This window comes from Malus sylvestris, chromosome 13 (assembly GCF_916048215.2).
Source record: "Malus sylvestris chromosome 13, drMalSylv7.2, whole genome shotgun sequence".
Lineage (NCBI taxonomy): Eukaryota > Viridiplantae > Streptophyta > Magnoliopsida > Rosales > Rosaceae > Malus > Malus sylvestris.
In genome coordinates, this window is record NC_062272.1 from 18,155,824 (window position 1) to 18,300,002 (window position 144,179).

At 38.1% G+C, this 144,179-nt stretch overlaps 9 protein-coding genes, 1 long non-coding RNA gene and 1 other non-coding gene across 15 annotated transcripts in view; 6 read left to right on the forward strand and 5 right to left on the reverse strand.

The window, feature by feature from the left end:
- Window positions 1–11,303: 11,303 nt before the first annotated feature.
- LOC126597016 (ureidoglycolate hydrolase) lies at window positions 11,304–15,619 on the reverse strand. Its single transcript, XM_050263764.1, has 12 exons — window positions 15,315–15,619; window positions 15,067–15,152; window positions 14,596–14,670; window positions 14,183–14,311; window positions 13,816–13,902; window positions 13,413–13,615; window positions 13,231–13,333; window positions 12,907–12,998; window positions 12,693–12,755; window positions 12,264–12,504; window positions 11,950–11,990; window positions 11,304–11,645 (listed from the first exon to the last, which is right to left on the reverse strand). The coding sequence occupies exons 1-12, from the start codon at window positions 15,522–15,524 to the stop codon at window positions 11,548–11,550; spliced, it is 1,428 nt and encodes a 475-aa protein (XP_050119721.1). The 5' UTR covers window positions 15,525–15,619; the 3' UTR covers window positions 11,304–11,547.
- Window positions 15,620–21,578: 5,959 nt separating this feature from the next.
- Window positions 21,579–30,216, forward strand: LOC126595722 (DNA repair protein XRCC4-like). 2 transcript variants are annotated; one of them, XM_050262028.1, is made up of 4 exons: window positions 21,585–22,020; window positions 22,126–22,254; window positions 29,238–29,360; window positions 29,793–30,216. In XM_050262028.1, the coding sequence occupies exons 1-4, from the start codon at window positions 21,736–21,738 to the stop codon at window positions 30,033–30,035; spliced, it is 780 nt and encodes a 259-aa protein (XP_050117985.1). In that variant the 5' UTR covers window positions 21,585–21,735; the 3' UTR covers window positions 30,036–30,216. The 2 variants fall into 2 exon arrangements, with proteins under 2 accessions (XP_050117986.1, XP_050117985.1); XM_050262029.1 differs by lacking the exon at window positions 29,238–29,360 and having other exon boundaries at window positions 21,579–22,020.
- A 142-nt stretch (window positions 30,217–30,358) lies between these two features.
- Window positions 30,359–32,124, forward strand: LOC126595726 (uncharacterized). The gene is made up of 2 exons (XM_050262035.1): window positions 30,359–31,325; window positions 31,802–32,124. The coding sequence occupies exons 1-2, from the start codon at window positions 31,188–31,190 to the stop codon at window positions 32,006–32,008; spliced, it is 345 nt and encodes a 114-aa protein (XP_050117992.1). The 5' UTR covers window positions 30,359–31,187; the 3' UTR covers window positions 32,009–32,124.
- Window positions 32,125–50,407: 18,283 nt separating this feature from the next.
- On the forward strand, window positions 50,408–58,738 carry LOC126595721 (uncharacterized). Of its 3 annotated transcripts, none has more exons than XM_050262026.1 (12): window positions 50,408–50,561; window positions 50,648–50,775; window positions 51,708–51,810; window positions 51,892–52,390; window positions 52,475–52,623; window positions 53,012–53,212; window positions 54,038–54,205; window positions 54,331–54,684; window positions 55,192–55,271; window positions 56,906–57,266; window positions 57,588–57,800; window positions 58,169–58,738. In XM_050262026.1, exons 3-12 carry the CDS (start codon window positions 51,766–51,768, stop codon window positions 58,502–58,504), a joined length of 2,406 nt encoding a protein of 801 aa, XP_050117983.1. In that variant the 5' UTR covers window positions 50,408–50,561; window positions 50,648–50,775; window positions 51,708–51,765; the 3' UTR covers window positions 58,505–58,738. The 3 variants fall into 3 exon arrangements, with proteins under 3 accessions (XP_050117983.1, XP_050117982.1, XP_050117984.1); XM_050262027.1 differs by having other exon boundaries at window positions 50,410–50,561; window positions 50,667–50,775; XM_050262025.1 differs by having other exon boundaries at window positions 50,409–50,775.
- A 22,356-nt stretch (window positions 58,739–81,094) lies between these two features.
- Window positions 81,095–85,674, reverse strand: LOC126595725 (uncharacterized). Its single transcript, XM_050262034.1, has 5 exons — window positions 85,354–85,674; window positions 85,072–85,176; window positions 84,701–84,775; window positions 84,509–84,610; window positions 81,095–81,322 (listed from the first exon to the last, which is right to left on the reverse strand). The coding sequence occupies exons 1-4, from the start codon at window positions 85,534–85,536 to the stop codon at window positions 84,572–84,574; spliced, it is 402 nt and encodes a 133-aa protein (XP_050117991.1). The 5' UTR covers window positions 85,537–85,674; the 3' UTR covers window positions 81,095–81,322; window positions 84,509–84,571.
- Window positions 81,728–81,832, reverse strand: LOC126598256 (small nucleolar RNA R71). The gene has a single exon (XR_007614768.1). It is a non-coding gene; the product is annotated as a small nucleolar RNA R71 (small nucleolar RNA).
- Window positions 85,675–100,682: 15,008 nt separating the features above from the next.
- LOC126595727 (glu S.griseus protease inhibitor-like) lies at window positions 100,683–101,262 on the forward strand. Its single transcript, XM_050262036.1, has 2 exons — window positions 100,683–100,823; window positions 100,907–101,262. The coding sequence occupies exons 1-2, from the start codon at window positions 100,793–100,795 to the stop codon at window positions 101,104–101,106; spliced, it is 231 nt and encodes a 76-aa protein (XP_050117993.1). The 5' UTR covers window positions 100,683–100,792; the 3' UTR covers window positions 101,107–101,262.
- Window positions 101,263–112,402: 11,140 nt separating this feature from the next.
- Window positions 112,403–113,022, forward strand: LOC126595728 (glu S.griseus protease inhibitor-like). The gene is made up of 2 exons (XM_050262037.1): window positions 112,403–112,543; window positions 112,651–113,022. The coding sequence occupies exons 1-2, from the start codon at window positions 112,525–112,527 to the stop codon at window positions 112,842–112,844; spliced, it is 213 nt and encodes a 70-aa protein (XP_050117994.1). The 5' UTR covers window positions 112,403–112,524; the 3' UTR covers window positions 112,845–113,022.
- Window positions 113,023–113,107: 85 nt separating this feature from the next.
- Window positions 113,108–115,394, reverse strand: LOC126595724 (uncharacterized). Of its 2 annotated transcripts, XM_050262032.1 has the most exons (3): window positions 115,118–115,394; window positions 114,724–114,820; window positions 113,108–113,906 (listed from the first exon to the last, which is right to left on the reverse strand). In XM_050262032.1, the coding sequence occupies exon 3, from the start codon at window positions 113,884–113,886 to the stop codon at window positions 113,290–113,292; it is 597 nt and encodes a 198-aa protein (XP_050117989.1). In that variant the 5' UTR covers window positions 113,887–113,906; window positions 114,724–114,820; window positions 115,118–115,394; the 3' UTR covers window positions 113,108–113,289. The 2 variants fall into 2 exon arrangements, with proteins under 2 accessions (XP_050117989.1, XP_050117988.1); XM_050262031.1 differs by lacking the exon at window positions 114,724–114,820 and having other exon boundaries at window positions 115,118–115,392.
- A 3,547-nt stretch (window positions 115,395–118,941) lies between these two features.
- Window positions 118,942–120,889, reverse strand: LOC126595723 (uncharacterized). Its single transcript, XM_050262030.1, has 2 exons — window positions 120,678–120,889; window positions 118,942–120,459 (listed from the first exon to the last, which is right to left on the reverse strand). The coding sequence occupies exon 2, from the start codon at window positions 119,644–119,646 to the stop codon at window positions 118,972–118,974; it is 675 nt and encodes a 224-aa protein (XP_050117987.1). The 5' UTR covers window positions 119,647–120,459; window positions 120,678–120,889; the 3' UTR covers window positions 118,942–118,971.
- A 21,721-nt stretch (window positions 120,890–142,610) lies between these two features.
- Window positions 142,611–144,179, forward strand: part of LOC126595729 (uncharacterized) — an 8,145-nt gene continuing 6,576 nt past the window's right edge. The window contains exon 1 of the long non-coding RNA XR_007613668.1: window positions 142,611–142,791. This is a non-coding gene — a long non-coding RNA (uncharacterized LOC126595729). The remainder of the gene's footprint in view (window positions 142,792–144,179) is intronic.

Consider the following 144,179-nt stretch of genomic DNA (forward strand, 5'->3'; position numbering starts at 1 on the left):
TACCAGAAGCCCTACCCTAAATACATTGATGAGCAGAACATTTTTTCCCTTAATTTCAAGATGCCCACATTCCAACTTTTAGTGGAGATGATTGTGATGTGTCCTCTAGAGATCACATCTTCAAGTTTTCCAACTACTGTGTGGCATTTGAAGACAATCCTAACTACAAGTTAAGGTTGTTTGGAAATTCGTTGGTCGACTTAGCATCCCAGTGGTACTCTCTTTTACCCCCTAATTCCATTGCCAACTGGGGGAAAATGGAGATGGCTTTCCACAAGCAGTTTTATAGGGTGGAGCCCAAGATAACTATCAACGATCTAGTTGAGGTGAAGCAATATGAGCATGAGTCTATAGAAGATTTCATGATGAGGTTTAGAAGGACAAGAATGAGATGTCAGTTCCCTATCAACCATGCCCAACTTATGTTTATTGCTCTGAAGGCATTGAGATTTCCCTTGAGAAAGAAGTTTTACGATGTGCAATTCAGTGAACTGCAGGAGTTAGTAATAGCTGCTACAAAGTATGAAAAGTTATTAGTTGAAGAGCAGGAAATGAAACATTCATCCAAGGTGCCCCCTTTCTACAAAAGCAAAGATGCAATTCACCAGTTGGAGTTTGAATGGCCTGAGATTCGAGAAAGTGACAGAAATGTAAAAGAGGGGATGGAGCTGTGTGTGGCTGAGATGACCACTCCTTTCAAACATTTAATGGTAAAAAGCTTGATCCAGCCAGTTAAAGATCAAAAAGTGATGATGAATGATGGATGATTCATGCTTATGAAGTCTTCCAAGTACCAGGCTTATTTGTTTGATTTGACCAAGGCAGGAGAGATCTATGAGGAATTAGTGCGAACAAGAGTAATTGTGCCCGACGACATCACAAAGATACCTAAACCAGAAGAGTTGAGAGGAAAGAAGTATTGCAAGCTTCATTACACTTTTAATCACTCCATCACCAACTGTGTACAGTTCAGGGATTGGATCCAGGACCTAATAATTAAAGGAAAGTTGTTATTGGAAAAACCCTAGGAAAATATGACGATTGATACAGATCCCTTCCCAGAGGCCCCGGTCAATATGATCAACCTCAATTGGGTTAAGAAAGGAAAAGAAAAAGCTACATGGGAAGAGAAGAATGAAATAAAGCAAGCTATTAAGCCATCTGAAGGTACTATGAGGTTGCCCGACAAACCACAAGCATCTGTGGTTAAAGGAGTGGTGTTGTATAGCAAGTGTCAGTGTGAGTGCGAGCTAGAGGTGCCAGCATTAGGAGCAATCATTGATCAAGAGTTAATCAAAAGAAAAGAAAAATATGAACATGATGCCCGCAGAAATGTTATGCGGGCAACAGAAAAGGAAACTTCCAAGAATGTATTCTAAAGGTTGGGTAGAGACTTTCAACCTAAAGGCTTATCCGAGGTATTCAGAAACTATGAAGTCTCTGAAAAAGCTGAGGATAAGGAAGTTAAGATGCTAAAGTGGGTAGAAGTGAGACCACCCCAACTAAGTCATCACAGCAGTTCAAAGCAAGGATGGAGAGAAAAGTCCAGGAACTCGATTCCCTTAGTTACTAAGAAGGATTCAGCTTAACTGGGTCGTAAGTGGTACATAATTGGGAAGGATGGCAAACCTATTAGAGAAATGGGAGCATCTATGATCATGAGGGTCCAAAGACAGCATAAGGCCCACATGAACTCATTAAAGATCCCTCACCATTTCAGAAGCTTCTAGAAATGTCAAGTTTGAAAGGGTTATGCAAGGATGACAGATCGAATGGAGGAGTAAGAAGGAGATAGAGAAAGCTAATAATAAGATGAAAGGAGAATGAGATCATGTACTTCAAAATCCCCATCTAGGAAAATACAAAGTGCTGATGAGAGCTTAAGAAAGTGTAGTGATGATGCTCACACCAAGTTGGAGGCCAGAACCTCTGTGTTTTGGGACCATCTCCCCCAAGAGAGGGATACCCCCACATCTACTAGAAGATATACCTTGTCAAATGCCAGGACAATTACTCAATTTTGACATAACAGTAGAAGAATAAGTGTCAGAGTTAATGTTGCCCGAACATGTGCATGCATGAATGGATAAACTTGTATGTCAAATTGGATGAAAGAAAGAAGATTTATCTAGACCTAGCAACTTCCATATAAACATGACTTATGTTCTATCTTCCATGTTTTGCACCGAACTTGATCAACCTGCCACGATGAAGGGTGATTACCTGGCAACAAAACCAATGATGGCACTTGTTAGTGTTGAAGAAGCTGGGAAATGAGAGTCTAACATGACAGGTTTGTCCGAACCCATAATGAGGGAGCCCGGGAAGATATATTCAGACATAATGGTCTTCAGCAGCCTGAGTTTGGCCCTAGCCAACCATCTCAAACCTATATATGTGATTACTTATCTGGAGGGAGTACCATTCAAAATGGCATTATTTGATGGTGGTGTTGCGGTCAACGTCATTCCATTTAAACAAATGAAGAGATTTGGTAGAAGTGAAGATGACCTTATCCCCACTGACCTCACAGTCTCTAGTTTTTCTGGAGCCATTACCAGAACACATGGGATATTTCCCTTAGAGGTTGACTTGGGGTCCAAGCAAATTATGTTAACTTTCTTCGTGATGGATAGTAGTTCTACTTATGGAGCATTGCTGGGCAGAGATTGGATTCATCAAAGTCTATCTGTGTTATCCACTCTACATCAACAAGTTACCATGAGTCTAGAGACGAATAACCAAGTTTTTGGGAGATGGTGAAGGCCGAGTCACGGTCATTTGTCCCCACAGCTAATGTTGTTGAAGCCAATTTTTACAATCCCAATGTTGGGATTTTGCAGTGCCTAGGAGCTGATAAGAATGGCCGCCCGACTAAGGTGACGGCCCAAAAGCTTCTAGAGCAAGGATTGTATATCACCAGGGAAGAATGGGACAGACCCCATATTGTCCCTACTCCCCAACACCAATGATGTCAGAACAACGAAGGAATGACTAAGTAGTTGCAGGTCAGGTCATTAATCAAAAGATTGTTGGTGTATGGGAAAGAGGAGAAAATAAGCAAGAGAAAACTTGTCCAAAGAAGAAGCAGAGTAGGAAAATGAGGCTTCAAGTAGCCAGAACAGAGAAGAAAAAGAATTTTTTGGAGAAAAATTATAAGCAGCCATAAATATGGCTGAGTGTATATATGACTTGGACTGGCCAGATGATGTACCCGAGAGTCCAGAGTCAGTTGAGTTTTGTGCACCAAGCTTGATAAGCCAGCATCAGAGGTACAAGACCCTTAGAAACTATTAATTTAGGAGCTGAGGATGATCCAAGGCCCATACAACTCAGTGGCTTTTTAGAAGGTAGTGATCGGGCAAAGATAACGAGTTTTTTGCATGAGTTTTAAAGACTGCTTTGCTTGGCATTACACTAAGATACCAGGTTTAAATTCCACCTTAGTAGAACACATAATGCCTATTAATGAGGGATATAAACCTGTAAAGCAAGCTCCCAGAAGGATGTCAAATGAGATAGAAAAAAAGGTCAAAGAATAAATCGATAGGCTGGTAAAAGCTGGATTTGTTAGGCCTGCCAAGTATGTCGAGTGGTTGGCCAACATTGTACCCGTATTAAAAGCTATAACTAATGCAATTTAATGTTGTGTTAACTATAGAAACATTAATGAAGCCACGCCTAAAGATGAATATCCCATGTCAATGGCTGACCTATCCATAGATGCAGTTGCAAAACACAAGGTTCTATCTTTTATAGATGGGAATGCTGGTTATAATAAGATAAAAATGGCTAAAGAAGATATACATAAGATAGCTTTTAGGTGCCCGGAACATGTAGGAGCATATGAATATGTCGTCATGCCATTCGGGCTAAAAAATGCAGGTGCAACTTATCAAAAAACAATGAATGTCATTTTTCATGACTTAATCGCCCATAGCATGGAAGTGTACAATGATGACATTGTAGTGAAATCTAAAACTGAATAGCAACACTTGGAAAACCTCAGACAAGCCTTAGCAAAAATGAGGACCCATAAGTTGAAAATGAATCCTAAGAAATGTACTTTTGGGGTAAGAACGGGTAACATTTTGGGATTCCTTGTTCATCAAATGGCGGTGGAGGTAGACAAAAATAAAGCTCGGGCAATAATGGAGTCATCATCCCCAACCAACAAAGTGCAACTGCAAAGGTTACTCGGAAAAATCAACTTCTTAAGGACATTTACTGCTAACTTGGTGGGCAAGTTCAACCATTGGCTCCTTTATTAAGGTTGAAGAACCAAGAAGAATTTGAGTGGGGCCCAGAACACCATGAGGCTTTTGACAAAGTAAAGGCTTACTTAGCCTCTCCACCAGTGCTCATGCCACCTCAGAGAGGGAAGCCTTTAAAGCTTTATATTTCTGCCTCCGAAAAGTCAATATGAAGCTTACTAGCCCAAAACAATGAAGGTGGGAAGAGCAAGCAATATACTACCTCAGTAGGATCCTTATTGAGGTAGAGACAAGATATACCCCAATGGAGAAGCTATGTTGAGCTCTATATTTCACTGCCTGCAAGCTAAGGCATTACATGTTGCCTTGCCATAACAATATTATCGCCAAGACCGATGTGATCAAGTATATGCTGTCAAAGCCAATACTAACTAGAAGGATTGGAAAATTGATTCTAGCACTCTTAGAATTTAGTTTTCAATATGTGCCTCAAAGATAAATAAAAGGGCAAACAATTGCAGACTTCTTAGCCGAGCACCAAGAATCACAGGATGAACTTATCAATATCCCAGGAACTCTAGAAGTGGCTAGTCTCTGGATCCTACCAAGTAAAGCCCTCTTAGGCAAAGAGAAATGGATTTAACAAGAAATAAAGAGAATAACCAATCTCTGGATTACTCCTTAGAGGTTGTATTTTGATGGATCTTGTACTCAATATGCTATTGGGGCTGAGATTGTCATTATTGATCCCAAGGGTGTTTAACATTGTTATTCATTTCTTCTAGATTATCAAGATACTACCAACAATCGGGCAGAGTATGAGGCATTGATAATTGGCTTGGAAATCTTGATAAAGTTGGGGGCAAGTGCAGTTGAGGTGTTTGGCGATTCAGAGTTGGTGACCAATCAGCTTAATAGAGACTACAAGTGCAGACACATCACCATGGTAGCTTATTATTTGGCAGGCTATTGAGTTATTAGGGTACTGAGATTTCAGTCAATCATATTCCCAGATAATCAAATTCAATTGCCAATAAGATGGCACAATTAGCTTCCAGAGCACCAATCCAAGAAAGAAGGTTCAAAGTGGATGTGGAAGTACAAAGGAGAAACCTCCCTTCCATCTTTAAAATAGGGTTCAGCCTAAATGTGATGACCAAGGAACCTGAGATGAAGACTAGAGAACACCCATCATCCAATATTTGAATGACCCTTCTTTCCCCACAAGTAAAAACAATAGACGGCAAGCAACTAAATACGTCATGTGGGACAAAACTATGTTAAGAAAGACCCCAGATGGACTTCTGCTAAAATGCTTAGGCTTAAAAGAATCAATGAGAGTAATGGCTGAAATACATGAAGGAAGAAAAACTCTCAATCCTGGTTCGAGGCTATGCTGCTTCTAAGCTCTCCTCACTTTCACGGCAAGAATAGGGGGCTGCAGGATCTTTAAAGTAGGTTCGACTGCATGCTACAGAGGAACGACAGACGGATCAGAGCAACGGATAAGCAGACTGGCGTAGCCCTTCAATCTATAGATTTAATAGCACTACTAACAAATCCCTCAGCCAAGAAGAAAGCCCATACAGTCGAGCTAAATCGCCTATAAAATGAGGAAGGAACAGCAGAGACAAGGACATTCAACCAATCAAACAAACAACATACAAACTCTGCTCTCAAGCCAGATTTGCATCTAGAAAATTGAAACCAACCCAGATTCAGTCCTTTTAGTAATAGTTTCCTTTTATAAACTATCTTTTTTCTAGTGTAAAAGCTCTGATATCCTCCATAGTGTTGTAGTATCGATTCCCTCATGTAAAACCTATTTACCATCCATCCTTTTTTAGCGTACAACCTCTATAAACACAAAGAGAAGTGGCTGCAAGAAGTTCATGAAGGAAAAATTGTGTCCTAGCTAAGAACATGTAAGAACATTTGAATACATATGCAAACTATTAACACTTTAAAGTAGGCATGCATTAAAAAACAATTCATAAAACCCATGACTTTCAAAGCCTAGTATATGGTGAACCAATAAACTCTTTAACAACATTAAAGAGAAGGAAAGATTTAGAGTTTCTTTACCCTTGAAGCTCATCCTTGATTACACAAGGGATTCACCCAAGTGGAGGGCCTTCAAGTCACCTCCTTGCTCCTTGGATCTTCCTTGTGATTTTCCTCCTTTTAGTGCTCATTTGCTTCTTTGAGGATTTGAGGATTAGTTCTCCAAAAACATCAAAAGCTTGATGTCTCTAAGTCTCCACAGCAAGGATGAAGTGTGAAAATGAAATGGATGACTTAGAGAAGAAAAGATTGATAGCTAATTCCCCTATAAGTGGCCGGCCTCTTTAGAGAAAATGAGAGAAAGTGTTTCACCTCATTTCACCAAGAAAAACCCTAATGAGAAATAAAACTATAAAGTTGATTTTATACTTCATTTCAAGTGAGTGGCAAACTCGTAATTAATCCAAGTTTGCTACCCTCACCCTTATGGCCGGCCTTACCTTTGTTATTGGGCTAATTGCCCATTTTGTTTTAGTTGTCATACAACTTAAACATAATGGGTCTTGTGGACCAAAACGCTTTTGAGCCCCGAAGCCCAAAACCAACTTAAAAGCCCAATACGAACCTTTCGTAAAATTAATTAACTAATTAATTAATCTTGACCATTCTCAATTAAACCATTTAATTGCTTATCCATCTCATTTATATTTCTTCACTTTCACCCTTACTCGGTGTACGATCCATTAGGTTCCAATTAGCGAGGCAGTGGGCGATTGTTACTTTTAACGATCGATTGTGAATTGAAACAACATTTCAATTCTCCCCTTGATTAGTGTTGGCTAATCTTCAAGGCTTCCACAAACCATGAGTGACACCTAGCAGCATATCATGGTTACCCAAGCTAAGTAGAAGTGATTGGAGAACCTATCCAGTTACAACTACAATGCAATACAGTCCTTCTCTAATACAATACTCTTAATCACATTGTTTGAGTGATAGTTTGTTTCATGTCTACTATCCAATGTGATACTTCTCTATATGATTCGATTGAATATGATTTGGAACAAATTTCCTAAGTCATATTCATATGCTTTGGCCAAAGACTCCCGAATCATATCTTAGAGTATTCTCCTTCCACCATAGAAGGTTAGAGATCCCTTGTTGTGCATTCATATGCCTACATGACTAGATAGCTTGATCCCAACAATGCCGTGGACACTCCAATGGAATGCCATTTAACATGATCAAAGATCAAGGACCTAACCATTAGACATCTATGATGCCTCAGGTCAAAGGACTACTTTGCATATTGCAACTATCGAGTTCTTACATGACATGTATGTTTGAACTCTCTTTTGATCGTTGTTCAGTGTACTCGATTACTCTTTCGAGCACCTATGTGTTTGTCTTAGTGTCCAACACTAAATGACTTAAGACTTGTCATACTCGCGCTTGAGTCAACATAACACATACTAACCTTAGCGGATTGTCAATGCCCAATTGGCAATCCTATGGCTAGGAACGTTTTAGGAATGAACATAAGAGAAAGGTCTCGTTAATCTAACTTACTTAAATCACTTATCTCTTAGATCAAATACATTCCTTGGATTCCCTTATTGCTTAAACACATGATACAATAAATAGTGATTAACAATAAGCTTTGCCCTTCATTAAACATATAAAAGTTTAATACAATAAGTATTCCAAAAGCTATTACATCAAATGAGTGGCTTTGTGGGCATACTTCCAACAGTTCAACCTTACCCGACAAGGTGAAATCTTGCCCGAGTCTCTTTGTTTGTACTTAAGCTTAATAGATCTATCGTCTAAATGTACTTTTCAGCTTGTATTCAAAAGTTATTTCCATCTGTTTTCCACCTAAGAGTCCCATTTGCATCAAGATCTGGTTAACTTAATAAACATGCTTTCATTAATAACGAACTAGATTTGAGGAAATGGTCTAAAATGGCTATGAACTCCCTTCGTTTCGAACATACAAGATTATGAACTAAAAGTCTTTGTTTACATGGCAAGAAAAAGAATTTAATGCAGACTTAACTCATATGTGACAATCCTTTGATAAAAAGAAGTTTGAGTAACTTGGGGCACAAGTAATCACTCAAAGCACATATATTTCAACAACTGTTATACAGAGATAAGAGTAGCACGTCTAGCACTTCGTTAGTTTTGATTGTGAGTCTCAAGGCCTACACCTAAGGCCTCAGAAAGACACCCTTCAAACTAACTGTGAACTCTCTTTGCAGCACACCAAACAGCAAGAGCCCAACGATCACACCCAAAGTGCCATTCACCCTTGGGGAGCTGTGTGAGGGGCCATCCTCCTTTGCCTCGAACAACTTCTAAACAAACAAATATAATTAACTAAATTTGACGTGCAAATATTTTCGTTAAATATAATCTCCATTATATTCTCTCCTAAAAGGTAAGGTAGAGGATAAAGACTGTTCAACCTCAGCTAATTGTTATGATACGGGAGAATCACGAACGGCTCCATATTTATGTATTAAAAGGAAGATTCCATGCATGCATGCAGCGGTAAACAACTAAACAAGAGAGAATACATGCAGTGGTTACCGAAAGTGAGGTTATAATTGAGATTAGTGGGTAGGTTGAAGGGGAATCAAATGGAAGAAAATGAAGATCATGGAACAGATAATGGGTGTAGTTAGCAGACAATGTGAGCCCGTGGGTGGCTGCATGTTGTGTTTCTGTGAGCTGTTCGTGATGCTTCTCACTAATCCATACATACATACATACACGTGTGTGTGTGTGTGTGTGTGTAACGTTCGTTGTTGGTGGTGTTGTTGGAGGTGGAAGAAAGGGCATATGCATATGTCCTATATAAATAAAACCCTAAAAGCAATTCATGCAGGGACACTCATGATTGGAACCCTTATCACCGCCCCATATCACGGCTTAAATTCAACAGCAATAAGGGATTTGATCGTGTCCCACATTGAACATTTTACAATATGCCAATGGACATGCATGATTGAACTTTGTGTGTATTGTAGACGACTCCTACCCTAATTAAGTTCAATTTGTCACTTTAATTAAACACAATGGCCTTCTGTAGCCTAATTTTGCATGCTTTTTGTGAAAGCAGTTGCGTGTGATTTGTGCGTAATTCTTTTGAATAGAATTTTAATGTTTGAATTATCAATACATAACTTTTTGTAAATCATGTCAGGTAAAGACACATATAGAACTTTTGTAATAAGGAAGAACTTAGTTGTAGGTGGCACATCAAAAGTGTTTCAATTCAAACTGCAAATTGATTCATCTTCTTCAAGTGTCAAATCGCAACATAGCCTATAAGTCAGACTGCCAACATAATTTAAATTTTATTATATTTAGCAGCAAATTGCGTTCGGCTTGCAAAATAGTGTGTCAATTTCTTTGTGCTCAAGTTCAAATTATTTTCCTTATAACTTAGACTAGCGATTATTATCGCCTTCTACACACACACAGAGAGAAAATTAGCCCCCCTTGATTGAAACAAGAGGAATAGTCAAGAGTTTAAAAAAGCTTGATTGGGAGGATTTGGGACAAGGAGGCTCTTTCCTTTTCTCTTTTTGGAATGCTTAAGTGGGTGCAACGTTTGGAAATCATTTGGACAGGCCAGTGTTCTTTGGGGACAAAGAAACTTTTTAAAATTTAAAATTTAAAGATCAAGAATATCATTGTTAGAGATTTTATTCGACCAAAAATATTGTATGTTATCTTTGGCGCTAAGTTGGTGGGTCTATTGTATTTGGGCACACTCGTGAAGGAAGAAGGATAGGTTACGTTTAAGAAAAATGGGTTTATGGTTTGGTGGTATGATTTGTTTGCCCTCTCAATATTCTGCCAAATAGTCAAGAGAGGTGGGCTTACTTAACAAACATGCGCGGGACAATAACTTGTGAAAACTGAGCTTTTTTTTTTTTTTTTTTTTTTAAAGAAACACGATATTTTATAGAAAGAACCAACACACTACAAAAGATCCTGGTTGAGAAAGTCCTGAACGAAATCAGGAGGATCCTCTAACCATACAAATTCATTACCAATTGAAATGGAACTTAGCTAATTTATGGGCAACTCCATTACATGTTCTTGGCACGTGCACAAATTGGACCGGGGAAACCAATTCCGCCACTAACCTGACATCCTCTGCTAACAAACCAACCTTGGACAAATCCTGAGAGTAGTTTTTAATAGCAGCAATAGCGAGCACAGAGTCACCCTCCACAATAACCCGTGTAATCTTTGCTGAGCTTATTTTTTAAATAAGCAGACGCCGTCACTCACCCTTCGACCCTAACTCACGAACCCTCTCACCCGGAGAGACTTTTGTGAAAACTAAGCTTATTAATTTGTTAAATATTGGCTCTGCTACAATTATCGAATGAATGTGTTTGTAAATTACACTAAGTTGCAAATGCGAAACAAGCAGTGTGGTTGCGGAAAACTCTTTGGATTAGTCTGTCTGTTGTCACAAAGGGTATCACATTCATAACAAGATGGTACCAGGTGGAACCAACATGTAAGGGATCTACTACGGTCTAGTGATAGGGTTTAGGTTTTAGGTTCGATTCTCGGCAAAGACGAATTTAAACCACATTATTACTAGCCCATTATAAGACTAAGCCCATCCCCTAGATAATATGTTTGTTATAAAATAAAATAAAATAAAAGGCAATATTAAGTTTTTCGTACCCTCTATGGAGTATCGGAACTACAATGAAACTTCCATATGGGCTAAATGTAGAAGCCGCATAGGGCTTGGACTTGACCTTACATTTGTTTTGAGCAAGGCTGTCGTGGAGGCAACATACTCACAAACGAGATGGGACCCGAAGGTGGGGGGACACCTTACATCTCCTCTCCAGTTTGCAAATAGAAGACGTTACAGCGGAGCTGGCAGAGAAGGGTGTTGCCGTGGAAGTTACAGATGCGGCATTGTATTACACTCTAGATGAGAGTTATGGTCGTGTGAGTATCGATTTTTCAGTCAAGTTTTATTTTAGACATGATGATTGGTAATTCGTTAGTATACGTGTATATGTGAGACAGATTTAGCACTTTGCTTCCTAACAATGCACGCTTTATTTGCTGCTAAATAGTTTGAGGTGATATTCCAATCTGATTCTACAGTTGATATATAAACAATGAGGTCTGTCTGCAGAGTTTTTGCATCTCTCTCTCTAACGCGTGCCCGCGAACACAGAGAAACAACCACATTGTTAGAACAGCTGAACAAACACTAGAATTTAGAAGAAAGTATACCCCAATATGTAAAAGCTTGCAAGCTATCAACTCCGATGGTTCACTGCAATGACAGCTTTGCTAGGGTCAATGCTAATACCCTGACCCCGTTAGATATATCCTGAATGGATGCATATTCTTCAGGCTTATGGCTGTAACCTGCAAAACCAAATCCAAATGGACGCAATAACTTAATAGCATTCTCTACTCATTCGATCTAGCATTCTCTACATGTCTAGCAACTGATTCATTCTTTTGTTCAACTATGTGAGTGAATGTCATCCAATGTTTCTAATTACGAATATCTTTGCGTTATAGTTGTGCTTTGGCACACGCAAAATGTGTGGCAGCTGACATGCTTTTGCAATAAACTAGATTCTCAGTCTGACTCAAATTATTAATTTCAGTACTACTACAGTTATTTAAGATGGTGGTTTCTAGAAGAAGAGAAAGGAGATTCTACCTTTGTAACATGGAATGAATATCATACCCATTGGAGAAACCCTGCAAGGATATGAAAATACATTAGTAGAACCTATTTGTGGTGAAAAGAATAACGGCATGCTGTTCACCATCTGAATTTCCTCAAATTTAGTTGAATTAGCAGCCTAAGTAGCCACTTGGTGGAGTACGAAAAAGCACATACTAAAAGAAATGAAATACGGAGAATGCATTGTATGAGGATGTATATGAAATACAGCAAATCTCAAATCTTGCTATAGACTTTAGATATACAGGGAATCCTTTCTTATAGGGATAAGGTTTTCTCTATCTTACCTGGCCATGAACAATGAATCGTGGTAAGCTCGGCTAATCATGAACTTGTACGTTAAGTTTAGCTCTTTCGATGAAGCTTCCATTGCCTCAATTATTGATTTATCAGAGATTGCTGGCGGATCCTGATTTATGATTTTGAACTCTGATAGACTGACCCCACGTTTACTTGCTATAGCAATTGCAGATCGATGAATTTTCTCAATTACAATGTTTCTTCGCTCTTCATCAATATCTCTTGTGTCTACAAAATGAAAAGGTATTACATGGTATCAAAAAATAAAACCAAATTTTTCTTCGATATATACTAAAAATCCCAAAGACTGGTATCCATTTGGCTCAATTTATGACCGAGAAAGGATATACAATGGTCTTTTCAAACTTCAGTAAAATTGTATATTGTGCTTGAAAATTTAATGACAGAAAGCATACCAATTTCCAGATGCGATTTACTAGGGATGCTGTTAATGGCTCCAGGATGTAGCTCCAGAATACCTTTGTATAAAATGATTATTAATATATACCACAGACATGAAATAAGAACAACAGCCAACATAAGAGACTTAGAACATGTTGAGAAATTTTAAAGAAGGTCAGAGAATTAATCCACAGTCCTGCACGTAGGTGTGAAGGAAACACAACTTACCAACTGTACCGACAGTATCAACAGACCCAGATTCCAATACGTGTTTCTCAACAGCTAGTGCTAATTCTGCAGCTGCTAGTCCAGCATCATTTCTGGTATAAATAATTAATGGAAACAATTATGAGGCATGTTTACTTGAATATAACTCAACAGCCTTTAACACAAAATACTTATTTTAGCTGCATGAGTCAGTTTTCAAAAGTTATTAGGAAATATCACACGGAATTTGCAGGTGGGATAAGGGGAAGGGAACAGTTGCGCATAACACTAGAACTCAACAGGAAAGGTGTTGAAACTCCATTTTACAGTTTGCAAACAACTCACCTATTTGGCATTAGGACAGCACCGGCATGGCCTCCATTGCCTTCAAACTCCACTTTTATACTTGCTGGGGCTGCAATGGCAGTTACAATACCAATTGATATACCTGGATCACAAAACATACTGCTTTAACACATACACTATTATGCATAATGTTGGGAACATGTATGTTGGAAATGATCTACCTTCCTCCTCCAAAATGGGGCCTTGCTCAATATGCAATTCCACAAAACCAGAGTAGCTTTCTTTTTTTAAGAACACACTCAATAAAGCATCTTCATGTTTAGTGTAGCCAGCAGATCCTGCAGCATCTAAGAAGGATACATTTTGACCATCAACTGTTGTCTTCAGAGCATTAGCCAGGGCCTCAATCCCTGCCATTAAGCGGCTGCACAATATGTATTTTGCTTTTAAACATAGGCAAAAGCTAGAGTGCATTTATTTAAACAACACACATCATTGTTGGACTTCACCCAGAACTCAACAAATTAAGAGATAAAAGCGAATTAAATGTTTTATGTAGAAACTTCACCGAAACATTAGTATAGCTTCTAGTGTGTTAAAGTCTAACCAAGTAGTGATCCTAACCTTCCTAGACAGCTGATTCCAAAGCGTGTAGGCTCTTCCGAGGTGAACAAGATAACTTCCAGTGATCTTTTGGGTTTGAAGCCAGACCTGCCAGAGATTCAGTAGCATAACCAGAAGAGTTGTAAATACATTTCACCTCAGGAGAACCTAATATGAAATATGAAAGCAAACTTCTGATTAGGATCTTTCCATTATTAATATTTCCCAAAAGGTTATTTTTCACTCAATATAAATTCTCATTTCCTCAGTATTTTATGTAAGATCGGTGTCTCATCCTTGTCTCCTAGAGCGAAATCAAGCATGCTAAGGCTACAAATTGCCCAACTCAATTAAACGGTTCACACCAAGACTCATCAAAGTTGCATACCTTTTCAGTACATTGATGGCTTCTATAGCACCTAGAACACCCACAACACCATCATACTTTCCAGAGTATGGAATGGCATCAATGTGAGAACCTGTCGCAACTGCAGAAAGATCTGGATTATAGCCTTCCCTACATATAGTAACACAAGACAAAACCATGGTCAGAGAAACTTAATAAAAGTACAATATAAAGAACAGTGCATCCCAACTAAATAAGGGGCAATAAATATATGCCACAGGGATGAGAGAGAATATAGAAAAGCTCCTATCTAATGTAACCAAAGCAGTCCCGAATCAGGGTTTTCCAAAGTTCAATTGATTCAATTGAAACAATCAAGTTTATAACATCACAATATTCAAATAACAAAATAGAATACGAATAAAAGTTCGAAGATTAGGACATAGTACACTCACCACCGACCAAATATGTTACCAACAGCATCCTCTCTAACAGATAGACCAGAAAGTCCCATCAAGTTTTTGATGAACCTGCAGTAAATATTAGCCAAAAGAAACAGTATCAAAGACATAGCAAAGATCGAATATCATCTCAACATAAATCTCAATACTTGTTTGGGTTGCCATTGTTCTCATTCTGCTAGTCACCATTCTGATAAATATTCGGAAATTGATTTTATCGAAATCCAATTAAGACTTTCTACATTTACTCCATCCAACAATTAAGCCATCACGTCAATGAGATGCAATATGGAAGTAGAACATTACTTGTCAATCTATACATACAACAGCCATGGTACAGATTACCTAATGTTGAAATTCTACAATCAAGCGAAGTTCAAGCCACCCAACGAAATCCAAACAGACTCACTGAAATTAAACCTTAGTTGAATTGACAATTTGACACTGAAAAGGTAACATGCATACCTACGAGCCAATACATCTTTCTCAGTATACAAGACCCTGGTAACTGATGGGGCAGGTGTATCCGAATAAGTCGAAAGTTCATCAATCTACCAATCCAAAAATCCACAAAATTTGCTCAGATATGAACAAATGAACAAACCAAAATCTCACAAACAGTCATATGAGACAATTAAACAAAACCCAATCAGCCAAACTGATAAAGCAGATAAACCCCAATTAGCAACTATCAAATTGATTAAATGAAGTACCTGTTTCTGCAAACTTTGAGTCTCAACTGAGAGTAAAGAAACAGTGGTGTGAGACTGAGAGGTAGAGTGTGATTCGTGAAATGGGTAGCCAGAGAAATCCTCCATTGTTTTGATTGTTGCGTCTTCATTTTCGTGAGCAGAGATTGCAGTGAAGGAGCAGAGGAGGAGGAGGAGCAGAAGAATTGTAGAGCTAGGGATATTCAGAGACATGATTTTTCTGGGTTTTTTTTCTTTTCTTCAGAACAATTTATAAATTCAGATGGGGTTTTATCGGATGCGTATATAAACATACCATTCAATATAAAACAATGGTATCCACCATGACCATGGGTGCTTATCTGACACTGGTTTTGTCCTGTTTTGTGGTACTTTTTTGAGTAAATTACATAAAAACCCCTCAGGTTTGAGGTCTATTACAATCTCATACAATATCTTTAAAATATTTTACTTTCATACCTCACGTACTATTTTATTTCAAAACAACACCTCCGTTAGATTTTCCATCCAATGGTCTGTTAAATGCTGACCTGACTGCCACATTTGTGCTGATGTGGCTGCCACATGGCAAAAAAATAATTTTTTATACATTAACAATATTATAATATTAAGCCTATTTAACAAAAAAAAAAAAAAAACCAGAAAACCTGAACCCAGATCCCCTTCCCCACATCTCACCCCCACCCCCTTACCCATCTCCTCCTTCCCGTCCGTCCGTCCCCACCCCCTTACCCATCTCTCCCACTCTTCTTCTTCCTCCACACCAACCCCAACACACTCCCTGTCACCCTTTCTTCAATTCCCTCATTCCCTCTCCCTCTCTAGGGTTTGAACTTCAAATTCCACCCCTCTCCTGCCTCTTCCCCCGCCACCCTCTGCCTCCACGCGTCTCCTTCCCCCAAAACCCATATCCCCCTCCACCTCTCCCACCTCAAAGCCCCCACCTTTAATCATTTATCTGCTTTTTTTCACTAATTTTCTTAGAAACCCCTGTAACCCAAATACCTACAACCCACTGCCTAAAAACCACAACCCACAACCCAAATACCTACAACAGTCGCCCGCGGGGGTCGCGAGCTCATCGTCGAATGTGGGTCCTCGCGGCAGAGGAAGGCCGGTAGGTTGTCGCCGGGGGGGAGGGGGGACAGCAGGTGCGTCGTCGCGAGGGGGAGGGGGGAGAGCAGGTGCGTCGTCGCCGGGGGGGGAGAGCAAGTGGGTCATCGCCGGGGGGGGGGGGGGGGGTGGGGAAAGAGCAGGTGGGTCGCGGCAGGGGACGGGTTTGGTTTCTTCTTATTCTGGGTTATTCTGGGGGAAGGGATTTTTACATATAGGTGAGGGGGAAGGAAGGGGACTGGGTTCGGGTTTTTCTGGTGTTTTTTTTTTAATTTTTAAATAGAGTTAATATTATAATATTATTAATGTATAAAAAAATTATTTTTTTTGCCACGTGGCAGCCACATCAACACAAATGTGGCAGCCACGTCAACATTTAACAATCATTGGATGGAAAATCTAACGGATGTGTTATTTTGAAATAAAATAATACGTGAGGTATGAAAATGAAATGTTTTAAAGATGTTGTATGAGATTGTAATAAACCCTCAAACCTGAGGGGTTTCTATGTAATTTACCCTACTTTTTTGGTTTTGTTTATCGTTTGGTGAGTGTGACGTGTGGTGGGGTTTAGGGAAAGGAGATAGTAAATTGTAGCAATAGTTTCACAACTCTAACTCAATTGGAACAATGATTTTTCAACTAAAAATTCATTAGCATTGGTCTCTCAACTCATCAAAGCATGCAGCTATAGTTCCTCAACTAAAAATTCATCACTAATGGTCCCTCAATGTTAATCCAACTGGAGAAATGGTCCCTCAACTTTAACCAAATTAGAGAAATGTTCTCTCAACTTCAACCCAATTGTAGCAATGGTCATTCCAACATAACACATTTTGACAAAATTTTGACGAAGTTGACGAAAATGACCATAGCTACACGTTTTGATGAATTGAGTGACCAATGGTAATGGATTTTTAGTTAAATGACCATTGCTCCAATTTGATTAAAGTTGAGGGACCATTGTTACCATTTACTCGAAATGAGATTATTCGCGTTCCAGGAGGATCCTCGTCGAACCCTCTTTGTAAGGATGCTGGAATCCTCCAATTACATTCGTTCATCGTACATCGTACGGTCAGAAATTATTATAAATTTAAAATTAAATATAAACAATACCTGATAAAAACTGATTACACGATGTACAATGAACAGATATAATTGAAGAATTCTCAAAATCTTTACAAAGAGGATCCAGCGAAGATCCTCACTCATTTGCGATATGATTGGGAAAAAGGGTAAAGATTAGGATTTTTTTTAAATGAAAAAGTGGGTACATGCATGGTCGAATCAAAGTGTAATTTGCCTCACATTTTATTAGGAAATGATTACGATAAATCTTACGTTCAATTCTTGTCAAAATCAAATTTGAATTACATTTTAAATAACCTTCGTCTTTCACTTTCTTAGTGTAAGTAATATTTTTTGTTTAAAGAAAAAAATTATCATTAATGCATTTGTATACAAATAAATTTTGGGTATAATAATATTTTAGAGAAAGAAAATGAAGAAAGCAAAAACTTAACTTCAAATTTTTACTTTTAGAAAAATATCGCCCTATAAAAATAAAAGAAAAAATATGAGTTTAAGAGACAGATTTTAAACTATAGGCAACGTGAATCAAACATACGTGAATCAAACAACGTATCAGTAGAGAAATTGGCCTCCTGAGAAAATGAGCCTCTTGATTCTTCCTAACATAGGAAATTAATACCACTCCATAAGATTTCAATTTTATATTTTTGTATAACATAATGTATAAAAATAGACAACAATATATTTACAACTATAAAATCAAAATTAGGCCAAATCTCATTATAAACTCGGTAAAATAATTTAGCTTAAACCTTAAACAACGAAAATCGAACATAAGAATTTTCGCTTGCAATCAGATTTTACAGTTTTAATGAATCCCTCTTTAGTTTTCTACAATTTTCCATTTCAAAGTTTGATCTTTTTTATTTTACTTTTTAAAAAGAAAAACCTACTGACTTTGATCGGTTAAATACAGGCTTAGCTTAAGTTAAAAAAAAAGATGGAAAAGACAGCTTTCAAAAATCAGCTTATTTCAACAAAACACGGATGAACATTAACAAGTTAATGAACTTCTCAATTTTTCAATCCTACCCTCCCCTTTCTCATGCTTTCTTCCTCATTTTTCCCAGAACCCACTCAAAGACTTCCAAATTTTGAGACTTCTCTCTCACTCTCACTTCCCTTCTCTATTTCAGAAAAATCCTTCAGGTGTTAAGCCATCTCTTCCAAAAAAAAAATCCTTTATATTTTAAGCAAGTCTTTCTCTTTTCCTTGTTCATTTAATTGTTTTCTTCTATTATACAGATCCTAAAACTTGATGGAAAGATTGGAGCTTTCAGCTTGCTACACCAAATATGAAAGAAGCCATCCTTCCTTGTCACAGCCCGTCCCGAGATTTATATATCGGGAGCGTGAAATGACGATACTACCCTTGACGTTACTAAGGTATGTGTGTGATATGTTTTGAATTTTTCATGGTTCCTAAGCTTTTGGAGAAAATAATTTAAGTTGGATTTATTTGGAATGTATTTTTGTGCGGTTAGGGATTAAAATTAGTGTGTATGTTTGGTTGGACCACACACAACCAACTCTCCCTGCTCTCTTCCCCGTACCTTCCCTTTCTCTCCTCCCTCACGACTCTCTCTCACTCTCTCTCCCCCATAAACGTACGGCAACAACTAAAACCCTCCAAAACTTCGTGGATCGAAGCAAATAAGGTATGAATCTTCACCCTCTTGATGTTTTGAGTTGATTGGTACTAGTTTTAGGAAGTGAAACCCTCGGGATCGTCGGGAAACCCTAACCCCGAAATTGTGCACTGTTCATGCACATGTAAAATCTTACGTTTCAGGGAATTTCAAGCTCACAGTGAGCTTAAGGACATCCTCGCGAGCCTCGGAGTGCTTCGTTGGTGATAATTGGACGTCGGAGGACCGAGAGCGAAGTCCTCAAAGTTTCCCGAACTATCGTGCTTCCCCAGGTAAAATATAGTGAATTTTAGACCCTAAAACTAGTCCATCGTGATTCTTCATGGTTGGGGCTTCAGTTTGATATAAAATTCGAAGAAAATGGTTGAGAAACGAAGGAGAACAAGAAGTTACAAGTTTGGCCGGAAACCGGCCGCCGGAAAAACAAGTCCGGCGACTGGCTGGGGAAGATGACGCGCGTGGGGGCGCGTGTGTCCGTGTGTTTCCTGGCGCATGGGGGCGCGTGCGACACCAAAAAATTAATCTAAAAATTTCTCGACGTCCGTGACGTCGAGTAGGTCGATGTGGTATATTCATATACCCAATTTGAGCATCGTATGAGAAGTTATTTCGAATTGTTGGTTATATGTTTAAATTAACGTTTTTATAGTTGTTTCGCATATAGGTGACACTTATCCCGAGGACGAGCGCATCCAGGGACGTCACGGGGGTTACGACCCATCGACTTATCAGTGAGTGGGCAGTTTTGTTTTCGTATTACCTATATACAACTGTTTTTCCCAGAAAATGCGTTTATATGAAAATTTTGATTTAAATTGCCATGCATGCAAATGTTGAGATATTTAGTTTGATAATGGATGCATATATATGTTAATTGACGCGGTGGACGCACAGGTGAGTTTTTATATTATTCAGATGAGTTATTTTATGAGAACTGCATTGAAAGCTCATAACATGCACCCTAGGTGTTAGTGCTTATATTATTATTCACCACATCGCACGCTCGTCTTGGATCCAAGTAGGTGGATGTCGTACAGACCATGTGAGGGTTCCGACATGCTAGTCATATAGATCACTAGATGTGATTCCGACTAGTGGGTGACCTTAGTTATGCGCGCTGATGATTGATGAGAGAAGCACTAGAGCGTATTTATACACCTTTCATCGTACACACTACTATACGTAGTTCCGAGTGATGTGCAATGTAGTGCTGTACAGGTCACAGTTGGTGACTCCGGCAGGGTCGTATAGGTCACTGTGGTGACTTCGGCTGAGTGGGATGTTGAGCTTTAGAATCAGCCGTACAGGACCATTGTAGGGTCTCCGGTTGATTTATTATTTCACCTAATTGATATTGATGCATTTCTGATTATATTTGGCATGGCGTGGCATATTATTTCTGATATGTTATGTTGATGGATATGAGCTGAGTTGTGATGATATGTGTATATATATGTTTATATACTATTTTTCTGGGGAAGTATACAAGTTTTACGGTGAGGGGTTAGAAATGTTTTAAATGGAATGTTTTGGAAAATCTTTGATTTTACTGACCCACTCATCTTTGTTTTGCGCCCTTCCAGGTTCTAATTTGCGGTTGGTGACTCTCGAGGTCTTTTTCCGGCATTCTGACAGACGCTCTACATGTAGGACTCACCTGCGGGTGATGTACTTTTATTTTGGTCCTACTTGACTGCACTTAAACCTATGCTCTGAATTTATGTGTTTACCTTATAACTCATCCTTTTATTCTAGTAGGTGGTTCTACTAGAGATTGGTTTGAATTCCTTTATATTTTGTTATGTCTTGCTTCCGTGTCGCACTTTTGGTTACGTCACGCTCACGTGACGGCCAGCACGCCTTGATCCTCTAGGTCGGGGTGTGTCATTCCTCCCAACGATCTCTCTCATTCTCCAGGTCGCGTTATCTGGCTCGGCGTCCTTCCTCTGGTAAGCTTCTCTTGTCTAAAATTTCATTATTTATTTGTTTGGATTTTTAAATTTGGGGATGGGAGAGTGAGTGAAAAAGGGGTGGGAAGAGTGAAGGGATGAGTGTATGGGTGTCGGGAAACAAACATTGGGGATGGAGGGTCGGGAAAAAATTAATTGGGGAAGGTGATATGGTTTGTGGAAAAAATTAGGGTTTGTGGAGAAAACAAGAAAAATTGAGAGAGAAGTAAGAAAAATTGATTACTTCTCTATTCATTTTTTTTCCGAAGAGTTGTTGATTACTTTTTTTAGATTAATTTTTTGTTTGTCATTATCTTTTGGTTATTTCAAACAATCATAGCTGTTTTATAAAAAAAATTTATCAAACACTATAATACTATTTTTTTTTTCTTAAAACACTTTTACAAAAAAATACACCAAATACTCTTCTGCGGCTTAATTTCATAACACCAGAGAAACCTTTTTTTTTCGAAGCAGAACAATACCAATCCAGCTGGAGTCATCAAAAGAAGGCGGGAAGAGTTGAACCCCACAAACCCCTAAAATCAAAGTCCTTCCCTCCATCTCTCTTCAATTTCAGAGACTCAGCGTGCAGAGGAAGCTCCACAGCCCACAACAATGGAGGCCCCCACCCCCAAACACACGTGCCTAAAGCTCGATCTCCAAGAATCCCAGCAACCAATCTTCGTCAAGGGCACGTGGTTCCCCTCCCGCTTCGAACTCTCCATCACCGACGGCCGCAACGCCTGGATCTGCTCCGCCTCCGAAGACCAGGTCAGCGACCGTGCCGCTCAGTGGGACCAGCCGGTCTCCGAGTACGTGGCGCTGGCCGAGCGCTACTTAGGGTTTCAGCACCCTGACTCCGTATACGGGTTCGCCGACGCCGGCGACGGCTACAAAAGAGTAATTAAAAATTGAAGCTTTTTATTAACTTAATTTCTTGGGGAAATTATGTTAGTTGTAATTAAAGTTGAGTAATCATTCGATTGAGATTGATTGTTTGTACAGCTTTCATGGACGTTTGAGAAGGAAGGGACGAAGCTCGAATGGCGGTGGAAATGTCAGCCGTCGCCAAACAGTAAGCAAACCACGGCGGCGGTGTTGGATTTTCTCATGGATGCAAATGTTGGGCTAAGTGTAAATTTCCCTCCTTTTTATAAACTTAATTATTTTTTGCTACGAAGTGTTGGATATTAATAGGAATGATAAGAAAACTAGGTTGGAATCCACGCAATTTTGAAACCCTGTTGGAATTTTTGGAAATTTAATCGAAAGATGAGTTGTGATTTGGATTTTCAAAGTATTTAGTGTTTCTGAAAGAACCTAGATGGGTAATTTCATCTACTATGCACCGGATTTGAATTGTATATATATGTACAGACTGCAGACTCTGAAGATTTTCTCTCAACTTTGTTGCACAAAAGATTGTGATTTTTTGTAAACTTGATCTTGCGTTGGGTTTATCGGAGAAGCCAATGTTGAGCTAGAGTTTTTTAGACTTCCAGTCTGCCGCTCTACATTGTCTAGGAAAGAGCTGATTGCATCTGACGTAACTTGCATTAAAGTTGGAATAGTATCTGGTTGATTACTCATGTCAATAATGAAGAGTGGTGTATAGTATGTCGGTTTCCTTGTTTTTACAACTATTAATAAGTCACTGATTTGTGTTTCTATGCCAAATGAGTGGCGAACGAGCACTTTGGTGCCTATCTACAAGAATAAGGGCGACGTACAAAATTGCATGAACTATAGGGGTATTAAACTAATGAGTCATACAATGAAGCTCTGGGAGAGAGTCATTGAGCATAGATTGAGGCAAGAGACACGGGTTTCGGACAACCAATTCGGGTTCATGCCAGGGCGCTCAACCATGGAGGCAATCTATCTCTTACGAAGATTGATGGAAAGATATAGAGATGGGAAAAAGGATTTACACATGGTCTTTATAGATTTGGAAAAAGCGTATGATAGGGTCCCAAGAGACATTCTTTGGAGGATTTTAGAGAAGAAAGGAGTACGAGTAGCATATATCCAAGCTATAAAGGATATGTATGAAGGAGCAAAGACTGCCGTAAGAACTCATGAAGGACAAACCGAAAGCTTTCCTATAACTGTAGGATTACATCAAGGCTCATCCTTAAGTCCTTACCTTTTTGCGTTGGTAATGGATGAGTTAACAGGACATATTCAAGATGATATTCCTTGGTGTATGCTTTTCGCAGACGATATAGTGTTGATAGATGAAACTCAGGAAGGGGTAAATGCAAAGCTTAACCTTTGGAGAGAAGTGTTGGAATCTAAAGGTCTTCGCCTAAGCCGATCAAAGACAGAATATATGGAGTGCAAGTTCAGTGCAAATGGAGGCCAAAACGAGTTAGGGGTGAGGATCGGAGATCAAGAAATACCAAAGAGCGACCGTTTTCGTTACCTAGGATCTATCTTGCAAAAGAACGGAGAATTAGATGGAGATCTCAACCATAGAATACAAGCTGGATGGATGAAGTGGAAGAGTGCATCCGGCGTGTTGTGTGACCGCCGTATGCCACTGAAGCTCAAGGGAAAATTTTATAGGACGGCAATAAGGCCGGCGATGCTGTATGGCACAGAATGTTGGGCGGTGAAACATCAACACGTACACAAAATGGGTGTAGCGGAGATGAGGATGCTTCGTTGGATGTGTGGGCACACGAGAAAGGATAAGATTAGGAATGAGGATATCCGGGGTAAAGTAGGAGTAGCCGAAATTGAAGGAAAGATGAGAGAAAATCGGTTACGGTGGTTTGGACATGTGCAAAGAAGGCCTACTGACGCTCCGATTAGAAGATGCGACTATGGGACAGAGGTTCAGGGCCGAAGGGGTAGAGGAAGACCTAGGAAAACTTTGGAAGAGACTCTAAGAAAAGACTTAGAGTACTTGGATCTAACGAAGGACATGACACAGGATCGAGCACAATGGCGTTCTAAGATTCATATAGCCGATCCCACTCAGTGACTTGGATTTTCCAAGTCTCCAACCGAGAAGTTTTCCTCACTCGGGAAATTAAGGGAACACTACCCCAACCTACATGCTCCACCAAGAAAGCTTCAACATACAGGCTTCAACAAAAGAAAATTCAAAGAACTTAGCGAAGAAGGCTTTGGTGTATTTAACACAATACGTTGAAATTAAGGAAAACTTATTTATTGATATCCCCGATAAGCTACAAATATGTACATATACATGAGTCAAAATAAACACACAAGAGGGAGCCTTCACAAAGGTTGCTTAGGAGAAGTCTCAGCAGTCGGTAGAGCCCCAGAAAGAGAAGGCACCGGAGGGGGATCATTTGGAGCCTCAGTACTGGACAGAACCCTAGAAGGAGGAGGCATCAGAGGTTGATCATTCGGAGCTTCATTACGCGGTACAGCCCCAGAAGACGAAGGCAATAAATGCCTTTGGAACAAACCCACAAATCTCTGATGATCAAGTAAAACCTGACCATCAGATTCCTTCATCTGGTCAAGCTTCCTCTTCATGTTTGTAGCATAGTCATGTGCGAGCCGGTGCAACTGTTTATTCTCATGCTTGAGCCCTCTAATCTCCTGTTTGAGACTCATCACTTCAGCCGCCAATGATTCAACTTGGCGGGTTCGAGCAAATAGGCGTTGGGCCATATTAGACACAGAACCTGCACACTGAACACTGAGAGCCAGCGAATCCTTAACAGCTAACTCATCAGACCGTTTGGAAAGTAGTCTGTTATCTTTGGGAGTGAGAAGGTTCCTGGCCACCACCGCAGCGGTCATATCATTCTTCATCACGGAATCCCCAACGGTAAGAGGACCAGTAGGGGAGACGAAGGATGGGCGCCATATGTTGTCTGGAGAAGGCGGGGCTGCCTCTTCAACAAGGTTCAAGTCAAAACGACGGTCGGAGGGGCCAGACATTTTCAAAGGTGTTGAAGAGAGAAGAGGTCGGACAAATCAAGATCTTAGAAGTGCAAGAATGAAGCTTCTACTGGTGGAGATTCAAGTGTGCTTTGGAACTTAATGCCAGCCCCTATAAAAATCTGCACTCGACGGAGCTTCAGAAATCGAAGAGGCGCCTGCTCAGAAATCGAAGAGGCGTTTGCTTTCTCAAAAGCTGGGCTGCTTAGAGATCACGAGGGTTGATCTCAGAAATCGAAGAGGCGTTTGCTTTCTCAAAAGTTGGGCTGCTCAAAGACCACGAAGGCCGATCTCAGAAATCGAAGAGGCGCTCGCTTTCTCAAAAGCTGGGCTCCCCAGAGACCACGAGGGCCGATCTCAGAAATCGAAGAGGCACCTACTTTTCCAGCCTTGTCAGCACCTGTCACACGCACACTCAGCTTTGCGAAAATTATGGGCATTCTGTCGAAGACTTCTGGGGAAGTAGAAAACACATGAATCTTACTGTTCAATCACCCACTTCCCACACGCAACAATAGCTCATGGGTACCACAGATAACTTTGTCAAAGTTCTCTGCCAAAGTTGAGCACGTGAAGCTTGCAGCTCCCACTACATCGCTCTGACCAAGAAGGGTAAAAGAATAGCAAAGAAACAGCACTAACAAAGTTTAGACCCATAAATTTTGAAGGTCTAGCTACCATATTATTACCCATAAGGGTAAAGGAACAGTACCACTGCTGGATAATTGGAAAGTCCCTGTGTGTCAACCTCTGTGCTTCGTGGCAAGGTAGACTAGCAAACATGCCCAACCTTTACTCACATTCGAGAAAACACTCCCAACAAGATTGCTTGCTCCGAAATCGAAGAGGCACTGTCCTCCGAATCTCGAGAGCCAGACTCCCAACATGCCTACTTTCTTAAAAATCGAAGAGAGGGTAAAGGAACAGTACCATTGCTAGATAATTGGAAAGTCCCTGTGTGTCAACCTCTGTGCTTCGTGGCAAGGTAGACTAGCAAACATGCCCAACCTTTACTCACATTCGATAAAACACTCCCAACAAGATTGCTTGCTCCAAAATCGAAGAGGCACCGCCCTCCGAATCTCGAGAGCCAGACTCCCAACATGATTACTTTCTCAAAAATCGAAGAGACACTGCTCCCCGAATCTTCGAGAGCCAGACCCCCAGCATGATTGCTTTCTCAAAAATCGATGAGGCATCGTTCTCCGAATCAATCGAAGAGGCGCTCGCTTTCTCAAAAGCTGGGCTGCTCAGAGACCACGAGGGCCGATCTCAGAAATCGAAAAGGCACCTACTTTTCTAGCCTTGTCAGCACCTGTCACACGCACACTCAGCTTTGCAGAAATTATGGGCATTCTGTCGAAGACTTCTGGTGAAGTAGAAAGCACATGAATCCTACTGTTCAATCACCCACTTCCCACACGCAACAATAGCTCATGGGTACCACAGATAACTTTGCCAAAGTTCTCTGCCAAAGTTGAGCACGTGAAGCTTGCAGCTCACACTACATCGCTCTGACCAAGAAAGGTAAAAGAATAGCAAAGAAACAGCACTAACAAAGTTTAGGCACATAAATTTTGAAGGTCTAGCTACCATATTATTACCCACTAGGGTAAAGGAACAGTACCACTGCTGGATAATTGGAAAGTCCCTGTGTGTTAACCTCTGTGCTTCGTGGCAAGGTAGACTAGCAAACATGCCCAACCTTTACTCACAATCTCGAGAGCCAGACTCCCAACATGACTACTTTCTCAAAAGCGAAGAGAGGATAAAGGAACAGTACCATTGCTGGATAATTGGAAAGTCCCTGTGTGTCAACCTTTGTGTTTCGTGGCAAGGTAGACTAGCAAACATGCCCAACCTTTACTCACATTCGAGACAACACTCCCAACAGGATTGCTTGCTCCAAAATCGAAGAGGCACCGCCCTCCGAATCTCGAGAGCCAGACTCCCAACATGATTACTTCCTCAAAAATCGAAGAGACACTGCTCTCCGAATCTCGAGAGCCAGACCCCCAGCATGATTGCTTTCTCAAAAATCGAAGAGGCATCGTTCTCCGAATCTCGAGAGCCAGATACCACAGACCACTTTTTTAAAGTGCTCTGACAGAGTTAAAACATGTGAAACTGGCAGCTCCCACTCCTGTGCTATGACCAAGCAGGGTAAAGGAATAACATTACTACTTGTTGTTAGGGAGACTCCTATATATGTCGACCTCCATCCCCAACGGACAGGCAGACCTGCAAAAATGCTCAACCCTTCATCATATTTGAGAGGGCACTCCCAACGAAGCCTTTCGAAATATTCAGCTTTCTTTCCCCCCGATAATACCTTTGCAAACAAGCTATACTAGAGCAAGAATATCTCATATCATCAGGGTTAAAAGCAAGAGTATCCCATATCATGCTTTTTCCCTGTCTTTTCCTTTGACCTTGTTTTTACCTGCAAGACAAGGAGAAAGAGAGCAATCAGTCAGCACTTGGAATTAAGCTTCCAGCCAAGAACTGACTGCCTGGAACCCCTTACCTGATTACTTACCTGGCATTGCTCTCGAGTACTCATCTTCAACATCTTATGTTTCCAGGGAAGATTCCGCATCTGCTTGAGGAACAGATAGGGCAAGTGCGAAGGATACAAGGAAGCATGTGGAGACAAGCGTAACAGCACACGTGCCGATACATCCATTACTCTGTCAAAAGCAAAAGTATCCCATATCAGCAGGGTGGAACGTACTCTAGATTTGATGGACTTGTTTTGACCCTCAAATTCTTCAGTCGGCCTTATACTCTGGAGGAAACCAGAAAACCCTCCAGCTCAGTTCAAGAATAAGCCTGTGGAAAGTTACTTCTTCAAAAGCAAAAGTATCTCATATCATCTCTTCTCATTTTTCTTCTCTTTATCCTTCATGCTGCTGCAAGATGGGGAGAAGGTGAACAATCAGTCGGAGCTCTGATTGCTTACCTTGTCTGTCACCTCTTTCAGCAGACCCCCTAGCTCAGCGACTTGGGGGACTCCTACTACATGGTTTGTATCGCGCTTGACCAAGCCTGAAACTACAAGTAAGCTTCAAGTGAAATTGATACATTACCTTGTGCATCTCCACCAGTTAAAGATACCACCCCTGGATGGAGGAAGAGTATTTCCAGAGAAGATGCCACATCTACCTATGAGACAGATAAGGCAAGTCAAGACGACACCACACTCCGATACTTAGAAGTTTCGTGATTACGAGATCATTCTCCCACAATATTTCCTAATGTCATTTGTACTAAATCATTCACTTGTACTCACTAAAGGAGAGCTTGAACCTATGTACTTGTGTAAACCCTTCACAATTAATGAGAACTCTTCTATTCCGTGGACGTAGCCAATCTGGGTGAACCACGTACATCTTGTGTTTGCTTTCCTATCTCTATCCATTTATATACTTATCCACACTAATGACCGGAGCAATCTAGCGAAGATCACAAAAAGCGACCGTTTTCGCTACCTAGGATCTATCTTGCAAGAGAACAGAGAATTAGATGGAGATCTCAACCATAGAATACGAGCTGGATGGATGAAGTGTAAGAGTGCATCCGTCGTGTTGTGTGACTGTAGTAGGCCACTGAAGCTCAAGGGAAAATTTTATAGGACGGCAATAAGGCCAGCGATGTTGTATGGCACAGAATGTTGGGCGGTGAAGCATCAACACGTACACAAAATGGGTGTAGCGGAGATGAGGATGCTTCGTGGGATGTGTGGGCACACGAGAAAGGATAAGATTGGGAATGAGGATATCCGAGGTAAAGTAGGAGTAGCCGAAATTGTAGGAAAGATGAGAGAAAATCGGCTCCGGTGATTTGGACATGTGCAAAGAAGGCCGACTGACGCTCCGGTTCGAAGATGTGACTACGGGACAGAGGTTCAGGGCCGAAGGGGTAGAGGAAGACCTAGGAAAACTTTGGAAGAGACTCTAAGAAAAGACTTAGAGTACTTGGATCTAACGGAGGACATGACACAAAACCGAGCGCAATGGCGTTCTAGGATTCATATAGCCGACCCCACTTAGTGGGAAAAGGCTTTGTTGTTGTTGTTGTTGTTGTTGTACATATCATGCATATTTGAGTCAGTATATTCTGCTGGAGGTGCTTATGAGAGTGAGTTTAACTTGTTTGCTTGTTTCATTCATAATATGTATGTGTGTGTATAGGAAGAAGTTGTGAGAAAAACTCAATCATTTGAGAGGTTGAAAGTGGAAGCTGAGAAGTGTCTAGCACAGAGTGAGAAGATTACCAATGAGAAGATAGAATTTGAGTCCGCTATTTATGCAAAGGTGCACCATACCATACCTCTATTAGCTATTCATCGATTTTCTGTGTTCTCAAAATGTTTCTGTATTCTGTAAATGGAGCTTCAAACTTCTCCTGCCATATAATACAGTTGGCATTCTTTGCACTTTAGAGTGCAGTATGTTCAGTAAATAATATACCCTTGCGAAAGTTAGTTCTTCATATGAAAAATTCCCTACAATGGTTAGAGTCTAGTATTTGATGTCTTTGCTTTTCAGAGATTCTTTTGTTTTCAACTAAATTTGCATGATCTGGCCAAATGTGTATCAGAATCATATTTTGATCATGCGGTCACTTTTAATGCTTTGACCATTTGGGATGTGATTGATTTGTTCCCATCTCACTCATTTAATTGAGACTTGTGCAGTTTTTTTTTTCCTGAATCTCTTGACTGACATGTCTTTAACATCTTGTAGTTTCTTGGCGTCTTGAATTCAAAGAAAGCTAAACTAAGAGAGCTCCGAGATAAGCTTTCAAACAAAGAGGTTGCTGGGAAACTGCCAGAAGAAGAGGAAGCAAGTTCAGAACAAACTGAACCTTATGTCAGTGGCGATGACAAAAGCGAGGAAGAATTTTTGAAAGATTATCCAGCTACCTCCAAGGATGTTCCAACCATTAGGTCTCGAGGTAGAGGTCGAAAGAGGGGAACGCACAAGTAGCGTGTCACTCGTCAATTCTAAATTTCAGCATGCTTATGTCAAATATTCTGCGCCCAGGATGTTCCTATAAGTTTGTAACTTCCTATTTAATGTGTATGATATTGCAGAGTTCCTTTTTAATAGTACTGAGATCTTCAGAGGAATACACACTTCTGTACTTCTATCAAGATCTCGTTTCACAGCTGTTCTAAGCTTCGTAAACAGAAACACGGCCTAACCACGAACTGGTTCCGCGGGTCTAGTTCAGGTTTCTAGGCCAGTTTTATTTGTTATGCTTCAGTTTTACTTATACTCCAAAACTGAATGCCAGGTTCAAGTTTTGGATCCTTGACGGACTCAAACAATTCCGTCGCCTCCTCAATGTTTCCATTCTTGCAGAGTCCATCCAACATAACGGTATATGTAGACAAGACAAGGGTTTGACCGCAAGTTTGCATCTCTTCAAAAGGTTTCTGTGCGGTTGTAACTTTGCCAGCACGATATAAAGCTCCTATAAGTGTGTTGTAAGATACCGGACTAGGTTCCAATCCGTTGCAACGCATTTTCTTAAAGAATTGTACACCCTCATCAATCTTCTAACCCTTGCAGTAGCCGTGTATTAGTATGTATGTAGCTAACAACCTTACGCTCAAAAGCCTTTATACCGCCACAATGATGTTCCGTGCCCACCATATAATGCTATGTAGAGAAAAACTTGCACGTGACGTTGTATGATTGGCACAGTCATCACTCTAAACTTAAGGAAAGGAGATTCAAACTGGGTTGCAACGTTGGACAAACACATTTTGCCTAATTTGTGAGGCGATATTTACCGCACTGATATATCGTTACTGTGATGTCTTATGTCAATCATATAATGTTATGTGCAGAAAAACTTACATGTGACATTGTATGATTGACACATTTCGTCACAATGATGGTTAAAAGTTTTCCTAATCCACATCTACCAGGAAGATCTTTTGTTAAGCTTTTCTCCAGTCTTTTTTTTTCTTTAACATATTTTTGTTATGTAACTGTCTAGCTTTAACCGTTACTTTCTACTTTCCTATATGTTCGTGTAGCACATTATTTGTGTGATTTCGCTGCAGATTTTTACTACATTTATTTTATCCAATCTTTGGAATTGGGGATTTGTGAAATCAGAAGAAAACAATGTCTACAGTGAGGGAAGGAAAGAAGAAACCAAAGCCAGCCATGGAGCCAGGAGTTATTTCGTGGGAGGAGAGAAAAAGCCTCGCAGACAAGGATGAAGAGCTTTTGGAGAAACAAATACAAGATCTCAAAACATGGGTACTTATATTTCATTCATTTTTTGTGGCCTCATTTTTCTTGTATGTGCGTACTATAGATATTTGACAGGAAATCATAAGCACGCACCATTTATTCGCCTTATACATTTTTGTTTAATTATTTTCATTGTTTTTGTTTGATTTATTCAATCTGAACGCCCCAAAAATGTGTAGAAGAAAAAATTGTGTGCACATCATTTTCCATGTTTGATTCTCACTTGAGGGATGTGATAAAGCATTTTGGACTGTTGATCATTTTGATGCTCGCATGATGAAATCAATGCAGTCAATGGTATTTGAAAGGCGTTATTCTGATAAAAACCGTATACCATAACGGGATAATGTTATTTTCTTTCTCAGAATGTCATCGCACACTCATTTTGTGTCTGATGTATTGAAGTTTATGGGATAAACGACGTTAAAACATATAACACATGTATGACGATGACGAGTAATATTTTCATCTCGTTCTCGCAGACGAACATGATAGATTCGATAGAGGAGAAAGAATTAAAGGAGTATTTGAGAAAGAGACCAGATGAATTGAAGACAGTGAAGATCATCCAAAAGACCAATTCTAAACAGAACCAAAGAGGTGAAAAGCCCAAATGCTCAACATCTAATGGGATTATGGCTTCGGTTTGGAAGTTCCACAAGGAAGAAGAGGAGGATGAAGAATTTTAGGCCATTAAATGCTTATGGAATATTATTTGTTTGAATTGTAATTGGACGATTGGTGGTAAAAATAATTCAGGTATTGAAAAATGAATTAGCAAGATTTCCACTAGTTTTTTAGAGTGCTTTTGTTGTACTGGATTACTTCGGTTTGGACTAGCTCTAAGGATTAAGTTAGATTAGCTTAGAATAGACTAAGTTAGATTAACTTAATAAAACGTTTGGTACAATATCTGACTAAAAAGCAGGATAATGAAAATTAATGAAATTGCAAATTAACAATAGAATTACATCAAACTCAATAGCAAAATACCCACAATTTTGAGTTTTCTAAGGCATATTTCAAACAGATATAGAACTGGTTTGGTATTGCTGTACTTTGAAAAAAAAAAAACTGCTTCTGTTGTGTTGTGAGAATAAACTCATTTTTGCTGCTTCATGTTTTCAGCCTTTTCCACCCAAAACTGTGAAAATAAGTTGTTTTTAAGTGTTTACCAAACATTTTTTTGAATTCAGCTTTTTTTTTTATACCCACTTTTTATAAAAGCACCTTAGTACCAAACCATTACATACACCCCAATTTGGACGGGTAAAACTGGATTTTAATTCTTTCCAGTTTAATTTTGGTTTAGAGCTATTATTCCTACCCCAAAGTCTTATCTTCTCATCCACCTTTTAATGAATTTTTTAATTATAAATTTGTCCATTTGTAAAATGACTAATAAGGTCCTTAGTGACCCCCTTTTGCATTACTTTTTTTTTTTTTGGGTTAATCTCAGTTTATTACCTTAAAGTTTCTTGGTTTTCAACATTTGGTACATGAAGGTTTTTTCATCCTAGAGGGGTACATAAAGTTATAATTTTGGGACACTTTCATACATCCGTTAAGGTTGCTGTTAAGTTTGCCGTTAATTGCTGATGTGGCATCCACGTGAGCAATGACTGAGCGTCACGTGGATATTAAAAAATTAAAAAAAAAATTGGGCGTTTGCACCCACCCTTCTCTCCTTTGCACCCACTCTTCTCCCTCCCTTTTCTACTCCATCCACGTCATTTCTCTCTCTCCCCCTACCACATCTCTCTAACACACAGCTCCATACTGAACCAGCAAAATCGAATCAATCCATTGTTGAAGCCCAAGCCAAATGACTTTCTAAACCATCTCTAAGTCTACCTCGCAAAGCGTGATGGCGTCGACAAGCTCCTTAGGATATCCCGGTACGCCACTAAGATCATTCTCACCTTTTCTGGACTTCCAGAAACCCTACCCCTAAGGCAATGGCTCAAGGGCTTTGAGTCGAGCGTCGGCTTTAGCCGCAAGGCTTTCCGGTTATTAACCAATGACACATGGCAAGTAAATGTGAGTCAAGTTAGTTACAAAGGTAGTTGGGATTGAGTTTGTTAAGGAGGACAATTTTGTAATTGAGTAAGGATGTTAGAGGGTAATAGTGTAATTGTGGGTTGTTATTGGTTATTATATATAACCATTTGATCCTTCACATTCAGTTTGTAAGCTTTGTAAGAAATCTTCATTACTAAGAAATCTGAGAACAATTCTTCCTTCCATTTCTTTTCTTTCTGTGTGATCTTTGTGTTCTTGATAAATCCATAGATTGGTTAATATGGTATCATCGCCGGAAGAGGTTTGCTATCGTATTGGGTTCTGGTGATTTTCCGCTGCTCATCGACATTACCGGTCAATTCGATTGCTGGGTCTCTTGAAGATTTGGGGTTTCTTGAAGATTTTGTTGTTCATCAACACTATTGGTCGATTCAATTGCTGGGTTTCTTGAAGATTTTGCGCTTGGAGTTTATGCAAATGTTCGATTTCTGGTGTAAATCAGGTGATTTTGTTCTTGGTACCCATATGCAAATCTGTAATGTTGTTTGAGAAGTTTACTGCGATTTGTAAATTAGGAGCTTTTTGATATGAGAAATGTGTGCAATAACTACAATTGTTGTGAATTAGATTTTCTATGATTTGAGTTTTATGTGAAATATGAAGAATGGTGTTTGGTTAGTATGCTGAGGAGTATTCTAGTTGTGATTTGTGTATTCTGAGACGTGCAAAGGAGTGTCAATCTTTTGTGATAAAGAAAGTGTCAGTCTTTCTTGTATTCTGAGAAGTGCAAAAGAGTGTCAATCTCTTGTGCTAAAGAAAAGTGTCTCATGTCAGCAAAGTGAAAAGCAGTATCAATCTCCTGTGATAAGAAAGTGTCAGTCTTTCTTGGTATAATTTGGAGTGCTTGTGAAATCAAGATTTCAGTATTTTCTTGGTAAACTTTTGAGGGGTAATATTGTTGGAGTTTTAACTGTTTTGAGATTCTTGGCTATAAGGTGTACAACAATGGTGTCTTCATCATTCAAAGTAGAGAATTTATTGGGAATGTTAACTATAAAGTTGAGGGATGATAACTTTGTCAAATGGGCGTTTCAATTTCAGTTAGTTCTCAAAGGATATAAGCTTTTTGGCTATTTTGATGGCACAACAGTATGTCCACCAAAGTACGTGATCAATACAAAATCAGGAGTAACAACTGAGATTACAACAGATTATGTTGAATGGGAGTCTACGAATATGGCACTTTTGAGTTTGTTACTGGCAACTCTTATAGATGAGGCTATGAAGTATGTTTTAGGATGCAAAACTTCATTTGAGGCATGGAGTAATCTTGTGGATAGGTATGCATCTGTTTCTAAGTCTAGAGTGAATATCTTAAAACTGAATTGCATACTATTCAAAATGGCACAGATACTATTGATAAATATATGTTGAGACTGAAGAATATTAATGAGCAATTAACTGCAGCTGGTGTGTTAATTTCTGATAATGACATTATAATTGCTGGTTTAGTAGGTTTGCCTAAGGAGTATTCTGTTATAAGGACTGTAATATTGGCTAGGGAGTCATCTATTACCTAGAAAGAATTTAGGGCACAATTATTGGGTGCTGAAAAGGAAATTGAAGGTGAAATAAATCTGTTATCTCAGAACATGTCAGCATTATATGTTAATGGTTTGAATTCCTCTAGTACTAGATCTTCTTTTAGGGCTGAATCTACATCTAATCCTGCATGGCACAGTCATATTCAATCTACTACTGGAGGTACTATAACTCAGACTCTTTATACTGGTGCTACACAATCATTTCTTCTTGCACCACAGCCATACTTGCAGCCATTTCCTCAGCAATATCCACAACCATTTCCATCTGATCTTTCAACGTGTTATCCACCATCTTATGGATTTGGTTTCATGAGTAACAATACCAGTTCAAGGAATCATTTGGAAGTAATTCATTCAATGTTACAAACTACAAGGGCAACAACAATTTCAGGTCTAATGGTGGTTATAAAGGAAAACCCTTTAACTTTGGTAGTTCTTCTGGTTTTCAAGCTAATACTACAAGGCAGAATGGGTCTAATGCATGGTTCGGGAATACTGATACTAGGTCCAGTGTGGTTGTTGAGTGTCAGATATGTAATAAAAAGGGTCATAATGCAACGAATTATTTTCAAAGGAATACAAATACAACAGCTCCAGAGTTCATGGTTGAGTGTCAAATATGTGGAAAGATGGGTCATTCTGCTCTGGAATGTTATCACAAAGGCAACTATGCTTATCAAGCACAACCACCACCATCATCCTTCAATGTTATGGCTGCACAACACTATCCTTCAACAGAATTCATTCCTAATGATGCGTGGATAGTAAACTCTGGAGCATCACACCATATCATTGCATATGTCAATTCGCTCAATCAAGTCAAACCATTTGAAGTTTTTGAAACCATAATCATTGGCAATGGCACAAGGTTATCAATTGCAAATACTGGTTCTACAATTCTGAAAACTAAATCCAGTGACCTTGTTCTTAATAATGTGTTGCATGTCCCAAATATTTCCAGAAGTTTATTATCTGTACAACAACTATGTGTTGATAACCATAGTTGGTTTATATGTGATGAAAGTGAGTTTTTTGTGCAGGACAAGAAAACAAAGGAGATTCTGTACCAAGGAAAGAGTAAACCAAGGCAATTGTTTCAAATTCCTGTAATCAAATGTTCAAAGGGAGTGCAGTCTATAGTTCAACATTAATTTCCTTTTCTTGGACAAATGGTAAAATCCAAGCATCAAAGAATGGGTCATCCTACAAATGAAATATTAGCTGTGATGTTGAATAAGTCTGGTATATCAGTTAAGGTAGATGATAAGCATAGTATGTGTACTCATTGTATCAAGGGTAAAATGTAAAGAATTCCCTTTCCTTCTAGGATTGATAAATGTACTTCACATTTTGAAAATATTCATACAGACATTTGGGGCCCATCTCTTGTAAAGTCATTAGAAGGATATAGATACTATGTAACTTTTCATGATGAATACACAAGATACACTTAGATTTTCCCATTGTGCTATAAGTTAGATCTCTTTCATACGTTTGTCAAATTTTATAATTTCATACTTACACAATTTGGAGTACCTATAAAGTGTGTACAATCTGATGGAGAATGAGAGTATACTAGTATTATAGGTACTCCATCAGATTGTACACACTTTATAGGTACTCCATCAGATTGTACACACTTTATAGGTACTCCATCAAATTGTACACAGTTTATAGGTACATACTTACTCTACTTGTCATTGCCAAATTACCCATTGCATTCTAGTATTATGCTTGTGCACATTCTGTATTCCTTATAAATAGAATGTCATGTAAGTCTAGCTCCATGGAATCCCCTTACTACAAACTATATAAGAAACAACCAGATCTAAAGTCATTAAAGTTGTTTGGGTGTGGTGTGTATCCTTGGTTAAGGCTATATAATGTCAATAAATTGCAGTCAAGGTCTGAAATGTGCATTTTTAGGCTATTCAATGGGATACAAAGAGGTGATTTGTTATAACCCAATAAATGACAAGTCAATAATCTCAAGGCATATTATCTTCGATGAGACCATGTTTCCTTCTACAAAGGCACCAAGATTGTCACAAAAAGAACAATTTACTACTACAAGTTCTAAACCAGTCTCAGTGCTTGTTCCAGTACCTATGACTGTGGGAAATTCAATTAATGACACTATGATCCATCCAAGCCTAGTTAAGAATAATGTGTCTTCAATGCATCAGTATGAGGATACATCATCTTCTGGGGTTCATCATTATGCAACTAGTCCAACAAATCAAGTCTCAGATATGCAGGAATTTGAAACACAATCATTATCAGCAACTACTCTTTCCAACCCAATTGGTACAACTCATTTGCTTCATGTCCTAGATCCTGCAAACTACAGGTAATTCTCCCTCTACCTCATTCCAATACAATATCTAATTATTCGAATGTATCCAATGTTGGCACTAAAATTCAGACAAGGCTTAAGACATAAGCTATAACAAGACATGATCACTCTTCCTTTCTTGCACGTTTTCCTGAGTTGTCATCTCTACAACTTCAACCCTCTCTGGTATTTGCTAATACTGTGTGTTGATGCACAAAACCGGAGGTCTTGGAACAACGTAAATCCGACTGTGAATCTGCATGAAATGTAAATGACACAAGATGTATCGTGGTTCACCCCAAGGTTTGGGCTACGTCCACACTGATTGTATTATATTTCTCTGAGAAGTGAGGGAGAGAGAGAGCTCTAAGAGTGAGAACGTTGAGAGGGTGAGAGAGGCTTCAGAAATGGCCTCAGAAATGATCCCCCTGTTTGTGAGGGTGAGGAGGCCCTTTTATAGAATAAGGGCTCCTCCCCTAATTACATATTTGCCCCTTCCTTTATTACATAATTACATTTAAGTCCCCCGAGTATTTATACGAGGTCTAAATACGAGGCCCTAAATATGGTATAAACAGTAGTCCCCTAAGTCTTCAGTCAATAGAGTCTTTTGGCTGGAGACTTGAAATTCAGTCCATGTGTGGGCCGAAGTAACTAGATGTTATCTTGAACTGATGCTCGATATGAGGCAGTGCTCAATCTGAAATGACGCTCAACTAGAAGTAGCACACGCTATGAGACTGCTCGGCTCGTGGCTTATGTTGCCTTGGTTGACTCGGCTTGCAGCATTTAAAGGTGAGGGAGTCCCTTTTATAGAATAAGGGCTCGCTCCTCAATACATGAATGATGGGCTATAGTTGATGCTCGTGGCGAGGCGGTTGCTCAGTAGGCGACGATGCTCGTGGCGAGGCGGTTGCTCAGTAGGTGACGATGCTCTCTAATGGTGGTGATAGAGTCCCTAAAATAAGGGCTCGCTCCTCAGTACATGAACAATGGGTGCTCTCTAATGAAAGTGAGGGAGTCCCTTTTATAGAATAAGGGCTCGCTCCTCAATACATAAATAATGGGCTAAGTCCCCCAAGTATTTTTCATGAGGCCCAATTGAGGCCCAATATATGGTATATAATGTAGTCCCCAAAGTCTTCGGTCAATAGAGTCTGTTGGCTGGAGACTTCAAATTGAATCCATGTATGGGCCGAAGTGGCGGTTGTTCGGAGACGGTATTTGTATACCCTGCACTGAAGCTTGGTAGGTGAAGCTTTGCAAGTGAAGCTTTGAAGCTAGAGTTCTGTAAATGAAACTTTCGAAGCTGGAGCTTTTGTAAATGAAGCTTTTGAAGCTGATTGACATAAGTGATGCTCATGAATGTTTATGTTGATTGACATGAGTGATGCTCATGAATGTTTATGTATGATTGTCATGAGTGATGCTCATGAATGTTTATGTATGAATGACATGAGTAATGCTCATGTATAATTTGAAGTACTAGGCGTACTTTTGGTCACCTGGTTGGTGGCATGAAGGAGAGTACGGGTTGTACATTTCATCACCTGGTTGGTAGCATGAATGGCTAGTTGCCAAATTAGAGTACGGGTTGTACATCTCATCACCTGGTTGGTGGCATGAATGGCTAGTTGCCAAAATTAGAGTACGTGTTGTACATCTCATCACCTGGTTGGTGGCATGAATGGCTAGTTGCCAAATGATATTAGAGTACGGGTTGTACATTTCATCACCCGGTTGGTGGTAATAGCGACAGGTTGCCGAATAATTTTTGGAATACTGGGCGTACTTTTGGTCACCTGGTTGGTGATAATAGCGGCGGGTTGCCGAATAATTTTGGAGGTAATGGGTGTACTTTTGATCACCTGGTTGGTGATAATAGCGGCAGGTTGCCGAATAATTATGGAGTATTGGACGTACTTTTGATCGCCTGGTTGGAGCTATTTTGGGCTTATGGGCCTTCGCCCTCTACACAACATTCCAGCCCATTTATTTTGGGCTTTTTTTTTTTTTTAACCTCTGATGGGGTTTATACATATTACCCTCTGATGGGGTTTATACAGATATCTCCGAAAGATAATAAATTACATCATTCGGGTGGGGTGTTGATTCCTTACTTTTGCAGTGTTTTTCTGCTGCTTTCTGAAATATTCTCCTAACGCCATGATCTTTTTTTTTCTTTTCCTTTTTTGATCAAGTACCTAACAGCTTGAAATATATTATAATCAAGTGACCAGGGAGTAGGACTAGTGGATCCCTCTCTTTTGTTTTTCTTTTCCTTTTGGCTTATGGCAGACAACACAAAGGAGAATAATAATAGGAATTTTGTAAGAAAACTTATCTTCTTCCTGTTTTCCACCACACCTTTGCCTCTGTCTCTGTCTCTGTGCTTTCAGTCTTGTCAAAACCTAATCTGGCACCAAAGTAGAAAACCACCGAAAGCAACCATGCGCCGCTGTGCACAGCTACTAGAGACAACCAGTCATTTTCTTGCATTTTTCAACAAACAGAGAGAGATCAAGCGACATGGAGAGAGAGAGAGAGGGAGAGCAACCAATTTGAATTAGGTGGAGCAGCGGTGGAGCAAGCCGTGGTCGTGGGTTCATCGCGACTTGGTTCTTGGTCGCATCGTCGATCAGACTTGCGGTGTCGGTAAAAGCCACAACAGACGGCGTCGTCCTGTTACCCTGATCGTTGGCGATGATCTCCACGTGATCGTGTTGCCAAACACCGCACGAGTAAGCCCTTCTCTCGTATACAACCCGGACCTGGACGTCGGACTCGAACCCAAATCTAGAACCCGGCCTTCGGGCAAAACCGAGAGCTGGAATCTGACCCAGTAAGTCTTCCCTCCAGATCTGTGTTCAGTGGTGGCAGTTTTGAAGCTGGTAGGGAGCACGAGACCCAATGGTGACACCATAGCTGTCAGTCTCAGCAAGTTTCTGGCGCTCATTAAGCCCGTCGCCGATGTGAAGTTTTCGCAGTAGGTGCTTCATCTTCGACATCGATCATTAATGGAAATTCTGAAATCCTCCGCTCTCTCTCTTTCTCTCTATCTTTCTCCTCCCTGTTGATTCGACTGGATCGAAGGCCGCGGCAAGTCAGTGGTCTGCAAGGCTGTGATCGATGGCGATGTGGGTTCGTCTGAAGTGGGATATCCTTTGACACATCAATGGAGTTTTTGTCTTCCTTTGACACATCAATGGAGTTTGCAGACAACTTGTGGGGTTTTGAGGGGAAAATGGTTGAGAGGTGGAAAGAAAAGGTGGGTCTTGTCGTTGCACAAGCCATGGATGTCTTTAATTCCTCTCTGTGTTTTGTTTGCAACTCTCAGAGCTTCTTTGTTGTTGATAATTATATTGTAGATAGTGGCTCTGATAATTATATTGATCTGATCTTTTGATTCTAGAATTGGAATTCGGGGTACTCGAATAAGAGTAAGGTCGAGAAGGGTTGATTTCAACTGTTTTGATAGGATCTCTCTGATCAAACGAAGCTCTGCCTGGATTGATCTCATGTTGCCTTCTTCTTGTCCAACCATCAAGCAAATTAAATTTCTCCTCTAACTCCTCATGCTCACCAACATCTTCGTCGCTGCTACCACTACTCAATTTCTGGCTAGAGAAGAAATAAGCAAGGCTGGTACTCCCTTCACGCTTCAAGGCAGTTTGCTTGGTTTGCTGTTGATATTTAGAAAGAGAACTTCAATTTTCTGTAACATTGCTTGGTTCTCTTTCATTTTGCCTCCGAGTGAGGTGAGGTAAGTGGAGAAAGCAGGGACGAAATACTGGCATGGTCTTGGAGACAGGTTGGATGAAATAGTTGTTGACCCAGTCATTGCCTCCGAGAGTTATGAGCACAAATGCACTGTTCACTAGCCGTGTTACCTTTTTTGCTCCAACAAGCGCAGTCAGTCGTTGCTGGTATTGTTGGAACAATTCAAACTGCCTGAAGATCCTTATAATAGTAAGCAGGAAGAGGAAGAGGCCCAGATCTGATGGCGCCACGATCTGGTAGACGATGCTGACCGTCTACATGTAAGGAGATGGACCCAGATCCACCGTCGTGAGTGGAAGCAAGAGCGAAGCTGGAGCTGGTGACAAAATCTCCATCAGTGGTACATTCCAAGTTTTCGAAGCTTCGACCAAAACAGCGACGGAGGGTTCGAGTTCAGGAGCCGGAGAGTCAAGGCGAAGCGAGCCACGGGCTTCCAATTCGAAGCTCGACGACAGGGTTTCGTTCACTTCCATATTCAACCCAGGCCGTTGATTTGGATGACCAAGTCAACCCGGTTCATGATTCGGAGGATCCGATTCCTGTGATGGATCTCCAGAGCCTGAAACTTGGAGAAGCTTGACATCGATGAGATCAGGGATGCCAAAGATGCATTGATGGACTGAAGCTGGTGCTTGTGTCGTTTTTCTGGGTGTCTGATCTCACAGAGGCGGCGGGAGCTAGGAGCTGCGAAAAAGATCTCGTCTTCTTCGTTGCGGACATCGACAGCGATAGGACGATGGAAAGATTGGGGTGCGACGGAGGATTGGTGGGGCTGCGGAGCAGATGATGATGATGGTTGAGACGATGGAATCTCTTTCTTTTTCTTCTGGATCTTTTTTTTGTTTTTGCTGAGGGATTAGATTAGAGACAGACAGACAAAGTGTGTCTGTGTATCGAGAAGTGGGGTTTTTGTTTAGCTTCAATGTGTTTTCCATAGAGAGAGATGAGTGATTTTGAGATCTGGATCTTTTTTGTTTCTGGGTTTTTGCATATTTTTGCAGACTCACAGTGGTGAGATGAAAAATTGAAAGAGAACTGACATAGCTTTTCGTGTTGATTCCCACAGACGGCGCCAAATGTTGATGCACAAAACCGGAGGTCTTGGAACAACGTAAATCCGACTGTGAATCTGCATGAAATGTAAATGACACAAGATGTATCGTGGTTCACCCCAAGGTTTGGGCTACGTCCACACTGATTGTATTATATTTCTCTAAGAAGTGAGGGAGAGAGAGAGCTCTGAGAGTGAGAGCGTTGAGAGGGTGAGAGAGGCTTCAGAAATGGCCTCAGAAATGATCCCCCTGTTTGTGAGGGTGAGGAGGCCCTTTTATAGAATAAGGGCTCCTCCCCTAATTACATATTTGCCCCTTCCTTTATTACATAATTACATTTAAGTCCCCCGAGTATTTATACGAGGTCTAAATACGAGGCCCTAAATATGGTATAAACACTGTGGATCATTGTGGTTATTCTTTCATTACTGATATTGAAGAAATTGAAAAACCAAAACATTTTAGAGCTGCATCAACAGTGACTCAGTGGCAACAAGGATTCAGTTAAAATGAGGGCTTGGACTACTCTGAGACATTTAGTCCAGTAGTTAGGCACACTACAGTACGAATAGTCCTTGCTTTGGCAACACAATTTAATTGGAATGAGACAATTGGATATAAAGAATGTTTTATTTCATGGTGATATTGAGGAAAAAGTATATATGAAGCAACCACAAGGATTTGTTGACTCTACATATCCAAATCATGTGTGCAAGCTAGTTAAGTCATTATATGGACTTAAACAAGCACGAATAACCTGAAATTCAAAATTTACAAGCTTCTTACATGCACTTGGTTTCAAAACAGCATTATCAGATTCTAGTTTGTTTGTGAAGATTGATGATGGGGATGTTATTCTACTTCTTCTGTATGTAGACGATATTATTCTCACATGTTCATGCACACAAAAGATTCAATCTGTTATCACTAATCTTGCTGAAGTATTTGATTTAAAAGATATGGACAGGTTAACATATTTCTTGGGATTACAAATCCAATACAACTCTGATGGTTCATTGTTGGTTACACAATCAAAATATGCCAAAGAGCTACTCAAGAAAGCAGGATTGGAGAACTGTAAACCCACATCAACACCATCGAAACCCCACTATCAGTTACTTGAGGCTGAAGGCAATCCTTTAGCTGATTCTACTCATTATAGAAGTTTTGTGGGAGCACTTCAGTACCTAACCTTCACTCGTCCAGATATTGCTTACTCAGTCAATATAGTTTGTCAATATATGACTAATCCAACAGATTTACACATGTGAAGAGGATCATGAGATATTTGCAGGGTATTTTAGAATGTGGTTTAAAGTATACCAAGGCACCTAATTTTAACATTGTTGTTTATTCTGATTTCGATTGGGCAGCTGATATTAATACAAAGAGGTCTATCATTGGATTTGTTGTGTTTTGGGGATCTAATCTAGTGTCATGGCAATCAAAGAAACAAGCTACAATTTCAAGAAGTTCAACAGAAGCTGAGTACAAAGCTCTAGCTCAATGTGCATCTGATGTCTATTGGATCAGGTCATTACTCAAAGATATGAGTCAAGTTATACCTATACCTCTCAAACTTCATTGTGATAATCTCTCTGCCCTAGCATTATGCTCCAATCTAGTATTTCATTCTAGGATCAAACACCTAGATACCGATTTTCATTTTGTTCGAGAGAAAAAGGTAGAGAGGTGATCTTATTGTGCACTATATACCAACTGAACAACATGTTGCATATGTGTTTACTAAGGGTCTTCACAATCCAATCTTTGTTAAACACTGCATTACTCTTAATCTGGGAGCTACCAATTCAAAGTTGCAGGAAAGTCAACAAGCAATGCAAAAGTTTTCAAGTGTAGAAGCATCAAGTGGTCATAGTCAAATTAGTAATGTATCTTGCTCTAAATGATCAACACACAAACCTAGCTTGGGACTTTCCCAGCTACGTTTGAGGGGGGAGTATTAACTAATGGCACATGGCAAGTAAATGTGAGTTAAGTTAGTTACAAAGGTAGTTGGGGATTGAGTTTGTTAAGGAGGATAATATTGTAATTGAGTATGGATGTTAGAGGGTAAAATTGTAATTGTGGGTTGTTATTGGTTATTATATATAACCATTTGATCCTTCATATTCAATATGTAAGCTTTGTAAGAAATCTTCATTACTAAGAAATCTAAGAACAATTCTTCCTTCCATTTCTTTTCTTTTTGTGTGATCTTTGTGTTCTTGAGAAATCCATAGATTGGTTAATACCGGTTAGGTAAGTTCGTCCAGGACGTCAACGCTGTGAGGAGCTCGAAATTCGATTCGCATCAGGAGCTACTCGCATTAGTTAATCGCGTACGGCGGCGAGGGATTGTACGTGCACCACTCCGTCTTAATTCAAACTGCAAACCTTAATCTCCCTAATTCCTCTTTCTGATTCTTCCATTTCCAATGGCCTCTGATGACCCCGATAAGCCCTGTAACTCCAAGACTGAACCAGAAACAGTAGCCCTAAGAATCAAACAGAAACATTCCCGCCGCGTGAGCTTCGCCGACACCGAGATCACCTCCGTCCACATATTCAACTGCGATGAGGAGTACGACACACCTCCCAATGTAAAGCCCCAACCCAGCTCTCAAAACGACGTCGCACATGCTAAGAAATCGGTGATAGGGGTTTTTAGGGACTTGGGTGGTGACAGTGACGATTTTAGGGATTCCGATGACTATGACCAAAATGACGACGGGAGGAAGTCATTTTTTAGGCTAAACGGATTGCCCTTTACTGGGAATAATATTCCGGGATCTACTACCTCCAACTACGATAGAGTTGAATAGGGAGGCCATTGATGGAGAGAGATGTGGGAGAGAGAGAGAGAGAGAAATAAAGTGGGTGGAGTCGAAGAGGGAGGGGGAGGGGTGGGTGCAGAAGAGAGAAAGGAGTGGGGTTGGAAAGGGTGAGGGAGAAGGGTGGGTGCAGACGCCCAAATTTTTTATTTTTTATTTAGTTTTTTTTAATGTCCACATGGCGTCGAGTCATTGTCCACGTGGATGCCACGTCAGCAGTTAACGGAAAACTTAACAGCAACCTTAATAGATGTATGAAAGTGTCCCAAAATTATAACTTTATGTATCACCCTGGGATGAAAAAAACTTCATGTACCAAATGTTGAAAACCAAGAAACTTTAGGGTAGTAAATTGAGATTAACCCTTTTTTTTATAAAAAAATAAAAAAAAAAAGTTTAAGCGTGATAACTCTCACGCTATGTTTAGACGATTTGTCTCCCTCAAACCCTAACTCATCATTCCCATCTCCTTCTATTCAAAGAAAGCAAAATCATTCAAAGAAAGCAAAAGGAATGAACTTAGAAAACGACGTTTCTATGGAAAAAGTAGATGATTATGTTCCCGCCAAAGAGGTCAAAGAATAATTTTATGTGTGAGTCATCTTGATTTGTTGACATCATACAATTGAAGCTTAGCTTTGTGGCTTTTTATTTGAATTTCCATTAGGTTAGAACGTTTTCCTATGGGAATTCCTGGAATTCATTTTCATTAGGTTAGGGTAATAATTCAGGTAAGGCATGTTTGACGCAACTGAAACTGATAATCGTCCAATTTGATGCGGTCTCCTAAACCTAAACTCAAATCCCTTTCTTAATTAGCACTATTTTCGTCTTGCTGTAATGCCCATTTATTTACATATGGTGGAATTCGTTTGCAGCAGGTAGATGAATTTGGTAATAATTCAGCATCTACACATATGGTGGACTGTACTAGTGAATTTACTACAAATAAGGTAATATTTGCTTGACTACACAATTGATTTACTTATACTCTTGTATGTTTATTCATATTGTGCAATTTTGGTATGTAGTTATTCAAGAGTAGAGAAGAATTAATACAATGGGCTTGAGAAGTTAGGAAGGTCAATGGTTTTGTTATTGTGACGTTACGATTTATTCAAGGTAGAAAAGATAACAGGAGCCCTAGACTTACATTGGGTTGTGAAAGGAATGGACAATATGTAAGTCGAATTCACAAAAAAAGACATAAAGGATGAGGATAGAAGGAATTCTGGAATGAAAAAATGTGGATGCCGTTTCAATTAAGGGGTAAAAATCTACCAACTGATGATGATTGGATATTGACAGTAGTTATTGGAGTGCATAATCACACAACAACAGACCATTTTGAGGGTCATTCATTTCCTGGTAGATTATCATCGGAAAAGACTTTGTTATTGATTGATCTGTCTAAAAGTTTGGTGTAACCAAATGAGATTTTGACTACACTGAAATGAAGAAACAAATGAAATGTATCTACACTAAGGACAATTTATAATGCATGTCAATGTTTGAGGCTTTTGGAGAAAGGTGGGAGGTCCCAAATGCAATAATTGATGAGTAAGTTATCTGAGCGTTGGTACATTGAGTGGCATAGGAGTTGCCAAAAACTAATACTATTTTGGACTTGTTTGGAATTGTTACATGCATTTCCACATACTTTGATTATGGATTGTACGTACAATACCAATTGGTATCATATGCCATTGTTAGAAATGTTGGAGTTACGTCAAATGATATGACAATTTTTGTTGGTTTTGTTTACCTTTCTGCATAACGAGAAGATAATTACGTTTGGGTCTTGATTATATTGCGAGGACTCATGGATGGTATTGTTATGCCTGATGTTATTGTAATAGATAGAGAAATGACTTTGTTGAGGGCCATTGAACTTATATTTGGTACAAGTAAGCATTTATTATGTAGATGGCACATCAATAAGAACGTGCTAGCCAAGTTCAAAAAATTATAAGTCCAAGGAAGATTGTGATAGATTTTGGAGAAATGGAATACAATGGTTGCATTTTCTACTAAAGCCGATTTCATAAGGAGAAATTTTATTTAAACCCATCTAACCTCTTTCTACACCCAACTTAAATTTTAAATGTTAATTGTCTATTTTACCTTATTCCATAATTACTATTAAGTACAAAATGAAATTAATAATAAAAATCAAATTTATCAATAGACCCACATACTATAATTAAACCCTAGAATCACCATTTGTTTATCCTACGTTCATTTCGACTAAAACCTTAATAGCTCTGATAGAGAAAAACAAGCTTTTCTATTGATGGATGGTGATTTTGAAGTTTTTAATCCTCAAACTAAGGTATGACTTGATTTATGAAAATTTTGTTTGTTTGCTTCTTCTTTGGATTAAATTTCATATTTTTTTATATTATATTGTATTTGTTTTTCTCTGCCGTCTGTATGCGCCCTAAAACACCAGTGCAATGACTTTTGATTAGTACTACGAAGACATAAAACTTGATTCTTGGTGCAAATAAAGATTGCTCAACCTTAACCACGAATTAGTGGGTGACATGTCTTGCACCTTTTTTATTCGAAATAGCTCCAATTTGTTTATTTGTTTATTAACATAGCAGCAAAACACTCATCCCTATGCCACTTCAAAGTTTCTTAAAAAGTACATGAAAATGCTCGATTTAAAAAGGACTGAATTGGGGCTTCCGTAACATTCTCTTGGCAAATTCAAGTCTATGGAATGATCTCTTAGATCCTAAGTCCATGGATGGGTTGTGGTAGCAGAAAGAAAAAAAGCAACCATGGAAATACTAGTCCTATATGGCATATGCAATTATAGAGGGGCAAAGGACACCTCTTTGAAGAATAATAACATTCAATTAGAGATGTTATTTTATAAAGGGAATAGGTGTAAAGATAATTTTACATTTTGAAATGGGTTTGAGATGGTAGTTTAGGTAATAAATTTGGGTTTAAAGAGATAATAATTCTTTAATAAAAAACAATATGGGTGAAGAAAGTAAGTTGGGTGTTAGATGAGTTCAAATAAAATTTCCCTTTCATAAGGCAGACATGACAACTATGCAATGAGTTTAGTATGTACATGAGATGCTTCAATATGTGATAAATACTTGGTTGAATCCATATAAAGAAAGGTTTGTTGCAGCATGGATCGATAAATTTATGCACTTTGGGAATACAACCTCAAATAGGTAAGCATTTATCACTTGTTACTTTATTTTCATTTTCATTTTCTAGTGAGATTGCTAAATCCTTGTTACTTTAATAGGGCTAAGTCTTCACATGCCAAATTAAAAAGACATCTTGGAAGTAGCCAAGGAACATTTGAGACATCATGGGAAAGTATGCATACTCTGCTTAGGTTGCAGCACACTGAAATCAAGGCTTTTTTTTTTATAGAAAAGTTTGATAGTGGTGCATCATGATTTTAGACATTCATATTCATGAAATTTTGTGGCTTTGTCTCAATTAGTGCACTATATATGGTCTTAAAGGAGTACAAGTTGTCCAAAATGAATGGTATTGACTCTGAGGCATGTGGTTGTGTTTTACGAGACAGTCATGGATTACCATGTGCTCATGAGATTGTTAGATACATGAGAGATGGTCGACTTATTCCACTTGAGAGCATTGATCTTCATTGGAGGAAACTTGACATGAAGTGTACACCTATAAGAAATGCAGCAAAGTACGGTTATGATGCAAAGATGGAGTTGTTTGGATAGAATATGATGCAACAACAAGAATGGTCCTTAAGAGGAAACTTATGGAGTTAGTATTACCACAAACTACTTCACTTGTTGAACCATCCGTGACAACCAAGACTAAAGGTAGGTCAAGTAAAAAGACAGATAAATCTACTCGTAGTGATCCATCATTGTTTGAGGTTGTGGAATCGGAGCAAGGAAGTTATTCACTTGATGGTATTTGTCCTGAAATGAGTTCAAAACAAAATAGGCGACTAAAAGAAAAGGTGCATCGCGCTCGTTCAATTAAGCCGATTGAGTTAACTAATGCATTTCCAGTAGCATTGAGGTTATACATTATTCTTGTAAGATGTGGCAGTTGATGGACATTGCGGTTTTAGAGTAATTGCATCATTATTGGGTTATAATGAGAATGGATGGGTCCAAGAGCAGAAAGATTTATTACAAGAGTTAGAGACTTACTCAAGTTGTTACTTGTTACTCCAAGCTATATGGGTCTAAAAATAGGGTCCATGAGTTGAAGCATGCATTGAGATATTTTGAAACTCATGCAAACATTGATCGGTGGATGACTATACCTGACATGGGCCATATTATTGCATCATGTTATGGTGTGGTACTTATCCACCTGTCAGATGTACAATGTCTTACATTTTTACGTCTTAGAACAACACCTATACCACTAGCAGCACGTAAGGAGATTGCCATCGAATTCACCAATCATCATTTTATGCAGGTATGGATATAAGGATTTATTGTTGGAAATTTTTGCAGGTGATCTTATAAGGATTGAATGCATTTACTTTAAGTTTAAGTTATAAATTTCTCGTAGTCTAGTTTAATTAAGTTATACTTTTATGCATGTGTTCTTGAAATCAGGTCATCCAATTCCTTTTGTAGCAACAAATTGGGAAAGATATTGTGAACCATGGTGTTTAGAATGGGCTACTCTGTTCATTGCTCGTATACAATAGTTGAAATCCATTGTAGGATCTACTATTATAACTAGAGAGATTGTGGAGCTTGATGAAAATTGAAGCTGGTAAGCAGTGCCGCCATGCTTATGCGTCGGACAATTTCAGATTCTGTTCATAGTCTTGTTTCTTAGTAAACTCCAGCGTTTCGATGCTTTTTTGTATTTTTCTAACTAAATTGTTCTTGGTTTGTTCCTCAGGGAATATGAATTGAGATTTTTTTTGTCTTGTTTTGCTTTAGAATTCGTGCTCTTCTTTTAAATCCACGCCTACGGTTTTGTTTTGTTTTTTTTTTTTGGAATAATTACTAATTTTTTTTTTATCCCTAGGATTTTGGTTGCCCAAATCAAAACCCACCTCTTTAACTATCTGCCATCTTAAATGGAATTTCAGAAAGCAATCTTCATAAATCTAGCATAACCCACATACATGTGTTCCTTACGAAAAAAAGGCCGAGGGGTTCAAGCTCGAGAGATGATTTACTTGAGTAAGCTTCTCTATTTTCAATTCCGACCAAACGTGTACCTCATGGTGAAGATTAGAAGACCCCAATTTTTTTAGAAATAAAAGTGGGTGGGGATATAACAATTTTTTTTTGTCAAACAATATATTTTGTTACATGAGATGTTAGATTAGTAATCGACAAAATTTAAATTCACGTCGTCATGTAACGACTGAAAACCTTTTTCATCACTATGATAAAAGGCTACTTAAGTGAAGAAAAAGTATTTTAATTTTTTAATTTTTATAAGAGATGTAAATATAACATGGTGGAGAAATAAGATAACGGTGATCCAGCAGCTGTCTTTTGGTTTTCTCTGGAGGGTAGGCCGTGGGCGAGCGCGCCTATCATCCTTGTTAAACAAATCCAAATCCACATGATCCAAATCCAAATCCAAATCGACATCCACGTTTACTCCGACTGGTAAGATTACTCCCTGTTTATTTTCTCTTCAGGGTTCTTCAGAACCACCTCAAACTCTTTCGTCGGCGATATCTGCTGCGAATTAGGAATAGCTGATCCTTTCAGAACCCGACTATTGGTCCGGTGCCCGCCTCTCATCGCCGCCGAAAGCAACCTCGACGCTGTTGCGGGCGGAGGAACGCTGTCATACGAGCCACGTAGCACGCTGCTGCTGGTAATTTTACTTTTCTGATTTTATACGAATTTGTTTGTTTGTTTGATGAGAAAATATGGAAAACTAGAGAAACATTTTGAATTTAGGGTTTGCAATAACACTAATTTTGACTGTGATTTGTTATGGGTTTTGGGTATCCTTCCTCTCTTGTACTTTTATAGTGCCTGCATCAACCCTCTTCGTTCTTTTTCATCTTTTCCAACTTATGCCTTCATTGATATTAGATTCTTATATGTTGCATAAAAATTGCCCTTAGTTTTAAGCTTGCTTTTTGGTTTAAATTGCGGCGGCTTGGTTCAAATTGTTCCTGGAAGGTTTGCTTTTTGGTTTAACGAAAGAGTAATAAGCATTCATGAGTTCAGTGAAAATGAGTTGAAATTGAAGGAAGTAACTTTTGTATGAAACGTAGAGTGCTTTGAGCTTTGGGAAACAACCTGGCGCTACTAGGAAGATTTTTAACTAATGTGATCGGTTGTCCCAACAATCAAACTATCATCTTTTACCGAAGTGTAGTGGTGTTCTATGATATTTAGGACTTATGTTTTTCAAGATTGATTTATCTTAAGAAGGGTTGAATATCATTGGAGCTTTGCTTACTCAGGAATCGGATCATATGGGTTTCTCATCAAAACCCACCATGTGAACGATTAACCTTTTTCCTTTTCCCTAGTGAACCATCAAGAATTTTTATATAGGTACCTGCAAATATTCCACATCATTTATGAAAAATATTATTTTGGAGGGAAAAGAAGCTCATTATCTAAATTCAGAGTAAATTAAGTGTTACTTACAATATGAAATGAAGGATGAAAGGCTAAATCAAAGTTTTCAAGTTAGTTTATCCCCAGAATTATTTAGAGGGTGACGTTATTTTTTATTTTTCATCTTTGGAGAGCAACATATCTAGCTTTTTTGTTTGTGGTTGTCTGCAGGATGCTGATTGTTTGATTGTACATACCTTGACCATATTGGTGGCAGTTAGTAAAAAAAATGCTTGCTGGAGTAAAGATCATACCCCGAGATCAGATTGATAAGGTAAATCCTATCCTTTGTTCATTCTGTTGTTTAATTTGTTATTTTAGAGAGTAGCTTAATAGTTTATGTTGTTGGTAACAGGATGAGAATCTGAGCGCTCCTGGGAAAGAAAAACAAAAACAGAAGAAGAGGTCGAGTAGTAAGGTGAATAAGCGTAGGAAGGAAAAGAAGAGTTCTCAATATGGTAGTTCAGATGGTGAAGAGCTTGATAAAATAAAGAAGGGGTCCAAAAACAAGTGGTATTCGTCGGACGAGTATTCAACATCATCATCATATTCTTCGGGTGTTGAAAGTGAGGGAAGTTCCGACCGAGGTAGAAGGAAGAGTCAGAGTAGGAAAAAAGGTAAGAGAAGTAATGAGGGTATTTCAGAGGATAAGGTCAGTTATAGCTCAAAGAAGAGATCGAAGAATGGCAGGAAAGAATATGCATCAGAGGATCACTCTTCCTCTGCTTCTGATGGTAAGGACAGTGACAGTTGTTCTGATAGGAAAGAAAAGCGCAAAAAAGGAAGTAAAAAAGATAGAAAGAAAAAGAGTAAGCGTATGAGTCGAGGAGTCATGGAGGATGAAGAAATTTCTGGTAGGTATTCTAAGCCATTCTTTTAAAATATATATTATTTAATCACATGGTCTTTACAAATTCACATTCTTTTTGTCGATGTAGATGGTGATAGAGGAGCTGGGCGTTTGAAAGATGGGGAAATTGCAAGGAAGGAATTTGGCTTAGAGTGGATGCTTAGACCTGAAGGAAAAACAGATAGAACCCCTACTGTGACTGTCAAGGAGCAGCCAAAGGAAACTCCGACTGATGAGGTATGCTTTTTCACCTAGTAAAGCTAGAATTTACCTTTCTAGTTCTACTAAATTGGAGTTACAACTAGGCCATAAAGTTTCCATTATGTGGCAAATAAGTTCATGTTTGTTTTGGTTGGTGTGGGTCAGAGATGGCACAGGAAAAGGTACAGGTTTAACCCATTGGCTTATGGGTGTAGATCAGGTTTAACCCAACTAAACTGACGATTTTTTCTTTAGGAGGCTAAGTGCCACACTTTAGAGTTCGAAGACTAAAATGGACACAAGCCAAATTACTGAAATTAACTGCAAAGAGTTTTAACCTACAACTGAAAATAAAAAATGATTCCCGACTTCTTTTTACGAGTATATGGTTTGCTGACTACATTTTATCTTTCCTGTGTTTTAGATAAAGGTCAATCCCAGGGAGTTAAATCCACATTTAAAGGATGACGGATCTGGTTATCCGGAAGATACAGATGAACCTGAAGCTACTGGAAACAAACTTTTATCTTCCTCAGTTGTTGGGGATGGGGGTGCAAGTTGGAAACTAAAAGCTCTGAAGCGTGCAAAAGAGCAGGCGACTCGAGAAGGACGAAGGCTCCAGGAGGTATGCTGATGCGTAAACAAAGTGGAGGGTGCCCTAATTCTGCATGGTTTTCTAGTCTTATATTCTCTATGTTTTTAGTATTTTAATATCTAGGGTTGTAGTATAGGAATTGTTATTGGCACTTCAAAAATCTAATTGTGTACTCCAAACTTTCTATATTTAGAAAGAAAAGTACTCTCATGAGGAGTGCACAATTAGATTTTTGGAGTGCCAATAATAGTTCCCTTTAGTATTTTAATATCTAAGGTTTTTATTCTTCTGATTTCCTACTTTTTGTAAGGACTAGGCAGAAGGGCACGTGTGATGCATGTCATGGTAGGGAGTAACTTGCAAAAGAGAAGTTTAAGGGTGAGAGAGAAACAATAGGAGGGGCATGCTAGTGATATTACTAAATAACCGCTAAACTTAAATTTGTTTATACAACTTACTAAGCTTAAAGGGGGGTTTAATAGTAATTTACCCTCTTTGGTTGACAAAGTGGGTCCTCTTAATTAATAGTATAAATTAGGATTATTTCCAGTTTTATTGGGATTAGATTTAATTTCCTGTTTTATTTTGGATTAGTATTTCTTTCCCGGAATAAGTTTACTTTCCCTCCCATAGGAATATTTTGGTGAGAGGCCAAGAATGGGTGTAATTCCAGTTTATTTATTTTTTTAAAATTTTTTTATACAATGTGAGGGGGTGGGGGAATAAATTGGTATAGAACTCACTTCTGCTAATTTACCCAAAGCCCGCTGCACAGTCCCATCTTACATGTTAAGCTACCTGATCTTTTTGGTTTTGGTATCTTCTTTGGGATCTGATCCTTATTTTTTTATACAGGTTGTTGGAGAGCGTTGGGGTTCTCTTGGTGAACTGACCGTCTCCGTTGCATCTAATAAAGCTGCCCAATCTCGTGCTCATCTACATGCCATAAAAAGTAGACAGAAAGGGTTGAGTGAGGAACACCAACCAGATTCCAGCAATCAAAGTGACATGGATAATAAAAAGGTATATGGGAGGGCACTCAGTTTTTCGAAAATGCTTTACTTTGAAATTCAACTGTTATTGACCTTGTTCTTTAGTTTATAATTAATATTTGTGTTTCTTAAATGCTACGTGAATTTGATTTCTAGGACACTAGTCGGCACTACCTGAAGGATGTATCTTGTGGACTTCCTAAATGGAGGGAGCCTAAAATTCAAGATTCTTTATCTTGGAAAAGGCGAGATGTTTCTACTCAGGATTCTAGTCTTTTGGCGGAGGCAGTTGCTAACTTAAATCAGTTTTCAAATGATGGAAGCTTCATGTCTGACGTTCTTCGTAAGCGAACTGATGATTTTAGTAGTCCCACTTGTGAAAATATAGCAGACACTAGCAAGCCAAGTGAAGCAAGTGCCGCATTTCATGAATTGAATGCGAACCAGTTGGCAGCTAAGGCGTTTCAACTTCGTATGAAAGGAAAGCTGGAAGAAGCTGGGGAACTTCTGGTAAGAAGCTTGCAATATCCTCTCTCTCTCTCCCAAGTAATATGAACAGCTTTTTATCCTATATGCTAATGTTAGTAGATTGAATTGTCTGTAGTCTGTTCTCCACATTATCCACAACAACTTAAATTACCACCCGGTTTATTGAGCAACTTAGGATAGAGGTTATCTAACTTCTAATGCAGTGGAAAATACTCTTCTGCAGTTAGGGCTACTTTGGTTCATCTTGTTTAGGGAATTTGCTGTCCTTTGTTTGCTGTTTTCTTTTTTCAACTTCACAAAATCCTTAACACTTTTGCTTGGGTTGTGTCCCTACCATTTTTTGCATGCATCTATTTAGTTCTACAGAGATGCCTATGCTTCTCTGTATTGCGATATTAAAATCTTTCTTATGATTATTAGTTTATAACACTGCCCACTTGTTTAGCACATAGAATGCGGACAACTTATTATTCGTATACCACGATTTTTTATTTCAGTGATTAATTGATTTTTTCTTTTTGCTAATAGGAAGAAGTAGAAAACAGAAAGGCAAAGCAGGCTAGTGGAGATAATTTTATGAGACCAAGAAATGAACGGAGCACAAGCAGGTAATGTTGCATATTCTTATTTTGTATTTTCCCCTATTTTCCCCTATATATGGAGTGCAAGTTCAGTGCAAATGGAGGCCCAAATGAGTTAGGGGTGAAGATCGGAGATCAGGAAGTACCAAAGAGCGACTACATTCGCTACCTAGGATCTATCTTGCAAAAGAACGGAGAAATTAGATGTAGACCTCAACTATAGGATACAAGCTGGATGGATGAAGTGGAAGAGTGCATCTGGCGTGTTGTGTGATTGCCGTATGCCCCTGAAGCTCAAGGGAAAATTTTATAGGACGACAATAAGACCAACGATGCTGTATGGCACGGAATGTTGGGCGGTGAAGCATCAACACATACATAAAATGGGTGTAGCGGAGATGAGGATGCTTCGTTTGATGTGTGGGCACACGAGAAAGGATAAGATTAGGAATGAGGATATCCAAGGCAAAGTAGGAGTAGCCGAAATTGAAGGAAAGATGAGACAAAATCGGTTACGGTGGTTTGGACATGTGCAAAGAAGGCCTACTGTGTTGAGAATATCGCGTTTAAGAATGGGAAAAACAAGAACAAACTCCGGAAATCGAAAAACAAATAACCAAGATAAATAACACCAAGAGTTTATGTGGTTCGGCAATATGTGCCTACGTCCACGGGGCAGCAACAACAATCTTTCACTAAATCAATAATGAGTACAACCAATAATCTTGCCAAATCTCTAGAATTAGGACCTGACGAAAAACCTAAAGAACAAGAACAAGAAATACACTCTCTTTTCTTTTCTCTCGCACACACTTTACAATATTCTCTCACTCTAATCCCTTGAGTGGTATACAATTTATTGTTTTGCTCCCTTCTCAAAACTAGTACAATAGCCCCTTTATATAGACATAATAAAGGTCTTCTTCAATAGGGATTATTAATCCTAATTAGAATCTAGTTATGAATCCTACTCCAATTGAGAAACTAACTCCAATTGGGTAAACAACTCCAATTGGGAAAACAATTTAATCCTCTAAGACTATTAATTCCCAATAGACTTAGGACAACTAATCAAGGGCTGGAGAAAACCCAACATACTGTTAGAAGATGCGACTACGGGACAGAGGTCCAGGGTCGAAGGGATAGAGGAAGACCTAGGAAAACTTTGGAAGAGACTCTAAGAAAAGACTTAGAGTACTTGGATCTAACGAAAGACATGACACAGAACCTAGCGCAATGGCATTCTAAGATTCATATAGTAGATCCCACTTAGTGGGAAAAGGCTTTGTTGTTGTTGTTGTTGTATTGTCTAATGCTTTCTGCTGTAAATAAGATACAATTGTGGACTGATTCTTGAAGTTATAAAAAGGAAGTGTGGAGGAAAGTAGTATTTGTAATGGCAAATGGGTCTTTTGCAGTTCTTGAAATGAGCGTTCAGTTCTTGTTTTATCCTGCGTGCTTTTTCCATTTCTGTAGACAAGTACAAGAACTGTAGTGTATAGTAGAATTTGTAACATACAACACGGGCCAACTCTTCTAGGATTCGTTATGGAAATCCTGTCAAGGAGTGTTCATTTGTTGATTGATTTCATGTGCACGGTGTGATTTGTTTTTTCCCTCACATAATTATTGGTGTTCTAATCAGATTGCCTTTTATGTAGACATGTTATGCAGGAAATGGCTCTTCGCCAGAAGAAAAAGGAGGAGGATGCTGATATGCATCTAGCTCAAAGGATAACCCAGAACAAAAAGTACAGTATATCTGGTCAGGCAGATGATGAATATGACTATGATGACACTCCAAGAAAAAAGTCCAAGAAGAAGCAGGGTAGTGATCAGAAAGTCACCCAGAACAACAGTTTTGCAACTCGATTCGCAACGCAGCAGGAGAGATGTCTCTTTTGCTTTGAAAATCAGAGGAGGCCAGCGCATCTTGTTGTGGCCATTGCAAATTTCACGTATTTGATGTTGCCACATCAGCAGCCTGTTGTGCCTGGTCATTGTTGTATTATACCAATGCAGGTGAGCTTAAATTAGTTTCTTCTCTTACCTTTTTGTTGCAGTAGTCATTTGATAATGAGCACGAGTCATTCGTACTTTACTTTAAAGTTCCAGAAAGCCTACTTTACTTTAAAGTTCCAGAAAGCCAGATTTCATGCTTTTGTTTACCATCTTCAACTCCAATGAAAAAAAACAGTTATTATTGGAACCCTTTTCAGGTGAATGTGAAACATCCAAGTCGATTTGATTACTGGGGGATGTAATTTTAGTTCGCTCCTTTTGTCATATTTTAAATGCTTTTGTTGATGTGTATTTGATTCTGATCTATATAATTCTTAACAGCATGTGCCTTCCACAAGAACTGTTGACGATGACGTGTGGCAAGAAATTCGAAATTTCAAGAAATGCCTTATTATGATGTTTGCAAAGAAAGAGAAGGAAGTAGTTTTTCTTGAAACTGTGATGGGGTTGGCTCAACAACGCCACCACTGCATAGTCGAGTGTATCCCTATACCCCATGAAATTGCCAAAGAGGCTCCTCTATATTTTAAAAAGGTAAGGATTATGTTCTTGTTTTCATTTTAAAAGCATTGATTTTCTGCTCTGCTTGTTTTGAAATGTCTTTGCTCATTATTTCTGGAAAAAAATACTCATGACCTATTCCCTTTTTCTGGGAACTTGTGACGTTATTTCATGCGACATATCTGTGCAAGTAAATTTGGATACATATACAAGTGCATGCCCAGTGTCTAGATATATTCAAACACGTTCGCATAGATTTTATTAGGTTCTCAATTGTTATGTTTTAAAATATTCTGAATTGAATGCTTATGTACATTTTAATCTATAATGTTGAATTTACAATCTGTGATTTTAATTTGTCTGCTCATTTGAACTAAATAAATGTATAAACTTTCTCTCAGGCAATTGATGAAGCTGAAGATGAGTGGAGCCAACACAATGCGAAAAGACTAATCGATACAAGCGTGAAGGGCTTGCGTGGGTCAATTCCAAAGGACTTTCCGTACTTTCATGTGGAGTTTGGTCTGAATAAAGGGTTTGTGCACGTTATTGATGACGAGCAGCAGTTCAACAGCAGTCTTGGGCTGAATGTCATAAGAGGCATGCTACAATTGCCTGAGGAAGACATGTATCGCCGACGAAGACATGAGACAGTGGAGGCACAGAAGCAAGCGGTTAAGAGCTTCGATCAAGATTGGTCACCTTTTGACTGGACAAAACAACTTCATCAATCGTAAAGCCATATTGTGTATTTTGTATCCGGGTTGTTTCAGCGGGGTTTATCTTGCACCTCACTGTATTTGGTTGCCGGTGGTTTAGAATCCTCACTGGGAAGTTGCCCTTACACTTTTGAGTATAGTTAGTCTCACTCTAGCATTAAGCAGATTTTCTGCACCTTAAATCGTATTATACATGTTGATCTTGACATTTGAAGTAATTTTATTTGAACCACATTTTAGCCTTTGGACAAACTTGATTTGGCATGTTTTGAGTTTGCAATCATCCCTGGATCTTGCATAGCATCACGTTACTACAAATTACTGACCCTATGCGAAAAAAGGTTGGTCGATTTTTTATTTTTAAAAGAAATCTTTTCTGTACAAGGGATAGCGGAGGGGATCGAACACTGACCTGAACTACTACCTGCAATGTGTAAATTGTACTAGCCATTTGAGCTATGGACTTGCAGTGGAATGTTTATTAAGATTATTTGATTAGGGGCAGTGTTATCTGGACACCCGTTCTTATTTTTTAAGCACTCATTGTTAACCTTTATTTTTTGTTCTTTTTTTTTTTTCAATTTATTCGATTGACGATTGAAAATTGAAAAGGGTGTGTAAGAGGTAACAATGTATGTGAATAGCACCGCCCTTTAATTAGCATGGCATGTTTATTTACTAGGAGTTTGTATTCAAGGATTTTGATCCCTGTCATTGGATACCTTCGATATTAGATTAATTAGAGTTTCTCTTATGATTACGGTTTAGAAGTCCTACTCTTCACTCACGAGTAACATAATACATTTTCGACTTTCATAAATGAAGAGTTCAATTTTAAATTATGATTGACACATTAGCTGCTTAACTCAATCATCTATTTAAGTAGAGTTGAGATCCTGTCTAAATTTTTGTGTACGTTGCCTAAGGATTAAAAGATTCAGACCTCTCATTTTAAATTATGCGGCCACATTAGCCCATTCACTAACTCACCTCACACAAACTAAAGGTTGAATCTGTCTCTATTTAATGGTCCAGATCTTCAAATTCTCGGACTTTGAACACATAGTTTGAGAGAAGATTTCGATTCATTTTAGTATAGCACTTGTGAAAAAAAAAAAGAAAAAAAAAAAAGGCTTTTGGGCCTTTTATTTAAGCACATGAGTGTAAGAAGCCCCGTACCTTCCAACTCATGTTTAGTGGCGGTGGATTTCTTCGGCCTTGAGTTTGACTAGGGCTTTGTTTACGTCGAGAGCACGCAGGAAAAGAGGGACGTGGAGCATCTTTTGGGCTATAAATACTGAGATTACATCAGCCCTTTCCTCGCTATAGATAGATAGAGAAACCGTACTCAAGTCCTGAGCTTGTGACGGCGGCATCATGTTTTAGGGTTCATTCCATTCTTTTATACAGAGAAATCACGGTCGAGATCAAAACTCAGAAGTCTGTCAGATTCTCTCTCTCCGTCGTCTCAACCGTGTTTTTCTGTATAAAGAGATGTACTGGATCCGTCACCATATACATTGAGCTCTGTGTTTCTCTGTGAAAAGATGTTGATGGGAATTTTTTAGGGTTTTGGGAGGCTTTAGTTTGGAAAATAATATACTTTACATGGGTAGAAATTTTTATTCATGATTTTATTGAGGTTTTTATTTTTTTTATTTTTGTGTGTATAAAGGTAAGGATGAAAAGCGGAACCAAGCAGTGTTAGTGTAATTTAGTGTTTTTTCTTTCTTTTTGAAGATGATCAAATGTTGTGCTACCCAAATACCTAGTAGTATTAAGAATTTTATGAGTAAATTTCGGCAGGGGTTTTGAGCTGTAAATTCAACTTATTAATTTTTGTTAAAATACCCAAAAGCTCAACTCAATACAAGCATGGTCTAAGTGGTTGGGATGAGTTTGGGAGTTGCCCAGTTACCCAGTTACCCAGTTGCAGATTGATTTATTCTTACTTGTGTAACGTTTTTCTAAGTTTCGAACTTGGTGTCGGTTCTTTCAGAGGGCAATGTTATGGTCTCTGGGGTAGTTTTGTATATGTCGTTGTGTAAGGCTAGGTCTAAGCCTTTTAATCAAACTACGGAGAGGAGATTCGGATTTGAGTCTAATATAGATTTTAAGCAATGACTATTTGTATTGTAAACGAGATTTGATAATGTTAACATCTCTAAACCCTAAGCGCGAACGCTAATCTTGATTGTTATAATGAATGAATCAATTCTGCAACCCTATTGTTAATATGGTTAATCTGAAGTTTCAGTGAATTCTGGAATGGTCGAATTTTAACTTACAATTAGATAGAATTATATATTTAACGCAGAGGACTAAACATGCAATTGCAACACGCGGTTGTGCTGAAGGCTGCAGGATCAATATCTACTGCGGCCCTTCCAATACGTATGTAAAGTACTGGTGCTATAATATTTTTTCAAACTAAAGCCTCCCAAAACCCTAAAAAATTCCCATCAAATCATAAAGAATAAATCAACATCTTTTCACAGAGAAACACAGAGCTCAATGTATATGGTGACGGATCCAGTACATCTCTTTATACAGAGAAACACGGTTGAGACGACAGAGAACTAGGGGTCACACACCTAGCTTAACAATGAGTTTGCAGAACTATCAGTGGGAGACGGCTTTTTACATATTACTAGTGATTGGGTGTGAAGCTTTGCTGGGAGTGGCAAGAACGCTACGAGTTAGCCTCATGAAATAAACTTCTTTTATAGGATGTTCGTTAGCCGTCTAACCATCGGTATATCTGCATCTCGGTACAGATGCTTTTATTAACATCTTTATCGCGTCTATCCGAAGTCCACCTTTACATATGAGTTTTCCCATTCGATCTAATGATGTAATGGAGGAACATCTATCAACTTAGGGCAACCGAGAAAGCTTCGCATCAGAACCTTTACCCTTAGCTCGTTGCTAGGTCATCAACCCCAGTAAACCAACAGGGTAAATAAATAAAACCAACCACATTAGGAATTGCGAGCTGGGAGAGCCATGAAGCCTTCTTTGTGGAGCAACTTCCTTTAGTTCTAATAAGGTGTGAGCTAGGTGTGCGCTTGGCTTGGGGTAGGTGCTAAGGAAGCAGGTCCCTCTTTTAAGGAGCGTTATGGTCTACGACCTCTACGAATGAATTACCATTTGGGAAGGAACCAAGAAGAAGGTAGCCTTCAAAAAAAAAAAAAAAAACAGATGGTTCAGAGCGCTAGTGAGGCTCACAACAAGGAACGAAGGCTGGTCGAGCCTGCTCTCCCCTCAAACCTTCCTTTCAGAGTCTTCCTTTAGATTAGAATAGTTAGAATGGGCTTATTCTTCAGCCTTTTTTTCGTTATCTTTTCTCACCCGCCATCCTCATTCATTGGGCCTCCGTACCACCTACTCACAAACAAGAAAAGGTGATGATCTTTGGCTTTACTTGTGCGTAAGGTGGATTACAAGTGGGTAAGCATTACTGTTAATAGGTAAAAGCTAGAACAAGGGGGCAGAGGAAATAGCCTTGGAGACCCAGCGAGGGTACCGAATGTCCAAGATAGTAACAGTCGATCGCGCCTTATTATCTTGACAGCTGTGCTTCTTTTTACCAGAAATCACCCTTTTTAATGCTTTGGCCCATAGGGGGAGAAGTTTTCTTAAAGTTGTGCCCTCCCATAGTGGAATTAAGGTTGTGCTATCAAAATGCCTGGGAAACAGACAAAGATGAAAAAACATTCGTGGTTTAGGAGTGGAATTTCTCTTCCAGTGACCAGATTAGATCCAGTATCACCGACCACTTCTTTAGACGTAGTTCTTCTTGATACTTCAAAGAACGACATAGAGATGTCTGTATCCAAGAACCTCTAAGTCCCACTTCAACAGGTTAGAAGTCTTGTCCTTATCAGGTTAAGACTTGTATACTTTATGTTTGGTCTGATTTTCCCTTAATACTTGAATAAGGCAATCAGGGTTCTTTGACTGGTGATGCCGTGGCTAGCAAATCGATAGTGCTGGGTTAGATGCTTGGCTCCAGTATTTAGATATTTGTGAATGAGATGGGTAACTCTTTAATTAGCAGTCTCTGAGAGTGTGCTCTAGTAGAACTTTCGGCTACAGTTGCCGATTAGGTCTTTTTTGAGTCATTGGGCTTTGATCTGTCACCATTCTCTAAGCGGAGTCGTGCTTTATTCATTGCAAGTGTTGAGTTTGAGGCAAAGCGGAAGAAGTTCGATTCGGATGTGATCTAGGAGAAAAAGAACGTCATCGTGGCAGAGCTAGTAGCTCAAGCTAAAGAACTTGAGAAGACCTTGGAGGAAAAGATGAACTTGCTTAATGCATGCCACACTGTAGGCAAGGATCTGAAGACCGCCCACTCATCTTTGCAGGAGCAGATCATTGAGTTGGAAAGGAAGCTGTCGGGTTTGCGGAACTAAGCTTCATCTCTTATGGAAGAGTTGGATGAGTGTAATGACAAAGAGTTCGAGCTAGAGTCGCAAATGGAATCTACTGCATAGGACATAGAAAGCTTGTCGATGAGGGTCGTTCTTGCCGAGCATAAGTATGAACGTGTAGCATCTTCCTTTTATGTTTATAGGGAGAAGATTCTGGGGCTGCAAAAGTCCGTTGAGACAGTTGGGCTTTGAGCTTTCTTGCTTTGTCTACCTTGGACATCTTCATAGTTTTGATTTGACTTTCTTTATGCCGATAGGACATACCTATAAACTTGGTTTTATTTTTTGGTATTATATATGCATGAATTCCATGGTTTGATTTTGCCTTTTACACTCTTGCTTAGGAGTTATTTGCTTACACCCAGTATACTCATGCCGACCAGGAGTTTGCCATTCATAGTTTATACTAATGCAGGCCAAAAGTAAATAGTTTAGTCTCATGTTCAGGAGACTGTCCCTAATTTATACTTATTGTGGGTAGTAAAGAGTTAATCCTCGTATTCAGGTGAATAAGGTACATCTCATTTAATGAAGTTTTGGTTCGGGGCTTTGATAGGAGCATATTTATGCGACTGAGTTAGCTTGTTCTCAAGTATTTATGTTGTTATTTCTTAGTTAATTATGTATTTTAAGCTATTTTCGTGTGTTTGTAGGTCCATAGGCCTTATAAAGTAATAAGATGCATTTTGGTGCATTTTGGAGCAACTTTGGGCTTGGAATGAATAACACATGCATGGAGCAAGGTGGATGGACGAAATTGAAGACTAAAGAGGCTAGGAATGTGTTAAAGAGAAAGAAGAATTAATGTAAAAAGGACAAAGAGCTCAGCCACAAAGAGGTGTCACTCCACCATTCACCTTTCCATCATTGCAGTGCACCACCATTGCACTCCCTTTGGATTCCTATGTCGTGCATCATCATCCATGTTCCTTCAATTGACTCATTTGTTGCATCATTCCACTTCATTTCCTTTGTCTACCATGTGCACAATATCCTTTCACCTCCCTGCACTTATTGATTCTCACTTACTCACCTTTCCACCCATGCCATGCATAATCACCTTTGTCCCCTTCATGCACAAGATTTCTTACACTCATTTCATGCACCATTACACTCATTACACTTCATTGCCGTGCACCACCCTTGTCTCCTTCATTATTTCTGATTTCATGCATCAATACATTTAATCATTACACTCAATTGCTGCACACTCCTTGTTCCCTTCACCTATCAGATTTCATACAACTTTTACCTCCACTACATACACTCATTAATGCACCATTCAACACCTTTGGAATCCCATGCCGTGCATCATGACATTTGCTGCACCTTTGACTCATTTCTGCACCATTCCACATCCCTTTCCTTTCTATACCATGTGCATAATCATTCATGTTCCCTAGCTGCAACACCACTCCATTTTACCCCCATGCTTTGCATCATCACTTCACTTTCACCTTTGAATCATTTCAACACCACTCCTTGCACTCATTGCTGCAACACCACTCCATTTTACCCTCCATGCTTTGCATCATTACTTCATTTTCACCCTTGAATCATTGCACACACCACCAATTCACCTTCTTTGCCGTGCACTTCCTCTATAAAAGGAAGTGTGTGTGGCAGCCATAGAGTTTAGTTTTGGCTTGATCATTCATCCCCATTTCAATACAACCTTCATCCAAACACATCAATTCATCTTCACATCCATTCCTCCATACAAACAAACCTTCAAACATTCAGCAACCCCTTGTGCCGTAGCAAAGGGAGGGAAGGAAAGTGCTTGGACGTGCTTGCTGTCCAACTTGGATTGTTGGAGCGTTTAGGTGTTTTCTTTCTTTTGTTTCTAATGTTTAAATTCATTTCCTTTCGTTTTGTTGTAAATATGAGTGGCTAAACCCATCTTGGCTAGGGGTGATTTCAAAGCCATGACTATGTGTGCAATATAATTTGATAAATTCTAGTTGTGAACTCTTGAATCGTGAATGCAATTGGCTTAACTATTTGATTGATAACTTATTTGTATTTGTTAATTAAGGGTCGACACTTAATTGGCATGCATAAATCCGTTGCTAGAATATAAGGAAGTTTTACATAATCGTTACAAACTTATATTCACATGTAGTGAATGTCGCTTATAAACGATCGCGTTAAGTTCAATTCCTAGCATGAGTGACATAATGTCATAGTTGCAAGTGCTTTGTCAATGCTTATGATTTTCATTAAACGTAATGATCTTTGATTGTATCTCTATTATGATGTCATGTAGGAAACTTTTGAAGAATGTTTTGGGTTGTCGAATGATGTCATCCAATCCAATAAAACAAGGAAAATCTGAGAGTTAACTAGTGATGTCACGGTTAATTTGGAGCATTGTCATTCATAATTCAATGAAGTAGTAACTGGAAATCGAGTTGTTTGCATACATATCATGTGTGGAGAAAAAACCTTTAGCTATCCCATCCATCATCTTATTTCTCAAATTTGTTTTACAATCTGTCTAGTTTTTCATACTTGTTTGTTTGTTTCAACTTCGTCCAAAACTCAATCCCCCTTTACTTTAGTCTGTCTAATTAGTTAAAATCTGTTTTAATTTGTGTTTTTAAATGTTTTGATTCAAGTAAAAGTCAATTTTCGTCCAAAGTCATTCCTAGTGTCTAGTTTAAGTTTATTTAGTTGTTTTAAGCTGTTTTGAGTATTTTAAGTTTGCTTTGGGTCTTGTGAGTCTTGTTAAGTATTTTTAAGTTTAATTTTATGTTTTTGAGTCAGTTTAGAGGTTATTAGCAAGCCCTCCTAATCCCCGGTCCAGAACGATCCCTACTTATACCTATTCTATAGTTGTCAAAAGAGGGTTACATTTGTGTGTTAATTTAATTTTCGCATCAAGTTTTTGGCACCGTTGCCGGGGATTAGCAACTTTGCTAATCCCTTGTTATTTCTTTTTGTTTATTTTCATGTGTTTTTGTTCCTAGTTGCTGATTTTACTTGTTTTCTTGTTTTATGTGGTTTATGACTCGAAGTTCTCAACCTGTTCATAAGCACATCTTTGACTTTGACGACGATTTTGAACAAACTTTGAGATGAGCAAGGAATCAACAAGAACCCCAACCATCTCAACCTGCACCAGATCTTGAAGAAGACAAAGTAGAAGAGCAAGAGGAGGCCGCATCAAGGACTTTTGAAGAAGTCCAAGATATGGCAGTAGACAATCGAACAATCAAGGAGCTTTCCGCTTCGGGATTGGACAATGCTCTGCCTTTATGCATTCAATATCCAAGGGCGGCCCAAAACAAGACCGACGAGCTCGAATTAAAGTCCTGTTTATTGCATCATATTCCTAAGTTCCATGCGTTGTCCATGGAAGATCCTAATAAACATTTGAAGGAGTTCGAGGTTGTTTGTTCGAGCATGACCCCTGTGAATGTTGATGGGAGCATTTTGAAAATGAAGACTTTTCCCTTTTCTCTCTTGGAAAAGGCTAAAAATTGGTTGTATGAGCTAGCCCTCGGAACTGTCACATCATGGGAGAGTATGAAACGAGCATTTTTGGAGAAGTTTTTCCCAACTTCTCGAATCATTCTACTACGCAAAAGGATTAGTGGCATTCAGCAAAACCAAGGTGAATCATTTCCCACTTACTATGAGCGTTTTAAAACCCTTGTTGCTTGATGTCCACAGCACCAAATGAAGGATGAGCCTTTTCTTCAATATTTCTACGAATGGCTTCTACCAATTGAACGCCAAATGCTAGACGCCTCAGCGGGAGGAGCTTTGGTGGACAAAACACCCATGGCTGACAAGACCTTAATTGCTAACCGAGCATTGAATGCTCAACAATATGAAGGCGTTGGTCAAAGAGACAACCTATGGCAACAACAAGTTAACGAGGTAAGTGCTATTTCCGAACTTCAAAATCAAATGGCTAATCTTACTACTCTTCTTTCATAGGTGGTTGAAAAACCAAAAGAACAAAGTGTAGCTGTTTGTGGCGTGTGCTCAATGAATGGACATATCACGGATAAGTGCCCTCAATTGATCGAGAACGGAGGGTGGGAATCTGCCAACGCCATGGGTTTTGGGAGTCAAAACCAACCAAGGAATGATCCGTTCTTGAATACATACAATCCAGGTTGGAGAAATCATCCAAATTTCAAATGGAGGGAGCCCCAACAAACCCAACAACAAAGTGCATTCAGACAGCAACCTCCAGGATTCTATCAAAGGCTGTATGCGCCCGCACAACCCCAAACACAACCTGCCCAAAATAACTCAGGTTCGTCTTTTGATAATGCTCAAGTTATTCAGTTACTAACTACATTGGCGAAGGGTCAGGAAAATCAAGCCAAAGATATGCACAATTACGCCAAGGAAGTGCAAACTCAAGCTCGAGAGTTGACTAAATTGAAGAGACAAATGGGACAAATGGCTGAGTTCATGAGGCAATTTAGTAGAGAACTAGGTAAGTTACCTAGTTCGATGGATGTGAATCCAAAGGGAGGCTTCGAATCTGCCAAAGCCATCACCTTGCGAAGTGGAAAAAAAGCTGGATCTGATCTCAGCCCATCTAAATCCAATCAAAATGAGGGCGAAAAGATGCAATATGAGGAGAAGGAACAAGGCCTGCCTTCGGCAAGGATTGAGCAATCTTTGCTGCAGCCACCTACACACCCTAATTCGACCACCAAAGGTAAGTTAGGTTCAAATTCCATGACATCTAATTCCATCCAACCAATGCACCATTTCCTCGCAGGTTTATGTAATCAAAGAAGGATGAAAGTGACAAAGACATCCTTGACACATTCAGAAAGGTGCAAGTCAACATTCCACTTCTAGATGCAATTAAACAAGTCCCCAAGTATGCTAAGTTCCTGAAGGAGCTGTGCACTACAAGGAAGAGGGCTTTGAACAAAGAGGTGGTAAGGGTAAGTGAGAATGTCTCAGCTGTGTTGCAACGAAAATTACCTCCTACGTGCAAAGATCCAGGCAGTTTTACAATTCCTTGTGTTATAGGAAATACTCGTTTTGAATCTACCATGTTAGATCTAGGTGCATTAATAAATGTCATGCCTTATTCAATATATGCATTTATGAACTTGGGAGAATAAAAAAATGATGGAGTGATCATTCAACTGGCCGATAGATCTAATGCGTATCCAAAAGGTGTTTTGGAGGATGTTTTAGTGCAGGTGAATCACCTAGTCTTTCCGGCGGACTTCTACGTGCTTGAAATGGAAGACTCGAACCATTCCCCTCAATTACCAATATTACTTAGCTGACCATTCATGAAGACTGCCCGTACAAAGATAGATGTATTCAAAAGAACATTGACCATGGAATTTGATGGGGAAGTTATTGATTTCAATATTTCTGATGTTGTGAGATATCCTCATGATGGTCACTCTTGTTTCTCTATTGATGTGATTGACTCTTGAGCAGAGGAATTCCTTTATGATTTGAGTGAGGATGCACTTGAAAAGACTCTCACGCAAAGCATTGGACTAAAAAACGAAGGGTTAGCACTTAGGCATGCACACGGCAACAACAAGGAACGTCTTGCTGTGCCTATTCAAGAAGAATTGGTGGAGATGGTTGCTGCCCTAGAGTCAAATCCAAGGCATATTGGTAAGTCTCTTGACTTAATTTCAATTCCCAATTCGACTAACAAGTTGCTTCCTTCTGTAATCCAGCCCCCTCCCTAGAGCTTAAACCATTGTCGAGTCATTTGAAATATGCGTTTTTGGGAAAACAAGAGACGCTGCCCGTCATCATCTCTTCTTCACTCACTGCACAAGAGGAGGACAAGTTGGTGAGGGTGCTTCGGGAATACAAAACTGCCATTGGCTGGACATTGGCCGATATCAAGGGAATTAGCCCTACCACTTGCATGCATCGAATACTCTTGGAAGAATGAGCTAAACCATCTAGAGAAGCACAATGCCAGCTCAATCCACCCATGATGGACGTTGTGAAGAAGGAAATCATCAAGCTACTAGATTGTGGAGTGATTTACCCAATTTCTGATAGCCATTAGGTCTCGCCGGTCCAAGTTGTTCCTAAGAAGTCCGAAGTCACTGTGGTAAAAAATGAAGATAATGAGCTTGTGCCCACCCGAATCCAAATCGGATGGAGAGTTTGTATTGACTATCGGAAGCTCAACGCTATGACAAGAAAAGATCACTTCCCGCTGCCCTTTATTGATCAAATGCTGGAAATGTTAGCTGGTCATTCATTTTATTGTTTTCTTGATGGCTATTCGAGGTATAATCAGATTGTGATAGCTCCTGATGACCAAGAAAAGACTACCTTCACATGTCCCTTTGGTACCTTTGCTTATCGACGCATGCCATTTGGGCTATGCAACGCACCAGCCACATTCCAAAGGTGTATGGTAAGTATTTTGTCAGAATTTGTGGAAAAGATCATTGAAGTGTTTATGGATGACTTTAGTGTTTTTGGTGACTCATTTGATGCATGCTTGAATAATCTTACTTTGATCTTACAACGATGCATCGAAACTAATCTTGTCTTGAATTGGGAAAAATGCCATTTTATGGTAAAACAAGGTATAGTTTTGGGGCATATCATATCAGAAAAAGGGATTGAGGTTGATAAATCTAAAATAGATCTTGTACATCACTTACCCTCTCCCACTTCGGTGAGGGAGGTTCGTTCTTTTCTTGGGCATGCAGGATTTTATAGGAGATTCATCAAGGATTTCTCAAAAAATGCTTAACCCCTTTGCCGTTTACTCCAAAAGGAAGTAGCCTTTGAGTTCAACAAGGAGTGTGAGACCGCTTTCAAAACCCTCAAGGACATGTTGACTTCGGCCCCCATCATCATGCCACCAGATTGGAGCCTTCCATTTGAGCTGATGTGTGATGCATCCGATTATGCCATTAGTGCTGTTTTAGGCCAAAGAAGGAACAAACAGCCCCACGTCATCCACTACGCTTCCCGGACCCTAAATGATGCTCAATTGAATTATTCTACCATTGAGAAAGAACTTCTTGCAGTTGTATTTGCTTTAGATAAATTTCGTTCATACTTACTTGGCACTAAAGTGATTGTATATTCTGACCATGCAGCGTTGAAGTATCTTCTCACCAAGAAGGAGGCCAAACCAAGGCTGATTCATTGGATGCTCCTACTTCAAGAGTTCAACATTGAAATAAGAGACAAAAAGGGGAGTGAAAACGTGATGGCTGACCACCTCAACCGTTTGGTGCACGAGGAGGACTCCTTATCCATTCTAGAGACCTTCCCTGACGAGCAATTGCTGTCCCTAGAGGTAAGTGAGCCCTGGTATGCTGATTTGGTCAATTATTTGGTCACAAAACAAGTTCCTAGCACTCTAAATAAATACAAGCGTGATAAACTCAGAAATGATGCACGTTTTATATGTGGGATGATCCATATTTATGGAAGTATTGTCCTAACCAGATTATTCGTAGATGTGTGATGTGTGTACAATTCCGAGTTTAATTCAATTCTTGCATTTTGCCATAGTTATGCATGTGGGGGTCATTTTGGCACCCAAAGGACAACCCTTAAGGTTTTAGAGAGTGGTTTCTATTAGCCTACATTGTTTAAGGATGTTAGAACATTTTGTATAATTTGTGATAGATGCCAAAGAACAGGTACAATAGGTGCCAAGGACCAAATGTCGCAAACCTTCATCTTTAATGTGGAGATCTTTGATGTATGGGATATGAATTTCATGGGACCCTTTCCGTCCTTATATGGTTTTACTTATATTTTGCTAGCCGTTGATTATCTGTCGAAATGGGTGGAAGCCAAAGCCACCCATACTAACGATTCTAGAGTGGTGGCAGATTTTATCAAGGCTAACATCTTTTCCAGATTTGGCATGCCGAGGGTGTTTATAAGCGATGGAGGTTCCACTTTTGCAATCGCACCATTGAGGCGTTGTTTAAAAAGTACAATGTGAAGCATCAGGTTTCCACGCCATACCATCCTCAAACAAGTGGCCAAGCCGAAGTCTCGAATAGAGAAATCAAGCAAATCTTGGAGAAGACTGTTGGGCCAAACCGGAAGGATTAGTGTTTGCATTTAGATGATGCACTATAGGCATATCGCATTGCCTACAAAACACCTCTAGGGATGTCTCCATTTCGACTAATCTACGGCAAGCCGTGTCACCTACCTGTGGAATTGGAGCACAAAACGCACTAAGCTGTGAAAACATTCAATTTGGACTTAGATGATGCTGGAATGAATAGAAAGCTCCAACTGAATGAACTTAAGGAGATACGAAACGAAGCCTATGAGAATGCACGAATTTACAATAAGAAAACAAAGGCGTTTCATGACAAAATGATTCGGGGAAAAACATTCTCAATTGGACAGAAAGTGCTACTATTCAATTCCCGTCTATGATTGTTCCCTGGTAAGTTATGGTCTAAGTGGATTGGGCCATTTGTTGTCACTAATGTTTTTCCCCATGGTGCAGTCCAAGTTAAAAGCTTAAGGAACGGCGACGAATTCAAAGTGAACGGGCATTGCCTGAAGCTATACTATGAGAGTGATGTGGGGCAGATTGTGGAAGAAATCCCACTCAGTGCCGTGGGCCCTATCCAAGCTTAGAAGGAAGTTTCGTCCGGCTACAAGACGTTAAAGCAAGTGTTTCTTGGGAGGCAACCCATGTTTTGCGTTCCTAAAAACCTTCCCTTTTCTGCAGTTTTATTTTGCCATGATTATCATTTTTATTTGTTGCTTGTTTAATTGTTTTTTGTGTGGGTTTATTTTTGAAACATTGACAGATATGCAAGGTATTTTTACATTAAAATTCGTTGAAAATGAACAGGAGGCAGAAAAATACAAGAGGCAGCCTTCACAAAGGCTGCTTAAGAGAAGTCTCAGTAGTCGGCGGAGCCTCAGCAGTTGGCGGAGCCACAGAAGGAGGAGGTATCAGAGGTTGATCATTTAGAGCTTCACTACGCGGTACAGCCCCAAAAGACGAAGGCAAATGCTGTTGGAACAAACCCTCAAACCTCTGATGATCAAGTAAAATCTGACCATCAGATTCCTGCATCTGGTCAATCTTCCTCTTCATGTTTGTAGCATAGTTATGTGCAAGCCTGTGCAACTGTTTATTCTCATGCTTGAGCCCTCTAATCTCCTGTTTGAGACTCATCACTTCAGCCGCCAATGATTCAACTTGACGGGTTCGAGCAAATAGACGTTGGGCCATATTGGACACAAAACCTGCACACTGCACACTGAGAGCAAGAGAATCCTTAACAGCCAACTCATCATATCGTTTGGAAAGTAGTCTGTTATCTTTGGGAGTGACAAGGTTCCGGGCCACCACCGCAGCGGTCATATCATTCTTCATCACCGAATCCCCAACGGTAAGAGGACCAGTAAGGGATATGAAGGATGGGCGCCATATGTTGTCTAGAGAAGGCATGGATGCCTCTTCACCAAGGTTCAAGTCAAAACGACAGTCGGAGGGGCCAGACATTTTCAAAGGTGTTGAAGAAAGAAGAGGTCGGACAAATCAGGATCTTAGAAGTGCAAGAAGGGAGTTTTTAAGGCGGAAATTCAAGTGTATTTTGAAACGAACTGCGCGCCTCTATAAAAATCAGCACTCGACGGGATTTCAGAGATCGAAGAGGTGAGCTCAGAAATCGAAGAGGCAAATTCAAAAATCGAAGAGGCGCTAGCTTTCTCAAAAGTTGGGCTTGCTCAGAAACCACGGGTCATCCTCTTTTCCAAATTTGTCCGCACTTGTTATATGCAACCTCTGCACTCGACGGAGCTTAGAAATTGAAGAGGTGAGCTCAGAAATCGAAGAGGCAAGCTCAGAAATTGGAGAGGTATTTGCTTTTCCAGATGTGTCAGCATCTGTCACATGCACACTCAGCTTTGCGGAAATTACGGGCAATCTATCGAAGATTTCTGGTGACGTAGAAAGCATGTGAAGTTTACTGTTCAATCATCCAACGGTTGCCGACAAGAGTGAAAGAATAGTACCGGTTATTAATTCATATAAATGTCGACCTTCACCCTCCATTGCAAGGCAGATATACATAACCCTTCTTCATCTCTGAGAATGCCTTCCCAACAAAGCCTCTCGAGTCACTCAGTGTTCCTTATTCCCTGGGATATCTCTACAAACAACCCATCAAAAGAAAAAGTATTTCATATCATGAAGGTTGAAAGTAAGAGTATCTCATATCATGCTTTCTCCTTGTCATTCTTATTGTCGTTGTTTTTCACCTGCGGGACAAAGAGAAAGAGAGTAAGCACTTGGTATCAATCTTCCGATCTGGAACCGACTGCCTGTAACCCCTTCCTGATTACTTACCTAGCCTTGCTCTCGACTACTCATTTTCAACATCTTACGCTTCCTCAAGCTACCATATCTGCTTGGGGAATAGATAAAGGAAGTGAAAATGATACCTTGAAGCATGTGGAGACAATGTGCTAATTCATCCTCAGCTAGGGACAAGGAGAAAGAAAGCAAATGGTCGGCACTTGGACAGATTGAACAAAGAAACAAATCAACACCTTTACCTCGTGCTTGCCTGCCGTACAGAAGAAACAAGCAGAGAAGAATACAGACTGCACAACCAAGGAACTCTAATATCCCTCGCTTAGAATTCCAAACCAGTTCGAGATCAAAGCTGTGGAAAGTCAACAAGATCATCTATCTGCAAAACCAGATTTGCGTTCTTAAACTCTACTATGTCTGGTTTTTACTTTGCTATACTTGTCATGTATATTCGTTGTTTGTTTGTTTGCTTGTTTTTGTGTGAGTTTATGCTTGAAACATTGAGGACAATGTTTGATTTAAGTGTGAGGGGTAACCAAGTTGTTTTGCATAAAATTTGTAGGAGTTTATCACCCATTACTTCTAGTGTTGTTCCTTGCTGTTTTAAGTGTTTTTAAGATGTTTTGGAGTGTTTTAGTGTGTTTTAACATAAAAATCTGAAAATCTCATAAAAATTTGAAAATTTGTTTTGAAAAACCCAAAAAGAGTTGTTTTTGTGTGTTTATTTGTGTCTTAGGGTACCTTCCAACACAATGTTGAGGATTTGGTTTTTAATTACATGACTATTAAAGAGAGTTATAAACATGGATGAAAATTTGATTTACTCTTTGGTGTATGCTTGGTTGTGGTTATAATTTATGAATTCACATGCAATCATAAAGGAAAAATCAGTTTTTGTAACATGCTTGAAGGAAGGAACTCAAATGAACGCTACAACCTTGTAAGACTTGAGCCTAAACGTTTATTTGGAGAGTTAATAATCTGTGTACCATTGTTTTCTAAAGTCGCTGCATGATCTCATTATTCTTTGCTTGCTTGCTACTTAGAAGGCGTTTCATCATTTAGTTCGAAATGCTAGAACTCATGCCTATTTCATTCAAAGCATGCTATTGATTTGCATAACACATATTCAAGATGAAGTTGTGTAGTGACCACCAAAGCCAAATTGCCGTGCACCTATTTCATTATGTGTTTAAGTTTAACCCCGTTGAACCTTGTTAAGCCTATGTTCTTTGTTAATCCACACTATCCTTACCTAGCCTAGTTTTAGGACCATCCATACCCTTATTCTTGAAGCATAGTAAAGCATGACTTAAAATGAACTCCTTTTTTTATCAATGTATTGCAGAAAGCAAGTGTGGGGGAAGTGATTCTATGTATGTGTGTGTGCCAAAGTCCTTAATAAGGCATGGGTAAAAATAAAAAAAAGAATTGAAAAAAAAAGTATGAAAAAGAGCTCTAAAGTGTTGTTTGTTAAAGAAAGGGTTCAAAACATTGAATTCGGCCCTAAGTGTTGCATGAATCTTCCCTTTGCATTTAAAAGTTGCTACCGCTTTAAGAACGTTTGTTATCCCCATCCTTTCTTTGTTAGCCATTACCCCCAAGCCCTGTTACAACCCTTGACTTCAATCTTGAGTGTTGTGTGCTTCAATTTGTGGAGTTCGAAATTGGTATGAGCATATGGTGTCACTGGTTCTCACATCTAAGTAGTAGCATTCCATTCATAAGATCATATCTAAACATGCTTAATAACTCCAGAAAATTGCTTTCTTTGTTATAACATATGTGAGTCCTAGTCTTTCATGTTTACATCAATCTTCTCACATAAACTAGTGTAGGGTGTGTACTCAGAAAATGTGTGTGAAAATAGAGAGTATCTTGTAAGGAATTGAGCAAATTCTCTAAGGCATGTTACTACATTCAAAACATTGTTTTAATTGGGTAATTGTGAACTAGTAAGTGGTGACTGTGATTAAGTATGTGCTCAAGCGTAAAGATGACCAAAATCTATGGGAATGATGATTTTTAAAATGTTATGTTTCATTAAAAATCCCTGAGGCAAATGTTGGAAGATCTAGGTTGTGTTTTGTTTGTTTCGTTTGTTTTGTTTTGCTCGAGGACTAGCAAAAGCTAAGTGTGGGGGAATTTGATAGGAACATATTTATGCGACTGAGTAGCTTGTTCTCATGCATTTATGTTGTTATTTCTTAGTTAATTATGTATTTTAAGCTATTTTCGTGTGTTTGTAGGTCCATAGGCCTTATAAAGCAATAAGATGCATTTTGGTGCATTTTGGAGCAGTTTTGGGCTTGGAATGAATAACACATGCATGGAGCAAGGTGGATGGGCGAAATTGAAGACTAAAGAGGCTAGGAATGTGCTAAAGAGAAAGAAGAATTAATGTAAAAAGGACAAAGAGCTCAGCCACAAAGAGATGTCACTCCACCATTCACATTTCCATCATTGCTGTGCACCACCATTGCACTCCCTTTGGATTCCTATGCCGTGCATCATCATCCATGTTCCCTCCATTGACTCATTTGTTGCATCATTCCACTTCCTTTCCTTTGTCTACCATGTGCACAATATCCTTTCACCTCCTTGCACTTATTGATTCACCACTTACTTACCTTTCCACCCATGCCATGCATAATCACCCTTGTCCCCTTTATGCACTAGATTTCTTGCACTCATTTCATGCACCATTACACTCATTACACTTCATTGCCGTGCACCACCCTTGTCTCCTTCATTATTTCTGATTTCATGCATCAATACATTGAATCATTACACTCAATTGCTGCACACTCCTTGTTCCCTTCACCCATCAGATTTCATACAACTTTTACCTCCACTACATACACTCATTGATGCACCATCCACCACCTTTGGAATCCCATGCCGTGCATCATGACATTTGCGGCACCTTTGACTCATTTCTGCACCATTCCACCTCCATTTCCTTTCTATACCATGTGCACAATCATTCATGTTTCCTAGCTGCAACACCACTCCATTTTACCCCCCATGCTTTACATCATCACTTCACTTTTTAACACCACTCCTTGCACTCATTGCTGCAACACCACTCCATTTTACCCCCATGCTTTGCATCATTATTTCATTTTCACCCTTAAATCATTGCACACACCACCAATTCACCTTCCTTGTCGTGCACTTCCTCTATAAAAGGAAGTGTGTGTGGCAGCCATAGAGTTTAGTTTTGGCTTGATCATTCATCCCCATTTCAATACAACCTTCATCCAAACACATCAATTCATCTTCACATCCATTTCTCCATACAAACAAACCTTCAAACACTCACCAACACCTTGTGCCGTAGCAAAGGAAGGGGAAGGAAAGTGCTTGGACGTGCTTGCTGTCCAACTTGGATCGTTGGAGCGTTTAGGTGTTTTCTTTCTTTTGTTTCTAGTGTGTAAATTCATTTCCTTTCGTTTTGTTGTAAATATGAGTGGCTAAACCCCTCTTGGCTAGGGGTGATTTCAAAGCCATGACTATGTGTGCAATATAATTTGATAAATTCCAGTTGTGAACTCTTGAATCGTGAATGCAATTGGCTTAACTATTTGATTGATAACTTATTTGTATTTGTTAATTAAGGGTCGACACTTAATTGGCATGCATAAATCTATTGCTAGAGTATAAGGAAGTTTTACATAATCGTTACAAACTTATATTCACATGTAGTGAAGGTCGCTTATAAATGATCGCGTTAAGTTCAATTCCTAGCATGAGTGACATGATGTCATAGTTGCAAGTTCTTTGTCAATGCTTATGATTTTCATTAAACGTAATGATCTTTGATTGTATCTCTATTATGATGTCATGTAGGGAACTTTTGAAGAATGTTTTGGGTTGTCGAATGATGTCATCCAATCCAATAAAACAAGGAAAATCTGGGAGTTAACTAGTGATGTCACGGTTAATTTGGAGCATTGTCATTCATAATTCATTGAAGTAGTAACTGGAAATCGAGTTGTTTGCATACATATCATGTGTGGAGAAAAAGCCTCTAGCTATCTCATCCATCATCTTATTTCTCAAATTTGTTTTACAATCTGTCTAGTTTTTCATACTTGTTTGTTTGTTTCAACTTTGTCCAAAACTCAATCCCCCTTTACTTTAGTGTGTCTAATTAGTTAAAATCTGTTTTAATTTGTGTTTTTAAATGTTTTGATTCAAGTAAAAGTCAATTTTCGTCCAAAGTCATTCCTAGTGTCTAGTTTAAGTTTATTTAGTTGTTTTAAGCTGTTTTGAGTATTTTAAGTTTGCTTTGGGTCTTGTGAGTCTTGTTAAATATTTTTAAGTTTAGTTTTATGTTTTTGAGTCAGTTTAGAGGTTATTAGCAAGCCCTCCTAATCCCCGGTCCAGAACGATCTCTACTTATACTTATACTACAATTGTCAAAAGAGGGTTAAATTTGTGTGTTAAGTTAATTTTCGCATCAGACTTTAAACAGCACTCTGGTGGGACAGGGTAGTTATCCTTTTGGTGAGACTGAGGTAAGTGAAGTGATACAACTTAGACTTACACAATTGTAAGACTGCTTAGGTAGTTTAGGCTCGTGCCTAGGAGCGTCTTTAAGTTGTACACCTGGTGGGACTGGGTAAGTAAGCTTGTACTCGCCGGTGGGACAATAGTTTTATTGAGATCTTTTCTCTCGCTTACCTACGTTAAAGCTGCCTTAGATGCTCTTATTGGATCCAATCCAGAAGAAGTGGGTATGGATTTTGATCTCGATTTGGTCTACTGGTGCAACATTCGCTTAGTCAACTCATGGTAGTGCTACTGATGTCGGTGCTAGACCCGAAACAACTGCTGGACCGAGTTAATCGACAGGATCTACCCCTCCAAATGGAATTGGTAGGAATGCTCGTTCAAATAGAATCGGAACTGTGACTCGCTCCAACTACAGCAGTAAGCCAACCAAAGGTAGGAATGCCGTGAATCCTAAAAGGGAGAGGTAGCCGGTAGTTGAGAGATATTGATCTTGTTTTGTATTGTTGTTGCTAGACCAAAGGGAAAGGGAGAGGAAGCGAATGCTGACGAGACCCTTCTACAACAAAGAAAGTATATTCATTCAATATTCCATCTTTCCTGGGGCTGGGTCTTGACTTAGGAATATGGAGTGCATACTGCTCTTCCTACCAGGTCTCCCCCTCCCCCCCCCCCCCCGCCGCCGCCGAACAAGTGGAACCACCAGATTCGTCTATATAAATTTATACTTTATTTTACAGTAGAGCAATCATGGTGAACCATCATTTAAAAAATCTTCAATAAAAAAATTATCCTTATTCCTAAGCCATATTAAAGAAAAACCTATTTTTATTAAATCTTCATTTGTAAGTCCATCATCATTCCACCAATCAATTTATGTCAGGTTAAGAAAAAAGAAGACTTGCATTCTAACCTGTCTCAACGAGAACTGGTAGAGACCTGTCCTTTACTTATGTCAAAAATGCAAGTTGCACCATTGAATAACAACTCTACCTCCTGGTCAAATACAGGTTCGTGCTCCATAGCTAGGGAGGAACTTTAATCACATGCCGATGCTCTCACTTAGTGGAATTTCATTGACGTAGTTTCGACCCCTGATGAGGAGTCTATATGTCGATTCAAGTTAAAGAAGAAATAGGACTTTTGTTTAATAGGGATTTGAAATAGGGATTGGTCTGTCTCACAGATGAATAAGATGTCCCAATTGTTGAATAAGATGTCCCAATTTTTCATTTCATTCAAGGTGCGTTTTCCTCAGTGGACTTCGAGACCTAAGGGAGATGGTAATATGTAATATTCTCGACCATCGGGAGAGGAAAAGAAGAGTTATTTATGCACTGAATAAGTTGAATGCATGGAATAAGGATAGATATGTCTCAAAGATTAGGTATTTTAGGAAATGTGGTTGTCATGCTCTCTTGACTATCGAAGACTTGAGCTGACGAAACCATTCGACTAGGTAAGAGGGGGCTAAAAAAGAGAAAAAAAAAGAGATTTGTAAGTAGTTGAGCCTTTTTCCTTCCTTTTCGTAGTGAATTGACCCCCTTTAGAGCGGTTTTTTCTTTAAAATGGCTTTGTTTGGGCATTCTATCTCATCATTTTCGTTTTTTTCTTCATTAGGGGCTATTTTAGGCTGGTGATGGAGTGAATTGAGGGACCGACAGATCATTGTGATAGCCGTGGTGAGTCGAATAGTAATATTCCTTCATAATATCATAGATAGATTCAACTTGAAAGACCAGTTTTCTTTTGTTGTTTAGTGAATTGAAGAGTATATTTTATATTTATATTTTACCCTAATCTTAGTATATTTTGGTTAATATTTTGAAAGAATTTTGATACTTTGAATTGTATTTTCAATATAGGACTTCTGATTTCCTCTGGAGCAAAACAGCATCAAATGGACGAATTTTGGAGTAATTTCAGTTGGAGGACGTTCGTGAGTCACTTAGCTTGATCTTATCAAAATTTTGGATTTTTCCACCAAGCGGTTATTTTCTGGCGATAAAATAAAGGAGCGATGCGCAGTGCTGAAAAATGACGTTTTTGGGCTTAAATTGCGTTTTTGGAGCCCAAGATGATCTCGGATGGGTTTGTGGCCTTCTGAAGAAGTGTTTAGAATATTTCAAACATTAAATCCAGCTATATTGGGCCAATTTTGGAGCAACATATTGGTCCAAAACGTGGCTGTTCAGATTTTAGGCGAATTTTACTATTTAATTTAGAGTTATGTTTCCTATTTTATTTTATTATTATTATTAGTTTCCTAATGGGAATAAAGGACATGTTTTTAGGGTTTGTGTGGGGGGCTTGGCAGATTTATTGCTTGGCCGTCTACAGTAGTTGACTACGCTTTATTTTATGCAATTTTGGAGACAGAGAGAATTGCTAGGGTTTTGGAGATTTTCTACTTGAAGGTGTTTTCAATCATTTTCTTAAGAATATTTTTTATGATTTCAATTATGAATATGCGTAACTAATTTCTTTTGCTAGGGCGAAGCCTTGAGCCTTAGCATGAATATGTGATTTTTATTTAATTGCTTATGATTGATTGCATGCGTACTTTGAATTGTTAATCACCGGGACAAAAACTATCTAATTGTCTTAATGCTTGATCACCATTAGGATCTTTAGAAAAGTAATTTGATGCAATTTTGGTCGGAAGGTTCCCTGAAATTGACGCTAGCTTCTTGTGATTAATAATTGTAATTTCACTTAGGATGAACACCACGTCTTAAGGGTTGCATGGTTTTTCAAAGGATTTTCATAAAGCATAATGAGTCTTTCATGTTCAGATTTGATCCGAACGTCCGGACGGGTTGTATGTTAGATATACGTTCTATGTTGGAGGTTCCAAGTAGAATATGAATTAGGAAAATCTAACCTTCAAAGTGGTATGTGTAGATCATAAGTAATTAGTAAAAATTCATAGGATTGCTAGGTGATGGTGGAACCCTAGTGCTTTCTTAATTTGATTCTCCCAAAACTGTTTTCTTTTCTCTCTAGTTCTAATATTGCAGATTGTTTATTTTAATTCATTATTTTCGTTTTTATTTTAATTAGGTTATAAAATCAATCACCTAAATTTATACTTTACAATAATTAATTGAAATTTGGTTTGTTTCGAATTGTTTAATAATCCCTGTGGAGAATGACCTTACGAGAACCGTTTATACTACAACAACCTTGTGATTCTTGCAAGTATAATAGGAGTTTTTAGCCCATTCACATGAGTAGTAAAAATCCCTATCAAGAAAATGGCGCCGTTGCCGGGGATTATTTAAAATAATCCATACTAATCAGATTTTGAATTAGTTATGGCTGTTTATATATATATATATATATATATATATATATATATATATAATTTATTTAATTTTCATTTTTATTTTTGTTTTTCACAGATTACAACAGTACAGTGCATATTACAATTATAATCTGTGCATGGTTAGCACCCGTTCAACAGTCCAGAAATTGCTTCCTTTCGATCCAGAACTCGTGCAGACTTTAAAGAGACGCAGGGAGAAAAATTTGCAGTGGGTTCCTTCTCTGAAGGGGACTTTTCTGTAGTCTTCAATTTCTGGGAATCTGCACAGTAAAGGAAAAATGGCATTCGTTATTCCAGAGGCAGGTTTGCCTTTGGGTGATTCTTTAACAGCCCATACCACAAATATACCAAGTTGCATTACTTATCCGGCAGTGGAGGAAGGGTCTACATTTGAAATAAAGCAGCACATGTTTAATATTCTACCTACATTTCATGGGTTATCATCTGACGATCCAAACATGCATATTGCAGAATTTTTAATGGGATGCAAAAATATTTTGGTGAGGGGATTCTCAGCCGAATCTATTAAGCTGCGTTTGTTTCCATACACTCTAAAAGATCAAGCAAGAAGATGGCTCCTCACACTCCTATCTGGAAGCATTAGTACTTGGGCTCAACTTAGTGAATTTTTTTTAAACAAGTATTATCTAGCTTCGAAGACTCTTGACATGAGAACTCAGATTTTACCTTTTGCCCAAAAGCCAAATGAGGAGTTTCATGATGCGTGAGAGCGGTTCAAAGAGTTGATTAGAAAATGTCCACATTCGGGTATTAACACTACTGATCAAATGCATATATTTTTCAGAGGGTTGAATATGACTACAAAAACTCTTGTCAACGCTTCATGCGGAGGTTCGTACAAAGATAAAAATGCACAAGAGGCTTGTTTGTTATTTGAAAAAATGGCAGCAGATACACAACAGTGGGCAGTTGAGCAGCCACAATCTAGGTCTGTTTTTTAGATGTCTAACGGTTATTCGTATGTTACAGCACAAATTGAAAAAATGGAGAAAGGCTTGATGCAAAATTTGACATGTTATTACAAAGAATACCAGGTTCACAAGTTGCTGTACAGCAGCCCTTACAAGCTGCCTGCAGCATTTGCAACATGATAACTCATGATTTTATGAGCTGCCCACATAAAGATGTTTGTCCAGATTTTACAGTAGAGCAGGTTAATGCATTTAACAATTTCCAGCGTCCCAGATATGACCCGTATTCAAATTTCTACAACCCAGGTTAGAGAGATCATCCTAATTTAAAGTGGGACAAAGATCAGCATTCTAGGCCACAATTTCAACAGCTGGTACAACAACCTGCTGCACCAAAGGCTGATTAGGAGGTTGCAATTGAAAAATTAGCAAATACTACCACTCAAGAAATCCAAAATCTGAATGCATCAATTAAAAATATGGAAAAACAAATTGAACAGATTGCATTGCAGGTTTCAGAAAGAGCTCTGGGTACATTTCCTAGTCAAACAGTACCTAATCCAAGAGGACGAGAAGAATGCAATGCTGTACATACTTTACGGTCTGGCAAAAGTTATGAAAATAGACAAGAAAATTGCGCTGGAAATTCGCGGGTAGCAGAACAGCCCTAAACTAAATCTGCAATTTTTGTAGATTCTGCAATTTCTGCAGATTCTGGGCAGCCACAAGACAGATCCGAAAATACTGCAGAAGCTACCACAAAAACTGCATAACGTGTTTATGAGCCTCCTATGCCTTATCCCGAAAGGTTGAAGCCTAAAGCTAAAGATCAACAGTTGACAGATTTCATGAAGACTTTGGCTAAAGTTCAAATTAATTTACCATTAATTGATGCAATCAAGAACATTCCATCTTATGCCAAATGTTTGAAGGATGTTTGCACAAAGAAAAAGAAGCTCGTTGATTTTGAAAAAGTGATTCTTACAGAACAGTGCAGTGCGGTCCTATTGCATAAATTACCTCCAAAGAAAAAAGATCCAGGGAGTTTTACCATCTCTTGCACCATTGGAAATTATGATTTTAGTAGTTCTTTAATTGATTTAGGTGCAAGTGTAAACTTAATGCCTTATTCTGTTTTTAAACGTTTAGGTGAAGGAGAGCTGAAGCCCACCTCCAGTATTATTCAATTGGCTGACCGTTCAATTACCTACCCTAGATGAGTCATTGAAGATGTTATTATGAAGGTTGACAATTTATATTGACCAGCTGATTTTATGGTGTTGGACATGGATGAAGATTTGACAACACCCATCATTTTGGGCCGCCCATTTCTGGCAACAGCCCGAACTCTTATTGATGTGGAAGCCGGAACATTAACATTCCGGGTTGAAGATCAAACTGTTGTTTTCAAGTTGTTTGAAGCAAGCATACATTCAGGTGATAAGCAAGAATGCATACGTGTTGATGCATTGGATGGTTTACCAAGTGCCGAATTTATGAATAGGTCATCAACTGACCATCTATCCATAAAGCCCCTGAATTTGACTCGTGATTGTACAAGTCCTAAACCACAGCAGCAAAGGGTGCTACATGATGACCAGCCAATTAACACTATGAAAAAACATGAAAATTTGCCAGGCAGCCCAAATTTTAAGAAAATACAGCCTGGTAAAAAAGTGTGGTTGTTAAGTTCCTATTTCAAATCATCCCAGGGAAACAAGAGTCTCGATGGAAAGGTCCTTTTCTAGTTACTAAAGTTTTTCAGAATGGTAATGCGGACATCAAGGCTGAGGGCACAGATTTCTCATTGAAGGTTACCAAACATCAACTAAAACCATGCATAGGAAAATTTGGTGCAAGCGAGTCTTTGACCCTAAAGGAACCAGTGATCTAGCCATCGGACTTCTGCAACGTTTAGCTACAGACTTAAAATAAAGCGCTTATTGGGAGGCAACCCAATTTTTCTAAACTCTTTCCTTATTTTATTTTTTGTTTGATTTTTTTATTATTATTAGTTAAATTTCTAGATGCATTTACATACCTAAGTTTTAATAAAATAAAATAAAATACATATTATAAAAATAAATAAAAAAATAAAAAACGTGAAAAAAAAATCCAAAAATATGCCGCTTTTTTTATTTACGCATGTTGATTTTAGTTTTGTTTTTAATTATCGCATATTGGTTAATTGCAGGTTGAAAACATGGAAAATAAAGAGCATCCTATACTGGAATCATGCACCCAGCAGCAAGTCCACATTAACATCAACCACATCTACACTATGCTAGAAATTTAAAGTAGTTAACATAAAGTCATTCACATATGCAAGTTTGGGGGTTATTGTTGCAGATCCAGCACAGAAACATAATTTTGAGCAGTTAATTTTCTGCAGCTCAGTTTTGCGATGCATGGAGGAGAAGCACAGTTAAATCACAGATCCATACACCACAGAATTGAGTACAGCTATTACTACCAGATCTACAACAACTAAACTTGTAGGGACTCGAATTTTACCTCCCAGATGCACCGATCTGGGTCATGCGGCCTGCGCTGGTTTCGTCCGTTGAGCTTGTGTGTTTACTTCTGTTTCCGTGGCTTTATCATGGATCCACATCCCTGCACATAGAGCAATACAATGAAACCATGCTGGGACATAAACATCATTTTTATAGATCAAGACACATCACAACCCTGGACTAGTTTTACCTTCGTATGGGAGGCGGATCTGTGATGTTTGAGATGTCCTGTTTTCTTCCTTTGTTCCGAGACCAGATTGTTATCCTGCACAGTTCACAATAGAAAGACTAATGACACTTTGACTTTCATGATACAGGTTATGAATCACTTAAAACACACAACATTGTGAAATTCATTCTAGGTCTGCAGGTATTATCCTTTTTGTTTATTTGTTCATCAGATCAGGAGTATTCCACGTTTTATTTTTCCCTTTTTCTTGGTCATATGAATTACTTTTATTTCTCATTCCTTTAAGTCCACCTTCGTCATATTAATTTTTGGAAGATCTTTTGATGAAATTACTAATGACATTCAAACAAGCGCAGGGATGCATGTTATACCTTCAATATCGACAGATCAAGACTTTCAAGATGTGCCATGCTTTCTGTCCAGTGGATTTTCAATTGAGATTTCTTTCTCTCGGATCTGTCACGGATCTCAGTGTTCTGCACAAATACCACACCATTATAATTACATGCAGAGAGTTTTCAGGTCATGGACATTTGCACATTCATAATATACACAGACCTGAGACCAACATGCATCAGTCACAGAACCATGGTGTTCAACCAGTTACTCAGAGACTATAAAAAAAAAAAAAAAAAAGGACGAGGGCGTGTTACCTGCAGATGGCAGAGACGTTGCTTTTGGGGTTCTTGCAGAGGAGAGTGTGTGTGGTGGTGTTGCTGTGTGAGAGACGGTCCTGCACGTGTGTGTGGTTGAGCAGCTGATTTCTGAAACTGGGAAGAGTTCCGAGAGTCTTTTCGGATTGAGAAAAATGAGAGAGAATGAAAGCTAATTTTCATTTTAAAGAGATATGGGGTCTGAGAGCAAACAAGAGAGTGGGTTGAGGAAAATAGGAGACTTATTTCTGATATGGATGTACGTTTGGGTTTTTAGTGAGAAAAGGCTGGAGTTTCTTGAAACGAAAAAAAAAAATTAGAAGGGAGAGAAATGGGTGCATCTGAACCTTTCTTTTAGAATCCTAAAGAATTCATCATATGGATGCGTGACATGTGGCGTGTCCTATCTGTTGGGATAGGGACATTTTCAAAATGGGAGACAGGGAGCCGTTTGGTGGCTCAGGGATCGAGGCTAGTGAAAAGGGAATCCTGTGCGTGTTCAATAATAGCTAGGTTTTTTTTAAATGACACATGCAACTGCTACACCTGTTTCTATACTAGCTGTTGCGCAAGTTGACACAAGTATGGCACTGTCCGTGGTGGTCCGCGCGTCTTCACACAGCCCTAAGTCCTGAGTTCGAATCCAGGTGCTTCTTTTCTTTCTTTTCTGTTTGTTCTATTATTTGTTTATTTTAATTTCTTTGTTTCTTCTTTGTTTTCCTTTTTCTTTTAGTTTATTTAGTTTAGGCTTTTGTTTTATCTTTTCAAGTTTTGCTTTTTTGTTTTTTTTAGTTTCCATTTATTTTCCACACATTTCTATTATGGGAACTTTAACGAAAAGCACCTGATACTGTTCACTTTAACGAAAAACCACATTTTTACACTAAAAAGTCAATCCTGGTACTATTCACTTTACCCTTTATTTTGTCCTTATCATTAAAACTCAAAGTTTTCAAGCCATTTTCATTAGTTTTCCTTTCTATTATTTGTTTATTTTAATTTCTTTGTTTCTTCTCTGTTTTCCTTTTTCTTTTAGTTTATTTAGTCTAGGCTTTTGTTTTATCTTTTCCAGTTTTGCTTTTTGTTTTTTTTAGTTTCCATTTATTTTCCACACCTTGAGGACAAAGTTTCTTTTAGTTTATTTAGTCTAGGCTTTTGTTTTATCTTTTCCAGTTTTGCTTTTTGTTTTTTTTAGTTTCCATTTATTTTCCACACCTTGAGGACAAAGTGTGATATAAGTTTGGGGGTGGGAAAGTAAAATTTTAGGATTTGTTTATTTTAATTTCTTTGTTTCTTCTCTGTTTTCTTTTTTCTTTTAGTTTATTTAGTCTAGGCTTTTGTTTTATCTTTTCCAGTTTTGCTTTTTGTTTTTTTTAGTTTCCATTTATTTTCCACACCTTGAGGACAAAGTGTGATATAAGTTTGGGGGTGGGAAAGTAAAATTTTAGGATTTTAATTTTTGATTTTTGTGTTAGTTTAAAAATTTTCATTCTTTTTAAGTTAATATCCATAGATTATTTTAAACGTTGGAACAAATGGACATGGTGAAGATTAATCCCACAATAGAGTCTTTTCTATTTATCGTTGCTTAGACACTAATTTATGAATTATACTTTGAACTTTGCACATCACACCAACATGGTTTGTGGGGAGTCAGATTGAAATACTTGCTTTTAGTCTAAGTTTATTTTTAATTTTTGTTTTAAGTAAAGTCAGTTATTATTGTGAAAAAAGTAATAATTGTCTCACCCGAGGTTTTGCTTAGTAACCAGGCCAGTCCTGCCTAATCAGCAGTGATTCTCACGTTAAACGATAGAGTTTTGGCATGGGGCAGGGTGGTTAGTTGGTTTCATAGCATTTTCAGCTCGAGTTAATAAGTCCTTAGAGGTGTTCTACACTTAGTGCCCTAAAGCCCTAGTGGTTTGGGAGTCATTGACCTAAAGCTCGCTACATGGGTTGGATCGAAAGCTTAAGTGAACCGACATTGCACGACCACTACTGTTATTAAAATAAATAAATAAAAAATTGTTATATATGAAAAGAAAAAAAAATTAAAAAAAAATTAAAAAGAAAACGAAAAAAAATGGTTATATTCAAAGTTAGTATGTGTGAAATAAAGAAGGACGAGAGGTAAGAGTTTTAGTCGAGTCTCCTTAACTATGTTGGTTCACTTTACACCAAAGGAAGTTTGTGAATTCTTTTCTAATTGATTCTAAATGGCTTAGACTTTGTGGTGGGATTGGTTGGAGCTTTTGAAAAGATGTTCTAGTTTTTAAAATGTTCTATGGATTGCAACTTTGAAGTTGAAAATTTTTGTTAGTTAATTTTAGCTAGTTGTCTAGTTTGTTAAATTTTTTTTTTTTTTTTTGAGTCTTGTTTTGGTTGAGGACAAGCAAAAAGCTAAGTTTGGGGGTATTTTGATGAGTATATTTTATATTATATATTTTACCCTAATCTTAGTATATTTTGGAAGAATTTTGATACTTTGAATTGTATTTTCAATATAGGACTTCCGACTTCCTCTGGAGAAAAACACCATCAAATGGACGAATTTTGGAGTAATTTCAGTTGGAGGACGTTCGTGAGTCACTTAGCTTGATCGCATCAAAATTTGGGATTTTTCCACCAAGCGGTTATTTTCTGGTGATAAAATAAAGGAGTGATGTGCAGTGTTGGAAAATGACGTTTTTGGGCTTAAATTGCGTTTTTGGAGCCCAAGATGACCTCGGATGGGTTCGTGGCCTTCTGGAGAATATTCCAAACATTAAATCCAGTTATATTGGGCCAGTTTTGGAGCAGCTTATTAGTCCAAAACGTGGCTGTTCAGATTTTAGGCGAATTTTACTATTTAATTTAGGGTTATGTTTCCTATTTTATTATATTATTATTATTAGTTTCCTAATGGGAATAAAGGACATGTTTTTAGGGTTTGTGTGGGGGCTTGGCAGATTTATTGCTTGGCCGTCTACAGTAGTTGACTGCGCTTTATTTTATGCAATTTTGGAGACAGAGAGAATTGCTAGGGTTTTGGAGATTTTCTACTTGAAGGTGTTTTCAATCCTTTTCTTAAGAATATTTTTTATGATTTCAATTATGAATATGCGTAACTAATTTCATTTGCTAGGGCGAAGCCTTGATCCTTAGCATGAATATGTGATTTTTACTTAATTGCTTATGATTGATAGCATGCATACTTTGATGTTAATCACCGGGACAAAAACTATCTAATTGTCTTAATGCCTGATCACCATTAGGATCTTTAGAAAAGTAATTTGATGCAATTTTGGTCGGAAGGTTCCCTGAAATTGACGTTGGCTTATTGTGATTAATAATTGTAATTTCACTTAGGATGAACACCACGTCTTAAGGGTTGCATGGTTTTTCAAAGGATTTTCATAAAGCATAATGAGTCTTTCATGTTCAGATTTGATCCGAACGTCCAGACGGGTTGCATGTTAGATATACGTTCTATGTTGGAGGTTCCAAGTAGAATATGAATTAGGAAAATCTAACCTTCAAAGTGGTATGTGTAGATCATAAGTAATTGGTAACAATTCATAGGATTGCTAGGTGATGGTGGAACCCTAGTGCTTTCTTAATTTGATTCTCCCAAAACTGTTTTTTTTTCTCTCTAGTTCTAATATTGTAGATTGTTTATTTTAATTCATTATTTTCGTTTTTATTTTAATTAGGTTATAAAATCAATCACCTACATTTCTACTTTACAATAATTAATTGAAATTTGGTTTGTTTCGAATTGTTTAATAATACCTGTGGAGAATGACCTTACGAGAACCGTTTATACTACAACAACCTTGTGATTCTTGCAAGTATAATAGGAGTTTTTAGCCCATTCACATGAGTAGTAAAAATCCCTATCGTGAATCGATCCAGGTTGTTGTACTGAAAATGGGAAGCAAATGAATCGAGTAGCGAACCTGTAGCAGTAGAAACGATGTACTAGAGGGAAATTCAAATCCATGTTCCTAAGGACAGATGAAGCGAATGGATAGCTCGTGGGATTGACCCGTGTATAAGGTAGCACCGGAGTGCGGAGGTTGTCCTACATTACTCGGTCGGAGCGTTCTCTTGGGTGATATAGTGAAAGCAAAAAGTTTAGCATATGTTCTTGCCGGGAGAGTTCACCTGTGTCGGTCTACCACCAAAACCCAAACGCCAAAGGGATATTTAACTACGAAATAATACATTTCACAAAATGGCATTATCATTGCTTAAATCGAACGGGATAATATCGAGAATTCCCCCACCTACTTTTCCATGAAATGAGAATCCACCCATATACTCTATTTGGGCATTCCTTAAATAAGCGGCCTACCACCAACTTGCTATCACCTATCTTCCCCTCCTCCTACTAAGGCAGACACTGAGCCCAAGGAACACGCTTTCTCAAGCGTGGTCCGCCCACTCTTACCCCGGGTGCTAGCGCTTTCGTGCTAGGAGCATGACCAACCCCTCCTGTGGCATATCCGCCGCTCTTAATTGCGCTTTCTCGGTAGTAGTCTCCCAACTCTGGAAAAACAGTATCCTGCCGTCGTCACCTGCAAGTCCCTAGGAGCAAAGGTTCCCCGTGTTAGCCATTAACTTCACTCTCTTTGTGACTCATCGATCAACCAACCTGTCTATATGTATCTATTCGACCTACCGAAATTCTGTCACCAGTTCTACTGCCTTGACTTTTTGAAGTATTCAAGCAAGACAAACCTCAGAGTGCACCGCGTACAGAGATCAGCCTATAGCTTTCATCGAAGATTGTGCTTGTATGGGTCTCCTACTTGTCCATTCATTTGGAGCATACGAGCATTCCAAGAAACACCTTTCCCTTAGAAGCCATTCTCGTGCTTAGAAGCTGGCATGGAAAGAGTTTTCGAAAAAAGACAAGATTATCATTGAGGCACACCGGGATTTCTACACGCAAGCAGTGGGCAATCATCCCTCAATCAAGTCAAAAGTGCCCAAAATAGGTATTTATTCAAAACCTATTTCATCCATCCTCATCAAATCTTCTCCACAAGGTAACCCCCAAATCATTCCTTTCAATTATATTAATTAGGTAATTAATTGATTTATTACCTAATTAATTTATTAAGGCTTATTATATTAACACCCCACAAATTGTTGAATAAACCCCACATACTTAATACACCCCACATTTACTTTTTCACTTAAAAATTATCTTAATACACCCTACATACTTTCCCATAATACCCTCACACCCCACATTCTCAATATACACCTTATATTTTGTACATACACCCCACATCTTCTATACACCCCACATTTCTCAATATACTCCTTATATTCCTCCACAAGAAGTGCTTTTTTTCGCTCGGTCTCAGAGATTGTGATATTTGCGGCGTTGGGATCACTGATAATGCTCTGCCTGTAAATCATCACCCTTTCACCAAGAGCACTACTTTTCTTCTTTGTGTTGTTTGTAAGGAACGGGCCTTTCTGCTAAAGAATTGGAGATATGTGACTTCTTTGTCTATATTCCGCAGTATGGAGGTGGTACTGCTTCCTTGAATGTGACCGTAGCAGCTTCTATCGTGCTGCATCAGTTTGTGGTTTCATTGGTCGGAGTAGATATTGATACACATTTAAAGCCTCCCAAATTATAAGAAAAAATCATATAAGTTCCTGTCTATATTACCCATGTAAGTATATTATTTTCCAAACTAAAGCCTCCCAAAACCCAAAAAAATTCCCATCAAATCATAAAGAATAGATCAACATCTTTTCACAAAGAAACACAAAGGTCAATGTATATGGTGACGGATCTAGCACATCTCTTTATACAGAGAAACACGGTTGAGACGACGGAGAGAGAGAGAGAGAGAGAGACTGACAGACTTCTGAATTTTGATCTCGACCGTGATTTCTCTGTATAAAAGAATGGAATGAACCCTAAAACATGATGTAGCACGATAGAAGCTGCTACGGTCACATTCAAGGAAGCAGTACCACCTCCATACTACGAAATATAGACAAAGAAGTCACATATCTCCAATTCTTTAGCAGAAAGGCTCGTTCCTTACAAACAACACAAAGAAGAAAAGTAGTGCTCTTGGTGAAAGGGTGATGATTTACAGGCAGAGCATTATCAGTGATCCCAACGCTGCAAATATCACAATCTCTAAGACCGAGCGAAAAAATCACTTCTTATGGAGGAATATAAGGAGTATATTGAGAAATGTGGGGTGTATATAAGATGTGGGGTGTATGTACAAAATATAAGGTGTATATTGAGAATATGGGGTGTGGGGGTATTATGTGAAAGTATGTAGGGTGTATTAAGATAATTTTTAAGTGAAAAAGTAAATGTGGGGTGTATTAAGTATGTGGGGTTTATTCAACAATTTGTGGGGTGTTAATATAATAATCCTTAATAAATTAATTAGGTAATAAATCAATTAATTAGCTAATTAATATAATTGAAATGAATGATTTGGGGGTTACCTTGTGGAGAAGATTTGATAAGGATGGATGAAATAGGTTTTGAATAAATACCTATTTTGGGCACTTTTGACTTGATTGAGGGATGATTGCCCACTACTTGCGTGTAGAAATCCCGGTGTGCCTCAATGGTAATCTTGTCTTTTTTACCCAAAAATCCATGTGTTGCCTCCATATTTTTCTTAATTAGTTTTGGCTCCACAAATGCCCCCACACCTGCTGGGCTACTCATAGGAAAGGGCAGCAAGTGTAGAGATCTCCAGCTTTGATGCAAATTCTCACTTGGACTTGGAATTAGATTCTTCTAGGAGAGAGAAATAAATCGCCTCCAAGCCTATTTAAGCCTACCTTAAGTATGAGATTAAATTAACTTTGGAGGGGAATTATTTGTCCCTACAAGAAAGAGAGAAAACTAGAGGATATTTGTTCCCCTTCCCCTAGCACTCTTCTTTGCTTGCCCGTGTAAAGAACCGTATTCCGTTGATTTCTTTATCTTCTCTGCGCCGTACTGATGTAAGAAAAAGTTAATTCTCCTTGTCTTCTTCTTAGGTAGTGTTGCCACGGGCAGTCGTTGGGGTGGTGCGGCAAGTTGGCTGGCAAAGGCCAGGAGTTGGCTTGGCATGGGCCAAAGAAGTGGTGTGGCAAGGGCCATTGCTTGTACTGCTTGGCTTGACTGAAGCCAAGGATTGGCTCGACATAGGCCACGGGTTGGGCTGCTTGCAAAAAATGAGAACACTGCTTGAGTTTGATTTCTCAGATGTCGTAGATTGAGCAGTTAAGGATGGAGCTACCAAGATCGGAGTTGTTGAAGATGAAGTGTCGGCTGAGCGAACTGTTCAGTGCAAAGTGGCTGATTCCCCCTGATCAATTGCTGCCTAATTGGTCTTCAAGCATTCGATCTTTTGAGCAATGTGGCCTTCTCACACTGGAGAGTTTACCCAGATGGGTGTCGGGGTTTATCCTCTCGCACTGGAGAGCAATTAGTTTACCCTCTCGTACTGGAAAGTTTACCCTATAGGTGTTGGGGAATTAGTTTACCCTCTCGCATTGGAGAGTTTACCAATATGGGTGTCGAGGAATTGGTTTACCCTCTCACACTAGAGAGCAATTAGTTTAGCCTCTTGCACTGGAGAGCAGACCCATATGGGTGTTGGGGGAATTGATTTACCCTCTCACACTGGAGAGCAAACCTATATGGGTGTCGGGAAATTGGTTTACCCTTTTGCACTGGAAAGCAATTAGTTTAACCTCTCGTATTGGAGAGTTTACCAATATGGGTGTCGAGGAATTGGTTTTCCCTCTCGCACTAGAGAGCAATTAGTTGAGCCTCTTGCACTGGAGAGCAGACCCATATGGGTGTCGGGGAATTGGTTTACCCTCTCACACTGGAGAGCAGACCTATATGGGTGTCCGCAAATTGGTTTACCCTTTCGCACTGAGAAGCAATTAGTTTAACCTCTCGCATTGGAGAGTAGACCCATATGGGTGTCGGGGAATTGGTTTACCTTCTCGCAATGGAGAGTAATTAGTTTATCCTCTCGTATTGGAGAGCAGACCCATATGGGTGTCGAGGAATTGGTTTACCGTTTTGCACTGAAGAGCAATTAGTTTAACCTCTCGCATTGGAGAACAGACCCAAATGGGTGTCGGGGAATTGGTTTACCCTATCGCAATGGAGAGCAATTAGTTTATCGTCTCGCACTGGAGAGCATACCCATATGAGTATTGGGGAATTGGTTTACCCTCTCGCACTGGAAAGTTTACCCAAATGGGTGTTAGGGGATTGGTTTACCCTATCGCACTGGAGAGCATGTAAGTCGTTGTTGTGAGTGCAGCTGAGGAAAGCTGGATTGTTGGAGAACTGAAATAATCCTCAACCTGCGAGGTCTTGTTTGGTGAACTGCTTGAGACTTTGAATTGCTTGTGGAACCCACGTAAGGATGTAAGCGCAGTGAGCTCTTCCCAGAATTATTGCGCCATCATTAGGTGTTTCTTCGTGTGCCCTTTTTTAGGCTTGGTTAGCGTGAGCCACAGGGCAAGATCAGCATGGCTGGGAGCCATGGTGCAAGATTGGCACAATTATAAGCCATAGTGATAGATCAATGGCTGCCCAGAGTCGTGGAGCAAGTAGGCACAGCTATGAAAGCAGAGTTGGGGCTGGCTTAGGCCAAGTTGTGCATATCAGGAGGAATTGGACCACTAGGTCCATGATGCTTGGCTACTGGTGGTGTGCTATTTCAGTATTGAATCCTCTAGAGTGTTGAAAACAAGGCATGCCCCCGGTTATTGGTAGTTGGGCTGGTGTGTCATTCTAGTACTTGTACACCATCGGCGCGTCATTTGGATAAGTTGGTACCTTTGTCGAAACAGAAGTAATCTTTGTATTCGACAATCTATGTGGGATAGTTCTGTCTGCTCAATCTTGTTAATGAAATGTGACATGCTTACATTGATCATGTCTCATTGGAGCACTTTGTCAATAGCTTCATTGCGCTGGAAATCGCGTAATTGTTCGATCATGTCTTATTGGTTGCTGTGCATGTGGTACGTTGTGTTGCCTACTCTGATGTAAGGTGAAGGATGCTCATTGCGAGCTTAGTAGCGAATGAACTCTTTGCCTGGAAGGCTACTCATGTTGATTATCGAAGTGTGGTCCCAACCATGAGTGTATGCTCATCCATGGCCCTAACTAAGAGTACACGCTCCTCTGCATGCTAAGACGAGAGTATATGCTATCTTAGGGGCCCAGTCGGGAATGTACACTATCGGAACGCTCGGTTCGTGGTTGATGAAGTGGCTTCTTGCCGAAACGTTGTTGGAAAGGTTTTTCGTCGGCCCTTGTCCTACTTCGGGACACCTCGTCAGGGGCATATTGCATCTCGGTACGCTACATGAGCTGGTTTACTAAGGTCGTCTACTGTGCGAGGGCGCTTGTTAACTCTATGACTTGTCGAGATAAGTATTGTTCTCCATTCGGGTTAGAATAGCTTGGATGAAATATGTCTCTTTGAGTAGTAGAAGTGTGGTAGACTTCGAGTACGAGATTTAAGTTGGAAAATGTCAACTCCGTAGAGAAATTGGGTGAAAATACCCCATGTTCAATCGTCGACCTAGAAATTTAGAGTTGGGACGGTTGAATCGATTTTGGATCGGCTTGGGCTGCTTAGGACACCACGCGAGTGGGCTGCGGTGCGCGTGCATATTGGGCTTGAGCTCGACTCGGAAACGCGCTGGGCTCGTGCTGGTTTGCTTCTTCTGCCGCATCTGCTTGGGCTTGCGTTGTTGAGGTAATGGCCAGGGCCGGCTTGCACTGGGCTTGGCTCAGCTGCCTTGCAGTGTGCGCTACATATTGGGTCGTGTGCCAAGTGGATAAGGCTTGGGTGTGCGTTGCTGGGGTAGCAGCTTGGGCTGCTTATAGCACCTGGGCTTGCTGCTGCAAAGTGGCGTGGGCCTGGGCTTGGGGCTGCCTTGTTGCTCATCGTGGGCTTACTGCCATGGAGTTGGCCACTCCCCACTGCCACGGTGGTCTTAGTGGCTGCCATGGTGGTCCTCGTGGCTGCCATGGTGGTGGTACTCCGTGGTGGAAAAATTGATCCTCTTGCCATCGCTTTGAGCCTCGTGGATTGTCGTGGTAGGGCTACGTCTTGTCCTCCATCATTTGATCCGAATCTTTAAACGTAGGAAGTTTTGTTCGTTGTGGTTTCCGAATTTCCGTCATTGTATTTTTTCCTCACCTCTATTCAAAGAATTAAAAAATTATAGGAATAAGAAAGTATGAAAAATTTATGAATGAACGAGAAACAAGAAACTTTGAATATGAGAGTCTTCTTCAAGCGTGTGAATCAAACTCTCAATGAAAGCACCAATTTGTGGATACAAATTTCCGCCATCTCAGTCTTGGACAAAATTGTACCTACAAAACAATTAACACCTTAGGTCAAGGCCAAGAGATTCACGCTCCCATGATGAATTGGGGGGGAGGGGGCTTTGGCCGAAGAACCTCTTATGCCAAAGTTAGAATTTTGAGAGAAAAGTGTTTAGAGAATTTAGAGAATTTTGCAAGAGAGTTGGAATTGAGTTTTGGAGAAAATGAGGGTGTCTATATAGGGGTTGTGGCTAGCCCTTTTGGGAGGAGGAGGAACGGCCCGTTGGATGGTTTTTTGGGTGAGATTCATGATTTGTTAGCTAATTAATAAATTAATTAGGTAATAAATCAATTAATTAGCTAATTAATATAATTAGAAAGGTAATAAATCAATTAATTAGCTAATTAATATAATTAGAAAGGAATGATTTGGGAGTTACCTTGTGGAGAAGATTTGATGAGGATGAATGAAATAGGTTTTGAATAAATACCTATTTTGGGCACTTTTGACTTGATTGAGGGATGATTGCCCACTGCTTGCGTGTAGAAATCCCAGTGTGCCTCGAAGGTAATCTTGTCCTTTTTACCCAAAAATTCACGTGTCGTCTCCATATTTTTCTTGATTATTTTTTGCTCCACAACCTCTCCAAGTAAAACTCCTTGAAATTTCAACTTTTAAGAAATCATGTTCTTACATTTTTTAACACAAACAACTTAGAATTGATCAGCATATTGTCTAGCTTTATGAGCACACCCTAAGGGAAGATTTTCTTAATCATGATCTTATTGTTCACAAAAATGAAAGTCCCCACCCTTGGATTTGGATTCCCTCCGGATCCTCATTATGAAGATCCTAGGAATCAATCAATCCTAGCCGCTCACCACACATCTTCTGGTCATAAATTATTTGAATTTTTAATTCTTTCTACATGGCATAATGGTTTTTAGCCGCAAGATGTGTGGTGAGCGGCTAGAATTGATTGATCCCTAAGATCCTCACAATGAAAATCCGAACGGAATCCAGATCCCCCCAACTTTTCACTTTTCACGGAATTAAGCTAATGAGATTAAATAAAATGTTAAGCTTTTTCCAGTCCAACTTAATTAAAATATTAGATTCTTAATCCAAGGATGATTTACAAAAACAAAGACAAAAAGGACTTGAATTTTTTGAAGGCTTTTATCCAAAATGATCTTTGAAATTGGCATAACTCCTTACTTTGGTCCATGAGATTCAAAATTAATAGAAGTGGTCCCTGAAATTGTTTACGGTCAATCATTTTGGTCATTTTGTGAGAAATCTCCGTTAAATTGAGGATATTTTTGTCAAATCTACCCTTCCTCTTGAACTCATGGTTTCTTCAACTTAATAGACATTTTTAATAAAAAGACCAAAATGATTGATGGTGGACAATCTCAAGGAACACTTGTATTGATTTTAAATCTTAAGGAACAAAGTGAGGAATTATGACAATCTCATGAACCATTTTATACATCTTTCAAATTTGTACAACACTTATATAATTCAAATTTTGTCAACAACGCTTATCATCTTAGTACGGGTATGTATTATTGTCCTAATTTGTACACCAGATTTCTTGAGCTTCAATAAAATGGATATACACTGTGTATTCAACAAAAGTGACTTTTTTTGGGGAACTTTAATAAAAAAACTCTCGGTATTGTTCACCTTAACGAAAAACCACATTTTTACACTAAAAAGTCAATCATGGCACTATTCACTTTACCCTTTATTTTGTCTTTTTCGTTAAAACTCAAAATTTTCAAACAATTTTCATTCGTTTTCCTCTTTTTTTTTTTTTTTTTTGGTTGGACTGCACCAAAACAGACTTTGAAAATTGAATATGTTTTTAAGTTACCATATTTCTGTATATATTGACCAAAATTAAATTATTCCTATTTTTTCTTCTAGAATATAAGCTCATCCAAATCCTGCATAGAGATAGACATAGAGATAGACACAATCTTTTGGCGGTAAGCTTTGTTCACACATAGCGTTTGAAAATAGATGAATTAAATTTCAGCCTACGTAACACACCAGAAAAAGTCAATTACGTAACAACCAACTATAATCCATTAAATGGTAGCGTTATAAATACATCTCTTCCCCACCCAAATACATCACAAAGCAAATATTTCACAAAGAGAATAAAACTAGTCTAAATAAATTCAAAGGCAATCTACTAGGATGTCATCTGAATGTGAAGGAAAAAATTCATGGCCGGAGCTCGTCGGAGCCAAGGGGAAGGATGCGGAGGCTATAATCGAGAGCGAGAATCGTTTAGTCAATGCCGTGATCGTGAAAAAAGGATCATTTGTCACTATGGATTACCGATGTGATAGAGTTTGGGTTTGGGTCGATAAAAATGGAATTGTCACCCAGATCCCTGTAATTGGTTAATTCATATATGTGATGTTATGTGAACATAGTGTAATAAGAAGTTGTATCCATCTCCATGCATCAGTATTATATTGATAATAGTAAATTATTTCCCTTTCTGCATCTATGTTATATGGTTCGATAAAGTTGACAGTTCGTTATTCTTCTTCTCTGTACCCTTTGTTTTGTTCCACCCTCAAAGCAGTAGCTCATGGCTTGTTAAGCTCCGATGTTGACCACTAATTCCATTGGTGAGATTGGTCCATTCGACGCTGTGAGTATATGAAATAGGTTCGTAGTTGTAGTCAGTTAAAAATAGACTTACTTTTTGCAGTGCCCGTGAAACTCAATTTTAATTTTACTCTGCTATCCAAAACTTAATTTGCGTCACTTGATCCTCCAAAATTAATTTTTTTAATCACTCTGACATTTTTCATCAATTTTGTAAGAAAAATCCGTGAAGTCTTGGACCTGGCACAAATGGGCCCCCACAAGGTAGTGTTATTGCATCAGTTTTTATATACACCGATTCCCTAATGTAAGGGAGGGGATTTAACCTAAGCCCACATAGGCCACCATGTTTGAAATTAGGTATCGAATTCACGAGTTGAACTCAATATCTTTTACTTAAAAATAAAAAGAAATATCATTACACCGTAGTGTTAGTGATAAAATCCTTACCATAAGTGAAATGTACTAGTGGAGTGGGTGTTCGTAAATTAACATGAAATTAACGGAATTGAAGATTTTAATATTCTAAAATGACCTTTTTAATAGCAAGTTAACAGAATTGACCGCATTAGCTAATAGAGTAAGACATATGGACCAAATTGATCAAATTGAAAACACGAGGACTAAATTGATTGAACATGTAAAATGCATGAACCATTTTGATCATGCATGGATGTTGATACGAATATAGTATTAATAGTGTAGATATTGTTTATACGATGCCTATATGATAGCTATATTACCTAAATATAGGCATTATTATTGATATATTTTGGATACACATTCTTTTCACGTAATATTGTTGATAATCACTGTAGATAGTTGCCAATAGGGAATTGTTATGTCGGCGATATGTCGTGGGTATTTCTCTCAAATTCTCCTTCGCACCTTCGTCTTTTTCATCTACATCTCCATAGATTTCTCAAGCACCTCCTAGCTTTCATTGTCTTCCATGGTTACCAATAACGAATATCCCTATCCAATTTCGGATTAACATAATGTAAAACTAAAAGATGACAAAGTGAATTAATTAGTGAATCTAGTACAAATCGAATCACATTAATCAAGACAAAATTCCTTTTTACAAACGTGCCCCCATCCATCTGCTCAACCAAATAAACACCCAACCTCAACAACCCAATTCCAGAAAAAAGCAAAAAATAAAAAATAAAAAGTCCAGTCAAAGCAATAAGCTTTAAACCCAATGATTTACATGAGAGACACAATTGCAAAGATGAAGATGAAGATGAAAATAGCGTGTAACAAACTCAGTTTCCGTGCCTCCACCATGAGCATGAAGTTGAAGTTTCCGTGTAACAAAAAGTCTTTCCAATGTCTAAAATTTCTTATAACAGCAACGAGCTTAAGACTTCCTATTTCGGCAGCGCCCGGCCGTTCAGTTTTAAATGCAGCCAAACTCCCTATATTTGATGTCCAAATTTTGTCAACTATGTCTATCATCAAAGGACGTACGTGTATCTAACAAACAAGTATTCATAAGCGGCAATAAACTTGACTTCGTCGTTATTCACAAATTGCACCTTAAGTTGTCTTTATTTTTTACCAAATATACTTTCTTTATTTCAAACCAAAACTTTATATTCTTCATTTTGCTTCCACATGTTATGGCCACCGATCGTGAACCATAAAAAGACCCTAAAGCGAATCTTGGATATGCCACCGATCATTTTGCTTTGGCATCAAATAATTTTATAAAAATGTAACGTATTAGGGTTTAAAATATGAAGTTTTAACGAAACAATCCCGATACTATTCACTTTAACGAAAAATGACATTTTTATTCTAAAAAGTCACTCATGTTACGATTCACTTACAACACATTTTTGTCATTTTGATTAAAACTCAAATTTTTCAAATCATTTTCATTAATTTTTCTTTTAAAATATCGATATAGTTGGAAATATAAATGTGCAAATTTCTAAAAAATATCGATGGAATTATCGTTATTGGTTGCCTTCGATGGAAATTATGAAAATTTGTAATGAGCAGAGCATATCAACTCATTCAGATTTAATTGAAACTAGAGAAATTTTCTCAAAAAAATTCAAAAGTTGAAAATCTGCAATGTGTTTTGGCAACATTAATTTTTGTATGTATGAATAGGTAAATATCGTCGAGATTCATTAATGATCTTCCTATATTTTGTCGATATAGGATGAAGTTTGCATTTCACCCAGTTTCCATATCGATCCTTAAATTTCCGGATATTTCAAAGAAAATACTGACCATTTCATGAATATTTCAAACGCTGATAAGTATACAAAGCAGAGTTTCTAACTAACATTCAAATGTATAGTCAATAATGACGACAAACCATAAGCTATCCAGTTGTATATGCACTTCTATAAATATGCATCTATCTCTTCCTCTTCCTTAAGCTAATACATCACAAACAATATATCTTACAAGAGAGATCAGACAAGTACTCAAACGAAAAGCGAGCGAGGATGGCATCTGAGCAATGTGAGGGCAGTGAAGGTATGTAATGAACAAGTATATGTTTAATATATAGAGTGTGCGCGCGCGCATGTAATAGTACAATTCATATTAAAATAATGCAGGTAAGTATGTATGGCCTGAGCTGTTGGGAGCCAAGGGTACCGTTGCGAAGGCAACAATTAAGAGGGAGAATTCCACTGTCAAGGTTGAGATCGTGGTAGAAGGAACCATTGTACCAGCAGATTTGCGATGTGTAGCTGATAGGGTTCGTGTTTGGGTCGATACAGATGGCTTTGTTACTAGGGTGCCTATCATTGGTTAACTTAATTATATCCAAATTATATATTGGGTTCTTGTAATCCTATGTTTGTACTTTCTCTAATGCAAATAAGGAGTCGTAGTATTCTCCATGCATTGAATTTTTCTTCCGTGTACTCCTATATGAAGCTCAATATGTAGGATTCAAGTTGTTTTGGTATCCTCATTTGTTGTTCTCTCTGTTCAACTTCATCAAAGTATAGATTAAGAAAAAATATTCGGATAATCACGTCATCCTTACATGCACACACGCTCCCACATTGCCATCGAGTCCTTAAATCTCGTTGGGACTTTCAACTTGGTCAAAAGAAAAATAAGACACTTACCAATTATTACAACTGAAGATTTCTCAAACGAACCCATCTCTTGATTCTCAAACAAACCAACACGAGTTAGTGAAACTCAAATTAAAAAGCAAAGTACAAAATTACGAGCATGTTTGAAATTGCTTTTGGAAGATGTGTTTAATTATCTTCAAATTTGACCGACCCAATTAATTTCAATCAAGTCACGTAGACATCTCTCAAGTAATTTTGTCTTCCCTTGAATCTGAATGAATTATGAACGATTTAGGTTGGACCTAAGGTTAATGTATTGTAGAGCTAAACCCTAAATAATTTGGATCTCTATATTTTCTATATTTTTTGTGAATGTAGCTAAATAATTTAGTAATTCAATAGGTCTTAAAAATCCAAACAAATCCTTAATTATTTCACCTTCGTAGGATCAAGCCCTATATCGATAATCGTGTGGATATATAGTATGCTGAATTGAACAATTAGACAATAAAAAAAGGATGTGATATTCACACACCCCGTTTTACTTCTCTCACACCTTTTTAATTTTCGACCGTCGGATCGGATGAATTGAAGAAGATCAACGGACAGAAATTATCAAGGGGTGTGTGAGAAGTAAAATAAGGTGTGTAGATAGCACATCCCTAAAAAAAATCCAGTTGTTTTGCATGAAAGTGTTTTCCAACGACATTAAAACATAACACTTGGCAAGTGCCAGCTGAATTAGGTCCAATATTTGGGAACCGGATCCCCTATGGATCCAACCATGCTGAGCCCCCTAATCAATGCATCTGGATTATTGAAATTTGGTTCAACGGTTACAATTATTATAACTTTTAGAAGAGCTCCCTGTTTGTAGCCGTTGAATCAAATTTCAATGGTCCGAATACATTGATTAGTGGGCTCAACATGATTGGATCCGGTTCCGGCCCGTAATGCGTTCAAATATTGCTTTTATTAATGACTTAGGTTACCATATTAATGAGGATTCGACGACTAAACAATGTCCACCCATTTAATCTAGCTTTCATCCCGTTAACTTTTTAATAAAACTAAACAAAATAGTCAATTAGTAATACGGTTTAGTTGTATTCCTCTTCATTTGTAAGAGACGAAATAAAAGTACAAAAACTAGCAGCCACCGTGTCACCACCCACACTAATATCGGCAGTCCCCGCCGCCAGCAACATAGTCACCCACGTCAGCGGCTATCCCTACTCTTACTTGCCGTCGCCAAAAGCCGCCTCCATTTACACTTTATAAGTTTTAACGTTGCAGAAGGTTACAATTAAATAGCTCAAAGGATTTTTTGGGCCTTTTAATGTTAGGTACCATAACCATTTACTTCGACTAGGGCTTTGTTTCCATGGAATGTACGCACTGGCGCATGTTTCGGATAAATACTAAGATTACATTACATCAACCCTTCCTTTAGAGTGATGGATCCGTACTCAAACCCAGAGCTTGTTACGGCGGCACCCTCCTGCTTTTAGGGTTCATTTCATTTGTTTATACAGAGAAATGACGGTCGAGAAAAAACCTAGAAGAAGTCTGTCAGGCTCTACCGTATTTCTCTACATAAACAAATGCATTGGATCCGTGATATTCATATTTATGCGATCTCTTTTCTTTTATTTCCAGTTGCTAATTTGTTCTACACTTGTCTTTTCGTGTAGAGAATCTAAGTGAGTAGAAATTTTAATTATAAATTGTATTTAGATGTTTTTTGCATATGTCCAGACAAGCTGTGTTCGTGTATATTTATGTGTCCAGACTTGCTCATATTTTGATCTTTTATGATTTAATTTTACAGGTTTTGAGTTATTTCAACTTATTAAATCTCTTAAATATCAAAAGGTCAATTCTCCCAAGTGACATGTTTGATCCAAGTGGTGGGGATTTAATTGCAACTTGGTGTTGGGTTCTTACTGTCTATATGATATTTGAAGATAAAATTATGGCGGGCTGTACATGATATGATATTGGGTTTTGACCATGACGATTAGTTGGTAGTGTTATCAAATGTGATGACACATGTAAATTTAAAATGTTATGGGTTTTTTGGCTCTCGGTTGTTCATGTGCTACTTGCATTGGAAATATGAGCAGTCTTGCTAATTGATGCTAGCGAAACTAGGCATGACATAAACTAGTAGAATCAGTGAATAAATATCCAGTTAAAAAGAACTATTTGTTAGGATATTGTGATTAGTGGTTTGTTGATTTGCACTCGACTTGAAGAATTGTTAGGAAATTCATCTGATCCTCGATTCGCTCTAAAGAACAAGCGTGAAACAATAGAGATGCAGTCAAAAAGTACAAAAGTAAACCAATCACACAACATGAATGTACTAGATTTATTCAATATGAACAACGTCTGAGGTTTCTTAGCTAAAAGATATTCGATAAGAAAACAGATACAAGCGCTCAAGTGTTTCCTCACTATCATTCATAGTTAGGGTTTCTAAGTACTTATATAAGACTTTATTTGAGTTAGATGGATTAGAATAGGAATAAAATGAGGAATCATATCACAAGTAAGAATCCAAAAGAACCAAGCTTGGGGCTAAAAGAATAACTATGCATCTGAATACTCGGCCTAAACTGATGAAGAAGAAGACATTAAGGTTTTGGGGGGTTGGGCTAAGGCCTGGTTTGGTACTAAGGTGATTATGAAAAAAACCGGTATAAAAAAAAGCTGGGAGTTGTTTTTGTGTTTGGTAAACATTCAACTTCAGCTTTTTTTTCACAGTTTTGGGCGAAAAAAAGCAAAAAACAAGAAGTTGCAAAACCCAGCTTTTTTTTCACATCTGTTTTACATAAAAGTTTACTAATCACTATAATACTGTTTTTTTTTTCTTTTCAAAAGCACTTTTACAAAAAAATTTACCAAACACTCTGCTGCTTTATTTCACAGTTGCTTATTCTCACAGCACAGCAGAAGCAGCTTTTTTTTCAAAGCACAGCAATACCAAACCAGCCCTAAGAGGGGCTAAAGTTTGAGGGGCCTAAAAGCAGCTTTTCACATTCAAATGATGGTGTCACAAAATCGTTTAGTCATCTAATTGTTATCTAACAAATAGACGAACTATGTTCCTCATTTAATTACAACATTAATCGAACAGTAACAATTTTTAATTTGGTTGATATTTTTCTTAGTTCATCTTTATAGGGTGAACTAAAAAATGAATGATTTCGATTATCAAACAACATTGCAAGATGAGTAAAAGAGCCGAGAAGGCTCATTTGAGAAGATGGCTAGCATCCCATTATTTTTTTGACCTGCAACAAAATTAAATTGACTTTTTTTTTTAAGAAAAATTAAATTGACTTTGAATATATTGTTGAATTGAAACAGTTTTGTATTTGATAACTACTATTGACCAAAATTTTATCATTCCTCGTTTTGCTAGTACATGCATGCTCATCCGGATCGAAAAAGATAGACTACACAATCTTGGCGGTACGGTTTGTACACACATTACGTTTGAAAACAAATCATATTAACGTTCGGCCTACGCAACTCCAGAGTCAGTAACAACCAACTACTATCCATTAAATGATACCAATATGAATGCACATTTCTTCCCCACCCAAATACATCACAAAGCAATACTGCACACAGAGAGCAAAACTAGTACTCTAGATAAAACAAAGGCGATCTGCTAGGATGTCATCTGAATATGAAGGGAAGGATTCATGGCCTGAGCTCGTCGGAGCCAAGGGGGCAGAGGCGGAGGCAACTGATATGATTTTTTAGAACCTATGCAAATAGGGTTAAAATCACATGAAATACTTGCAAGAATACAAGGATATTGTAGTATAGATGCTCATGATAGGTCGTTCTTCTCAAAGGCTATTTTAATAAATTATGTAAAAACACTTCCTAATTAACTGCTTAGAATTAAAAATTGAGAAAAGAGATTTTGGAATTGGATAATATTAAAAACGAATTTTAATTAAAAATAAATATGATAAAAGAAAAGAGTTTTAAATACCAATTTAGAAAAGCACTAGGGTTTCACCATTACCTAGCAATCCTATGAATTTTTACCAAATTACTTATGATTTTTATTCCACTTTGAAGGTTAGGTTTTCCTAATTTATATTCTACTTGGAACCTCCAAACATAGAACGTATATCTAACATGCAATCCGTTCGGACGTTCGGATCAAATCTGAACATGAAAGACTCATTATGCTTTATGAAAATCCTTTGAAAAACCATGCAACCCTTAAGACGTGGTGTTCATCTTAAGTGAAATTACGTACAATTATCAACCACAAGAAGCTAGAGCCAATTTTAGGGAACATTCCGACCAAAATTGCATCAAATTACTTTTCTAAAGATCCTAATGGTGGCCAATCATCAAGACAATTAGATAGTTTAAAACAGTGATCAATAATTCAAAGCGTGCATGCAATCAATCATAAGCAATTAAATAAAAATTACATATTTATGCTAAGGCTCAAGGCTTCGCCTTAGCAAAACGAATTAGTTACGCATATTCATAATTAAAATCATAGAAAATATCATTATAAAGAAAAGGATTGAAAACACCTTAAAGTGGAAAAACTTCAAGAACCCTAACAATTCTCTATGTCTCCAAAGTTGCATAAAAGAAACGTGCCTGACCCTAGCACCGGCCAAACCTTTTAAAAACCCCTCCTATTCGCACAATCCTAAGAGTAAAATAAATATAGACTTTTGTTCCAACTAGGAAACTAAATAATAATAAAATAACTTAGAAAATAAAGTTCTAATTAAACAGAATCTGCAAGGAAACCGTCAAGCCACGTTTTAGCCTCAAATCTCCTCCAAATCCTGCCTAAGATAGCTTTTTTTTTTTTTTATTTTATAAGATAAGAACTTTCTGAACACATCTCCAGAAGGCCACGAACCCATCAGAGGCCATCTTAGGCTCCAAAAATGCAATTCAAGCCGATAAACGTCACTTTCCAGCACCGCGTACTGCTTCTTTATTCTATCGACAGAAAATAACCGCTTGTTGGAAAAATCTGATATTTTGATATGACCAAGCTAAGTGACTCACAAACGTCCTCCAATTGGAATTACTCCAAAATTCATCCATTTGACTATGTTTCCAGAGGAAGTCGAAAATCTTATATTGAAAATACAATTCAAAGTATCAAAATTCCTCCAAAATATTAACCAAAATATACTAAGAATAGGGTTAAGTATATAATATAAAATCTACTCATCAGCAACCATCGAGAGTAAGAATCATTTAGTCAATGCTGTGATTGTGAAAGAAAGAATGTTGTCACTGGAAATTTTCGACGTGATAAGGTTCGAGTTTGGGTCAATAAACATGGTATTGTTACCAGGGTCCCTGTAATTGGTTAATTCATACATGCAAGGATAGGTGAAACAATGAAATAAGGAGTTGAACTAATAATCTCCATGCATCAATTGTATTGAAAATAAAAATTATATTTATGTTTTTTCTGTATGACATATATATGTGTGTGTGTGTGTGTAAAGCTAAATATATAGCAATGGTTTGTTAACGTTGACAGTACTTATTTTTGTTCTTCTCTTTACTTCTTGTTTTTGTTCCAACCTCAAAGTAAAAGTGCACTTCCATTGGTACTGAGATTGATACTCACAATAAATATTAAGGTAAATTACACTTTACCACCTCAAGTTTGGGTTGATTTCAATTCCTTACAACATTTTTCAAACATTTCACTTTCATACCTTAAGTACTATTTTATTTCAATATAATACATCCGTTACATTTTCCATCCATTGATTTGTTAAGAGCTGACGTGACTGCCACATTTGTGCCACGTGGCTACCAAATGTGTGCCACGTGGCAATTTTTTTTTTTTTTTAAAAAACTTGAATCTTCTCAAAAAAATAAAAAAAAATAAAAAAAAAGAAAGAAAGAAAGAAAAGAAAACTCAGAACCCACCCCCACCCCCACCTCCCTCGCAACCCCTCCATACCCCTCTTCTCCCTCCCTCTTATCTCCTCTGCAACTCGCACCCACCTTCTTCCTCTCTTTGCAACTCCAGGGCCTCTAATCCACCTTCGTCGGCGCCAAGCCCAGCCTCTACCTTGAGCTCTGCTCAGCACCCACTCACCGTTCTCCCCCATCCGAACCCTGCTCCCCTAACCTGTACTCGTAGCCCCACCGTTCGTGACCCAACCAGGATGTTCTCGATCAATGCGGCCAAGTTGACTCGGACCTCCATGGAGGGGTGTTGCACAAGATGAGACAGGTAGGCGACCCAGTCTTGATCCGACGCCACCACAGCGCAGTCAAACTCAGGGAGTGGGAATAGAACGAGAAGCGCGAGCTCCTCGTGAGTCAACTTGGACGATTCGAAATTGGTATCGGAGAACACGAGCTCATGGAGAATTTCGCAGGAGTTTTTAGGGGGTGGAGTAGGGGGTTGCGGGGGAGGTGGAGGTGGAGATGGAGATGGGGTGGGGTGGGATGGGGTGAATTTTTGGACGGGAGGGGAGGTGAAGAGAGTGGAGGAGAGGGAGGTGGTTGGGATTAGAAGGAGGGAGAAGAGGGGTGGGGAGGGGTTGCGGGGGAGGTGGGGGTGGGTTCTGCGTTTTCTGTATTTATTTATTTTTTTTAGAAGATTCAGGTCTTTTTTTTAAAAAATTAAAAAAATATTTTTTTACCATGTGGCACACATTTGGCAGTCATGTCAGCTGTTAACAGATCAATGGATGGAAAATGTAACAGATGTATTATATTGAAATAAAATAGTACTTGAGGTATGAAAGTGAAGTGTTTTAAAGATGTTGTAAGGAATTGAAATCGACTCCAAACTTGAGGTGGTAAAGTGTAATTTACCCTAAATATTATGACGTCAAATTTTTGTATACACTTGACTGCTTTAGTAAGTTACCAGCTCTACATTTTTCTTTTATAATTTGGAAGACTGCTTCTTTTCCAAATGATGAGGCGTTTTGCTAAGCTCTCAAATCATCCTTTTTCTTTTCGAATAATTTTCAAGTTAATTATAGGATGGTGCTATTCATACACTAGTGTTTCATCTTTCACATACACCTTTTAATTATCGACCATCGGATCGAATAAATTGAAGATTATCAAATGACATAAATTAACTGGAGGAGTGTAAAAGGTAAAAAAGGTGTGTGAATAACACTACCCTAATTATATACCAAAATCCTATAACAGGTTTAGTCAAATGCAGTTGTAAGGCAATTGTTTTTAAATTTGAGAAAATGCCACTAATTTATGAAGAAACAGTTGCCCAAAATTTATGAAAAAAAAGTTGCTGATGTCTGGATTTTCAAATAAGGGAGTCATAATATCAACCAAAAAATCTTCATTGAGCCATTTCGTCGAACACCCAGTAGGTACCTGTTAATTCTTACCAACATATGCTCAAAGCTTATGCCGACAACTACTATTATTTGTAGAGGCTTGTTGAGGGTGGATGCAGGATACTATGGAGTATTATTGAAGACTGCCAAGACTTATCAACTAAGGTATATCATCGAGCACATGGTGCTCACAATAGAATCGCACAAGGTGCTCACAATAGAATCGCACACAAGAAGGAGAAAAGGAAGACAAATATGATAGAAGAAAATAGAATAAGTAGGAGGCGGAGACTGTAATTTAGTGTGTCTTAGCTATTTATAGTGGTTAAATACAATACACAAACAAATATACATGGGTTTTTGAAGTTTTTGGTGTCAAGGACAACCAATGGCCCCATGCTGGCTCTGCCATTACGGTGTCACCAAACTTCAACTTATTTACAATATTACCACCGTACTCCAAATTCAATATTATTACGATAATGCCGCTGCTTTCTTGTTTTTATCCTTATTATTAAAAGTTCACTAAGTGTTTTCATTAAAAATTTGTTGTATGAAGCCTATTTCATTTAAAGGTCAGAATAACTATATTAAATTTGGGGCACTGTGGGAGTATCATAATGCAGTCGAAGGACAAAATTTTAAGAAGAGAATAAGCATCGAGGAGGGGAGGAGATTCTTGCATCCCAAAGTTAAAGATGCATTTTGTGAGAGAGCAAGATAGCTTTCGGCAGAGCCTAGTTTTTAAGGAAAACTAATGAAAAATGTTTGAAAACTTTGAGTTTTAACGATAAGGAGAAAATAAAGGATAAAGTGAATAGTATCAGGATTGATTTTTGAGTAAACTGTCAATTTGCCCCCTGAACTATCACCCAACTTTCGATTTGCCCCCTGAACTTTTTGATTGGAAAATTAAGGACTTAAACTAATTTTTTTGGCCGATTTCCCCCCTACCATTAGTTTTTCATAGATTTCATCCAAATTAACGTTAACTCTTATCATGTGCAAACCACGTAACTCTCATTTGTGGACAAAAGCGTCATTTCACTAGACATTCAGACAAAAAAGCTATAGAATCACACATATTTGCATAGGTTTATATTTTAGAAATCGAAGGTTTTCAATTATTTTAAAGAATGAAGCGACCGAAATACCTACACATGTTGTGCATATGCTTCTATTTAACAGAAATTTGGATGGAATGAATGAAAAATTAACAGCAGGGGGCAAATCGGCCAAAAAAATTAGTTTAAGTCCTTAATTTTCCAATTAAAAAGTTCAGGGGGCAAATCGAAAGTTGGGTGATAGTTCAGGGGGCAAATCGGCAGTTTACTCTTGATTTTTTAGTGTAAAAATGTGGTTTTTCGTTAAAGTGAATAGTACCAGGAGTTTTTCGCTAAAGTTCCCTAATTTTTATTTAGAATTGCAATGAGAAAAACCCTCTCATCTTCTTAGAGAGAGACATTTTTGTATTACGTGAAAATTCTACGAGTGAATCAATTTCTTATCTTTGATGCCTCTGCATTTCTGCATTGATCATATTGTATGAGACTGTTTTTCCACGCTTATCAATCTACACTACATTTTATAAATCTGCTCATGAATTGTTGACTCCATTCATCTTACCTCATATAGTTTATTTGATTAGAGCTACATTGTTTATGTAAGTGACACAAATCTACTTCATGCAATCATATATATTTAGTGTGTAGGTTCTTTTAACTTAATTGGATTGATGTGCTAATCTGAGAATAGTAAGTAGATTTGAAAGAACAAGCTTGGTTGAAGATAAACGAAGGTATCTGCCTTCTTCTGCAAGAAAGAGTCAAAAATTGCACTGCAAAAGAGAGCAGAGCTTCACAGGTACTAGTTGCCACTTCGGAGTAGCATCACCACCTCATTTTATGTCTTTCATGTATCATGCATCAATGTACAAGGAAAATGCTATAGAGACTACATTTTTGTACATTCATATACCATATGATGCACTTGCCACATCAATTAATGAATTTATTTCATTGGATGGTTGATTGTATACATCATTTGCCACGTAAGATGGTATTCTGAGGCAGCATCATATGTGGTCTTCCTAGCAATATATATATGGAATAAATTGAAGCAAATTACAAAATATAGGGGGTCTGGACGTTGGAATACATTACAAAGTAAGCCTTACAAAAAGAGTGTCAAAATATGTGTCAAAAACATGTGTCCCTGGACCGTAACACCCCACCCCCCCCCCCCCCAACAAACACACACATATATATATTATTATCAATGCATAATAAGAAATGTAAAAAGATAAAATCTGATATGGCCCCACACACACACACACATATATATTATTATCAATGCATAATAAGAAATGTAAAAAGATAAAATCTGATATGGGTGGGATGGGATTGAACTAAGCTATGAAAATGGTTGGAGGCAGCTAATGCCGTGAGGGAAAAGCTTCCCCATCTCAAATTTGGGCTTATATTTGGAGAAAGTTTTGGAAGGCACATACCAGTATACCACATATTAGTCTGAATAGTCTCGCGTTTTTTTGTATAATTGAGTGTCAAGATTGTCTTGAGATACATCAATCAACTTATGTCAATGTTTACATTAGAATTACAAATCGCGAATCGGTATGAGAAGAAATGAGTGTGAAAGAAAAATAGGTAAAGGATAAACAATTTTTTCTTGGTTATCACTTACCTAATTTTTCATGTATGACAAACCTAAAAAGCGGAAAACATATGACAATATTTTTTTCATGTTTTGATTTTTTTTTTTAAACATTGATATTATCTACATTAAGGGACTGTAGATGGGGAGTGGACTAAGTTTTATAATAGGCTAACAATAATATGGTTTAAATTCGTTTTTGGCGAGTATCGAATCTAAAACCTCTCACTTATAAGTGAAAATGAATATCACTAAACTGTAGTACTACGATTCTTTTTTTTCATTGAAGTTCATTTTTTGTATGTACACTTCTAATAATTTGTAGATTACTGAATATAAATAAAGGAAACAAACTCAAGATCGAACTAAAATGATGAGTTTTGCCCATCTCTAAGATTACATTAGGAAATGTTGAATTATCATTGTATTACGAATTTCACCTTTCTAATCAATGGATTTTAGGTAAGTGGTCATTTACCACAGTGGTTGAGAAATGTTGAGTCCTTACATGATGACATGAGTTCAAAGGTTTTCAGAACCCGATCGATAGGAGATTGTTGGTCATACTTGGAATTAAATAATTCTGTCACATGAGCTTTTCCCGCCCGCCACCCTTTTCCAATTTTATTACATGCATTTCAGACTTTGTCAACACTTATCATCTAAAAGTAGGTACATCGATCGTACGGATAATAAGATTTCATCAACGTCAATTAAACTGACTTTGTTGTTAATTTATTATGTTGACCAAATGCCATTCTTGATTTTCATACCAAATATTATTTTTCATCTTCTTCATCTTTAAATTTGTCAAAGCGAGTAAATATAATTATTTGATTTAGCATCATCCGGTCTTTTACTAATTAAAAATAATTTTGGATTCAAAACTTATGAACAGTAGTTGATTATGTTTTCCCATTACATTAATGAAAGCAAACAACCTACGTAATTAACATGCAAATAGTCAATTATAACCAACCACAAGCTATCGAATGATTCACCATAAATATGCATCGATCTCTTCCTCATGCCAAATACATCACAAGCAATATTTACAAGGACACAGAAATATATTCATAGAGTGAAGAAATCTGCATTTATTCAAAATAAAACGCGAATATGTCGTCTGAGTGTGAAGGTAACGAACTAGTTCGATTGTACAATTTTATAAATTAACTTATCAGCTTGTTGTTTATTTAGAAGAACTTGTTTAAGCTTATCACGGCGTTGTTTAAACTAATGCAGGTAAGGCGTCATGGCCTGAATTATTGGGGACTCAGGGGACAGTTGCAGAGGCAACAATTGAGAGGGAGAATCCTTTGGTCGACGCCGTGATTGTGCTACAAGGAACAATTGTCACCGATGACTTCCGGTGTGATAGGGTTCGTGTTTGGGTCGACACAGACGGAATTGTTGTCGACGTCCCTGCAATTGGTTAATTCAGAATTCAAGGGCACTTCAGGGGCGACTAGTTCTCTTTTAAAGAAGTGTTTGAAGAAAATTATATGAAATAATGGAATAAGGAGTTCTATAAATTCTCCATGGATTTATGCTTTCTTCTCTTCTACGTATTCTACATGAAGCTAAATAAAATGGTTGCAAATTATTTTCTCCTCAGTTCTTATTTTGGAACCCAATCTGAAAAACCATCGGGGAGGCTGAAAAATTCTAATATGATTAGTGTATCCTATAAACCAGAGCATACTAGAAATTAGATTCACCTTCAGAGCACTAAAAGAACAAATATAATAACGCTACTCCACAATTGAACTCTTTTTCTCCAGGAAAAGTAAGTCCTACTAAAAGCAAAGACCATGTTCAAACAAGTTTCTACAAATATAACATGACTGCACATGAGGGGGAATCTAAACAAATACCCTATCGTCAATCGTCTGAAACTCGAATATTATAACGGCGTGCCAAACGACGAGCAGTTCCATCAGACATCACGCTATCTACCATTTCATACTTCTTATAATTTGCTTTTAGGGTCTCGTTTTGCATCTTTGCAAGCTTCTCTTCTTCCTCCAGCTGTTTCTTGAGCAAAAAAGCAGCTTCTGCAGTATGCCTTCCATGCAGTTCCTTCAGTTTCTTTGCCACTTCAAAATTAGGATCTTCTGGCTCCAACCAATGACACTCTATCTGTCTTCCAGGCATAGCAGGGCGCTCATCAAACATGTTGGCCACAGCAGGACGTGCCCTCACAGGCCTTGGCATCCCCAAAATCATGAAAGGGAATTCCGCTATCTCCTTGACAATGACACTGGCTTGCTTCGGATTTTCCATCTCGACCAGTGCACAGTGTGGGATGTTCCTTGATTCCAAGTAATTTGGAACGAACTGAACACTTTTCACGTTCCCAAACTGAGAAAGTGCAGTTCTCATAACAGATTCGGTGACCTGGGGTGAGATGTTATCAAGGTAAACAGTTCGTTTGACCTTCTCCTCAAATGCAGCATACTCAGCTTCTGAAGTCCCCATATAATACAATGTGTGGAGATCTAACAAGAAACAAATTTCACAAAGTGAGACCAATTTTACAAATTACGATTTCAATCCAAAACAATTACAAAGTACACTGAGCATTAGGGGTCCAGACTTTTGTCAAATATTATAAACTCCAGGAAAAATACTGACCATATACATGTCCCTTGTGAGAAATCCACAAGGAATTGATGAATATAAACACATTATTATACTCCATTGCACCCAAAAACAAGTCTTGGAAATTGGAATCATGCGCATTACCTTTGAAAATGACTAGTGATGTACAGATTGCATAGACCACAAGATATCCAACCCAAATGGAAAATCAAAACAATCTCGAACATTATGAAGAAATTTCAGATTTGTAAACATCTTTCTCTGAATGTAATAAATGGATTCATGACAAGTATCGTCTTATTGCAAGAAATCTAATCTAATTGCAGATTTAACTAATAATCATCATCCTAAACAATGACACTGATCTACACAAATGCTACCCTCTCCATAGACATGTTGGAAGAAGTGGTAATTACCAATTAAAAAACATTGCTAGTAAAACTGATGTTCTGCTTCAATTCATTTTAAAACTAATGCACCACATGGGTATATCGCTAAAGAATTGCCAACTGCACAATTCCTTGTCCGGATAGGTAAAATGCACACTTCCTACTATAAAATTTTACATTGCTAACAGTTAATTAATCATCTTAAAGGTGTTAAATTCATGGTGTCTAACTGAACCAAACCTATCTAAATCAGGACAGTTTTGTAGTGTTGCATCATAATTCATGTTCAAATAGTCAAGAACATAAACAGAACAGATAAATGTACATTTTCAATTTTTCTTCATCCAAACAATACGGGGCTGAAGATCAATAACTCAGCAAGCAGCAACAACTCAGCAGCAGCAGCAGAAACTTCAAAACCCCTAAATTGAAACAGAATTTAGTACATTTCCTTCTCAGAACAACCCTCTAAAACAGAACTAAAAGCCCCCAAATTGGATTCAGAAAAACCCTAATTTTTCAAACCCTAAATTCGGTTTGAAAACCTCACATTCAACATCTATAACGCACATGCAAACACAAAGTGAAGTTTAAACCTCCAATTTAGAACAAAAATTAAAAATCCTAAATTCGAGTCATAAAACCCTAACTTTATGAAACCCTCCATTCAAAATTCCAAACAATAGCATAGATATTAGAAAGATACACAGAATAATTACCTTAGATTCAGCTTCCAACTCTCTTATATAGCCTTCAGAATTCCGGGTTTGGGGTTTTTATTTTCGAATTTTGGGATTTTTAGCCAGGGAAAGAGGGAATTGTTGGCCAGGAAAAGAGGGATTCTGGTTCAGTGAAGGATTTAGGCGTCGCAGTGGTTCAGGAGCTCGAGGAGAAGGATTGGGGAGGCCGTCGACGGCGAGAGTCGAGAGAGCGCAGGGAGTAACAGAGTGAGGTGTTAAAAACTGAGGAGAGATCCTACGGCCAAGATTTTAATCTGACTAAATAGATATATAACGGTAAAACTACAAAGTAAATATATTTTACCACTTCAACTTTAGAACAGTAAAAATGTCTATGTGAATCTTTCCGATTCTCCAAAATGATGGATAACCGTGACTTACCACTAGTTGTCTTTTTTTTTTTAAAAAGAAAAAAAAAACTCATACATCAGTTTTTGTATATTGCAATGTCATACATCAATTTATAAATTGGGTTAATCTCTGTTTACTACCCTGAAATTTCGTAGTTTTCAACATTTGATATATGAAGTTTTTTTCATCCTAGAGTCATACCTCAAGTCTTAATTTTGAGGCAGTTTCGTACATCCGTTAAGTTTTCTGTTAGTTTTTCTGTTAACTGATGACGTGACGTCTACGTGGACAATGACTGGGCATCACATGGATATTTAAAAAATTTAAAATAATAAAATAATAAAAGTTATAATTATAAAAAATTATAAAAAAAACACCCGTCTTCGAAAACAAGTTGGACTCGGCCTCTCCCTCTTTCTTCCGCCTCTTCGCCCTCTCTACCAAACCCGAACCCCCAAATTCCAACCTCCCACCCTTCAATCCAACCCTAATCCCCCCCTAATCGGACCCCAACTCCCTCCCTCCTTCTCCCTCCCTTCTCTTCCCTGCACCCACTTCCCCGCACTACCCTTACCCTTGGCACTGGGACAACACATTGTAGGGGACCTCGCCGGAGAGGGAATTGGAAGCAAGGATCAGGACCTTGATGTTGGGTAACTGGGTCAGACTCTGCAGTTACCAGTTTCCTCCACCGCCTATCTCTGATTCTTCTCCTTCTTCTTTGTGGATTCTATGAGCTGCGTGTCGGGTCTGACTCGGAATGGTCTCGGACCCACCAGAGACCATTCTGGGTTCATTTACAAACCCAGTTAGCATTGAGTGAAATTACCTAGAAGGTTCTGGGCTCTTGGGCCTCTCTAATTATCGACTACCGCAGAGGATGTAGAGAAGGAGGAGATGGATTCGAGGGTGCATTCCAGATTGGCGAGGTGACCGGGGAAGGAAAGGGATGAGCAGAGCGAGAAAGGGTTGGGCTCCAGGACCTAGGTGGAGAACGCAGTGACGAATCCGGTCCGATGCCAACGGCGTGCACGTTTCCAGTTCCAGTTGGTTTTCATCGGAGGAGGTAGGAAGGGAAATGGAGAAATGGGGTTTCAGAGAAGAGGGTAGCTCGGGCGGAAAAGGAGAATGGAAAGGAAATGGGGTTTTTTGGTTTTTAGTATTAGTTATTTAATTATTTTAAAATTTTTAAATATCGACGTGGCGCCTAGTCATTGTTCACATGAACGCCACGTCATCAGTTAACAGAAAAACTAACGGAAAACTTAACGGAGGTACGAAACTGTCTCAAAATTAAGACTTGAGGTATGACTCTGGAATGAAAAAAACTTCATGTACCAAATGTTGAAAATCACGAAACTTTAGAATAGTAAACAAAGATTAACCCTTATAAATTTGTTGCAAGTCATACATCCATTAGTCAATCCATCAAATACTGAACTATATTTTCTTACACGACAATCAATTGTACCATGCAGATACAAAATATATTATAAAATAAACATTAAAAATCAAATAAATGTTAAAAGTATAAAAAATAAAATAAATATGAAAAAAATATATTATCCTCCCATCAATTGACAGTGCACTTAGAAGTGAGTTCGAAAAATTGAAAACCCTAAAAAACCCTCAGAAGTTGAAGAAATCGAACCACACAAAAAAGCTAACTAAATTATAAAATTCGAACTAACCAAAATCTTTTGGTTAAATTTCATTGGTTTAAAAACCGAACAAATCAAATTATTTTAAAACAATGTCGTTTTACAAGTTTTCTTATAAGATTTTGTGCATAAGGTCAATAGTAAACTTCACAAGGCCCGTGCATAAGCCCAAGACAATAAACTTTTTCATTTATTTTTTCTAAAAGCCCAAATCTAAATACTAACCCATTTATCCTCCAGTTCATACATTCTCTCATTCCTCTAAACCTTGACGCATTATGTTTCTCTACATTTTTAGAGATGCTAACTTTGTGGCTGATACATTTGCTTGTCTGGGCCTTACTGTTTCTGGTAGTCATATTTGGGAGTATTGTATCCCAAGCTTTGCTTCTTCTGTGCTTATCTTTGATTTTGGGAAGTATTATTGACACTTCAAAAATCTCATTCTACACTCCTCACAAGTGTATTTTTCTTTCCTAATATAGAAAGTTTGGAGTGTAGGATGAGATTTTTGGAGTGCTAATAACAATTCCCTTGATTTTATTAGAAACAGTATTCGTGGTTTCTCTTTAATAAATTTTTCTTGCATAAAAAAAATATTTATCTCCATCTATCTTTCCTCTTTTCTCTCTCATCTCCCTCTCATCAGTTTCCTGCCTCCACCAACCCAGCCCACCACTCTCCTTCTCTTCTCTTGTTCTAATTCTAAGGTTTGAATCAAAACAAAAACCCCTAAGTCAAACATACATAATATGATAAATTTCCGTTGGAATTTTAGGAGCAAGACACCTCAAAATCTGAGTTTGGTGCAGCGCCAGTGCTTGCATTTTGCGTTGTACCTACTTGTGCTTTCGGCCTTCATACGAATATAGGAAGGATAAACCTGAACTGCCCCATCATTTTAGCTAATTTCTTGATCATAAAACTCTTGTTCGACAGTATTTTTACGAGCTTGAAGTTGGAGATTCGCCATGAAGTTACGACCTTGGCTTTCTTTTCTTCTTCTTTTATAGCATCAAAAGCCACAAAGTTGCAATTAACTTTAATCATTTTTTTTTTTGTAACTGTCTATTTGTTCGTTTAACTCTGCCGTGTAAGTTTATCTTACATTGCCGGTCCCAAGCCCGGATAAAGGAGGAGGGGGAGGGCGTCAGGTAGTCGACAGCCGGCACTCCATGATCACGTCGAATCCTTATGAAAATGAATCCAGATGGGTGTAGCGGAGATGAGGATGCTTCGTTGGATGTGTGGGCACACGAGAAAGGATAAGATTAGGAATGAGGATATCCGGGGTAAAGTAGGAGTAGCCGAAATTGAAGGAAAGATGAGAGAAAATCGGTTACGGTGGTTTGGACATGTGCAAAGAAGGCCTACTGACGCTCCGATTAGAAGATGCGACTATGGGACAGAGGTTCAGGGCCGAAGGGGCAGAGGAAGACCTAGGAAAACTTTGGAAGAGACCCTAAGAAAAGACTTAGAGTACTTGGATCTAACGGAGGACATGACACAGGACAGAACACAATGGCGTTCTAAGATTCATATAGCCGATCCCACTCAGTGACTTGGATTTTCCAAGTCTCCAACCGAGAAGTTTTCCTCACTCGGGAAATTAAGGGAACACTACCTCAACCTATATGCTCCACTCACAAAGCTTCAACATACAAGCTTCAACAAAAGAAAATTCAAAGAACTTAGCGAAGAAGGCTTTGGTGTATTTAACACAATACGTTGAAATGAAGGAAATCTTATTTATTGATATCCCCGATAAGTTACAAATATGTACATATACTTGAGTCAAAATAAACAAACAAGAGGGAGCCTTCACAAAGGTTGCTTAGGAGAAGTCTCAGCAGTCGGTAGAGCCCCAGAAAGAAAAGGCACCGGAGGGGGATCATTCGGAGCCTCAGTATTGGACAAAACCCTAGAAGGAGGAGGCATCAGAGATTGATCATTTGGAGCTTCATTACGCGGTACAGCCCTAGAAGACGAAGGCAATAAATGCCTTTGGAACAAACCCACAAATCTCTGATGATCAAGTAAAACCTGACCATCAGATTCCTTCATCTGGTCAAGCTTCCTCTTCATGTTTGTAGCATAGTCATGTGCGAGCCGGTGCAACTGTTTATTCTCATGCTTGAGCCCTCTAATCTCCTGTTTGAGACTCATCACTTCAGCCGCCAATGATTCAACTTGACGGGTTCGAGCAACTAGGCGTTGGGCCATATTAGACACAGAACCTGCACACTGAACACTGAGAGCCAGAGAATCCTTAACAGACAACTCATCAGACCGTTTGGAAAGTAGTCTGTTATCTTTGGGAGTGAGAAGGTTCCTGGCCACTACCGCAGCGGTCATATCATTCTTCATCACGGAATCCCCAACGGTAAGAGGACCAGTAGGGGAGACGAAGGATGGGCGCCATATGTTGTCTGGAGAAGGCGGGGCTGCCTCTTCAACAAGGTTCAAGTCAAAACGACGGTCGGAGGGGCCAGACATTTTCAAAGGTGTTGAAGAGAGAAGAGGTCGGACAAATCAAGATCTTAGAAGTGCAAGAATGGAGCTTCTACTGGTGGATATTCAAGTGTGCTTTGGAACTTAATGTCAGCCCCTATAAAAATCTGCACTCGACGAAGCTTCAGAAATCGAAGAGGCGCCTGCTCAGAAATCGAAGAGGCGTTTGCTTTCTCAAAAGCTGGGCTGCTCAGAGATTCTCAAAAGCTGGGCTGCTCAAAGACCACAAAGGCCGATCTCAGAAATCGAAGAGGCTTGCTTTCTCAAAAGCTGGGCTGCTCAAAGACCACAAAGGCCGATCTCAGAAATCGAAGAGGCTTGCTTTCTCAAAAGCTGGGTTGCTCAGAGACCACGAGGGCCGATTTCAGAAATCGAAGAGGCACCTACTTTTCCAGCATTGTCAGCACCTATCACACGCACACTCAGCTTTGCGGAAATTATGGGCATTCTGTCGAAGATTTCTGGCGAAGTAGAAAGCACATGAATCGTACTGTTCAATCACCCACTTCCCACACGCAACAGTAGCTCATGGGTACCACAGATAACTTTGCCAAAGTTCTCTGACAAAGTTGAGACACGTGAAGCTTGCAGCTCCCACTACATCGCTCTGACCAAGAAGGGTAAAAGAATTGCAAAGAAACAACACTAACAAAGTTTAGACACATAAATTTTGAAGGTCTAGCTACCATATTATTACCCATAAAGGTAAATGAACAGTACCACTGCTGGATAATTGGAAAGTCCCGGTGTGTCAACCTCTGTGCTTCGTGGCAAGGTAGACTAGCAAACATGCCCAACCTTTACTCACATTCGAGAAAACACTCCTAACAAGATTGCTTGCTCCAAAATCGAAGAGGCACCGCCCTCCGAATCTCGAGAGCCAGACTCCCAACATGATTACTTTCTCAAAAATCGAAGAGAGGGTAAAGGAACAGTACCACTGCTGGATAATTGGAAAGTCCCTGTGTGTCAACCTCTGTGCTTCGTGGCAAGGTAGATTAGCAAACATGCCCAACCTTTACTCTCATTCGAGAAAACACTCCCAACAAGATTGCTTGCTCCAAAATCGAAGAGGCACCGCCCTCCGAATCTCGAGAGCCAGACTCCCAACATGATTACTTTCTCAAAAATCGAAGAGACACCGCTCTCCGAATCTCGAGAGCCAGACCCCCAGCAGGATTGCTTTCTCAAAAATCGAAGAGGCATCGTTCTCCGAATCTCGAGAGCCAGACCCACGACAGGTCTGTAATCTTCACACGCAACATCAGCTTTCCAGATACCACAAACCACTTTTTCAAAGTGCTCTGATAGAGTTAAAACATGTGAAGCTGGCAGCTCCCACTACCGTGCTATAACCAAGCAGGGTAAAGGAATAACATTATTACTTGATGTTAGGGAGACTCCTATATATGTCGACTTCCATCCCTAACGGACAGGCAGACCTGCAAAAATGCTCAACCCTTTCTCTTATCTGAGAGGGCACTCCCAACAAAGCCTTTCGAAATATTCAGCTTTTTTTCCCCCCGATAATACCTCTGTAAACAAGCTATACTAGAGCAAGAATATCTCATATCATCAGGGTTAAAAGCAAGAGTATCCCATATCATGCTTTTTCCCTGTCTTTTCCTTTGGCCTTGTTCTTACCTGCAAGACAAGGAGAAAGAGAGCAATCAGTCAGCACTTGGAATCAAGCTTCTAGCCAGGAACTGACTGCCTGGAACCCCTTACCTGATTACTTACCTGGCATTGCTCTTGAGTACTCATCTTCAACATCTTATGCTTCCAGGGAAGATACCGCATCTGCCTGAGGAACAGATAGGGCAAGTGAGAAGGATACAAGGAAGCATGTGGAGACAAGCGTAACAGCACACGTGCCGATACATCCACTACTCTATCAAAAGCAAAAGTATCCCATATCAGCAGGGTCGAACGTACTCTAGATTTGATGGACTTGTTTTGACCCTCAAATTCTTTAGTCGGCCTTATACTCTGGAGGAAACCAGAAAACCCTCCAGCCCAGTTCAAGAATAAGCCTGTGGAAAGTTACTTCTTCAAAAGCAAAAGTATCCCATATCATCTCTCCTCATTTTTCTTCTCTTTATCCTCCATGCTGCCTGCAAGATAGGGAGAATGTGAACAATTAGCCGGAGCTCTGATTGCTTACCTTGTCTGTCACCTCTTTCAGCAGATCCCCCAGCTCGGCGACTTGGGGGACTCCTACTACATGGTTTGTATCTCGCTTAACCAAGCATGAAACTACAAGTAAGCTTCAAGTGAAATTGATACATTACCTTGTGCATCTCCACCAGTTACAGATACCACCCCTGGATGGAGGAAGAGTACTTCCAGAGAAGATGCCACATCTACCTATGAGACAGATAAGACAAGTCAAGACGATACCACACTCCGGTACTTAGAAGTTTCGTGGCTACGAGATCATTCTCCCACAATTTTTCCTAATGTCATTTGTACTAAATCATTCACTTGTACTCACTAAAGGAGAGCTTGAACCTATGTACTTGTGTAAACCCTTCACAATTAATGAGAACTCCTCTATTCCGTGGACGTAGCCAATCTGGGTGAATCACGTACATCTTGTGTTTGCTTTCCTATCTCTATCCATTTATATACTTATCCACACTAATGACCGGAGCAATCTAGCGAAGATCACAAAAAGTGACCGTTTTCGCTACCTAGGATCTATCTTGCAAGAGAACGGAGAATTAGATGGAGATCTCAACCATAGAATACAAGCTGGATGGATGAAGTGTAAGAGTGCATCCGGCGTGTTGTGTGACCGTCGTAGGCCACTGAAGCTCAAGGGAAAATTTTATAGGACGGCAATAAGGCCAGCAATGTTGTATGGTACAGAATGTTGGGCGGTGAAGCATCAACGTACACAAAATGGGTGTAGCGGAGATGAGGATGCTTCGTGGGATGTATGGGCACACGAGAAAGGATAAGATTGAGAATTAGGATATCCGAGGTAAAGTAGGAGTAGCCAAAATTGAAGGAAATATGAGAGAAAATCGGTCCCGGTGGTTTGGACATGTGCAAAGAAGGCCTACTGACGCTCCGGTTCGAAAATGTGACTACGGGACAGAGGTTCGGGGCCGAAGGAGTAGAGGAAGACCTAGGAAAACTTTGGAAGAGACCCTAAGAAAAGACTTGAGTACTTGGATCTAACGGAGGACATGACACAAATGAGCGCAATGGCGTTCTAGGATTCATATAGCCGACCCCACTTAGTGGGAAAAGGCTTTGTTGTTGTTGTTGTTGTTGTCTATTTGTTCGTTTGTGTATATTAATAACCATATTCAGATTCTTTAAAAAAAACAAACAAACAAACAAACCGCACGGACCGAAACAAGATAAAAAAATTGAATTGAAACAAAATTAGACAGTAATTTCGATTTGAATTTATTTTTGGCAAAAAAAAAAACTGAAGCGTATGAAACCAAACTCAGCCTAAGTGTATTAACATTCAAATTTATATATAAAAAAAATCTGAAAAACTAAATGAAAAATTGAAAAATTATGGTGAAGGTGTTAAAGTTTATGATTTGTGTGTGGGTTTAGAGGTATCAGAGCACCAAATAATCAAGCAGAAAATTAATGAGATGATGATCTCTGCTCAAAGAGCATGAAGAAATGGAGATGCGAGAAACTCGGAGACATTGCTCCTTGGATTCAATTCAACTATAACTGAATTGATGCTTACAGGAAAAAAAAATGAATTGGAGGGTGAGATATAGCCGTTGAAAGTGCACTCACTCATCCACCTCACACACTCTCACGTGCACAACACATGCTCACCTATAAGTGAGTTGTTATGACATGTGGCACACTTATAGCCTATTAGCTTTGTTTTAATCTCAGCCCAACATTACAAACTAAGAACAAACACTTGAATTCGAAAGGACATTCCATCTTCATTGCCAGCCCAATCACTATCACAATAACCAATAAAGAAAGGTTGATTTTCCATTTACATATTCAATGCCAAAATCCAAAGTACCTTGAATGTATCTTAGCACTCTTTTTGCTATTCCCATATGCTTTTTAGTTAGATCATGCATGAATCTTGCTAAGAGACTAGCACCAAACATAATATCTATTCTAGTGGCAGTGAGATACAACAAACTTCTAACCAATTTCCTGTATTCAGATTCATCAGCAGCATCACTTCCATCATTCTTGCTTAGTCTTTTATTTCCTGCAAGTGGTGTTCCCATAGATTTACAATCCTTTAGACCAAATTTTCCAGCAACTTCATTGCATATTTCTTCTGATGAATAAAGATGCTCTTCTTTGTTTGTACAACTCCCATACTAAGGAAATGGTGAAGCAATCCCAAGTCTATCATCTCATATGATGCATCATATGGTAAAGCAATCCCAAGTCTGTCATCTCATAGTGCTGCATCATGTCATTTTTGAACTCCTCAAGAATTGTGACATTATTTCCAGTGTACATAATGTCATCAACATAAAGATAAACAATGAAGATCCCTGAGTTTTCAACTTTGGTATATAAGGTGGCTTCACTAGGACTCTTTTGAAAACCAGCCTTAGTGAAATATGAGTTAATTTCATCAGACCAAGCTCTTGGAGCTAGCTTAAGGCCATATAATGCCTTGTTTAACTTGTACACCTTATCCTTCCTGCCTTGTATGACAAAACCTTGAGGTTGATCAACATAAACCTCCTCCTTGAGTACACCATTGAGGAAAGTAGACTTTACATCCAATTGAAATAGCTATCATTCCTTTTGAGTTGCAAGAGCTATCAAGGTTTTTATGGAATCATGCCTAGCAATTGGTGCAAAGGTCTCATTGAAGCCAATTCCTGGCTTATGTGAATAACCTTTTGCAACCCAATCTAGCTTTGTTTTTTTGTATTGTTCCATCAAGATTCAGTTTAGTCTTGTATATCCATTTCACACCTGTCATAGGTTTACTAAATGGTCTATCTGCCAACATCCATGTATGGTTCTTTTCAATCATTTCTAGTTCAGCCTGCATAGCCTTCTTCCAAGGCACATTTAGAGTTGATTCTTCATAATTCTCAGGTTCCACAATGCAAACATTACACACTGGGCTAGAACTTCATCCAATGCTCTCCACTTATTTGGAGTAAAATCATAGCTTTGTGACAGTCTCAAGTTTACTTGTGAACTTGGACGAAGACGATAGATTGACTTGGTATGATGACACTGGAATCGAATTTAGCAAACGTACGAGCTATTCTTGGTTGATGCGCCGACGAATCAGTTTGAATTGGCTTCAATCCTTGTACAACAATAAATACAATTCAATTAATTGTTGGAATTGCTATGTCACTAACGATAGAGCCGGTGAGGATGTCGTTGATGAAATTGTTAAGGAGACGAACATGCAGATGGGGTTGGAGTTGAGGAGGCTGTTGTGGCGAAAGAAACTTCCCAAACCAAGAATTGACTAATTTTAATTTTATTTTTTATTTTTATAATTTATTTTTTATTTGCGAAGCATTATAGATTGTCATGTCAGCAAAATATGGTATTGCATTTGCCACGTTATCACTTAACAACCAATTTGATGGATCGCAACTAATAGAGGTCTAACATTGCAACGAATTCATAAGTTAATGTATGACATTGCAATTTTAAAAAGATATGGTATGATCAGTGGTGGATTCAAGATTTCAACTTCCCAGTGTTAAATACAAGTTTTACATAGAAACATAGTGGAAAGCGGACAAAAAAAAAATCATTTATCCATTGCATTTCGCCGAACACTTAGTGAGCTTGTTGTCGTTAGTCAAACCATGTTGCGCATATGCCAACATATATCGACATATGTCGAAGGAATATGATGAGTGATATAAAAAGGATTTGTTGAATGTTGTAGATGCAATCTGTCGAGATATACCTAGCATGCATTACATCAAACATTTAGCATGCACAAAAGAGACCCGCACCAAACGTTTGGACGGTCATCAGAAATCTTACACATGTATATTTGCTGGACTCTGAGTGGTCTTGAGACCTGATCTCTATTTTCAGCTTATGAGTATGAGTTTGTTTTGTGATCCAAAATTAAAGTGGTAAAATGTACTTCACGTAAAACTATATATCTTACTGCTTGTAATTAATAAGCATTAGATAAAATATAAAAAATTAATAAAATACACACAAAAATTATTCTAACATGAAATCAATACATGGAAGATGGAACTCGTAGCTAGGCAAAAATCTCCAAGATACTCCTCAAATACAACAAGGATTTAGTTGGTTGACTCACAACCTATTCTTCTGTTAGCTATTTTACAGGCCTTGGTTTCACTACCAGTTTGTAGTTTCATTGGGATTTTTATAAGGAGAAATTAGGTTCTCATCCTTCTTTTTGTTACTCCATTGATTAAAATCATTTTCCTTTTCAATTTTTTATCAAGGTCCTTGGGTATTAATAACATCATTAATTATTTTAATAATAAAATATTTTTTTATTTCTAAATATATTCATTTAATGTTAAAAATGTTACAATTATTATATTTATATTTATGACTAAATTTTTTATCATATATTTTTAGTTTTAGTTTGTACTCATTTTTAATTTGTAATTTTTTTTTAATTTGTACCAATTTTCTTTTCAATTTTAATTTGTACCCATATATTAATTTCTTTTTGTGCCCTTATTTTTTAAAGTTTATTTGTATTTGTACCCATATATTTTTTTATTTGTACTTTTTATTTTGCTAAATGTACCCATGCTAATTATATGTACCCATTCATGTAAAACTTTTTAATCTTAAAATGTACTCATTCTTAAATATACCAATTTGTTATATGTAAAATGTACCATTTTTTTTATATATAAAATAGGGTAAAAGACTGTTTACTACCTTCAAGTTTAGTGGTTTTCAACATTTAGTACATTAATTTTTTTTCGTCTCAGAGTCATACCTAAAGTGTAAATTTTGGGACAGTCTCATACATCCGTTAGTCAAACTGTTAAGTCTTCAATTAACTGTGACGTGGCGCCCATGTGGCCAATGACTGGGCGCTAGGTGGGTCGCCACGTGTGTCCACGTGTTTTTTTTTTTGTAAGAGGGGTTTCAGTGAAAAAAAAAAAAATTCCCGCCAAATTTTTTTTTCCCACAACCATGCACCTTACACTTTTTTCCCGCCAAAATTTTTTGAAAAAAAAAATCAACAAAGTTGAATACCACCCTGCAAAATACCACAACTTTCTGTTCCAAATCTGCAAATTCAATTCCAAATAAACTTTGAATTCTAAATATGCAAATTCATCATTTAAACTACCAACAAAGTTGAATTCTCAACAACTTTCAATTCACAACAAAGTTCAATATACACCATCCAATTCACACTAATGGGTCAAGGTGTTCTTTCAAAAACACTAAAGATCTGTCCAAAACACTAATGGGTCAACTTTAACAACTAATTGAACTCTGTCCAAAACACTAAAGATCTATCGAAAAGTTGTTTCCAAAAAAACTAAGGGCATATTCAACTATAACAAAATGAACCCTTAAACAACCTAAAGCATTAAAGCAGCATCATGGAACATTACTCCTCCTTTTCTGACCTCTTGCAGTAGACTTTGAAGTGGTTTGAGAGGCTTGAGTTGGCTGAGATGAAGGTTGTGGAGCTTCCTGAGTGCATGGCTGAGATGACTGAGAGGGTTGTGATGCCTTAGATGTTGAGGCCTAAGTAATGAACCCATATAGCATTAGCACTGACAGATAGTACACTTCACAGATAACAAATTCACTTAAGAAATGAAAAATCAACAAAAAATATCAAAATTCACTTAAGAAATGAACCCATATACCTCATTTTTCTTGCTTTTTCTTCCTTTTCTAGCAGCTGGAGGAGGATGAGTGGTAGGGCATTTGGCCTTGTTGTGTCCCGAGGCCTTGCAAACACTACATTTCACACTTTTTTGCCCTATCTTGCTTAACTTGAATTCATTTTCATCAGCCTTCCTATGTCTTCTCTTTTTTGGTCTTCCTGGCTGCTTTTTAAAAGTTGGAGGAAGAATGCATTTGTTTTCATATGGCTCCCAAAATTTCATTCCTTGGACGGGTTGAATCAAGTTTTCGTAAGCTTCAAAGTACTTCTCTTTCTTGTACCAAGAGGAAATAAATTCCTCAGGTTGTCTCCTTGCATAATAGATGGTCGAGCAACCATGTATGCAAGGAAAGCTTGTCAAATCCCATCTTCTACATGAGCAAATGCACCCATTCAAATCCACCACAAATACATTGCCTCTACCTTCATCCACTTCAAATTTGTCTCCTCCAGACCATGTAGCTACAGTGTGTGAGCTTTTCAGTTTGTACTCCTCCAACTTCTTCTGGATTTTTGGGCAGATAGCTCCTTTATCCTTCCTCATTGCATCTCTTCTCAACCATATCCTCTTTATCAATAAAACTCTTATAGTTTCCAGCATGGTAATAATAGGCTTGTCCCTAGACCTTAGGATAAAAGAATTGAAGCTCTCATAGAGGTTGTTTAACAGAATGTCACACTGAGTGTGTGTCTCAAAGTGTGACCTACTTCAATGCAAGGCTGGTCTCTTCTCCAACCATTTATAAGCTTTTTCATTCAGCCTATTCACCTCAGCCATACTCTCCCTAAAATCAGCGATGGTTGTTGCCTTGGCAGCATTCCACAAGGCATCATTTAATCTTTTCCCTTTAAACCCATCTGCCTTGTAGTTAGTCTATAAGTGCCTAACATAGAACCGATGATTACAATTAGGCAGCACCTTCTCAAAAGCTGGTATTAAACCCTTTTGTTTGTCAGAAATGAAAGTCCAAGCACGCTGGTTCACAATTCCCAAGTCAGCAGCTAGTAGTTCCAGAAACCAAACCCAACTGTCCTTGTTCTCAAGCTCTACTATAGCATATGCAATAACCCAAGTTTGGTTATTTGCATCCATTCCCACTGCAGACAGTAACTGTCCCTTGAACACTCCCTTCAAGTGACAACCATCCAACCTTACAAGCTGCCTACATCTATTCTTAAATCCATTTTTGCAAGCCCCCAAACAAATATAAATCCTCTGGAATATCACATGAGCATCATCATAGGGCATCACCTTCATCTGAACTGTACTACCCGGGTTTGTCCTCCTAAGCTCATCACAGTACTCCCACAACTTTGTGTACTGATCTAAGTGACTCCCCTCAATGATTTTCAAACACTGTGCTCTCACTCTGTAGGCTGTCTTGATGTGGATCTCAACCATTCTTTCCTCTTTCACTGTTTCCACAAATGTAGTGATGGGCATGCTTGGGTTGAGTCTGAACTTGTCTACATACCTTTTCACAAGCCATGCCATTTTGCAGTTAGGATTTTCCCTCCAAATCCTCGGACATTCATGTTTCCCAACATAGGTTTTCACTTGGATTGAATCTTCATTGTACATCCTGGAAGCATACAATCTCCATGGACAGTTTTTCTCACACCTTGCACTAATCTTCCATTTCTCATTCCTTTTTAGCTTAATAAAAGGTGCACCGTGCTTAATGGAGTGAGACCACACTGCCTCTCTCAACTGTGCAGCATCTCTGAACTTTAATCCCTTTTCAAACTTTGGATCATCCCTGTCGGCTTCTTCATTAAACTCAGGGTATATGACCTTCTCATCACATTCTGGACCTGAATCGTCAACACTGTTCAAGCATCTGAGTCTTGTCTCTTATCATCAAGGGGAACGTCTTCTACATCCCTTGCATCAATAATGTCTTCTGGATGTTGGTTCCCAACCCCTTCACCCCTTTCAGCATCTCCAACAACACTTTCTACAACCATCATCTACTGCACGACGATCATCATCTTCCAAACTGTAGTCACTGTCCACAAACTCACTATCTGTAGTGTCATCCTCTGCATTTACTGCCACAAACAATGCATATTTGTTAAAAACCTAAACTTTGCAAAAATAATTGAATACTGAAATTAAAATTGTAAAAATAAATGTTTCAAAAATTTTACCTTCATTAGCTTCTACTTCGGTCCCTTCATTAACTTCTTCAGCTTTGTGACCTTCTTCAGTTTCATCACCTTCATCACCTTCATCATCAGCATTGAGAGGACCATCTTCAGCCTCATCTCCACTTCCTTGTCCTCCCTCAGTTGCTTCAGCCTCATGTTCATCATCACCATTGTAGGCTATGTCATTCAAAAGACATAGCCGTTTTTCTAAGTCATCCGCACCCCCTTTTGCTCTACCCTTATTCAGTTTTGATCCACTTCCCTTTGTAATCGAAATTGCCACACTCGATTCCTCAATATCTTCTATAATGACACCTTTTTTTAATATGGCACTCTCATCGACATTCATCAAAAGCTTATGTTTCAAGGCAGCTTCTTTCGGACTTAGATGTTCTAGGTACATTTCTATTTCCCTAACCCCTGGAACATACTTGCACATTTCACCCACATCTTGGTCCCGTTCAATAAGCCTTAATCGCTCACAATAAGACATCCCAGGAATCCTATAGTGATACAACATAAACCCATCATATCCTAACTCCTTAACCATTTCATCAATCTCGAAAAAAGACATGAAATCTTTGTCTACATAATCAAACCAAGCCTCAAACCCTCCCGTATATGCACTTTCAGACCACTTCCCACCGTGGTTAATTTTAAGGCTAAATAATTCAGGCATGCCTGCAAAGTCAAGGAGAAAGGTGAAAACAACATAAAATCCTGGAGGCACATGGGGAAAAATGTGAAAACACTAGTAGGACCATGAGGAAAAAGGTGAAAACAAAACCATGGGGACCATGAATACAGTTCCACCTTTTTTCCTTAAACTATAGAAAAAAGGTGAAAACAAAACCAATGGGGACCACGATTGAAGACAAACAATTGAAAAATTGAAAGCAAAACCACGGGGACCACGATTGAAACAAAACCAATGGAACTCACAGATCCCTAATCCCTACAATTCAAAATTGAAAAATCGAAAAAGGTAGGTTACTTACGATAAAGTGGTGTTTCACCCACTTCGATCCTCTTTTTATCCCACCCCATCGGCAGCGATGGCTTCACGACAATCTTTCCCAGAAACGTGTGTGCAACGTACGACGGCGTGCGAGGTCGAGCGACGGCGACGTGGAGCGACGACGTGTGAGGTCGAGCGACGGCGACGTGGAGCGACGGCGAGGTCGAGTGACGGCCCGTAGGTAGGGTTTCGGACCGAGATGGAGGGTCGTGATTTTCTGGGGAGTGAAAAGTGGTTTCACTTTTCACTTTTTCACTTTTTCTGGATGAGATGGGGGTCGCGATTTTTAAATTTTGAGGTGGAGCGATGGCGTGCGAGGTTGAGCGGACGGCGAGGTGGAGCGACGGCGAGGTCGAGTGACAGCCCGTGGGTTTCGGCGGAGATGGGAGGTCGTGATTTTCTGAGGAGTGAAAAGTTGTTTCACTTTTCATTTTTTCACTTTTCTGGGTAAGATGGGGGGTCGTGATTTTTTATTTTTGAATTTTGAATTTTTTTTTTCACTGAAACCCCTCTTACAAAAAAAAAACACGTGGACACACGTGGCGACCCACCTGGCGCCCAGTCATTGGCCATATGGGCGCCATGTCACAGTTAACTGGAGACTTAACAGTTTGACTAATGGATGTATGAGACTGTCCCAAAATTTACACTTTAGGTATAACTCTGAGACGAAAAAAAATTGATGTACTAAATGTTGAAAACCACTAAACTTGAGGGTAGTAAACAGTCTTTTACCCTATAAAATATGTTCATTTTTTTTCTAATCCATTTTTAAACTTATATGGGTACATTCTTTTTTCTTTGATTTTAAAATGTATCAATGTCAAGTTTAATCGAAGAAATTTACTAATGTTATTAAGTCTAATATCTTTATTTTTTTTGTTGTGATTTTGAAGAATGTACCCTAGGCCTGCCAAATGGGTTGTGTCTGTCGTGTTCGTATCATTTTCGTGTAACACCTGTTATCTTAACGGGTCGTGTCGTGTCACACCTGTTATCTTAACAAGTCCTTAACAGGTCGGGTCACTTTAACTTTACCCAACGGGTAAAGTGACCCAACCCGTTCTGACCCATGAAGAAAAATATTTTTTTTCTTAAATTTGTACATACCACACTTTGCCACATAAATATTACTTCAAAACATTAAAACACATAATTTAATATATATATATATATATATATTATAATTATTTTAATTTTTAGGGGTATAAAATTGTTAAATTAATATATATAATTATTATAGTTTATTCATATTTTCATTAAGTATAACATAAGATTTTGTGGTATCCACTAGTGTAATTTTTTAAATTGAAGATCGAATTCATTCATTGTATTCATATAGGGTCAAGGAGTGTAGCTGTAAAAAATCATCAAATCGGAGTTAAAATAACCGTTAAATTGTGATTTTTCGGTTTATAACCGTCGAAAAGTTTTGTCATATTACTTGATCTCTAAATGTTTGTTCATTTACAATTTTTGGCATATGCGATCTCGAAGTACATACAAACATGTTTGATAGTTGGATCGTTGAAACTAGTTTTGTAGAATGCGTATCCCATCAAAACAATAGATTCATTAACACTTCAGAGTTTATTCATACTTTCATTAAGTATAACATAAGATTTTGTGGTATCCACTAGTGTAAATATTTTAAATTGAAGATCGAATTCATTCATTGTATTCATATAGGGTCAAGGAGTGTAGCTGTAAAAAATCATCAAAATCGGAGTTAAAATAACCGTTAAATCATGATTTTTCTTTTTTATAACCGTCGAAAGGTTTTGTCCCGTTACTTGATCTCTATATGTTTGTTTTTGCAATTTTTGGTGTATGCGATCTCAAAGTATATGCAATCATGTTTGACGATTGGATCGTTGAAACTAGTTTCCTAGAATGCGTATCACATCAAAACAATAGATTCACTAACATTTAAGAGTTTATTCATAATTTCATTAAGTATAATATAAGATTTTGTGGTATCCACTAGTGTAAATATTTTAAACTGAAGATCGAATTCATTCATTGTATTCATATAGGGTCAAGGAGTGTAGCTATAAAGAATCATCAAAATCGGAGTTAAAATAGCCGTTAAATCGTGATTTTTCTTTTTATAACCCTCGAAAAGTTTTGTCCCGTTACTTGATCTTTGAATGTTTGTTTTTTGCAATTTTTGGCTTATACGATCTTGAAAAATATACAAACATGTTTGATGGTTGGATAGTTGAAACTAGTTTCGTAGAATGCGTATCCCATCAAAACAATAGATTCACTAACACTTAAAAGTTTATTCATACTATCATTAAGTATAACATAAGATTTTGTGGTATCCACTAGTGTAAATATTTTAAATTGAAGATCGAATTCATTCATTGTATTCATGCAGGGTCAATGAGTGTAGCTATAAAAAATCATCAAAATCGGAGTTAAAATAACCGTTAAATTGTGATTTTTCTTTTTATAACCCTCGAAAAGTTTTGTCCCGTTACTTGATCTCTATATGTTTGTTTTTTTCAATTTTTGACATATGTGATCTCGAAGTATATACAAACATATTTGATGGTTGGATCATTGGATCGTTGAAACTAGTTTCGTAGAATGCGTATCCCATGAAAACAATAGATTCACTAACACTTAAGAGTTTATTCATAATTTCATTAAGTATAACATAAGATTTTGTGGTATCCACTAGTGTAAATATTTTAAATTGAAGATCGAATTCATTCATTGTATTCATATAGGGTCAAGACGTGTAGCTGTAAAAAATCATAAAAATCGGAGTTAAAATAACCGTTAAATTGTGATTTTTCGTTTTATAACCATAAAAAAGTTTTGTTCGGTTACTTGATCTTTGAACGTTTGTATTTTGCGATTTTTTAATGTTGCGATCTCGAAGCATGTACAAACAAGTTTGACGGTTGAATTGTTGAAATTAGTTTCGTATAATTCGTATCCCGTCAAGTTTAATGGTATATATATATATATATATATATATATATATATTAAGTAGATTTAAATCTATTTATTTTGTACGTATAATTATTATAGTTTTTAAGGGTATAAAATTTAATTTAAAATTATATATATATATATATAATTATTATAGTTAATTTAATATATATATATATATATATATATATAATTAAAGTATTTTTTAGGGTTATAAAATTATTAAATTAATATTCTGCTTATCGTATATTGTGTTATCCACGTGTATACCCGAATCAACCCGTTATCTTAATAGATGCTTATCGGGTTACCCGATAACGACTCGATTCGTTATCGTATCGACCTGAACACCTGTTAATTTCATGTCGTATCGTGTCGAGTTATCGGGTCGTGTCAGGAATTGCCAGGCCTAATATACCCATGTTTTGATACAATAATTTTTTTGGTTAATTTTGATGAATGTACCCATGTATATATATATATAACACACAGACAATAGTATAATTATATTTTAATATTTTTAAAACAAATTATGGTTTTTTATTTAAAATCTCATTTATATAAACAACTAAAATTTCTAATTTTTAATTTAAAAAATATAGTAACGTACATATAAATAAATTATCACAATAATTTTAGGGACCTCGATAAAAAATTAAAAATCAACAAGGTTTCAATCAAAGAATATTTATAGCTAAGGACCGTATCTAAAGTCTCTCATTTTATAATTATGAGTTTGATTTTGAAATTTTTAAAACAAATATAGCCTTTAAGTTTGTATTTTGAGATTTGTAGTTTTTTTAGAAACAAAATGGTTCCATTAAACAAAATCAGGTACATGATTCGTGAAAGAGGACGTCTTGAATAAGATCAAGTGTAACCTATTTACACGCTGTCGCACCACTAAGTGAAAGTGCGAACTTAGCAAGTTTATGGTGCTCCATTATAATTTATAGGAACAAACTAAAAACTATTGTCGTGCATTTGGATTGCCAATTCTTTATCATCATACACTAACAATCCAAGGCCTGAGCAATCCCCAATTTTGTTGTTTAACGTTGCAAGTGATAAAAGCGAACCCCTCCCAAAAACCACCGTTTTCAAACCATGATCGCACGCCGATTGTAGCCCAGCACTTATGGTTAACAGCTCAGCACAATCCCTCTTCCTAAGCTCCAGCAGCAACAAATTGCCCTGCCCAGATATTGTTCATTTTATTTATTAGTTTTCTTTCGAGGTTATTTGCTACCGACCGTTGGGACGGAGTCATTTGATTGTTTTGTGATTAGGGATGGGCAAATACCTATTGGTTATGGATAACCGCGGCTATCCGCCAATTTAAATTAAACGGTTACGGTTATGGGTAACCGTTTAGATAAATAAACGGTTATGGATATAACCGTTTACCCGTGAAATTTAAATGGGCGGTTATGAGTATTAACCGCGGTTATAAACGGGTAACCGTTTACCTATTTATTTTATATATGTAAAACTAACACAAACCATGTTCTCGATCCAATAATACTTAGCACCCAATAAATTAGCAAGTAATTCATCGGTCATTCTCTGAATAACACTACTACAGGAATGATGATTCTCATTATCAAGGAATTGGCCAAATTAATTTAAATTCCTTGCGGGTAATCGTGAAATTGAAAGAAATGCTTTGACATAAATGTCTTCTAAATAATTTTTGTAACCCAATAATACTTAGCAAATATTATATTTACCTTCATTGGTAACAGTTAAAAATATCGTTCGTAAACTATTATTTCAATTATTGGAATGATATAAGGACTTAAAAAATTAAAAAATTAAAATATGGAAATGTATGATAAATGTACCTATAACGGTGTTTAATTGTCAAAAAAAAAATTATGACAATTTTTTTTTAAATTTTCAAGTTAAAAAACATGTAGACGGCTGAAAAAAGGGTAATGGTAAAAAAAAGAAGATAAACGGGTTAAAAAGGATAAATGGGTAAACGGGTATTAAACTGTTACGGTTAAATGGGTATGCGATTATGGGTATGGTTAACCGTTTATAAACGGTTATGGGTATGGGTATAACCGTTTAGGCAATTACTCAACATATAAACGGTTATACGGATATGAGCATAAACAATTATGGGTAAATTAACTGCGGTTATCCGCCAGCCATAACCATTGCCCATCCCTAAATTATGGGTAAATTATCTGACGGGCAGATTCTGACTAAATTTTTTGAATTCTTTTTTTGTTCCCCGGTATTCTTTGGCGGCTGAATAGTAGCATATAATGGTCAGGTCAAGCAGCACAAAAATTTAGTCAGAATCTGCCCGTCAGAAACGTGAGGAAGGGGGTAACAGGGATCCAATGCATATAGCTCAGATATTGTTCTTTCTCGATAAGACTGAAATGTCTCCAAGTAACAGCTATATACAAGTCCACAATGAGAAACGGTGGCAAGTAACAGCGAAAAGTCTAATATACATGACAGGACTTCAACATGCTGCTCTACTATATAAACAGTCATTTTATCATACCAAAATTTAAACACATTCAAAGCTAATATACTAATAAGCAAGAGAAAGCAATAATCTACGCAAGAATGGGCTCAGAATGTGAAGGTAGAGTAGTAATTAATATATATAAAATATATATTCTTTTTAATTATGAATGTATTTATCATTTGTGTTGTATGCACCAAATTTTTCTCGATTGGGTGACACAAGAGCACTTGTATCCGTTTGAAACTAGGTTGAAAGACTCCGGATTCTAAAGCACTTTATGCAACACTTTCATCTCTAATCTAGGATATTCTCGACACTTACATTTCGTTTTCGATCCTTTTTTTCAGGTAAGGGTTCGTGGCCAGAGCTTGTGGGAGTGAAGGGGAAGATTGCAAAAGAAACAATTGAGAAAGAGAATCCTATTGTGACTGCTAAGATTGTAATTGAAGGAGAAACATATGTGATTACCAACTATGACTGCTATAGGGTTTGGGTATGGGTTGACAAAGATGATGGACTTGTCACCAAGCCTCCCATAATTGGCTGAAGTATTGTTCTTTTCTAATTGAATGTTAAATTAAGGAGCTTCTGTTAATCTCCATGCTGGTGTAATACACTTGTATACGATATTTATGTGTTGTTCATTTACTAATGAAGGGTGCTTGTCAATTTCGTCTGTTTTCATCTTTAGCATGAGCAGAAGAAATATTGGCTCTTTATTATACGAAGCATGGCGGAAAGTAGGCCTGACAATTTCTGACACGACTCTATAACCCAACGCGACACGACACGAAATTAACAGGTGTTCAGGTCGACACAATAACGAATTGGGTCGTTATCGGGTAACCCGATAAGCACCTGTTAAGATAACGGGTTGATTCGGGTATACACGTGATTAACATGATACACGATAAGCAGAATATTAATTTAATAATTTTATAACCCTAAAACATACTTTAATTATATATATATATATATATATATATTAAATTAACTATAACAATTATAATAATTATACATACTATAATAATTATACCCCCAAAATATTAACTATAATAATTATATATATATACATATATAATTTTAAATTAAATTTTATACCCCTAAAAACTATAATAATTATATGTACAAAATAAATAGATTTAAATCTACTTAATAAATATATATATATACCATTGAACTTGATGGATACGAATTATACGAAACTAATTTTAACAATTCAACCGTCAAACTTGTTTGTATATGCTTCGAGATCGCATCATTAAAAAATCGCAAAATACAAACATTCAGAGATCAAATAACCGAACAAAACTTTTTTACGGTTATAAAACGAAAAATCACGATTTAACGGTTATTTTAACTCCGATTTTTATGATTTTTTACAGCTACACTTCTTGACCCTATATGAATACAATGAATGAATTCGATCTTCAATTTAAAATATTTACACTAGTGGATACCACAAAATCTTATGTTATACGCAATGAAATTATGAATAAACTCTTAAATGTTAGTGAATCTATTGTTTTGATGGGATACGCATTATACGAAACTAGTTTTAACGATCCAACGATCCAACCATCAAATATGTTTGTATATACTTCAAGATCGCATACGCCAAAAATATTAAAAAACAAACATTCAGAAATCAAATAACGGGATAAAACTTTTCAACGGTTATAAAAAGAAAAATCACTATTTAACAGTTATTTTAACTCCGATTTTGATGATTTTTTTATAGCTACACTCCTTGACCCTATATGAATACAATGAATGAATTCGATCTTCAATTTAAAATATTTAGACTAGTGGATAGCACAAAATCTTATGTTATACTTGATGAAAGTATGAATAAACTCTTAAGTGTTAGTGATCTATTGTTTTGATGGGATACGCATTCTACAAAACTAGTTTTAACGATTCAACTGTCAAACATGTTTGTATATACTTTGAGATCGCATACGCGAAAAATTGTAAAAAACAAACATATAAAGATCAAGTAATGGGACAAAACCTTTCGACGGTTATAAAAAGAAAAATCACGATTTAACGGTTATTTTAACTCCGATTTTGATGATTTTTTACAGCTACACTCCTTGACCCTATATGAATACAATGAATGAATTCGATCTTCAATTTAAAATATTTACACTAGTGGATACCACAAAATCTTATGTTATACTTAATGAAAGTATGAATAAACTCTGAAGTGTCAATGAATCTATTATTTTGATGGGATATGCATTCTACGAATCTAGTGTCAACGATCCAACCGTCAAATATGTTAGTATATACTTCCAGATCGCATATGCCAAAAATTGTAAAAAACAAGCATTCAGAGATCAAGTAATATGACAAAACTTTTCGACGGTTATGAAACGAAAAATCATGATTTAACGGTTATTTTAACTCCGATTTTGATGATTTTTTACAGCTACACTCATTGACCCTATTTGAATACAATGAATGAGTTCGATCTTCAATTTAAAAAATTACACTAGTGGATACCACAAAATCTTATGTTATACTTAATGAAAGTATGAATAAACTATAATAATTATATATATTAATTTAACAATTTTATACCCCTAAAAACTAAAATAATTATATAATATATATATATATATATATATTAAATTATGTGTTTTAATGTTTTGAAGTAATATTTATGTGGCAAAATGTGGTATGTGCAAATTTAAGAAAAAAATATATTTTTCTTAAAGGGTCATAACGGGTCGGGTCACTTTACTCGGGTAAAGTGACCCGACCTGTTAAGATAACAGGTGTGACACGACACGACCCGTTAAGATAATAAGTGTTACACGAAAACGACACGAACACGACAGACACGACCCGTTTGCCAGACCTAGCGGAAAGGGATTCAAAAGGTATTTGTCTTGATAAGTTTTTAGAGAGGATAATTTAAAGAAAGATGATACTGTCTTTGTGTATTGAAAAGAAAATTATACATGGGTTTATATTTACAATTAATGAAGAATCACTCCTCTAGTTTTTGGATTTTATCCCTCACAAAATGTTAGTACATCTCTACATGTCGTGTCCTTTCATCAAATATTGCGGTAGCCAAAGTATATAGGGCTGCTTGATTATCACAATACAACACAACACAACTGGTCCATGTCACCTACATGCAAGAGCGAAGCCACAGAGGTACAAGGAGGGGCAGCCACACCTTCGGTTGCCAGAATTCGTTCCTAAAAGCTAAAACCTAGATTTCTATGCCTTGGCTCTGGTGCTACGCTTTGATTCTCTGCAGTGGCACTGTTGTGTTTTTGTTTTTGCTTTTAAACCCAGGGAAAATGACATCATTTTGGATCTGAAAAAAAAAAAACTAATGAAAAAGGTTTGAAAACTTTGAGTTTTAATGATAAGGACAAAATAAAGGGTAAAGTGAATAGTATCAGGATTGACTTTTTCGTGTAAAAATATGATTTTTCGTTAAAGTGAACAGTACCGAAAGTTTTTTTTGTTAAAGTTCTCGATTTAAATAAAACGGTGCGTTTCATTTCAAAGAAAAAAACAATAAAATAATAACAAGGAACCACTAGTCCCCACTATGCACAAACCCCACGAATGTAATATATTTCTAGCAAGCAAGCTTCTATCCACCAAATCTATTATTGTGTACTGATAAGTGAATTTTATATTATATATTTAATCTTATTCTTAGTATATTTTGGAAGAATTTTGATACTTTAAATTGTATTTTCAATATAAGACTTTCGACTTCCTCTGGAGCAAAACGTGGTCAAATAGACGAATTTTGGAGTAATTCCAGTTGGAAGACGTTCGTGAGTCACTTAGCTTGATCATATCAAACTTTGTGATTTTTCCACCAAGCGGTTATTTTCTGGTGATAAAATAAAGGAGCTATGCGCTGTTCTGGAAAATGACGTTTCCGGGCTTGAATTGCGTTTTTGGAGCCCAATATGACCTCGGATGGATTCATGACCTTCTGAAGATGTGTTCAGAACGTCCTGATCTTTAAAACAAGCTATCTTGGGCCGGATTTGGAGGAGATCTAAGGTTAAAACGTGGTTGGACAAGTACTTGACAGATTCTCCTAGTTTAATTAGGGTTTTATTTTCTAAGATATTTTATCATTTTTCTGAGTTTCCTAATTGGAATAAGAGACCTATGTCTTAGGTTTTGTGAGATGGCTTAGCAAATATATTGCTTGCCATCTACAGTTATTGGGGGACGCTTATTATTATTCAACTTTAGAGACAAAGAACTTTGCTAGGGTTCTTGGAGATCTTATAATTTAAGGTGCTTTCATTCCTTTTATTTTGAATAATATTTTCTATGATTTCAACTATGAATATGTGTAACTAATTCTTCTTGCTAGGGCGAAGCCTTGAGCCTTAGCATGAATATGTAATTTTTATTTAATTGCTTATGATTGATTGCATGCACACTTTGAATTATTGATCAATGTTTTTAAACTATCTAATTGTCTTGATGACTGGCTACCATTAGGATGTTTAGACAAGAGATTGGATGCAATTCGGTCGGAATATCACCGGAGGATTGAGTATTGCTTCTTGTGATTGATAATTATAATTTCATCTAAGGCGAATATCACGTTTTTAGGGGTTGCATGGTTCTTCAAAAGGTTTTCATAAAACTTAATGAGTCTTGCATGTTCATATTTGATCTGAATATCACAGATGGATTGCATATTAGATATGCGTTCTTGCTTGAATATCACGAGGAGAATATATATTAGGAAAACCAAACCTTCGAAGTGGCATGTGTAAATCATGAGTAATTGGTAGAAATTTGTAGGATTGCTAGGTGACGGTGGAACCCTAGTGCTATTATAAATTGGTATTTAAAACTCTTTTCTTTGGTCATATTAGTTTTTAATTAAAATTAGTTTTTAATATCACCTAATTTCAGAATCTCTTTTCTCAAGTTTTAATTCTAAGCAGTTGATTAGGAATTGTTTTTACATAAATTATCCAAATAGTCATTGAGGAGAACGACCTTGCATGAGCATCTATACTACAACATCCTTGTATTTCTTGCAAGTATTTCATGTGATTTTGACCCTACTTGCATAGACGTTTAAAATCCTATCATGTACCAGCAGAGAACAAGGTGGGATTTTTGGGTCGGGGAGATTAAACCATGGCGGTCAAATGGTGAATTCGGTTTTGGGTGAAACGGCTGGAAAATGAAAGGCCAGAATAGAACAAGATGTGTGAAGGCTTGGAAGGAAGAGAGTGAGAGGGTATGGGGTTTTGGAGAGAGAGTGAAGTGAGAGGGCAGGGGGTTTTGGAGAGAGAGTAAAGTTAAAGAAGTCGAAATCTAGGAGGGAGCTAGTGGCCACAAAGAGGATTTTGATGTGTACAAGTACAAGTGCGCGCGTGAGTGAGTGAGGTAGAGGAGGAAATTTTTGGTATATTAGGCACAAATTTGGTAAGAAGAGGATGGGTTGTCTTTAACTAGACTCGGTTGGATTTGGCTTGGTTTACCTCAACCCAAGTTGGTCTATATATGGTCTCTTTATATTATAAGAGAGATGATAGGAGCATATTTATGCGACTGAGTTAGCTTGTTCTCATGCATTTATGTTGTTATTTCTTAGTTAATTATGTATTTTAAGCTATTTTTGTGTGTTTGTAGGTCTATAGGCCTTATAAAGCAATAAGATGCATTTTGGAGCAGTTTTGGGCTTAGAATGAATAGCACATGCATGGAGCAAGGTGGATGGACAAAATTGAAGACTAAAGAGGCTAGGAATGTGTTAAAGAGAAAGAAGAATTAATGTAAAAAGGACAAAGAGCTCAGCCACAAAGGGGTGTCACTCCACCATTCACCTTTCCATCATTGCCGTGCACTACCATTGCACTCTATTTGGATTCCTATGCCGGGCATCATCATCCATGTTCCCTCCATTGACTCATTTGTTGCATCATTCCACTTCCTTTCCTTTGTCTACCATGTGCACAATATCCTTTAACCTCCTTGCACTCATCGATTCACCACTTACTCACCTTTCCACCCATGCCATGCATAATCACCCTTGTCCCCGCCATCATTTTAGATTTCATGCATCATTACATTGAATCATTGCACTCAATTGCTACACCATTCCTTGTTCCCTCCATCATTTCAGATTTCATGCATCATTACATTGAATCATTGCACTCAATTGCTACACCATTCCTTGTTCCTTCCATCATTTCAGATTTCATGCATCATTACATTGAATCATTGCACTCAATTGCTACACCATTCCTTGTTCCCTCAATCATTTCAGATTTCATGCATCATTACATTGAATCATTGCACTCAATCGCTACACCATTCCTTGTTCCCTCCATCATTTCAGATTTCATGCATCATTACATTGCATTATTGCACTCAATTGCTACACCACTCCATGTTCCCCTCTATTTCCATGCACTTCCTCTATAAAAGGAAGTGTGTGTAACATAAATTTAATTCATACTTGGTGAGATCATTCACTCCCATTTCAACACAACCTTCATCCAAACACATCCATTCATCTTCACATCCATTCCTCCATACAAACAAACCTTCAAACACTCACCAACACCTTGTGCCGTAGCAAAGGAAGGGAAGGAAAGTGCTTGGACGTGCTTGCTGTCCAACTTGGATCGTTGGAGCGTTTAGGTGTTTTCTTTCTTTTGTTTCTAATGTTTAAATTCATTTCCTTTTGTTTTGTTGTAAATATGAGTGGCTAAACCCCTCTTGGCTAGGGGTGATTTCAAAGCCATGATTATGTGTGCAATATAATTTGATAAATTCCAGTTATGAACTCTTGAATCGTGAATGCAATTGGCTTAACTATTTGATTGATAACTTATTTGTATTTGTTAATTAAGGGTCGATACTTAATTAACATGCATAAATCCGTTGCTAGAATATAAGGAAGTTTCACATAATCGTTACAAACTTATATTCACATGTAGTGGAGGTCGCTTATAAACGATCGCGTTTAGTTTAATTCCTAGCATGAGTGACATGATGTCATAGTTGCAAGTGCTTTGTCAATGCTTAAGATTTTCATTAAACGTAATGATCTTTGATTGTATCTCTATTATGATGTCATGTAGGGAACTTTTAAAGAATGTTTTGGGTTGTCGAATGATGTCATCCAATCCAATAAAATAAGGAAAATCTGAGGGTTAACTAGTGATGTCACAGTTAATTTGGGGCATTGTCGTTCATAATTCAATGAAGTAGTAACTGGAAATCAAGTTATTTGCATACATGTCATGTGTGGAGAAAAAGCCTCTAGCTATCACATCCATCATCTTATTTCTCAAATTTGTTTTACAATCTGTCTAGTTTTTCATACTTGTTTATTTGTTTCAACTTCGTCCAAAACTCAATCCCCCTTTACTTTAGTGTGTCTAATTAGTTAGAATCTGTTTTAATTTGTGTTTTTAAATGTTTTGATTCAAGTAAAAGTCAATTTTTGTCCAAAGTCATTCCTAGTGTCTAATTTAAGTTTATTTAGTTGTTTTAAGCTGTTTTGAGTATTTTAAGTTTGCTTTGAGTCTTGTGAGTCTTGTTAAGTGTTTTTAAGTTTAGTTTTATGTTTTTGAGTCAGTTTAGAGGTTATTAGCAAGCCCTCCTAATCTCCGGTCCAGAACGATCCCTACTTATATTTATACTACAATTGTCAAAAGAGGGTTAAATTTGTGTGTTAAGTTAATTTTCGCATCAAGTTTTTGACGCCGTTGCCGGGGATTAGCAACTTTGCTAATCCCTTGTTATTTCTTTTTGTTTATTTTCGTGTCTTTTGTTTTTAGTTACTGACTTTGTTTCTTACTATTTTTTTTTTGTTTTATTTTTGATATTTGATTTAGTTTTGTTTCCTTGATTTCAGGTACTAGAGAAGTAAAACATGGATTTTGCTACCATTCAAGCTCAATTGGCGGAACTTACTTCTCAATTGTCACAATATGCCGAAAGGACCACAATGCAAAGTGTCCCTACATGTGGTGTGTCCTATGGGCAAGGATATCCAACTCAGCAATATTCTCAATTCACTG

Bases quoted from the DNA above. Each gene is read 5' to 3' on its own strand.
- LOC126595725 (XM_050262034.1), bottom strand. From the start codon at position 85,536: ATGAAAATTAGCTTTCATTCTCTCTCATTTTTCTCAATCCGAAAAGAC. The intron at 84,776-85,071 runs GTATAACATGCA...TGAACTGTGCAG, and splicing joins TTGATCTGTCGATATTGAAG to GATAACAATCTGGTCTCGGA. The intron at 84,611-84,700 runs GTAAAACTAGTC...CTCTATGTGCAG, and splicing joins GATCCGCCTCCCATACGAAG to GGATGTGGATCCATGATAAA.
- LOC126595722 (XM_050262028.1), top strand. From the start codon at position 21,736: ATGGAGGCCCCCACCCCCAAACACACGTGCCTAAAGCTCGATCTCCAA. The intron at 22,021-22,125 runs GTAATTAAAAAT...TTGTTTGTACAG, and splicing joins CCGGCGACGGCTACAAAAGA to CTTTCATGGACGTTTGAGAA. The intron at 29,361-29,792 runs GTGCACCATACC...AACATCTTGTAG, and splicing joins AGTCCGCTATTTATGCAAAG to TTTCTTGGCGTCTTGAATTC.
- LOC126595723 (XM_050262030.1), bottom strand. From the start codon at position 119,646: ATGTCTGGCCCCTCCGACCGTCGTTTTGACTTGAACCTTGTTGAAGAG.
- LOC126595727 (XM_050262036.1), top strand. From the start codon at position 100,793: ATGGCATCTGAGCAATGTGAGGGCAGTGAAG. The intron at 100,824-100,906 runs GTATGTAATGAA...AAAATAATGCAG, and splicing joins GCAATGTGAGGGCAGTGAAG to GTAAGTATGTATGGCCTGAG.
- LOC126597016 (XM_050263764.1), bottom strand. From the start codon at position 15,524: ATGTCTCTGAATATCCCTAGCTCTACAATTCTTCTGCTCCTCCTCCTC. The intron at 14,671-15,066 runs GTATGCATGTTA...TATTTACTGCAG, and splicing joins AAAGATGTATTGGCTCGTAG to GTTCATCAAAAACTTGATGG. The intron at 13,616-13,815 runs GTTAGGATCACT...CATATTGTGCAG, and splicing joins GGAATCAGCTGTCTAGGAAG to CCGCTTAATGGCAGGGATTG.
- LOC126595721 (XM_050262026.1), top strand. From the start codon at position 51,766: ATGCTTGCTGGAGTAAAGATCATACCCCGAGATCAGATTGATAAG. The intron at 53,213-54,037 runs GTATGCTGATGC...TTTTTTATACAG, and splicing joins AAGGACGAAGGCTCCAGGAG to GTTGTTGGAGAGCGTTGGGG. The intron at 54,206-54,330 runs GTATATGGGAGG...TTTGATTTCTAG, and splicing joins GTGACATGGATAATAAAAAG to GACACTAGTCGGCACTACCT.
- LOC126595724 (XM_050262032.1), bottom strand. From the start codon at position 113,886: ATGGGGACTTCAGAAGCTGAGTATGCTGCATTTGAGGAGAAGGTCAAA.
- LOC126595726 (XM_050262035.1), top strand. From the start codon at position 31,188: ATGTCTACAGTGAGGGAAGGAAAGAAGAAACCAAAGCCAGCCATGGAG. The intron at 31,326-31,801 runs GTACTTATATTT...TCGTTCTCGCAG, and splicing joins TACAAGATCTCAAAACATGG to ACGAACATGATAGATTCGAT.